The 144179-nt window shown below is 39.9% G+C and overlaps 8 protein-coding genes, 1 long non-coding RNA gene and 1 other non-coding gene across 12 annotated transcripts in view; 5 read left to right on the plus strand and 5 right to left on the minus strand.

Annotated features, from left to right (window-relative positions):
* The first annotated feature begins 23152 nt into the window (after positions 1–23152).
* On the plus strand, positions 23153–27751 carry LOC127366471 (trace amine-associated receptor 9). Its single transcript, XM_051405410.1, has 2 exons — positions 23153–23399; positions 26357–27751. Exon 2 carries the CDS (start codon positions 26392–26394, stop codon positions 27424–27426), a length of 1035 nt encoding a protein of 344 aa, XP_051261370.1. The 5' UTR covers positions 23153–23399; positions 26357–26391; the 3' UTR covers positions 27427–27751.
* A 28302-nt stretch (positions 27752–56053) lies between these two features.
* Positions 56054–58524, plus strand: LOC127366469 (tripartite motif-containing protein 16-like). Its single transcript, XM_051405408.1, has one exon. The coding sequence runs from the start codon at positions 56135–56137 to the stop codon at positions 57800–57802; it is 1668 nt and encodes a 555-aa protein (XP_051261368.1). The 5' UTR covers positions 56054–56134; the 3' UTR covers positions 57803–58524.
* A 7483-nt stretch (positions 58525–66007) lies between these two features.
* On the minus strand, positions 66008–89762 carry ndufaf6 (NADH:ubiquinone oxidoreductase complex assembly factor 6). Of its 3 annotated transcripts, XM_051405413.1 has the most exons (11): positions 89637–89762; positions 89396–89521; positions 85222–85317; positions 84298–84397; positions 83978–84100; positions 83422–83478; positions 82899–83001; positions 82654–82787; positions 76197–76298; positions 72315–72371; positions 66008–68793 (listed from the first exon to the last, which is right to left on the minus strand). In XM_051405413.1, the coding sequence occupies exons 2-11, from the start codon at positions 89449–89451 to the stop codon at positions 68665–68667; spliced, it is 957 nt and encodes a 318-aa protein (XP_051261373.1). In that variant the 5' UTR covers positions 89452–89521; positions 89637–89762; the 3' UTR covers positions 66008–68664. The 3 variants fall into 3 exon arrangements, with proteins under 3 accessions (XP_051261373.1, XP_051261372.1, XP_051261374.1); XM_051405412.1 differs by lacking the exons at positions 89396–89521; positions 89637–89762 and having other exon boundaries at positions 85222–85430; XM_051405414.1 differs by lacking the exons at positions 89396–89521; positions 89637–89762 and having other exon boundaries at positions 84294–84397; positions 85222–85316.
* Positions 89763–89922: 160 nt separating this feature from the next.
* LOC127367299 (uncharacterized) lies at positions 89923–100798 on the plus strand. The gene is made up of 3 exons (XM_051407051.1): positions 89923–91608; positions 97964–98011; positions 98312–100798. The coding sequence occupies exons 1-3, from the start codon at positions 89956–89958 to the stop codon at positions 100082–100084; spliced, it is 3474 nt and encodes a 1157-aa protein (XP_051263011.1). The 5' UTR covers positions 89923–89955; the 3' UTR covers positions 100085–100798.
* Positions 100799–102207: 1409 nt separating this feature from the next.
* Positions 102208–107348, minus strand: cd83 (CD83 molecule). Its single transcript, XM_051405416.1, has 5 exons — positions 107191–107348; positions 106874–107010; positions 105863–106094; positions 104543–104646; positions 102208–104351 (listed from the first exon to the last, which is right to left on the minus strand). The coding sequence occupies exons 1-5, from the start codon at positions 107231–107233 to the stop codon at positions 104199–104201; spliced, it is 669 nt and encodes a 222-aa protein (XP_051261376.1). The 5' UTR covers positions 107234–107348; the 3' UTR covers positions 102208–104198.
* Positions 107349–113488: 6140 nt separating this feature from the next.
* On the minus strand, positions 113489–135981 carry zgc:113232 (uncharacterized protein LOC541546 homolog). Its single transcript, XM_051405399.1, is given in 27 exon segments — positions 113489–114624; positions 115022–115099; positions 115380–115470; positions 116624–116668; positions 116670–116801; positions 117135–117281; positions 117841–117873; positions 117982–118026; positions 118292–118327; positions 119156–119227; positions 121946–121999; positions 122682–122735; positions 122827–122880; positions 125773–125817; positions 126413–126466; positions 126762–126815; positions 127073–127126; positions 128391–128444; positions 128805–128858; positions 128960–129013; positions 129575–129628; positions 129896–129949; positions 130952–131086; positions 132094–132269; positions 132414–132479; positions 133033–133117; positions 135720–135981. Coding segments are annotated over 27 exon segments (2007 nt in total). The 5' UTR covers positions 135741–135981; the 3' UTR covers positions 113489–114418.
* trnap-cgg (transfer RNA proline (anticodon CGG)) lies at positions 132537–132608 on the plus strand. Its single transcript has one exon. It is a non-coding gene; the product is annotated as a tRNA-Pro (tRNA).
* Positions 135982–137593: 1612 nt separating the features above from the next.
* snrnp48 (small nuclear ribonucleoprotein 48 (U11/U12)) lies at positions 137594–143288 on the minus strand. The gene is made up of 9 exons (XM_051405411.1): positions 143050–143288; positions 141154–141267; positions 140883–140943; positions 140227–140307; positions 138938–139120; positions 138486–138607; positions 138259–138362; positions 138049–138165; positions 137594–137836 (listed from the first exon to the last, which is right to left on the minus strand). Exons 1-9 carry the CDS (start codon positions 143194–143196, stop codon positions 137752–137754), a joined length of 1014 nt encoding a protein of 337 aa, XP_051261371.1. The 5' UTR covers positions 143197–143288; the 3' UTR covers positions 137594–137751.
* On the plus strand, positions 137832–140456 carry LOC127366487 (uncharacterized). The gene is made up of 2 exons (XR_007885315.1): positions 137832–137966; positions 138869–140456. It is a non-coding gene; the product is annotated as an uncharacterized LOC127366487 (long non-coding RNA).
* Positions 143289–144026: 738 nt separating the features above from the next.
* The window catches only part of LOC127366480 (uncharacterized), a 2796-nt gene continuing 2643 nt past the window's right edge, over positions 144027–144179 (minus strand). The window contains exon 4 of the mRNA XM_051405423.1: positions 144027–144179. This exon is cut by the window's right edge and continues 138 nt beyond it. The gene's annotated coding sequence lies outside the window, so the exon portion shown is untranslated.

Genomic DNA, 144179 nt, shown 5'->3' on the forward strand with positions numbered 1-144179 from the left:
CAAAAACTCATCTAAAACAGTGTTTCTCATTCCAACATCCCCGGTCATCTCTCTGAGTTCACTGGTGATGTTAAATGAAGTCTCGTTGACGCTGGTCCCTACAGAGACTGAATGACCCGCTCTTAATGTGGTTCATGACATTAAAAGTGGAAACTTTCTGAGTTCATTAGCTGTAAAAGTTCCCAATTTGCCAGAAACTTTAACATTTTACTTCTCGTCTCTCACGCTGAAACGCACAAAAAACACACTCGCCGCTTCCTAGAGTAGATATATCTGTAGATAACGCCAACTCATTTTAATATTTGAAGGTTTCATTTGCAAAAACATAAATCTGTTTTATTTATTTATCATGTTTTTTTTGTTGCGGTTTGCAAACGAACACTTAGATTTTATTTCTAGGCCTTCCCGTCTTCTCCCTGCTCTACTTCTGTCTGACATCAGCTGAGGTTGTCAGGTGGGAGACCGGAGCTGACTCAGGCTCTGCCGACCCATGATGCATCAGTGCAGCTGTCACTTAACCATGTTTGACTGACAAGTGGAAGGCCATGTCTGCTACTGATGGAGGCGTCCATTGTTGTTTATTTCTGTGGTAGCTGACTGATGCAGACTGAGCTTCCTGTGAAACATATCAATATGTTATTATTAGATATTTGAATAGAAGCCATTAGCAGGCAGGGCCAACTCCTATAGCACACCCTATTATATTAAACTAACTGTAGACCCTAATGAAGATACATTAAAGGGAAAGTTAATTTAATTTTCTGAGGCTTACAGGTGTATCATAAGTATTTGACATTGGAATTGGACGAAACAGAGGTGATAAACACTCTTTTTAAGGTGATGTTGCACAATTAAAGTAGGTCAGTATTAACAGTCAGTTAGTCCAGTTAGTCAAAGGAACTGTTGCTGAGTTCTCCTTTACACGAGGTCCTTTCCATAACTTAATGTGCCTATATTAAAAATCAAGAAAAGGAGTTGCTTCTGGAAATGTGACTTGAAATAGTAAAAGTCAATGCGATGGTCAGAGGATAATCACGCCCAATTCAAACCCCCACAGCAGGAACATTTACAAAAACTTAAATGACAATATTTTAGATTTAAACTCATTTCTAATATTTTCAGAGGCTTACTATTTTGTATTTAAGAGCCTGAATTACATAGTTAGAAGGCTTTTGTGGATTTGGATTTGAGTTTAAACTCTTTAGATCCAGCTTCAGACTCCTTCATCTGGCAGGATATCAGAATTTAAAGTAGCATTTGTGCAATTATAGAGTCTATCAGCCTGTCGGTATGTACAGTATGAGCATGTGGGGACCATTTTCTAACATTTTGACTCGTTGAAGATCTAATATTTGTACAGTAATTTGAAGTCAGTGTGCAGGTTTTACTCTTTTCATAATGTGATTTAGGAGGATCTATTAGCAGAAATAGATATTCCTAAGTATATTTTCATTAGTGAATATAAGAATCATTGTGTTTGTGTTACCTTAGAGACGTTTTAATCTACAGAGGGAGCGGGTCCTTTCTTCTACAAAGTCTGCCACGTTGAACCGTCAGAACGGACAAACCAAACATTGACTCTAGCGTTTTTTGACATTATAATTTCTCAGTGTGATGTGAGGGAGTTGCAATCTGCAGCTACGCCACTAGATGCCACTAAATCCCACACACTAGCAGTGTTGGACTTGATACTCAAAAAGATTATTACTCATTACTGTTTTCAAAAGTAATATCATTACCGATTACTCCCTGCGAGTCAAACATTTCATCCACCACATGTTGGCCACAATAATATTACTAGTAATAAGTTACTGCCCAACTACTGCACACTACATTGGACCTTTAAATTATGATACATAAAGAAAGCAAAAGATGTTCCCATTTGAGAAGGTAGAATAATTTTTGATGATCCACATACTTTTGCCATGTTGTGTATTTTCATCTTTGAATTCAGCAAACTATCACCAGCTCCACCCAAATAAAACTTCTACTTTGACATAAAGCACTGCTATATAAATTCAAAGTGCAGTGTGCAGACAGCTGTTGAGATCTTATAGCAGCAGCTAAGGCGACCTCTCCCACGAACCACTCCTCTCCTCCGCCCCCCTGCTTGCTTGAACTCGCAAGTTCAAACAAAGATGACATCACCGCACACTCAAACGTGACTCAGAGCGGTCGGCCGAGCTCTGCACGCAGCCAGCCGAGCCAGCGGACCGTGAAGCTCAGCTGCCTGCAAACTCTCCCATCTGTCGCCTGAAATCCACAGCATCAGCCCCCAGCCGAGCCCCATCAGCCCTCCAGAGATTGCCCCAGCAGGGGTGTGGAGTAAGGGTGAGGTGGGAGGACGTTATGAGGAGGTGGACTCAGGGTATAATGGGGAGGAGGAGGAGGATGAGGAGGAGGAGGAGGAGTGGGCTACAGTGCTTGTCTTTGCGTACAGACAAGGGAGCACATCACGGTCAGAGTGAATTAATCCAACGCTCGGTGGTGGCATGCCGGCTGCCATCTGAAACTGCGGGATTGGGCGTCCTCGCTTGCCTTGCGAGCTGCTGTGTCAATCTCTTCCCCTCCCCCCTCTCCACAGAAATGATCTCCATCTCTCTCTGTAAAATGTATAATTTCCCCTCTGGCCTCTGTTGTTCTGCTGTTCTGAATCTCTGCTTTGTCAGTGCAGTTATTTGAAGGAACAGGACACAGAAAGATGCAGCTCTTGAATCTGCAGACTGATTGGCTTCATGCCTCTTTTGAAATGGACTGGTCTTGGTCTTGGCCTCTTCTGAACATGAATACATTTGGATGTAAAGATGTTCTACGTGGTCCATATAAGTATACATCCATTCAGCACAACAAACAAACATGTAGTATAGTATGTAAAGCTGGATTTACTGTGTGAAGGAGCTCAGCTCTCATCCTACGAATTTGCACCTCACAATTCATGGCTAGTGCCAGTGTTCAATGCCAATGCAGGAAGTAGTGTGACCTTTAAGTAGTGAGGTAGAAAATAAAGGGTGTGTAGGTGGGGGTGGTGGATGGGTGTTTAGCTGTCCAACTTTCACGTAGAAACCAGAGTTTGCCTCCTCTCCCAGACCAACAATTAACATTTGCTTTTTCGTTAACTCTAACTATGATGTTAACTTATATAAGCATTAGTGCCCAGTTTTAGATTAATTCTTGTGAGAACGCCAACTGTTGTTGCATGTTCTTGCATCAGCACAACATGAATGGCAATCAACAGCTTGCACTGTTCATATGCAATGACAGATGAATGGATGTAGAGGTGAGGGTGAAGGTGGAAGACGGATGTCCTCTGTTCTGGGAGGATGTACTGAAGACTTGGCATCTGTGTGGGGCTTCTGTCTCAGGCGTGTTTCCAACCGAGCTGATTACAGGCCCCCAAAAGAATCAGATATAATTGGAGCTAGATTTAGCATTAACTTGACAGTGATCCAAAGATACAGGAGCGATATGCCTCGTTTGCCCCGTTGACCAACGGCAGAGGACCTGCATGGTTTCATCTGAGGTGCCTGGTCTGGCTGCTGTGGATGCTGCGCCAATGTGAAGGGAATGGCTTGAATAGTGTTCAGAAAATATGCCTGAAATGCAAAGGACTTTGTGGAAATGCTGAAGTTGTTACACACCATCGTGCCTCCCTGGTAGAGGACAGACCTCCCCTGTTTTCCAGCTCCCTTCAGCATGCAGACATTAACTGAAGGACGGATGTGGTCTCACTGCTGCGTCAAGGCTGGAGGATAACTGGTTTAAAACTAATCATCATGCAAATTGTTGTCTGAATCAGGCAAGCTGATCTGCGGTGTAGGATCCATGGGGAGTTTGCTCTTCTAAATGTCTGCCTTTGTCCAAGTTTTAGATGATGCAATCATGCATTAAGGTGTGAACCCTGGTCTGTCTGTAGTTGAGAAATCTGAGGCAAACAGGGCACGATCCGGTTGACCAGGCATAAGTATGCTCAAAAAGTGAACCTAAGTAACTAATTAACTTCATAATCTGTGTCCCTACCATTAGGCCTCTCATTTTTACACCTCCATGTTTCTGATGCTGAAAAAGCAAGTTGAAGAAATGCCTGATAATCTCATAAAATGTGATAATGATCTATAAAAGCTACGTTCACAAGTTATCTACCTATTTTTATGCAAAGTTTCTCTTTACACACTAGAAATCCTGAGAACGAACACCAGACATCTTCAGTTCAAACAAACCCTCAGTTGAAGTGGAAAAGTCTGAATATCAAACATGAGAAGATGCAATTGTTACAGCACATACTGGTAAAGCGATTTATTTAATTCCCATCATTCCTAGCTACTAACAGTCCACAACAAGTGAATGTCTTGGTTGCCAGTGCAGAGAAAGGATACAGGCTTTAACTGAAACCATGCAAGCTTTCTGTAGTGTTGCTTCATTCCTGCAGCACTGACTCACTCGACTGGGTGGTAGGAGCTGAACTCGATATTATTTTCAGCTCATTTAGACTAACAAATAGATGGAGACAGAAACTAGACCAAAAATACAGCAGGGATGATGGTTATCATTCACTTTCCTCTCCGTCTGAAGAAAAACAGTCATATCTCCTTTCTCTCTCCTGTGGCGTCCGCCCTCTGACCGGCCTCATATTAGGTAACTTTCCGTCTTCATGTTCGACTGTTACACAATGAAGTGGTGGGGAGCACATACAAATGAACAGCAATTAACTTAAATGGTATGAAAATGCCACGATGAACCGGGCTTACTGATGCTCGACTAATTATGTTGTCTTGTCACGTCTTTTTTAAAATATAAGGTGGTTGATTGAATCACACAGAATCACATTTTATTTTGCTAAACTATTCAGAAAATCAAGGTTGAGACTGACTGACTGTCTTGCCCAATTTCAGAAATGTGCTTAAAACTTGCTTAACATGTTAATGGAAACAGAAATGACAGCAAACCGGCTCTCTGCATTTATCTCTTTCAATCAGAGTGAATGGCAGGACTTTGGGATACATAATGCATAAACTGTATGGTTTGATAATGTATGAAACATCCATCTAGTGTAGCAGAGGTGCTGAAATCCTACTCTGGGCCTATTAATTAATTCGTACACCAGAAGTACTTCTGACAGGACCATCATCACGGCTTAATGGTCCCTTAACTGCACGGCTTAACAGCTCAACACATTACAATTAATTTCAGGATAACATTTGTGCTTTACGTCTCACGGTAGCTCATGGTGTGTTTTGCTATGCGAGGCTCAGTTTGCATAATGCCTTATTTGCATACATGTATAAACAATGCATAACCAGCTCAAAATAAAAGAAGAAAAAAGAAGATGTGTTCTCGTTGGCTCCAGGGAATTACAATTTTACTGTGACTCCTTTTAATAACATTGCAGGGAGAGCAGACACAACTGACCAGTTCCTCAAACCAGAATGGCTATACCACATATATGTAATATGTATAATCGTGCGACAATGTTGCCCGTTGCAGGTGACTGTGTGTGTGTGTGTCAGGTTTCCATATAAATGTTGTACAATTCTTGATCAAATTTCCAGACAATCTCCAAAAGAAAATGTTCTGTGAATATCAGGAGCTGGTTAATGGAGTTGGAGGTTCTGTCTCTGCACTATGGTTATAAATGTCATAGGTTTGCCATGCTTCTTGTTGGAACAAACAAAGTTCAGCTAATTTTTCATATATATCGATACAGACTTTTAACTTTAAAGACTAGACTAATTTAAGCACAAAAACTGCAAGCTACATAATATTCAAAATGCATTCTTGCCATAACCAGGATTTTAGAAACACTGAGATTAAGAATGTAAGTCCACAACATTTCAAATCTGTTTTAATTACATGGATTTTTAAATATTTTATGGATTTAATCAAGTTTTGTTTGTATAATCTATAAAATAACCACCATGTGGACGTTTTTTAAAATAGTATAGCTGAATGTAAACTCCCTGTATGCCGCTAAAACCCCCCAGCAGAACATGCTATAGGGTTATAATGATTGGTTCGCTTTGGTGCAACAAAAGTGAAAGCAGTGTTTGTGATTTAAAATGAGAGTTTGACTTGTGGTTTCAGCTACAAATATCTGTGGGAGGACCTCCTTTATACAACGGTGTCAACAAACTTGATGTTGGTTTAATTTCATCTCTGACTTTAAAGTGATACCTGCAGGTCTGAGAGAGTTTCACATCCCTTTTTGGCCTTGAAATGTGGAGTTGACCGTAGACACACACTGTAAAAAAAAAAAAAACTAGTTGTTTCAACTAACAAAAGTTAGTGTCCGGGCTGCCTTAAAATTTGAAGCCAGCTGAACTTGTGAAGATTAGTTGAGACAATTGTGTAATGAGTCAAAAAAATAAAATAAACTTTTCTAGTCAAATAAAATTAACCTTTAGTTTACATAACTTAATCAAAATTCAGTTCCTATAGAATTCTTAGTTGAGTCAACACAATCTTTATTATTACAATAATTTCTTTCAACTGGAATTCCAAAGCTGAAAATAATTAATCTACAGTTCAGTCTACCTACAACCTATTTTATAATTTATATTACAACTTTCATAATTTATCCTTAAATTAAATTTATACTACATATTTGGTAATTCTTTCAACTTTTTTAGATTATGCTTAAAGATATTATCTCTATAGGTTATTGGTTGTTCCAAAGAAACTAAATCAATTCCAGTTCTTCAAAGCTTTAATAAACCAGATGGGCAAGGTAAACACATCCCATCAAGTACAAAAAGTTTTGTCCCCAAAAACAGCACAAGCTTATGGGTAAAACATCTCTTTAGAATGTGCACAAATGAGTACTCTCTACTCATTACTTCTGTCGCTGTCTTTCATAACATATACAAAATATAAAATAACCTCAAACCCTTGTAGACAAAAAGGTTATGACTAATGTCAACTTAGAAAATCGTGGAAAAGGTCTTAAATTTTTGCAACTGAGAATGTCAGTGACCATTACAACAGTGGAACAGAACTTAAAAGAAAACTCAGTCTCAGTATAGTATCTACACAGTCAATTCCTCAGTCCATGAACCCTTGCAGAGCAGTGCTCACCGCCAATGTTCATGAGAACCTTCTGAATCACTTCGAAGGTATATTGCAGCTCCTTCGGGTAGTCAATGTTCAGTGCATATAGGAGACCCATTAACATAGCTACCGCATGCGAGTAGTCTTTGTTGCCATGCAGAATGATCTGTTCCTCCAGGACCACAGATATGTCAAGAAGATCCTCTCCTTATTTTACTAGGACAATGCCGACATTCATTCCCCTCGTCATGCTGTCCTCCATGTCTGTGGGCTTCACAAAGGAAAAAATATTTTAGTATTGAGTATTTTTTAGCATTCTTTAGTATTTGTCAAACCGTCTATGAGAAACAAGAACATGTTTCGGCATTATGGCATGCCGTTTAGGAAATTAAATCTATATGGAATGAATGTTTGAATATATTGAATGAAACCTGAATATATGGAATGAAAACTGACGTCATGAAGGCACTGGCACCATCTTTCGTATGGGCCTATCAGTTTCTACCTTAAGTGTTATTTCCACCAACATCTCTCCTTCAAGAATGATGCATAATGTTCTTTCAGCAATGTTTTGTTGAACAGGATTACTCATAAGAGGGTGTCCTGGCTGGGGGCTTCGCAGCCTGGTGCAGCGACTGTACTGTCCTCGGGCGTGGAGCTCTGCAGAGAGTGATCGGGTCGGTGCGGCGGGTCGCCGGGACTGGGCTGCCGGCCGTCCGGGACCTGTACAGCCAGCGCTGCGGGGGGAGGGTGCGGCACATCCTCTCTGGCTCCGGCCATCCCAGCCGCAGTCTGTTCACGCTCCTGCCGTCAGGCAGGTGGTTCAGGAGCATCCGAACCAGGACCAGCAGGTTCAGAGACAGCTTCTACCCGCACGCCATCAGACTACTGACCTGCTGAGAGACCCTACTCGCTACTTTAAGACTCTACTGTTTACTTTACATAGAAGTAAAATAACATTACAATTAAGAGAATAGATTACAGTGCAAATGTTAAGAGATAAAAAAACAAAAAACAGAAAGTAAACAGTAGAGTCTTAAACTGGCGAGTGTGTGTGTGTGTGTGTGTCTGCGTAGGGTCTCTTGGAGATGTTGGTGGAAATAACACTTCAGGTAGAAGCTGATAGGCCTAAACTAAAGATGGCGCCAGTGCCTTGATGACGTCAGTTTTCATTCAATATATTCTAAGTTAATTTCCTAAACGGCATGCCATAATATGGTAACCAAAATTGATAGGGTGAATAAAATGGGGACAGTTTTCCACATGCATTGGCATTAAAACATTTACAGCTAGCAACAGAGTTTCATCAGTTCATTCAGTAACAATAACTAAGCTTACCTCTGCAGTCCTGAGGAACTTTGAAGGATCTTCACGGAAGAAAATACGGCAGGCCCCTCAGAATGACAGCCCTTTTTGTTTGGTTGGAATTCTGTTAAAAGACAGAATACACTATTAAAGCCACTCAAGTAGATGTGAGGATACCTCACTTTAATAACAATCTATGGATCAATTAAGTTCATTTCATTTAACAAGCAACAGTTTGTGGTGCTCTGAATGAAAGTATATGAATGAGTGACAGAGTGAGACAATGAGGGAGAGATAAATTGTGCAAGGAACAGTAAGAGTGTGTGAGTTAGTGAGGTTGCTGCTGATAACAGTGCTACTACATGTTCGCATTAGTAGTTGTATAAGTTGAAAATATACAATCACCACTGACTGAATGTTCTTCATACATCCTGAGAAGAAAAACAAATGACATCTTACATGCTGGGATTTCTAGTGTAATGATATCACCTGCAAAAAACAATGCATCCGAGCTGGGCTGAAACTACTTACTGTTACAACATCAATATTACTACAAGCTGCGTTAGCTACTGCTAAGTTAGCAAAAGAAAGACAAGACAAAAGCAATTTAATTAACTCAACCCACCTTGATGACAAACTGTGGAGCAGGCACCAGTTTGTTCCAGTGTCTCCGTCACACTGAGCTCACCTGCCACAGAATCAGCTCGGCCTCGCGCTGCAGACAGGGAGGCGGGGTCACGTGCAAAGTTTAAGGGATATCAGAGATATCAAGAAAAGGCTTTGAAAAATATAGTTTTCTCTCCTCTTTTATTTTCAATTATCTTTTGATATAGGTTTTGCTGAGCTAGAATTTTGTTCAAAACGACATTAATGCCATCTGAACAGAAGCAGGTCCATCTGGTTGCTTCTGGTGATTAATGCAAATAAAAGGCTAAACATTTATTATAATATAAATTATAATTATATAATAATTATGTGCCAGCTTTTAGCTATCACTTAAAGCTAGCTATCTTAGTTACCTCAGATTCCAGCAGGTATTCAATCAATCCCAAACTACCGAACAGATTTGGATGTGGTGAAACAGAGAAAATGGCGGGCAGCAGAAACGATTTTTTTGGAGACGTTGGTTGAACGTGCCTACGTCAGCAAATGACAGAGGCGATTATCCGTACATCCTTTTGACTGACATTCTTAATTTCAATTGAATCATGTTTCTTAGTTCGAAAACTTTTCACTAGTTGAGAAGACATAAACACAAAATTCTGAGTTATCACAACTGTTTCAAGAATTTGTAGTCACACTGACAATGAATTAGAAGTTATCATGACTAATGGGCACAACTCATTTTTACAGTGCACAGACTGAGAGGAGGAGGGTGTTCCTGCCAGGACAAAATGCCAACATGACACATAAAAGAAAAGAAAGATCAAGGTTTTCTATTGATTTCTGTGAGCAAGAGTGGGAGCGCCTCAATTCAGCCTTGTAGACTTCACCCCTGTGAAATAACTGTGATAATCTCTTCTGCTTCTATTTCACTGCCTCACAGTTTGAGCACAAAGAAGCAGAAACCAAGGGAGCTCTCGTTTTAGCATTTTACTACACCTGACTGTGTTTCACAACGGGAACTAAACTACCTGAAAACCAGCTGTGCCTTATGAAAAGTCACAGAATAAGTCCCACATCTTTAAATGCTAATGTACTCTGTTCATAAAAGATAATGTTCTAAACAAAGAAGGCGTAACAAGAGAAGAAACAGGAAGCAGTCTGACCTTAAAATGCAAAACGTAAATTTAGTGCCATTTTCATTTTCAAGCACAATTTGTCTCTCTGTAAGCATCGCTAAACCTTTCAACAAATGTGTTTCAGTTGCCTTACTATGTTAAATTGGTGTATCAGGTTGTATTTGACACCTAATCTTTCCTCGATGTAGGAACGCAACCTTAAAGTAACATTTTGCTGGAAAAAAACAAAGCAAAATAGTAAGTAGAATGAGACTAAACTAAATTGATAGGAAGGACTGTACTACAGGTAGTCTGCATCATGGAGCGTGCTGTGAAATATTTCGGCTCTGTTGACCAAGGTTGTTTCCTGTCACCTTTGTTTGCAGGTAGAACAGCTTTGGTTGTCCATATTTTGGCCTGTGTGACCTCCTCTTTCACATGATCGAGGTTGAATCTGAGCGCGGCTCGCTGAATGCAGCGTAAATTTCACAAAAGCGAGACTTCGTCAGGAACATTTCACAGTCAAACCACAGCTGGGACAACATGGTGATGAAAGGAAATTTCACAGGGAAAAAGTGAACAGCAGGAGAACAGGTACAGATGGGGCTGCACACGGGTGAGATTAGAAAAAATAAACAACTTTAAACAAGTCTGCCAAAGTGGTCCACGGAGTCATTCAGGTAGGCAGGTCTGAAAGATGCAAAAGTTTTCATTTGAAAAGAATCTGCTGAGGTTATTGGACACGTAAGACACAGAGAGTTTAAATACAAAACAGCCAATAAACAGAAAAATGTATGAGCATTAAATCAAAAACAGAGCATGCCAAGTTGCCTGCAAGGGATGCTCATCAACAACAGTTAACATTCACATATAAAACGAGCACAACAGTTTCTCAGTACAATTAAGACAGCAAATACGAGAGTTACATATCAGACTGAAGCTGCCTAACCCTTTGTGGTAAAGTAAGTTTATGAAATTGCACCGCATGCCACACTTGGCAATGGCAAGAACAGCATGCAAGCCGGTATCTTTATTAAAGTGAATTAGTGATCAATGATGACTCACTGGCATGCACGAATCGGACATTAGCCCAGTTTGACAAACAATCCATGATGATTAGGAAACAAAAAGATTGGAATACATTGCATAAATATCATATTGTCAATATTTCCCAAGTCATGTTTTCAGGGGAGCTCATGTCTTATTAGCCAAGCCAAGCTCCCCCCTGGCTCCGCTGTAGCCCGCAACCTGCTACTGATTCTTTACTCAAGTAAAAGGCTCTGAAATGTACTCAGAGTATAAAGTAAAAAGTACTCTCTTGGTTGAAGGACATTTCTATCAGCTGTTTCTGAACTGAATGATGTCATGTAGGGTCAAATGTTTCTCTTGTCTGTGATGTGTTGTTACATCTTTTATGAAGATTTCGCAATGTCACGCAATGTCTGTCATACATGATCTAGCAGGTGTGCAAAAAAATAAAAATCAATAATTCTCCTCCTCTGGTTGTTGGAAATTGTATTTTCAGCTGGACCAAAGCAAGTGGAATAATGGCAAAGCAAGATATGTTTCATGCCCCACTTGGTTTGAACAAAAAAACACTTCAGTAAATCAATAACCAGTCCATACTCGCTAAATAATATGACAGTACGTCATCGTGTGCACAGACTGCACAGAGACGGAACAAAAGCTGAACGAAATGACTGCTGTGAGAAGACGATTGTTACAGTCTAGCAGAGAGCAGAGTACAGGAGACAGAAAACAGCTTTTCACTTTCGAAGGCTACAGCTCACAATCTCTCCCTCATATCAACTCCATACAACCTCTATCACCCTCATGATGCAGACGGCATGGTGGAGTTATTGGCCGCTGAGAGACCTCTTCTAGTTTTGGCCAGCCTGGACGTCTCTTGCTGTGGGCTGTTCAGGTTGCTCTCTTTTATCTGTGGATGGAAAAGTTCGTAGATGGTTCACAGTCCAAAAAGGCAAATCAAATAATTCAGCTCTTGCAGGTTCATGTCAGCACATCACAAGTCTTCACTGTTGCTCTAATCGGTGGCTAATAATGGGTCAGACCTCAGTTCAAATCTTTTCCTATACAAGCCCTAAACTGCCAAACATAAAATACTCATCATGTATTTATGGATATAAATCAAATCTTGTATGAGGCAGTTTCTATGGGGGACAGTCTGCAAGATTTCTGTCCACAATCGGACTTCTGCGATTTCCTCCTGTGGAATTTCACATTAAATAGTTCTTCTCATGGTAATTATTATATTGTCACATGTGGAATTAATTACGGAGCTTGTGATTATGTTTGAGATCTCTTATTGAACGCCACTTATTGACGCTTAAATGCTTTCTTGTACAGGACGTCTGTACACGCTTGAGTTGCATGTTGTTTCCAGAACAACGGACAAACAGACATACCACTATAATATAACAGACAAATTACAGTAGTTACAAGTAAAGCTTTATAATTTCTGTCCACAGGGTATCAATACTTAAGATAGAGATATAATTCACCTTGACAGAGAATACAGAAAGCTCTGTTTGTTTGTAGTAAAGTATTATCTTGTACCACTCTTACAAGTATATCAAATTCTCACAATATATAACAAGAAACATGTTAATTCCACATTACAATGAGCGCCAGTATGTTTAAAGGTAGATGAACCTTGAGTTGGCTCGTCCGACATGGTGCCGTTGATTTAATCTGTGTAATTTGACTTACTCATCCTGTATTTAAAATGAAGGCACAAATAACAAGCACACTTACATATTCACTGGCGCACATAACCTCCTATACAGCCAGCAAGACAACTGTCAAATCCATGAACTCCCTGGAGCGAACTAGCAGAAAATGAAGCAAGCCAATATACCAGTTAATCACGTCCAGTAGCTGATTGGCTGCTGACGTACTCGTATACAAGCTGTCCAATGAAACTGAACTGTGCTTGAACTCCACTTGACCTGCAAGCCTTCTCAACAGAGGTGCATCAGAGAGGAGGAAACACAACCGCTGTCATCAGAATGTTAATAGAAACTGAATTTATTTTTACTTCTCACCACTTAAAGATAGCCGACTCCATGAGTCAGGAACCACGAAGACAACAAGCACAACAAAAGTAATGCCCCAGTCGTGTGCATTACTTTTCAGCATCCCCTGGAAACAGAAGTGTGTCGTTCGCAAATGTTTCTCGCTAAAGAACAAATTATTTGGGTGAGCGAAAAAAAGAACTAAATTACAAAATAAAACAGGAAACAACTGAAGAAAACCCCAAAACAAAGACATATCTGTTCTCAGTGGGTTCAGCTGAGCTCTCAGTCAGCAGTGAGCGAACGTGCACTTACTGAACGTAATACACACAGTGAATGTGCCCTCTCCCTGTCAAATGTTCATTCATTAGAAAAATGTAACTAGGCTCATTGCATGTGAAGCAAACATTTACTTTGATTTCCTGAACAAGAAGAGGAAACCTGCATCTTTCCAGCCATTCCAAAATCCAAATCCTGTCACCACGGCTGAAAGCTCGGCTTGGTTTATATCCCACACAAAAAATTTTTAAACCCAGCATGCATGTATTGAAATCAGCTCCATAAAGAATGTGTTCTTTATGGTCACAGGAAATAAATATATACCCTTGGATTCTGCATCCTTGATTCACAGTTTGAGTTCAGAGTGCAAGTTAATAATGTGACCAGATTGAATTTTTTTTCCTCTTTATTTAGGTGCGATGAGTGCGTGTGGAGTAACTCGGCTCCATTCGGGGTGTTACTGTGAAATAAAGTGTGTGTTCTTAGTCATCCAACCTGGTTAGATAAGGTTTATGTAACACGTCTATCTTGGGTTTCTCTCGGGTTGTTGTCCTTCTGCCCTGCTGTCCTTTAGCGTCATCTGTCCATTGAAAGACGCTTGTGAAAGTAAACAACTAGCAGCCACTTCAGCAGTTAGCCAATCATTACTTTGTGCTTCTTTTCTGCTCACCAATTGTAGCTGGGAGTGAAAATAATGACGGCTGTAATTGTTTGTTTTCTTGTCACAGCAGAGAAGCGTCTTCTTGTCTCCAGCTGATTTAAAATGTCTCTGTGAGACTTCTATCCAAGAAGGAAGTTAGATCATAAGTCTTTTATTTTGGCGATCTTCATCTGTCTCACATTGGATTGTACCATTGATTTTAAGATCATGCTCATCAGTCAGAATGATCTAGCGCCTGTTTAATGCTCTCAGCTTTTCAAGTTTTTCTTACAATCGGCTTACATTGGCCGCTTTATCACCTGCCGCGTTTCATGTGTTACATCATATCTCTTCTCTCTCATTTTGTGTCAGTGTGGAATTTTCTATGCTGTTTTAAAAAGTCAGATATGGACAAAGCTATTGCTGCTACCTATCCAAAAAAGGTTAATATCATTGTTGTCTTTGCTTTCCATAAATAAATGTACAAAAATGAACAGGAATGTGGTGCTGAAATCAGCTTTAACAGGCGAAGACGTCATTTAAAGCACATTGGGGGGTTGTGTCACTGTTTAAATAAGTAATGAGAGACACTTGAAGGTTAGTCATCATCTGCATGTTCCCTGGAGTTTCTGTGGTACATTAAAAAAACATCAGAGCATCCTTTCTGTGCGCGCCTGTAACATGCGAACTGACAAGCGGTTTATTACCCTAAGTGTTGGGTTGATTTCACTGGTCTGTTGGCCTGGGTTTGCTTCAGGAGCCCGTTCCTGTGGAGAGGGGTTGTGAGGGTCCCCTGGTTTGTTTACCCTCAGCAGGTTCCTGCGGCGTGAAGCACCTGGGCCCGCTGTTTTTCCTGCTAAAACAACCCTTCGTCTTTCTGGCCGAGAGTCTTTCTCTCCTTTTTTTTACCTTGTTTTTAAAGCACTTCACAGTCCTGCACAGGTATATATGTCACACTTGCTCACAGTGTGCCCCTCAGGTTGTCTGGCAAAGGCCTGTTAGTAGTGCCAAAGTGCAGGATTAAAACCTTCGGCATGGCAGCCTTTAGCTTTTAGTCGCTGGAACAGTCTGCTGAACTCAATACTGACCTCTTCAGCCTGGTTTTTAACTGAGATCGGTTATTTACCTTATTTTATACAGTTCTCAATGATATGTTCTTTTTCACCCTTCTTATTGATGTTATTTGTTATTTACCTCTTAATCTAATACATTTTTAGTATAGCTTATTGTTATACCTCTACTTTATTTTAGAATTAGAAGATTTTATTGTACCTTTTATCTTTGTATTTTATGTTTAAATCAACTCTATTTAGTTTATTCCATTCGGTGTTATGATCCTTTTTTTCAATCATATTTGAAGCACTTTCAACTGCACAAAACTGTAAACACTGATTAACACACTGCATCATATCCTTGGTTTATTTTGGGCTGCCATTATTCTCTTTGTTAAAATAATTTACTTATTATTTGGCTTCTCTCTCTCTCTCTCTCTCTCTCTCTCTCTCTCTCTCTCTCTCTCTCTCTCTCGCTCTCAGGCCATGACAGCAGCAGAATACCACAAATTCCCAGAATACATTAACTTTGGTAAGGACATGAAGACCAGGGCAATCAATAAAATGCGCAATACACATGTATAATTCATTAATTATTACATACACATAAGGTTTTAATATAACATCATGTAAAATCATGTCATTCTTTGCACACATACTAAACTGTAAAAATCAGATGAGGTACTAAATGAAGAGCTGTTTGTGAGCGTAAAGAGACTATTATTTAGTCCCTCAAATGGCTAAATTATGCGCATGTACATTTACGGTATTTCTACTCTTAAAATTACCATAATTCATTCCCCCAAATTAAAGGGGAACACCACCAGTTTCCCACATAAGTATCTGTTTACTAGGAGTATCACTCATAATGATGTCAACAGAAAGCCTGTGTTACAAACTAGAGTATGACGTTATAAAAACGTGGCTGTTTACCAGACAGAGAGGGTCTAATGATAGGACGCCATTTGGTTGCAACATGGGAAATGTAGGAACCCGTTTTTTCAGAGTTCAACCCATAAGTCAAGAGTTCTTGGCCTCTGCGGCTCCGATTTTGATCGTTCCTCTTTTAATCTATCTCTCGAGAGTCCCTGAACTTTATGAAAGTGCAATATAAAACTGCTGGAGTTCCTCTTTAATACAGTATTTACTTTTCATCATGCTAGCGCGTCTCCTCACTTCCCTCAGGACGTCCCAGGGGCTGCGAGCCGAGCTGCTCCTAACGTTAGCTCAGCTTGTTTCTCTGATAACTAGTGCTGTCAGTTAAACGCGTTATCAACGGCGTTTACGCAAACCCATTTTAACGGCGTAAATGTTTTTATCGCGAGATTAACGTTCTTTTTGGCCTAGAACACTTTGTAGTTTTCTTCACATGCAGTTGCAACAACTAGTAACGTTAGAAAAACTACACCACCCACCGGATCTAGCTAGACCGGAAACAAAACAACAGGCACGCCGCACACACTTGTTTAAGAGTAGTAGACGTTACGCTTTGAGTGGATGGCGAGTGCGAGACGCCGAAATGGATGCCAATAATATTCTGAATGGAAAGTTTACTTTTAAAAAGTTGCCAAATGGTTCCATTGACAAGACCAAAGTGATCTGTGTGTTCTGTGGTTGTGAACTGAGCTATCATCGCAGCACGTCCAGTCTGAAATACCACTTGATGGCCAAACACACAGCTGATGCTAATTCTCCGCCCCCTTATCAAAAAGAAATCAAGGGACATTTAAAATAGATAAAAATGTGCGATTAATTGTGATTAATTGCGAGTTAACTATGACATTAATGCGATTAATCGCGATTAAATATTTGAATCTTTTGAAAGCACTACTGATAACTTAAGATCCAGACTTCTGATGACTAAAATCCTTCATCCGGTTCAAATCTAGAGTTAAAAAGCATCAAGATCTAAACAGTGGATGGTAACAATGTGGCTTCAGACTGGATAAACAGTCAATGTATGACAGCTTCTGGCAGACAACCACAACACTGACGCAGGCACAAAGGGGATATGACGCCATCGACAGGCGAGCGGTGAAACGCGGCGTTACCTGAATAAAATGTCTGAATATTGTTGGAAACATCTGGGATAATGTAAGAACACAACTCAACTACATAGAGAACATAACTCTAGAGTTTATAGACATTGCTGATACCACAACACTGAAGCTCAAAATCTAATAAACTCCTCATTTGGAAGCCGCAGTAATGAAATTCAAACTGACATTTCAGCCCAACACCAGTATGAATAAGGCTGTTGGTATTCCTGTGTGCCTGGTTTAATTTGAAATGAAATGCGTAATAACCTGAAAGAGCAGCGTTTCTCTCTCTGTGAGACAGCGGGGAGGGAAGGCGGGAGGGTAGAAGGGAGATTTTATTTGCACTGAATTCAACAGGAAGCTTTGTAAAGCTTTTTAGCGAGAAAAAAACCTGTCACAGGCTGCATCAGTTTCAATTGTATGCAGCCGAGCAGAAGCAGTGAAAGGAAAACAAACCCAGATACACTTTCTGTTGGTCAAATTGTGTTTTTCTCATCTTTCAAGGGGAATGAAAAGCTGGAAGGTTTCATGTTATTTCTGATCGCTGCAGCTCAGCTTGGTTGGTTGAACTTGTGTTGTTTTTTTATTCCCACTGGGATGTAAAACTGTTCCACAGATAATACATCTGCTGCTGGGAATCCATGAGATCAGATCAAAAGCAACTTTATTGTAGTATTGTGTGGTGGTACTAACATCAATCCAACAGAATTTGATACAGCTGTTTAACTATGCTTTATTCAAACTCACATAAATATCACATGTCTGTTTAAATATTTTACTAAGAAATGTTTCACTTTTATTGTATTTCCATTCTAATCTATAATTTAGATGTATTCTTTCTTATTGATTTATAGCAATAAATTTAAGTTCACAAAGTTGAGTTCACTTTTGCAGAAACAGTCTCACCATAAATACCATTTATTAACTGTTGGAGCTTTTGATCACATCACATGAGCTTCCTCAGCAGATGAAGTTTACCCAGTTTTCATAGATGTTAAAAGATTTCCATTCATTGCTGAGCACTTTGAGGACTTCTCTTCCAAGTTGGCTCATAAATGGAGACTGAAAGTTCATTCCCAACTTTGAAAACAGCAGTTGAGAAAAGAATCACCACAAAAGGTGCATTCAATATCCGTTCTGGAGCTTTCCATCATATAAACGGATCCTGATGGAACCGAGCAAAGGCAGGCAGTGAATCACAGCAGCAGCAGGGGAAGGAGGACAGAGGACCCTTCTAGCTATGTTATTATGTTGCACCTGAGAGACTGGTGAACAAGACTTTCTGTGATACAGGTCTGGTATAATGACATTAAATTGAATTAAATTGAACTAAAGGAGCGGCGAGTTCTTTACCAGGAGCACAATGACATCAAGCAGTGACAGATGCATGGTTGTACAGAAGGCAAATTTCAAATGGATGAACTGTAGCCTGGCCCGATGACAGCCAACATCCATCATATATTTGCTGCAGTCAGACCAAAGGTAGTTCAAATGAGCTCAACTTTCAACATCTACAGCGGTAAAATGCAACATACACATTAATGCAGCATTAATATGATTTCATAAACATCATATATTACAGTAAAACACTGACAGGGACCTGCACAATAACTATTCTATTGAGAAAGGTTTGAATGCAGGACTTTTAAAAAGGATTCCTTCAGCGTCCATGGTTCAGGAGGTTTCTACCGGGAGCGAGCCGAGCTGCTGCTAACGTTAGCTCAGCTTGTTTCTCTGATAACTTAAGATCAGTTAAAAAGCACCAAGATCTAAACAGTGGATGGTAACAATGTGGCTTCAGACTGGATCAACAGTCAATGTATGACAGCTTCTGGCAGACAACCACAACGCTGACGCAGGCACAAAGGGGACACACCGATCAGCCATTACATTACAACATAACAATGTTATGCAGCCCCAGACCAACAGACTGCTCTGCACTGTGTGTTCTGACCCATTTCTATCAGAACCAGCATTAACTGTTTCAGCAGTTTGAGCTACAGTAGCTCGTCTGTTGGATCGGACCACACGGGCCAGCCTTCACTCCCCACGTGCAACAATGAGCCTCGGCCCCCCATGACCCTGTCTCCGGTTGTGTTCCTTCCTTGGACCACTTTTGATAAGTACTGACCTCTGCAGACCGGGACACCCAACAAGAGCTGCAGGTTTGGAGATGTTCTGACCCAGTCGTCCATCACAATGTGGTTCTTGTTAAATGGCTCAAATCCTCATGCTGCCCATTTTTCCTTTCTTCCTTTTCTTGAATTGTTCACTGTCTGCCTGATATATCCCCCCTGCTGACAGGAGCCCTGATAACCATCAGTGTTATTCTCTTCACCTGTCAGTGCTACTGCATGACGCCATTGACAGGCAACTGGTGAAACTGAATAAAATGACTGAAAATGATGATTCTCTGAGTTCGAGCATTAGAACATTACTATATATAGAACATAACTCCAGAGTTTATAGACATTTTAATGTGGAAATGTTGCATGTTATATCTTTAAAGCTACTTATAGGAAGTTGGGGGTGCACTCTGTATGTTTGTGACAACAGTCCACTAGTGGTTTACTTCTCCAGTTTCTCACTTTTTAAAAGGAGGATGGACATTCACAGGCGTTTACTGAAGCGCTCGGTGGAACAGACACAACATGTGAAGTTTTAAAATAGGTTAAGTCATAAGAGGGAATCATGAAAAGAAGCAGCTGACAGGTTTCATGCAGTTACCCGGCTGATGTAAGCTCCAGAAACAAACTCAGAATGCAGTGATCTGAAGCATCGGTCTGGGGCCGCCCGCTGTGACCTCTGGATTAAGGATTACCCACCACACACAGAGAAGCACGGGATTATGCTTTTGTTTTGTTGTGTCCACTGCTGCTAGTGAAGGACTGGAGCCAAACCTGCAGTTAAATGATACTATTACTCTACACAGGCAGTGTGTGCTCCAACTGCGGCAGTCAGAGGGTTTATGAAGCCTCCTGAAAGGCTGCAAATAAAGGGCTGTTGTGAAGTTTGAAGAAGGACAGTGAAAGGAGGAGGAGGAGAGAGGTGGCGTCGGAGCGAACAGGATGGGGCTCTACTGTGCTGTCAGGGTGCTTTTAGAGTCTGAGAGCTCCGGTTCAACAAGAAGAGCAACACTCCCACATTACAGAGTCACCAGAGTTCGGTTGTTTTTCTCCTCGACCTGTTTTATCAATTATCTTTGACATTAAATCTGAGGACAGAGGCTGCAAATGAGCTTCGTCTAAGTACATTATACATTTACACACACTGCAAAAAACAGCCCTTCTAGAAATAACACACTACTTTCATGAGATTCCTCTTTGTATATGTTAACACACAGAGAGAGAGAAAGACACAGCAACAACAATAGCAGTAACAACTCTACTGGCAGAGATAACTAATAATGATAATGGAAATGCCAAATATTCTCCGGTTCCAGCCTCCCAGGTGCTTCAGTCTGCCACTTTTCATATATGATGCTTAGCTGGATCTTTTAACAGCATCTGGAGTAGACAGATGTGGATGTTAAAGCTGTCCATTATTCTGAGCATGTTCAGGACTTCTGTTCTTGATCTTGACAGTTTCAAATTGGAAAGAGCAGCTGACAAAACAATCTCCTTGGTGAAGATGAAGACTTAGCTTAAGCTTGAAAGTCAAGGGCAAACTGTTGAGCTCAGTCTTTCAAAATGGCTCTCAAAAATCATCTTTTACTGAGAGTTGTGGGCTGGTAGGGTCAGTAGAGCGTTTTTTCTTTGCCTCACATAGCTCCAAAATGACAAATATGTTGTTTTTTTTACACTGGGGCCATGTTGTGGAACAGCCTTACGTTGGACACCGAGTCTTAAAACTTGAGAGTGGCTTATAGAAGTTAGGTTAGGATGTTTTTATGAAACAGGGTAACTGATTTATAAATGAAATCTGCAAAGACGTTGTTATTTTAGCGGTTGTTTTCTGATAGCGGGGTTATTGATTATTATTTTATATTATAAATTGTGGATTGTATATTGTGCCCTGTTGGATTTCAGGACTATGTTGTTTAGTTTTTTATGTCTTCTTTGCGTTTTCTTTTGTCTTCTATCTTGGGACCACATTGGATATAAGCGTTTAACATGTTATCCTTCTGACTTTTTGTTCTTGTTTTTGATAAATCAATAAATCAAAACAATCAATCAATCAGTTTAATTCATGTGTGGAAGCGCTCTTTAACCACTTTTGTTAGCAAACCCTAAACACAGATGGGAGTCAGGATGTGTAAAGTCCTGCTCTTAATGGGGAAACTATTTAAAATACTATGAAAACATCATTTCTAGTAGACAGGGTTTCATCATCAGTGTGTGTGTGTGTGTGTGTGTGAATGGGAGGCAAATTGTGAAGCCCTATACAAAAGCGTTTACCATATGGATGAGACTTTGTTTGCAGTAATCCTAAAGAGGGCCGAAAATGATGTCCAGTGGTCTCTCTCTTTCTCTCTCTCTCTCTCTCTCTCTCTCTCTCTCTCTCTCTCTCTCTCTCTCTCTCTCTCTCTCTCTCTCTCTCTCCGTGATTCTTGTTTGTCTCTACTAAAATACGCATGACTGGATCAAATACTCCCTGCAGAGTACCTCGCCCCACATTTGCTGTGATTTAATTAAAACACATTCAATTAGGAATATGCAACATATGAGCTCGATTATGGCGATATCGTACACATGCATGCTTCTCTCTCCACCTTAAAGCCCCCTGTATCACAGTGCGCTGCACTTCATCACAGGTGATACATTTCTCACTCACCACTGCATCTTATAAAATAACGAGATGGTCCTCCTTGAGAAACGGAAGGGAGCAGCACTGTATGTTGTTTATTTATAAAGCTCTACAGCAAAAAACTGCAGTTACCTCAGCTCTCTGGTCACAGATAAACACAGCACGTACAATGTCTTCTACAACCTCTTGGAACTTGGAAAAAAAGGGTTCAAATATTATTCTGCATACAAATAGAATGAGATCCATTATCATTTTTTGTACGCGGGTCTCTTTTGAAAAGACATCCCGAGCTCAGGCTACCTGATAAATTTAAAGGAAATAAATAAGCATGAAATTGTCCCTCAAGATAGGGACTTAAGATCAGATAATACAGCAGGACCACCCTAAGGGGTGGATCTAAAGAGTGGTGTGGGGGGGCAGCAGGTACCCCTGTTTAGTCAATTTTAACACATTAATTTAGATAAATAGCATTTTAGAAAATGGAAATCAACACATATCATTTAATGATCTTATGGCCACATTTGAGATTTGATAGATTTAAAGTTGCAGTATTTATTTGGGAAATAATCAGGTTCCTCTGGCTCGTTCTTGTGCTCCTAATAACATCTACAAGAATCCACCGGGCCTGGACAAAAACAACCAATCAGAGCCGATAGACAGACTTTGGGTTGGAGGCTTGAAGATAATTCTGTTCTACTGTCAGGATACAGTGAAAATGACCCCAGCTTTAAGTTGAAAATGAAAAAAGACGAAGAACACTTGGAAATAAAACAATTTCTTAACTTTAATGCCACCTTTATTCTATTCTACTGATGTGCCACAATGATGTTTTTGAGTTCACGTATCTTCCTTGGGGGAGTTTTCCAAACAAATGTTGATTGTTAGTGATGAAATCAGTAGATATTTCTGCCACCCCTTAAAGTCTCATGCATAAGGCATTGACAAACAGTAAGTCGGGATCTTGGTGATCAGTCTTTGCAAATGTAAACTGCAGAAAAAGGCAAAAATGTCATTAACAATGGTTTAACAGAAAAGGAAATGAGTCTGAACTTCTTATGTCAAACTTTAAACTATGGAAGTGGTCAGCTTCTGACAGCTGTAACAGCGGTGAGGTGGATGGAGTCTGAGAATCAGTAAAAAAGAAAAATGAGGCTTTTAAAAGAGGAGTCCAAGGACCCACGGTCAGATAAATGGAGCACTTGGCTTCATGTTAAAGGCGGGTAGGGGGTGGGGGGGACTCCTCTGTCATCAACATCCTCAGCCAATGGAGGAACCAGCGGAGGAGACACTTTTAACCGTCTCTCCAGAGCGGAGCGGACCATTGCGCAGCGCCCGGTGGCGCGGATCCATCCTCCCGTTCATGCACCAACATCTGGTTTCTGGTTCTGCTCATGGACTCTTTTCCTTCTTTATTTTCGTCCTGAGCTCTGCGGGTTGTTTGGGGAGCAGTGGAAGCCCGCTGTGAGGATATCCAGAAGGGAGATGCAGCTTCACGGACGGCTGGATTCTACGTCTTAAAGGGAATTTAAGGCATTTTAAAAGTGAGTAGAGCTGATTGAAATATCTGATATTGTGTGACCATGAGTATTTGAGTCAGGGGAGGAGTTAACCTCTATTCTATATTGTTATATTATATTGTTATATTCTACAATAATATCGGGAAACTGATTTTAAAGCTCTCCATGGAATATGGAAGTGCGCTTAAACCCAACGGATCTGAGCGCTTTCCTGACCTGATACAGCCCAAATTCCGAGTGCATTCCTTAAAGAAATTGTGAAACAGAGTGACTGTTACAATAACCTCCTGGTTTGTACATTTTTAAAGCGTGTGTCCTGTAAGACGCACAGACTCTTGCTGCGCAGCGTTGATCCGTGCGCGCTGGAAAGTGATGGATTTCTCTTTGCATCCCGAGGATTATTGGCTGGATGTGCGGGAGATTTCTGCATGACTGCGCGCTGCAGATGGATATACAGTGGTGTGTGTGTGTGTGTGGGGGGGGGGTCTGAAACTGAAAAGCAAAATAAGCAATGACAGGAGAGCCTGTAGCTCTTTGTCATTTCTCAACATGGACGTCCAAAAAAAAAAATCTTTTTGTTTTTATTTTGTTTAAGTTTGATGTAGGTTGGAAAGATCTGCAGATTGGAGCTGGACAGTAACAATAAGGAACATTTATAAATCAGATTGAGCCTTCAGGCGACTATGATGACCATATATGGGTTTCAGTGTTGACCGCTTTATGGCTCTGAAAAAAGACTTGAGGGGAAATTAACATTAATATTTTTTTGCCTCAGTATATTAAACCCTTCACAGGCATCCGGACAGTTGAATATGATTAAAGGACAGTGAATTAAAAAAAGGCTGATGTTGAGTTTTGAGTTGAGCTCTCCAGGAACCTGCCTGACTTTGCAGCGCGTGTAGGATTAAAGGGGGCCACGAGCACCAGCTGGGGTTTGTTTACTACTACAGCTGCTGTCCGGCCAGATTATGACGTCACCTCTGCTGGAGTAAGTAGCATGCATCCATAGTGCACGAGGGGCTGTCCAATCTCACTTGTCATGCCTAACCCCTGGCCAACTGGAGGCATCTGCTACCAGCCAATGGGAGGCAGAGGAGGGCGGGGCCATGCCATTTCCATAGTCATTTTTGCAGCAGGCCTCATGTGCCAAGCGGTGTCAAACCAGTTCTGTTGACTCAAGCTTCTGATGTCCTTTCCCATCGTAATGTCCTGGCGTGACGTAGTGAGCAGCGAGGGAACTTGAGGGAGGACAAACTACTTTTGTAACACAAAATGAAAACGTTGATTTTGAATTTCCCGCTTTAAAGACCAGTGTGTAGGATTTAGTGGCATCTAGTGGTTATGTTTCAGATGGCAGCTAACTGAACACTGCTGGCATCTGTATTTGACGACCGGGGACTGAGCGGGCTGTGTGTAGTGAAGAAACTACGGTGGCTGCGAAATGTGCAAAAAAAAAAAAAAACGTGAAATTTAGGGCCAGTGTTAGGTTTGTCTGGGCTACTGTAGAAACATGGCAGTTTAACATGGCCCTACGTGAAAGGCGAGCCATGGTCCGACCCAAACAGCTTATTCTAAGGCAGTAGTTCCCAACCTGTGGGTCAGGACACTGACTAGGGGTCACCCAAGCTTCTCGGGGGGGAAGCAAAGCTTCTTGAATTTAAGGGGTGTAACAAAACCAAATTATTTTATAAAATTTTTTTACAGTTATTATTTAAGCTGTAAACTATGAAGACCTGAACACAAGCCATATTCACAGAGCCTTCACTCTGATAAACAGCCTCATCCTGCATTAGAGAAGTTAAAACAACAAAAGAGCAATGAGAAGAAAACACAGATTTTTTCAAAAAAGAAGCCAAAAATGAGCCAGAACTCATCTCTGATCAGTATTCACAGGAAATAATCTGCTCAAAATTCATCGAAATCAGTCGTTTTACACAAACTTCCTGCAGTTATTGTGTTTATTATTTGGGTTCACTGTACAGTTTATCAGCTGTTCTCTGCTGGTATTGTTATACATTGACTGGTCGATTCTGTAGGATGTCAGTCATTTCCAATGCAAAGGTTGGGCGCTAATGCAGGAAGCGGTGATTGAACTTTAGGCAGAATGTAGTTGCGTTTGTAGCACAAACTGGATACAAAGTGTAGCCCTGAGATTCAACTGGGCACAACTTTATAATGTCACACCTGCATCAATCTAACCTAGATTCTCTTTGCCGTTTCTGTGTCTGACTTCCTGCCAGTGCGATCTGCTCTGTGCTGCTTGGCTTGGGTCGCAGCTTCTGCCAAAAATAAACCAGAAGTATATTCTACGCAGAGCAGGTGGAATTGGTGGGTAAGGCCCATAGCTTGCATGTGTTGATTCAGGGAGCCAATGCGATGAAATTTGCTGCTTTTTTGAAGAGTTTATGAACATTGATACCGGGAAACAAAACAATGGTTTATCCTGATGGGCTGAACAACAGCGTGGGTCAAAAAGCTGTGTTCTCTCACGGGCATGACAAACATCTATTTAGCTTTTGTTTTTCCCAAACTTTAACCATCCCAGAGTGGTCATGTGCAGATATTTTAGAAACAAGAACTGAATAAAAAAGTTGACATTGAACGTAATCCAATCAACATCCTATCTAAAAGTCTAACATTGGGGTTGTCTTGTGTAATCTTTGGCTACAACGACTTCATGCAACTGAAAATAAAGCTCTGTGATTCTTTGATTGAATGTTCTTACTGAAATGCATCTTGGGAGTTGTAGTTGACTCTCCCTTCAGACATTTTAGAACCACAGACTTATATCTTTGACTTTCTATTGAAGAACCACTTATCTTCTATCATTTGTCGATCTTTTGCACTGATGATTCAACCAGAAGAGTCGGTCACCGATCAATGCAAAAAATATACGGATATATATATATCAGATCCATGAACTTCGCTTTTACACATTTTAACGGACCAGAACTTGACGTCTTTCTCTGTTTTCATTTTAGGTCATGAAGTGAATGTTGCAGTGACAGTTTATCCAATGATTGAGGCCAGCACTCCGACCATGTTGGACAGAACTGAACCAGCACACTGCACCGTGTGCTGCTGTACGCTGGCCAACAAAATCCTTATGGTGCTCTTCATGGTGCTGCTCATCTTTGCCATCTTGTTTGGGAACTTGGTGACTCTGGCTGTGATTCTAGGGACTAAACACTTCCACACACCGCAGGGCTACCTGAAAGCATCCCTCGCTGTGGCTGATCTGGCGGTGGGGATATTCGTGGTGCCGCTGTCAGTCTACGCCGAGGTCTATCTCATGGTGACCGACTCGGCACCAGAGTGGACTTCATACAACTCGCAGTTGGTGAGTTTCCACCCGTGCAACATCATCGGCCCCATCTTTGCCGGGTGCACCTTGGTCTCCATCACGACCATTTTTCTGCTGACGATCGAGAGGAGCATCGCTGTGTTGCGGCCATTGCACAAGGACTCTGTGATTACACGTAAAAGGACCACGATCCTCATCGTCCTTTCCTGGGTGGGGAGTTTCTTCTTGGCGGTGTCCCCGATGATTTTCAGCAGTGAGATCGCCCTGGAGTACAACTCCTGCAGTCGGATGTGTAATTATGCTCTGGGGACCATCGGCGAGTTCCCCAGCCAGGCCTGGAACATCCTCCTCCTCTTCCCTGCGTTTGACTTCACCCTCCTGGGTGGAACTGTGGTCATTAACATCATCTCTCTGTCCAGCATCAGGCAACACTCGAAGCGCAGGAAACACCTGGCGGAGAGCGAGTGCCAAAGCACCACCAAACCTACTTTCTCTGACATCAAAGCAGCCAAAACAATAGGGACTCTGACTGTGGCGTTTACAGCATCATTCACCCCTATCGCTGTCTTCGTGGTCGGGAACGTTTTGGGGAACAAATGGTGCAACTTTTCCTTTTTTGCCTTCTGGATTTTGGCCACCAACAGTTGCTGGAATGTCATAATTTACAGTGTGAGGGATCAGAAGTTCAGACTTCGTGCACACAAGCTCCTCATGCCTTTCCAGAGAAAAAACACAACCAAAACCTAAACCATTCAGGGACCAAAGACTACAGTTGAACCTTAGCAGGACTGCATCATTTAGATGTTTGTTTGTCACACAAACTCTTTGTTCAACACATTGTGAGTCTCGTTAAGAGACACGTCTGCATGTTTGGTTGATTGCTGTGGTGAAATGTTGTTTTTTTAATATAAATTACTAAGCATGGAAAGTTTTCAGATGTTGGATATTAAATGTCCCTCTTTGTGGGCATTTGTCTTGTTCTGTCTAACATTGCGATAATAGAAGCCTGTTTCAGTCTGTGGAATGGTTGTTTTACCTGAGTGTAACCAATTAAAACATGATACAAACCAAATATGTTTTCTGATTCCACAGTGTTCACTGATACACTGATACTTGAGCACACTAGACAATATTCTGCACTTATACCATATTAATTATTATAGCATACACCAATATAATAATTCTTCCTTGATCAGCAGGAGGGAAATTATTTAATCATAAAGTCGCATCTAATTAAATTTTCAACAGTATTCCTTCATATTCATCAGATTATGTTGTAAAAACATTCTTCTTTGAAGTGTGTCACAGTGTTAGCCACTCTTTTTATATATACAAATATACACACAATGACAGCTTAAGAGTGACAGGAAAGGGGAGAGAGAAAGGGGGCATGACACGCAGCAAAGGGCCACAGGTCGGAGTGGAACCCACGGCCGCTGCAGAAAGGACTCAGCTTTGGTACCTGAGGTGCCAGCTCCACCAGGTGAGCTATCTAACACCCAAACCATTTTATTTTGAATAATTGTACATTCCACTGTTGCCAGTGGACAAAATGGCCAGTTCAAGTATTTGTTAGAAGTAGTTTTTTTTCTTAAATTGGTGAAAATGATCTGCTGTCTCCAGCACCGAGGGCAGATGGGTAACAAACAGCAGATGCACCACTCCAAGGTGCCATACCAAATGAACCTTACAGAAAGACACCATAAAAAAACATACAAAATTAAACAAACTACTAACTAACTAACTAACTAAAATCTAGGGGAATTGAAATAATGAAAACAGTTAATGCCATGTTCTGGCTTATATTTCTCAATAAATATCAGAGATTTAAGTCCACACAACCCAGTCAGCCATAGGTTTGCATGCCCTCCAGGAACAGTTCAGACCAGAAATACTTTTCCAGCTCCAGGATTCTCAGCTACTCTGTTCAGTTAAAGCAATTTCATGGATCTGTGAAGATCACCTTCTCAGCTTCCCTAAAAATAGCATCAGTCATGGTCAGTATAATGATTTTTTGCAGAATGACATTAAAACTCAAAATGCATCTGTAGTTCTGGATATATACATATTCCACCTCAAACCTTCCTCACACTAATACACCTGTTTCTCCCTCCTCACCTGTCATCTTCTGCTAACCTAGTGCATCTCCTGGATCATAAAGTCCCACATACTACGCTGTGGTTAAATACAGACAAATAAAGACAAAAAAAAAAAAAAAAAAAAACCCAAGTTTACACAGATACATCCACAAACAACAAAACTCCTGGTTTCCTGCAGGTATTATTCCTAAAGAAAATTCCCTGAAAATTGGACAACTGTGTCAATACAGCACGCTAAACACTACAGATAGATGGGCATCAAAGGGAATTTAAAAGATGGTATACCCAATGGCTGAAACTGAAACATAAGTGGGTATACTCTGTATATCTGTGTATACTGTTTACTACACCATTGTTAGGATGATGGATGGCTCAAACACAGGACTTTAATCCAGGAAACTGCTGTCTGTATCTGAAACCAAAAGTGAGCAATTTCTTTGAAGTAAAATACGTAAGTTACATCAGGTATGATACAAAAGTTCTATTTTATTCATATACTTAAGTTATGTCAGATATGTAATGTAACTTACAATATGTTTCGGACTTATATTGTGCAGAGACGGTGTGACATTTTACGCATGAACCACAAAGTCCTTTGTTCGTGTCCCATCACATACGTTTTGCTAATGCGACATACACAATGTAACTTATGTAACCTCAGTGACATAAGCAATGTAATTATTTTGGTCTCATATTTTCCTAAACCTAACCCAACTTGACTAAACGGCGTCATATTTTGAAAGCGCTGAAACTGCGTTCTTCTCAATCCACATAAAGACAAGGGCTGTTAAGTAGGTAAATAATTCATCTAAAAAGGAAACAAAATAAAAAAAAAAAAAAAATTAAAATATTAAAGTAAATAGGCCAGAATGCTAAATGTATTATTTGGGTCAAAAAATAAAAAATGTACCAACAGAATTCGACAGTATATTTCAACCTGTGACGTCTTCAGAGAACCATCAGGAAGCTGTCGTCTCATGAACTCATCAAACAGAAGAAAGAAAACGAGCAATTACTGTGAAATATATCACTTCCTGCCACGTATACATCGACACTGGTGAGTCACAGAGTGGAGGAATGAAAAGGAACAAAGACTGAACCAGTAAGAAGGAAGATAAAAAGAAAAGAGCCGGTGGCGTCACGGTCCTTGACTTTAATATCAGCAAAGCTCATTGACTGAGACCGAACTGATTTCAGAGACAGAAAGAGGAAGAGAGAGCGAGGCAGATGGAGAGAACAGAGTGTCAGTCCAAAACAAAATCACAGTTGGCCTTTTCCCACAGACAGAACAACAGGTTTGTGGCCAAAACCAAACATGACATTTGGCTGGATAGCACAACTGGAAATAGAAATGTTCTGATGGCGAAAACGCAGCATTGCCTGCATTGATGTCCCTGTGGGGTTATAAATATCCAGTGAAAGGTCTCAACTAATACTGGAAGAGTTTCCATTTAGTTTTGTACAGATGAATCCTCTGACTTCAGATTAACATTTCCATTCATGAGAAGACAAAAACTTAAGACTAAATTCCTGTCAGCCTCACCTGCACACTGAGATTATTAGCAATGCCATGTTTCATTCAGGTAACGCTGCGTTTCACCGGTCGCCTGTCGATGGCGTCATCTCCCCTTTGTGCCTGCGTCAGCGTTGTGGTTGTCTGCCAGAAGCTGTCATACATTGACTGTTGATCCAGTCTGAAGCCACATTGTTACCATCCACTGTTTAGATCTTGGTGCTTTTTAACTCTAGATTTGAACCAGATGAAGGATTTTAGTCATCGGACGTCTGGATCTTAAGTTATCAGAGAAACAAGCTGAGCTAACGTTAGCAGCAGCTCGGCTCGCAGCCCCTCCGGGACGTCCTTTGTCTGTCCAACAGCGTGGGAGAAGCAGTGATTGTTAAGGTGGAACTGCTTTATTCAGTGTGTTTAGTGGTTTGAATCAGCGGGTCTGTTTGTGTTGGAGAGGAGGAGACCTCTGTGGATCATTGGGCTCCCGGTAGAAACCTCCTGAACCATGAACACTGAAGGAATCCTAACCGGGAGAAGCTGCAGTGGTGGTGAAGACTCCCATGATCCCACGCTGCTTAACCACCTCATCAATCTTTTGTTATTGTTTTGATGTGAGAGACCCCCTGGCAGCAGAAATTACAGATTGCACATTTAAAGCACAACTGAGCCTAACACAATGTCTACCCAGCACGTTAGCATCCGTCTGTGTCTACCCAGGATGCGTTCAGGAACAGTATTCAGTCTAGCTCACACGAATCCAACACAAAATCTGTTCTCTCAGATGTGTGAGAGACAGAGCTGAAACGCCTCCTGTTTAGAAAGGCTGTGAGCAGAGCTGAGGATGCCAAAGCGGAGGCCTCCATGAGTCAGAAATGTTGAAATTGCTCCAATTTAGAGCCACGGAGAGCCTCTCTGAAACTGCGCACATTCATTTTCCAAAAAAACAGGTCCAATCTATTAGTCACTATGCTTCAGTGACTAAACGAGAGATAACGAGTAATATTTGCATGTCTTACATCAGTGGTTTTCACTGAAGACCGCTGACTATGTGACATAGTTTATAGATATTTCACATTATATTATTATGCAAAACAACAACAGCACAGAACACCTGATAAACTGTACAATAACCCCAAACAGTGAACACAATAACTAAGAGCAGATTATTTCCTGTGAATATTACATTATAGAGATTTTTTAAGCAACTTTTTATACAATTCTCTGTATTATGTTTTTTATTTTTTTATATTTATTTTAAATATTATTTTATAGGTTGGGAACCACTGTCCTACATCGACAAAAATATTCTTAAGCCAACTGCGACGATATTTTCTCCTGAGGAGAAAAGGAGGAGTTTAAGTGAAACTTGTAGTATAAGGAACAACTTTACTGAAACACGTTTCCTTTTTGACGTTCATCAGGGTTATACAGGACTATGACCGTATATGGCTGCATTTATCCAAAGCGCTTTGGATTTTGTTGCTCATTCACACATTCACAGGATGGTGACGCTGGGCTGACCATGAGCAATATAGTGTTCAGCATCTTGCCCAAGGACACTTCGACATGTCAACTGGAGTAAGATGGGATCGAACCACCAACCCTGTGATCAGTGGACGTAAGATTCAATACTGAGTAATGTGATTAGTTATTTTAACTCAAAAGATTTATTGAAATTGATTATTTCGAAAATTGTAAGTCACAAACTCAATTTCTGTGTGAATGTGAGGTCAAAAAGAATCAAGATCAATGAAGCAACTCTTAATAATTATTTTTAGTGACACTAACTTACTTTTGTAAGTTACAGAAACATTCTTAATGTAGTTTGTTTTCACAATACAAATAAAAATCATAAAATGAAGGCAGCGTCACACTAACTGTAAAACCAGATAGCTTAACTCACAATTGTTGGAACTGATTTACATTTTTAATAAAAACATTCTTGATCAAGTAGCTTTAGTGATTTTAAGCACATTACAACACTAATGTGATGCAAAGTTATTAGTAGCCTGTGTGACCCAGTTGGGTTTTGGTTACTAGAAACACAGTTGACCTGTTACAAAGCCCGGGCACAACATGAAAGAAAACAAAACCCACTAACAACAAAGAAATCAGAATTAATTCCATTTTGTTGGAATGAATTCAGTTATTGGGGGCGGATCGAATCAGCTCTGTGCCAAAACATTAACTTTCTGAATATCAACAACTTCCACTGGGACATGCAGGCTCCGATCTGTTAATAGGCAGCATGAAGTGTAAATTATTAATTAAATTATTAATTAAAATCTAAATAAGTTAAAGTTTTTATACTTTTGTCAGTTTCTCCAAAAATGTAGATTTCTACATTTATTATTTTGTTAAAAAGCGGCCCGGTTGCTTGTAAAATCTGTCTACAGGAATACATATAATTTAACAGATTATTGTTCACACACAATTTTCTTGCTCTTTCCTGTTAGCCAGTCATCTGTACCATGTATTCATTACTTTCATTCTGCATTTTGTGGTGCTGGATGTTTTTTTGGTTTTCAGGCCTGATTTGAATATTTCATCTGTTTGAACGTCCAAATGCTGCACATGCCTGCAGCATTTTTCCAAGCAGTGACTATTGACTGTTTTTTGGCCTTGAGCTGACAACGAGCAACCAGTATGAGGTTTAATTCCTTATGTTTATAACAGACCAGTGCGGGGGGGGGTTGTTAAACAGTCTGACAGCAGCAGGAAGGAAGGACCTACGATATCTCTCCTTCACACATTTGGGGTGAAGGAGTCTGTCACTGAAGGAGCTGCTCAGTGTACTGATGGTGTCCTGCATGGGGTCGGAGACATTGTCCATCAGTGATGATAGCTTTGCTATTATCCTCCTCTCTCCCACCACCTGCACTGAGTCGAGGGGACAACCCAGGACAGAGCTGGCCTTCTTAATTAGGGTTAGGGTTAGGGTTAGATACTGCTGTATATGTGATGTATAGCACAAGACATATGTAATGAAAACATTTAAATTTAAATTTGGACCTCATGGGGACTTCAGACATTGTTCATTTGCATATATTAGCCACACTGTAATGATACAAAGACAATCTGCAGTTTCTTCCTCGGTTTTCATCTGGCACTACCCTCAGGACAAGTTTTCATTTTTCATCCACTCAACAATTTTATTTTCTGATGTGTAATGAACGTTAGAGCCTCAAAAGACCACTAGAATAGCTTGTTTTAGAATAAATGTCTTGTCTTGTTTAAGTATAAATGAAGCAAACTCTGTCACCAACTCAGGGCCAATATCTGCAACTGCACTGAATCAAGTGATCCAAGGAAGCTCCTCCTGAGTATTTTGGCTCATATCTCCTCCTGAGCTTACCTCTTTTTGATTCATCTGTCGGCATCATTTATCCATCCACTTCACATCCTCCACCTGCAACCTCAGGTCTTTGAAACCCCCAGGGGGGATGTGTCGCTGCGCTCCTGCTCAGCGTGATTCACAGCAAGAACCTCGACATTAAAAATATAAATGTCACAGCAACAGCTTCCACATGCTCTAATACTGGATGAAGTTTTGGCAGATGTTCACGTTCCTCAGAAAATCCTAATAATCCTGTTTCAGCACCAAATGTGCTGGAATAGATGTTTAAAGCTGCAGTCAGTAACTTTTATTAAATAACTTTTTTTAATACTTGCTTCCACTAAACTTCCACTATATTCTGTTTGGTTTGTCCCTTTTAGGCTACTGTAGAGTCGTTGTCTTTTTTAGGTCCCTATACACTAATGAAAACATACCTATGAATATTATATTCCATTTCTGACAATAGATCCCTCTAAATGTCACACACCTTTAAAGCCACACTTTGTAAGATTTGGTATTTGTTGCGATTTGGCGCCCCAGTTGCCGTACGTTGTAAATGTATGAACAGCTGTAGACATGCATTTGTTGTGATTACATAACTTATGATCTAAACTTTTATAACACAGCCAAACATCGAGCAAGTGCAACAACAGACACAGCAAACCAGCTAATATTACCGACTAGTCCAACACGTAAGAAGGCCAGCTCGCCGCCTGTCTGCAGCCATCGTGAAGCTCTCGCCAACAACTAAGAGTCAGTCCCACATTTATTCTCGTCTCTCTCCTTTTCTCTTCTTAGCTTCCTCTGCCAATGTCTTCCCACACTGCAAAGACAGCCCTTCTAGAAACAAGCCAAATATTCTTAAATATTATATATATTTTTTTGTATTGAGCAAAAAAATCTGCCAGTGGGGTGAGAGGAAATGTAGCCACTGAAAGACTGCAATGGGCCTTAAAACTAGAAAATAATGCCATAAATGTAAGCAAGTCGTGCTTATTACAAGCAATGAAAACTGTTTAACATAGACTTTAAGTATTATGGTCACTTTATTGAGCTGAAGTTAAGAATTTGAACCTTACATTGATCGTTCTCCGTCAGCCCGAAGCGCTCTATGTTGGACATGAAGCTGTGGTGTAAACACGATGATGACTGAAGAGAGGAAAAACGCTGCCCGGCGCCGTGAATCCTGCTCTCTGTTATGATTTGATGATGGCAGGTTAAATGTATAAATCCACAGCTTCATAAACAGACTGCTGCTGATGTCCGTCTGACTCTGACTAAAAGATTATATCAGTGTAATTTCATTGTTTAACTAACTTTTAACTAAAACATTAAAAACATTGTTTTTCTTAAATATTCATTTTTCCATCACAACACTCTGGTGTTCGTCTGGTGGCAGAAACATTTTGAAATGTCAGATATGTCCACTCACTCCTCAGAGAGGTCGTCTCTTCCCTGACTGAAGTTACTTTCAAAAGGTGCACCAGCCCTTGGCTCACTTGTTTAAAGGTTTCTACTCAAGAAATGCTTAGAAACCCGCAGGACTTGATCAAAATCAAGTCTTCTTCTTAAATAGGAGCTGGATTCATGTCACAGGTTTTATCTTCTTGGATTAATAACAAAAAGAACTGTTATCTATTAGTAATCCAACACTGTCATTGTTATTTAAACTGGTAATTAAAATCAGTGATTAATCAGAGTTATCAGCAAGTAACCCGACAGTGCTGTACATCACACCATTCATGATTTAGAAAGAGGATGTTTAAATGATGTGAAGCTGTAGATCATTTATTTTGGGTTCAAACTCTTCATTCTCCAGCTGGAGATTTCCCTTTGGCTCTAGAGCAGAGCTGCATTTGTAGGAGGCTTTCTATCACAATTCACCCTTCATTCGGTGGAGGAACGCGTCATCCACTGCAGCAGTGTGGCTCATTGATGTGTTCTTCGGTGACAGTGAAGCTTTACAGCCCGGAGGCAGAAGAAGACAGTAGCAGGAGGCATATATTATAGGTTTGAGTTACTTTAGGGCAACATTTAGATAGATAAGATGACGTTTACAGTAATCTCAGAGTTGTTGGCCTATTATTTGTGCAGGATCCCCTCTCATTCACTCATACAAAACCATGTTGCGACGTCTGCTTCTGACAAGGAAAGCGTGATTGTCAGTTAGTGTGATCCCTGTGCCTGTCCGTCGCTGCTCAGTCACACTGTGTCGGGTCCTGCTGCACACGTGTCTCTGAATGGTCTGTTAGAGGCTGACTGCGAGACGTGGGATGTCACTGATGCTTTTATCCACAGCCGCACTGAACAAAGGCCTTTAATCCTGGATATGATGGTGTCCTTCAAACCAACGGGCGGCACTGCTGAGGAAAGTCTCCTTTATGTATCCCCCGTCTGTGAGTGGTTCACAGTGCACACAGTGTAGATTGACTCCGGTTTGTCGGACACATCTTTTTGAAGTTTGTCTCATGCTTGCTTTAAAAAGGATCCCTTATGGTTAACATTTGGCACACCACATTTTCACAGCCGCACATACAGCTCCTGTTGAACCCAAACTCCTGTTGTGGTCTCCTCTTTGCCAGATGGTTGTACTGTACGGCAGCTCAAAGACCTCTCAGCATATATGTTACGCTGTTTTGTAAATGCAGATTCAACATGTCATTGTGTAAATATTCATTCATCATGCTGGTTTAATCTGTTTTTATCAGTAACCTAATTTAGCCACTTATGGGACCACACTAATGTAGTATTATATGGCAATATTGTAGTATAGTATTTGTCGTTTGTGGCTACACTAGCAGTCATGTCATAGGCAATGATTATATTTAAAAGAAGTCTCACTCATATGTTTCTGAAGAGCTGTTGTGGAGCTCAGTGTGGCTGCTGTTCTGAATGAAGCCTGGTTGCTGAAACCAGCAGTTCCCGTAATTATGCATCGCTTTAAGCCTTGATATAATTTAAAAGGGTGAGTTCTATAAAAATCCACCCCCTTGTACAGTTGTAATGAACTGGGGAAATTAACTATAGAGACTAAAATGTACCAGACTGTAAACATGTTTATTTCTGCTGTGAAGTTGGGCTGTTTATCACAGGGCCTTATGGGGATTGACTCATTCTTGCAGCCAGGCTCAAGTGGCCATTTGAGGAGCTGCAGTTGTTTTGACACTTGCAGGTTGCTGACAGCTGAGCGGTGTTACATCGAGTCCTGTGCCGGGACTGTTTTCTTAGTTCCTCTCCCACCTGCACCTGCAAACATTCTGTGACTATTCACGCCAGCACAATAGAGATTTTGTGTCTTCTCATCTCTCAGACATTCTTTTACTTTAAATCTCCAGGTGCCAGACTTGCTGCTTTTGTTTTGTAAAAACTTGTTTTAATCTCCTTCTCAACTTCATTTGTTGACTTCATTTCAGTTTATCTTTTGACCACCCAAAACTGCCCCCTCCTGTGAGATCTGCATTGGGTCATGTGGGAGTCCTCTGGTGTTATAAGCATGAATGTTTGATAGGAACTAGGTTTCTCTAGGAACTAGTTTCTCTTTCTGCTCGGCCTGTAGACCTTACACTGGTAAAGGGGTCTCACACATACATTTTTTTCTTGGCTGTGGGAAGTTTTTACAAAAGTAAAACCTCCATGTTTTAAAACGTAATAATACAAAGAGTATTAATGGACCTGTTTGCAGGTCGAGGTGTCCTGTCCACAGTTAGATGTCTTAAGCTCTCATCACCACTACTGCAACTGGCAGCTCCTCCGTTACTGTAATATCCATCAACACACACTAAAAAAATGTCCCCTACTTCTGTCCTCTCACGTGTCAGCAGTGTATTCAGTATGTTGTTCATGGACACTTTCACTGGAGAGTCACAGGACTGAACATGTGCTATTTTTGTGCCCGGCACCTTGCTTTGTCCCCCTGTGTTACATTCTGTATTACTTCATTGAATTCTGTCACTGACTGTTAATTAGTGTGATTGAACTCGCCTCGTTCTCTGTGTGGGCCTCAGAAACAGTCTGTGTGATTCAGTCCTTTATTGACGTTTCAATTACAGGATAGTTACTCTCACACGGACCAACCCACTTTGCTTAAAGTAGTTGTATTAAGATGTTTTTACCAGTATGGATTTGTTTTTCACTCACCACAGAGGAGGAGGAGGAGGAGGATGAGGAGGATGTGGAGGAAGGACAGCGTGACCAGTGTCAATAACGTTTCTGGACGTTTGTATCCTGAGGGAGCACGAGGAGGGAAAGAGCCCAGAAAAACATCACATGTTGTCAGCACCTTAAAGGTCCAGTGTGAAGGATTTAGTGTCATCTGGTGGTGTAATTTCAGATTGCAACTCCCTCACTCACTCGGTCTGTCCGTTCTGGGCTACCATAGAAACATGGCGGTTCAACATGGTGGATGTTGAAGTCAATCCGTAGATTCTGTAGATAAAAACTCATTCTAAAGTAACAAAAACACAATAATTCTTATTTTCAGGTGAAAACATACCTATGAATATTATATTCCTAAATGTTACACACTGGACCTTTAACAGTTTTTTGTTTTGAAATCTGAAAGACATTTTAGGTGTTTTTAAGATAGTAAAAATAGGCTTTAAATATAATATAATAAATATGTTATTTATCTACAGCCTTTAAGTAGATTTTCTGTATAGTCTTTTGAATTGAACGTCCGGAGCTTTGCTTTTATTGAATCTTATTCAAAAGTGCATTTAATTGCATAAATATATTTAAAAATCCCTGCATGCTGTATATATTGTATATAGACATGTATACATGCATATAGTGTACATGACCATTAATTGTGTATTTATTAAAAAACTTAACTAGAAGTCACCCTGGTGGAGTGTTTTAAACCCAGTTTGGCATTATGGTCTTCGCCATGTTGGTTTTTTTGCAGCCAGCGGAGGTCACGTACTGCGAGTTGAGCTGCTCTCATTGGCTGCTCAGTTTCAACTCGTCCATTGCAGGAAACAATGGCAACTCGCCTGGTCGCATAGGATCTGGTATTCCAGTAAAATCAGTTTGTGAACAGATTTGAGGAGAGAAATAGTCAACAACATAATCTGGACCCATATCTGATCAGCACTGCCTAGTTTGACAGTTTGATCTGAGTTTGGTGTGTTGAGCTGGATGGACTCAATGAGAATGAGCTGTCAATCACAAGGTAGGCCCACCCTAAAGCATACCCTGCTTTGTGGTCTGTTTTACTCTAAATGGGACCATCAGTTACTAAATGAACATCTTGCTGTATGGAAGAAGACTGAAACTAGAGACTGAGACCAGAAACTCATCAGGAAACTGTTTACTGAGCTCAGAATTCAAGAGAGAAGTCAGCTCATTTCTCCATAAGACTCAATACTATCAGGCTTCTTTTTTGCAGCCCATAGAGCTGCCCCTGCTGGCCATTAGAAAAAGTGCAGGTTTAAGACACCTTTGCGTTGGCTTCACTCCACAAACCCAGAAGCTCTGTCCACTAATATATTATAAAAGGTAAATATACATTTAATTGATGTTCTTGGTCGTTCTATATCTGTATTTGTTGTCCTCATTAAAAGCTGTTCCTTGTACAGAAATTACGGCAATAAACCTGATTCTGAGTTATCTTTCCGTTTTGAATACCCAAACTACAGGTAAAGTTGTTAGGCAAATCTTGGATAGAGATACAAATTGTGACCTGACGGTGGCTCAACAGGGAAGCTCTGGGTCTCATTAGTTAGGTTTCACAGATGTTATAATGATGTATATTTGTGTGTTAGGACATGGAGAAGTAGATAAAAAGTTAAAAAAGTAGTTTGTGATATTAATGCGAGTTGCCCTCCCACCCCACCCCTTTGCATTATAGATGAAATACAGATTGACTGATGCTGCTGCTGTCTATATTCCCATCTGCTCTCTGCCTTTCTGGAGGGATTTCATCCTCTGGAGGGAGTAACTCTGTGTGTTTAATAATCTAATTAGACAACCAATCAATCTAATCAGTCAGTCAGTCTAATTGAGACGTAAATGCCTCTCAGACCAACAGCAGCTGTGACTTTTTAATCAGGTCAGGTCGATTTTATTTTTAGAGCGGAGAAAACATCTTCTTAAGGTAATGAATCAAAGAAAAAAAAGCACATCAGCCCTGATTTTAGAGAGAGCATCTTTAATCGAGAGAGCAAACATAGTGCGTGTGGGAGTTTATATTAAACTTTATGCATCCAGTTGATGCTTTTATCCAACTCATGTGAACTCAAGTCATAGATAAAAGGTGAGAGTGATAAAAGCACGTGAGCAGGTAGGTGTGTGGTGTCATTTTGACCCGACTCCCACTGGTTGCATCACAGCTCAGACCCGTTGAGTTTTAATGCAGATGCTGGACGGTCGCAGCGGCCGCCTGCTCCACGCTGTGGATTCCTGCTGGATCACTTTGTCACAGCGCATTTCTCCGTGTTTCTTCTTTTACCTCACGATTGTCGTTCTGAAATAAAAAAAATAGTTGCCGCCACGAAACTTAAAGTTTTAGTTGTGTGTTTGTTTCGGCGTCTGATAAACCTTCAATCAAACTCAATTGTTACTTAAAGGAGCAGTCTGTAGGATTTTGTGGCTGTATACTGGATACTGCTTGCCTTCCACGGCTGTCGCAGAGAACACAATAATCCTTATTTTCAGGAGATTATACACTAATGAAAACTTACAATGCTTTTTAACCACGCATATGCATTTCTGAGGATGTACACAACCAACAATTAAATAGTCTGACATTAAGGAATTAAAGTGAACACACATATTAAGACAACAGAGAGACTACAGTTTTTACACACCACACATCACACACATAAAACAACATGTTGCTAGGCAACACAGCGGCGGTTGACATTCTCCTCTGGAGAGAGAGTTACAATTAGTGAGCTTGTTATTGTTCTCACCTGTACGTAATTCTGTGAGTAATGCAACCAGCCCTCTCGGTCCCACTGCGCTCCTCAAACTTTTTAACACTTGATGCTCCCCCCGTGGTCCCCCGTGGTCCATCAGTGCAGAACGGACAAACCAAACACTGCAGCACCTTTTTATCTGCTTTGTTCTGTTTCATTCTCACACAGTACTGCGTACCAGTACAATACTAAGACAATAATAAGGAAATGAATTGGATCAGTTTGTTGGACTTAACCCAAAATTCCACTGGGCACAGCTTTAAAATGTTGTTTCTGCAGCGCGGGTTGGCGCCATCATCGGCAAGTCTTCAGAGAGCGTTGCCTGGAATACGATGTTTACTTGTGTATTAACTGTATCTTTTTAACTCACTTAAATAAGACACAAAACGGTGTGTTTCTAATCTTAAAATCCCCTCTGACTGACTGACTTCCTGTCTGGTGCCACATTGTTGATGTAGTGTGAAATCTACACACAGTATTTTCTTTTGAAAATTGACTGGATTCTCAGTTTCTGTGTCTGATTTCCCGCCAGTGCGATCTGCTCCGTGCTGCGTGATGGGAGTGGGTCACGGCTTCCATCAAAAATAGACCAGCTGCGTATTCTACATGGAGCAGAGTGGAGAGACGCTTCTAAGACGCGCCGTGGGGCTTCTGGTGGAATTTAGAGCATTGCCTAGGACGTCTGCGATCAGCTCTGGCAACCACAGCAGAGCTGGAACGCATTGAGGCTTCGTCCTTTAGCATCTAGTGACCATCCTCTTCCAAGTGCAAAGGAGAAATTACGCTTGCTGTAAAACACGTGGAAAATGTGCCCCATCTACAGCCTGTGTGGTTAGTCTGTTCTGGGCTCATGTGGAGGGGTCAGCCCCATGTTTCCACATTTCTAGGACATTTTCAAAATAAGGTCTTGTGTTCCTACATTGGGTTAGGGGTTAGGGAATAGGTTGGGTGTAATTGGCTAACAAATTGGGAGAAAGGGGGATAAAATCTGATACAAATTTATGAAAAAGGAAATGTGGGAACATAGGGCTGTGGGAACATAGGCACACTCCCCATGTGGAAACGTGGTGGTTCAACATGGCGCCCTCTGTGGCGTCTGTAAGGATCATTCTAAGGTAACGCAAACGCAAATCCATTACTTCCACCCCTGAGACAAGTCAAACTTTCAGACAGTCTCAGCCTGGTGGTCTTGTGTTTAAAGCGCTACCCACTGAACTGCAACGTGCCTGGTTTGCGTCCAACCAGGAACATTTGTTGCATGCTAATTGTCCCAAAACTCATACAGTCACTTATACACAGTTTACTGTGAAATTACTCAGTTTTTGAGTTCCTATCATCATTCGTATTGGTTTTAATGAGATTTTACTCAGGAAGTTGATTGCTGTGCTCAGGAAAGGCTGCAACATTGTTAGAACAGAGTTCAACAGGGCAGGAACAGAAGCAGTCAGACAGGTTGTAAACAAGCCACTAGTGCAGCTTTATTAACTAAACCATTTTATTTGGAGGTAAAATGTTGGTCATTTTCCTTAATTGCAAAGACAAGCTGCATGCACACAACTACAGCAGGTCACAGTTGAAGCAGGAAGTCTGCTGAATATATTGGATGTTTACTGGCGGATCAGGTAATAATGTCCCACTTACCTTCATTTCTCTGCCAGGTAAGTTTGGTAAAAGTTTTGATTTTGGAGGTATTTTAGTTCAGGGTAATTTGGAAGTTTGTGGTTGTATAAAAAGGATTTGACACAAAGTTTTTGGCTTCAACTAACGTAGTAGAACAGTAGTGTGTGTGTGTGTGTGTGTGTGTATGTGTGTGTGTGTGTGTGTGTGTGTGTGTGTGTTTTCCCCATATCCTTGGCAGCAGAATAATCAGTGCAGTAGGGAGCTTTGTTGAGCAGCGTTAGAAGCTCGTGTCAATATGGATTTAGTGTCACAGCGTTGAAGCTGCACAGGCGCCTTTCTGCCTGTTTGCAGCAACAGCCACAACTAGATTTAACTGCTCCACCTCGCCTCTAACACTGCGTTCAACACACACTTTCTGCTCTCAAGCTTCAGCAAACAGCTCTCCCTCTTTGGCTTAAGGACATGCACGCTTTTATTTTGGAAATGTCACAGAAATTTCTTTTTTTTTTTAAGTCAGTCATGTGTTAAATGTAAAGCTGGGTTGCTGGTGGTGAAGGTGTTTGCTTTAAACCTTAAAAAAAGCCTTATTGCCATCAGTCTGACAAACCTGATGTCAAACCATTCAACAAATTATTAAACTTAAGCTTTTGAGCTATAAACTATGACAGTACTGTGTAATGTGTCAATGCTGGAGACATCCTGACTAAATGTAAGAAAATCTGTATTTTGTAGTTTAAAAAACGACTCAACACGCTGTTTTAAATCACCCTGAACCTTGCAAGGCCAATGCTGGCATAGAGTCAGAGACGGTTTGGGACTACTTTATACTGATATAATAGACTGATTTATATAAAAAACACCTAATCAGAGGAGGGTGGCCCACGTCCTCCAGCCTCCACTTGAGTGTAAAACCGCTGCGCCCATTTCCAAATGCTAAATGATCGAGATGCATCATTCACAGGAGTTTATGCTCGTTTTTGCTAACCCTTATACTTACTATTTTTCTATTTTGGTTTGCCTCTTCAGCTGCTAAATGCTCCACCATGTTCAGCAGTAAGTCTCTAACTGTGTCTGTTGTTTTATCTGAAAACAGCTGCCCTCTGCGAGCAGTCAGAGTAAATGGTAAATGCAGTGCACTAGCACTTTTCCAGTCCTCCGATCACTCAGAGGGCTTTACACTACATGTCACATTCACCCATTCACAAACATACATACACTGATGGCAGAGGCTGCCTTACAGTGTGCCAACAGCTCATCACAAACTGACTAATCTTATTCACACACACACACACACAGTGTGTATCACTACGTCCAGATTGTCACGTTGTTTTCACATTATCTTTTCATACACTGGTGTTATAACAATATCGATTATAGCTTCTTTAAGTTAGTGTGTGTAAAAGTGTTTTTACCCTTGAGAAGACTTGAACACGTATGAGAAAATTAGCAATGTTTTTACCCGTATGTGCCCCTTAAAGGACCAGTGTGTAGGATTTAGTGGCATCCAGCGATGTAGTAAGAAGTAGTAATAGAAAAAACTACAGTGGCAACATGCAATCTATCTATCTAGAGCCGGCGGACTTGAAAAAAAAAAGGACCCTCTGTCGATAAAAACAGCTCATTCTAAAGTATGTGATATTTCCTATATTCAGGTGATTATACACTAATGAAAACTATGAATATTAAATTACATTTCTGCCAATAGATCATCCTAAATGTTACACACTGGACCTTTAAAAACAAATCTGTGAGTAACAGTGGTTCTTGCATGAGACCATTTGTGTATAAATCCTTTTTATACCCAAAGTCTTGCACTGTACTTTGGAGTTTTAGCTCTTTAAACATTTCAGAGAGGCTCTGGAGGTGGCAGTAATCTTAATGGCTGACTTACACCTCAGGGGGGAAACTATTATTCTGGCTAAGTAATTTAAACTGAAGCTCAGTGAAAAAGAAAACAGGCAGAGAAAGAGCAGAAGGGAACCAGCTGGGCCTAAACAAGTGACAAAGAGTCTCGCAATCTATACCAGCATGAGTGTAAGAGGTTTGGCATTTTGCTTTACAGGTAGTGGAGATCAATCTGCTCTTTGGGTGCGGCGATAAAATCAGGCTTTATACAGCTCCGACAGATTTTTCATGCTGGATGGCTTCAGGCAGCTCCACCACATACAGACACGTGTTACCTCCGCACTGGGCTGTGCTCAGATCAGTGGCCTGGTGGATTGAGGCTGCGTGGGGGGAACCAGTGACTGATGGTGCATTCAGACTGAATACAAGTGGGATGCAACAGGGTGGGAAAAATCATGAGCCAAGTTGTCATTCTGAATAAGAGATGGAAGGGATTTCTGACAGCTACCGTATAATATCTTCCTCTTGGAGAAAAGAACTACTGAAATATCAACCTACTGGTCTAAAGATGGCTGCAAATGCAATGCAAATAAAATCCATTACAGCAACCTGGGGTCAGGACCCCCACTAGGGGTTGCCTAACCTTCACAAGGGGTCGCATTATTATTAATTGTTTAAAAATGCATGCAAATCACTCCTTTTACACACACTTCTTGCAGTTACTGAGTTCACTGTGTGGGTTCATTGTACAGTTTTTGATATAATTGTGGAATATCTATACGTCACTTAAGCAGGGGTCTTTAGTTTAAAAGGGGTTCCTCAAGGAAAAATGTTGGGAACCACTGCATTAAAGGACTAACTCTCAGCTTCAAGCCCACTCGTTCCTACCGTAGATGTAAATCTTTAAAGACAGCTCAGAAATGTTTCATTTCTTTCAAAAACTCTTAAGGCCAGGACACACCAACCCGACGGCCGACCGTCAGCAGAAAAGCAGTCGGACTGATCAGTCGGCTCCCGTCTCCCTGAGTTGGTCAAAAAAGTGCCTCCGAACACACCAAACCAACGCCGACTGGAGCGTACGTTCTGTGCGTGCGCGAGGCATAATACGTCCCCATAACAGCAGGCGGCGCTAATCTGTGTTGTCGCCCCAAAACAATGAAAACCCGGAAATGACGGATCACTCTAGACCTAGTAAACACAGAGCACGCTGTCGTCAGTCATTGTTTTCATCAGAGAGTGTTGATAGTAGTCAAAGGATCGTTATTGTCATTACTCTCTGAACGGAAAATACGATGGCTAATAATAACAAGATACTGGCGTTGGCGTAGTATGTTTACCATCGTCACTTCCGGTTTTCTTGTGATTCGCTAGTCAAGAGCTAGCACTCCACCAATCAGATTGGTCATTGAGGCCGACGGCCACTGGCCGATTCTACATGTCGAATTGGCCAAAATGAACGCCGACTGATGATGGCACGGGACACACCGAACCGATTCCAGTCACCAACCTCGCCCGACTGTCAGACGACGTCCGACGGCCGATAATTGGGTTGGTGTGTCCGGGCCTTTATTCTGTCCACTTTCCATTATCTGGATAGTTTCATCCAGGACCTTTTCTCTTGTAACACAGGGAGCAACTTCCTGGTGCACTGCTGCATATGCTAACTGTATTAGATGCTATTAGTTAGTAAGCGGTCCCATTAGCTGTCTGTACCCGGACTGGTTGCTGGAAGGACAGAGGGAATTTAGCTGTTAAAGTTAAGCTGATGTCAAACTACAGTTAAAGTACAATTCAATAATGAAGGCTTTTGACTTCAAGCCATCCCGTCCATTTGTAAATTATTGAATTAACAAACTAATTTGTTTAAACAGGATTCAATGTGAGGGTAAAGAACTCTGCTTATTTCTCTCCACAGCTCCCTCCTTCCAGAAATCATTGGAACTTTCTCCCGAAGCCTCGTGCTCGGTATCTGAGAAGCGAGTATTGATTTGGTGAGAGTTGAGTGTATGATGCAGCCGCTGAGAGGGACTCTGTGGGGAACTGCAATCAGCATCAGATAAGAGCCACAGATATCAGGAGAGAGTCTGGTCTCTGAAGCAGAATGAATCCAACTTTTGCTCAATAATGTTCAGCTAACCAGTTTCTTGCTGGTTTGATTCAAGCAGCTCATCTCACTGATGAATCTTTAAACCTGCTTGTGTTTTATATTATAGTTTAATTATTCATCACTGCTTTTCTTTTCGATAAAACGTGAGTGTGAACCAGTCTGGAGAATATGTAAATATGTAAATAGGAGCTCGGTGCCAAAAGGAACAGGTGCACTTTCGAAGTAGGCCACTCTATGAATTTTGCTGTGTCATTATTTGCAGTTTACCATGTTAACAAAACACTGAATTTATTCAGAAATGTTCTGTTCACAGGGGAAGAGCTGGACTGGAGCCATGTTTTCCCTGCAGGTGGTCAGCTCACCGACTCTTAGACTGACATTTTCTACATGGTTTCGTAAACTGTGGAAGTGGGTCAAAACGGGAGAAAAATATGCAGATGTGGTGCTTTAAAAACGGTACAAAATCTAGTTGTACTAATAGTTTTACACCCAGCACAGGACTAGTTTTAAATTCAGAACTAAATATGAATTTAAAACAGGTGTTTGTTTTATTTCATTGTGTCATTCTGCCTCTTTTCTTTTATGCAGGAGAGGTCTGCTGCTCTAAATAGACCAGTGGTTTTTCCTTAAGAGCCACTGTTTTCTATCACTGAGTAAACTGACTAAGTGACTGTTTTATGGAGTCCATATTATATACAATGCATAACAATAACAATACAGGACAACTGATAAAAGAACTGCAGGAAGTTTGTGTAAAAGGAGCAATTTGGATGAATATTCAGCTGATATTTCCTGTGAATATTGCATCAGAGATTAGTTTTCAATGATATTAATCATACATAACAGTGTTGGGTGCAACCAGTGCCTGGAAATAAGAACTGTTATGTTTTCGTTACCACCGTTTTTTTATCGCCATGGGTCCAGCACTTCGAAGGCGAGGGGGAAAACGACAGAGTTACGATCTGCAACTGCACCACTAGATGCCACTAATTCACACACACTGGACCTTTAAGTAAAGTAATACGTTACTTTTTAAAAAGTGTTTTGAGAAACAACTCCAACACTGCTCTTCATGTTCCAGATGCATGCACATCATGTCCATGTTTTGACTTTACCTTTTCATTTTAGCCAGGCCGGTTAATCAGAGACTATTGTAAGTGAAAGTAATCACCTGTAGTCATCAGTCTGTTCTGCTCCTGGAATCAGATAGATAGTTTAAAAAATAAATACATTTTTGCTTGAGTTTGATTGAAACTGTCCTGAAATCAAGGTTAATTCATAAGTAATCATGAGAAGGCAACCATGGTGCTGAGAGAATCCCACTGTTCAGTTAGAAACTGTACACTGTGTTCCTTCAGTTCAGATTATATTCCATTTCTGACAATAGATCCTCTTCAGTTGTTACACACTGGACCTTTAAAGGACAATCAGGCAGAATAAAACAGGAGAAGATTCACTCCAACATAGGAAAAGTTCTCTGATGAAGCAAAGGAACAAAGGACGGTAAAAGTAACGTCAGAAACATTTCATCCTGATCTGAGCTTCCAGATGGATTCCACACCTCTAAATCGTCGCCCACATTTACTATTTTTAAGTCGGTGCTCATTGACGGCTGAAGAACAATTGAGCCACTCGGAGCTGTAGGCGAGATTACGTCATCATCCTGTGAAAGAGACAGAAAAAGGACAAGCATGGATGAAATGGATGCGGCTGTATAGCTCGCTTTTGAAAAAATATTGATATTATACTGCATTGAAATAATTCATATTTGTTGTTGTTTTTACATGATATAATTATTATATATATCTATATTTAGATGTGTGTGTGTATATTTATTACATTACACCACTGCAGCTGTGATGTTGACTTATATCGAGACTCTACACTGTGAAAAAAAAAAGTTTTTAGTAATAATAATTTACTTTCCTTCTTTAGAAAAACTTGAATCTTTTACAAACAAAAAGTCCGTATTTCATAATTTAATATATATATAATATAGATGTTAGTGTGTACATATGCTCACAGTACCCACACCAACCCCTAATAAAATCCAACTGTTGTATGTTTTTGTCTTATTGTATTTATGTCTGTTCACTTTGATGTCACAAAATGTCACCGATGTACCACGTGAACATTGCTCCTAGCAACTGCTGCCAAAACCTGTGTCAACTGAAGATGATGTGGGTGGGGCACATAGGTCAGTCGCCACTGACTGGTTGGGGCAAAACAAAATAAACCTGAAGGAGCACGATCTCAGACTGTCCTTGTCACACGTGTCCCTGGTCATATATGTTTGCTGTGGACGACAGTGGCTCCTATCACTCAGTCGGATTCAGTTACAATGCAAACAAATTGGACACTGGTGCGTTCAGGGAGCGACTGTGAGGTTGAGGCTGATTTGATTTGAATGCTGATGTTCTGTCTCAGGGGCTCTGGCTGCAGGTGTTAGTTTGAGTCCTGATTTATGACCCTCTCAGGAGGTTTTTTTGAATCGCCAGCTAAATAAATTGAGATAAATGAGTCGAGGTCTCCAAATGGCAAGATGAAAGGAGAGGTGGGTCTCCGTGGAAACAGATCAGACCAAATTTATTAGTGAAGTAATCTTTCATCGTCTCGTCAGGTGTAATGTTTCTTGTTTGTGTGTGTATTTCGTCCCCACTAATGTGGGTCCATTACTTTTCCTGCAGTATGTTTCTGAACGTCTTTTTTATTCTGTACTTTCTTATAGATGCTTATAGAGTATTAGGCTTCTCGTCGTCAAGCGAGGATCAAACCAAAACTGGTGCATGACTTCATATTTATTGCTTGGATCAGGATGTTGTTAGTGGGTTTTTTGTCAGTGTGACTTTTTCCTTCTGGAGAATAAAAGCAGCTTCTTCAGAGAGCTATAATTCATCAGGTTACATTAAAAAACCTTTTATATGAGCCATTATTGAGTGTAGAGTGTTTTCACATTAGTGCCGTATCGCCTGATACACCCACAAGAATAATAAATGGAATTCTCATTAAGGAAATAATCCCTTAAAAAAATGTCGCCTCTTTGTTTAGAGTAGGTTTGTTTTGCCACCACAGCCGTCACTCCTCACTCCCACCGCCGTACGGAAGAAAGAAGCATTTCTACAGCCATTGAAAGGTATACTGTAAAAAAAAGTAATAAAAATAATTGAGAAAACTCAGAATTTCAAGGCAGCTGTCTTCACTAAATGTTGTAAGTTTTAAGTCAAACTTTAACTTTTAAGTTGTAAAAAAGGTTTGCTGACCTCTAATCTTTTGTTGAAATAATTAATTTCCCTCTTAAAACTTAAAGGTTTCAGATGATATAATAATTCTGTATTTTACTTTTTGTTTGTAAAACAGAAAGAAAAGTAAATTATTGTTTATTATTTATTATATTATTAGGTTATAGTTTGACTTAAAAATAAAACATTTTGTGAAGACAGTTGCCTTGAAATTGTGAGTTTCATCAACTTATAAATGTATACAGTGTATAAGTCTAGATATAAGTCAGCATCACAGCTGCAGTGGTGGAATGTAATTACAAAGGAAAAGAAATTAGTTTTAAGGTTATAGATGTAACAACATCAGCACGTGGACCCCTGGATGGATCTTAATGTACCAATGTACAAATGTACCCTGGTGGGACGGCACGGTGACACCTGTGGATGCTAACACAGCTAGCACAGGCAAGAACACACAAGATATTAAACACTTTCCAGACACAACTGATCTCCGACTGGACGAGGTCGAAGGTCATCACTGCAGGACTCTTTCTGTCTGAGTCTGCTGGAAAAGCAACAAACAACAAAGACATGTAATTCTGAAAAGAGACATTTGTCTTCAGTTTTTTCCCATAAAGAAATAAATACTAAATACTGGTATTTTATTAAATATACTGTAGTATTTCGAAGGTAAGCAACGTCACTTTTATAGAATTGGCTTATTTTAATTTAGAATGGAAAATAAATGTCTACATTAAACTAATATTAAGAACTTTATCAGATTGCATCCAATCGAATTGTTTCATATTAAAATGCATTGTCTCTGAATCGTATCGTAGCTCATGTAGACGAAACTGTTATTCGACCTTGCACATTATCGTAACATCATAACTTCATTCAAAGTGGACAGAAACCAAATAAAACTCACCAAAACCGCCTTTAATATCATCACTAATTCACCAGTGTAGAAGAGACAAACAGCGGTTTCAGTCTCTCACCTCAGCTGATGAGTCTTTTATTATTTGGATATTTTCTCTAAGTAAAAGAAGTATGAATGTTCAGAGGCACCACTAATGCAACAACCAACAACATCTCACATTTAGAAAGAAAACAGAGAGACTCAAACATACAGTTTGACACATTTCACCTGTCATGAATTGTTTTGTGTTTGTGGAAAAAGCAAAATGTTCAGTTTCACAAATAAAAACAAACATTTCACATGTTTTATTGTTTGTGGTGTTGCTACATCGCGTCATAGTGTTGTTTCTGTTATTGTGTCCAGCCCAGACTGTGAATATCTATAATAACCTGCATTCAGCTTTATATACATACCCATGTTGAAGTGTTTTGAATAAATACAAAGAGTGAAAATAATTGTGAGTGTCAGAGAAAGTGCAGAATCAAAGGAGTCCAGAAAGCAGGACCTTATCTAACCAATTATGTTGACATGTGCGTCAAATAAACCCATGCAATGTGAATGTTTCAGTGGGTCCAATTAAAATCGCTGCCTTCTTAAGCTACTTACGGAGAAATGAAGCTTTTTATTTGTCACAATTATGGATAATATGTTTAAGACAGTCCAGGAAGAAGGGACAGGACGGAAGAGACTAAATGGGCCAAACAAACTTTTCCAGCTCATTCTCTGAATATCCATCCCCGGTGTGCTGTTGTTTCCTCAAACTGTTCTGGGATTGCATTTGTCTTTTTAATATTAAACAAGCTCTAAATAGACTGTGTTGAATAATAGAGGCACCGTAGGACTTTAAAGAAGAGTCGACTGGACGTTTGCCAAACCGGGTCGACTTGGAGCTTAACACTACAAAACCTCATTGTTATATAATGATCTTATTGTGCATAATCAGCGGGAGAGGAAGTGGGGGGGGGACTGCTTTGGGGTTGGTGGGAGAGGTGGCCCTGTCTGGTACCACACCAACAGGTGGGACAAGCATTAAAAGGTCCAGTGTGCAGGATTTAGTGACACCAGTGGTGTTCAACTACCTGAACACCACTCGTGTCTGAGTTTGATGACCTGAGGATGAGGATGGGCAGTGAGGTGTAGGAGGAACTACTCTGGTGGTACTCAGTACCTGTGAGTACCGGCCCATTTCAGGCACTGGGAATCATAATTGACCTTTGTAAGGAACACAGATATTCTAAGAAAAGCCAGCAGCATCTTTTGTTGTCTGAGGAAGACGAGGCTGACAGATCTCTGATGTTTTATAAATCTTTTATTGAGTCACTTTTTACTTTTTCATGTAATTACTGGGATGCAGCTCTCAACCTCAGACAGAAATACTTGTTATCAAGAATAAAGAATAAGAATAAAGTTAGCAGCAAGCTCATCGGGGCTCTGCAGACAGAACTATCTCCCCTGTACAACAAACTGTCCATAAAAAAGTCGGACAGTACGCGGGTCACACTGCCTGCTTCTGTAGCGTGTGTGCGTGGTGGAACGTCTCCATCCATGTTGACAGACTACAGCAGCCACACTGCCCGTGTGAGTCGCAGATTTTTTCTGCGAGCGGTTCCCAGCAAAAAAAGACAGTGAAGTAAAAAAGGAAAGACAGAAAGAAAGAAAGTGAAAAAGGAGTGAAAAGGGTCTGTTTATAGTCATATCGACATTATACCAGCAACATATACACTGTTCCCTACAATTTCTCTGCCTTTCAATGTGTACAACATGTCACAGACAGGAAACATAAATACATGTATTTTGTAAGCTCCTGTGTGCGTTAGAGATTAAAAGATCTCTCGTGTTTCTGTGGACTGAATCCATTCATATGTTAACAAGGCTTTTATTTTACTGTATTTATCAAAGGTAAACTCAGTATAGAAAGGAAGAGGCAGCTGCAGGCAGAAACACTCGCTCTGTGTGGAGCCACAGGCGTACACTCTTCAACCATGCCTGTTTCTCTTTTTTTTATTAATAAAAATGCCCTAAGAAGGCAAACTGGAGGGTCAGGGAGGGTCAGGGAGGGTCTGCGATCACCCCACCTCCAGTTGATGTACTGTAGCAGCCTTGATGGGGAGGTGGTGGAAGACATTATGGGGAGACATAGAGGAAAAATGTCAAATTATTATTATTATAAATCAACTCGACCAGTGAAGATGAAAGAAATACATCTTAAAATTCAGCATTACGACATTATGATTCTGGGCGGACAATAAAACATAACAAGGACTTTTTATTAAAACCTACTTTTAGTTTCAGATGATATATTATATTATATATTATGTTCTTATGGTTGGGATATTATTTCTGCATATAAAGAGGTACAAAGACACATTTACAGCTTAAAGCAAATCATCCAGAGTTACATTTCTTCTGCAGAAGATTTGTGTAGTCTTGTGTAGTAGTCTCTCTGTTGGAATAATAAATCAACAATACTCCCACACAAATAGAGACTGTGCTTGTTGTTAGTAAAGCAAACACTGAGCTGTCTGCAGGAGGAAGTAAAATACTCCATAAAAACTGTAAAAACAATTTACAGGCTATTATATGTTCAGGTTTACGGACACAGAACTCCCCGCAGTCTCTGGTGAATATAAAGGTTTCTGTGGGAATCAGAATGGTAACTGTAAAGAGAATAAAGTACTTGGGTGCTTTTTTTCCATCCTTTCCTTCTTTGTCATTATTGTATTCTGAATATGTTGTTACTCCATACCATGTAATGAAGTCTTGAGTCCATAGAAACTGAATTTGAAAGATAATATGACTTGGATTTAATGTACTCATCATGACTTTAAGGACTTGTAAGATGGCTGCTGATCAACAAATGTGCTTTATTTCTTTTCCTTTACAGAAGGCAGGATTCCTTTTCCAGAGCCCTTGGGCTGTGTCCGGTTCCCGGTGAGATCATGAAGCATATAGAGACACCGTAAATGACATCGAGCTGCTCAGATATTCTATAACAGCAGTTGTACAGCTCACAATATCATGTTAATATTTCTAATATCATACTGCAAAATGCTGCAAGAATTTCTATGCATTTTTATATCATCATTTTAAATCATCGTTGATCTTTTTCATTATTTTGCAAAAACATTTTTTAAAATAGAATTAAGTAAAAACAGATATGAAACAAGAGTGGGACTCATTTTCAGTTGGGGAGTTTCATGCCTGAGACCAGCTCAGTTATCTCACAACATAGAGTTTTACCTCTTCTACACTGCCAGCAGCAAACCTTCTTCTGGCAGCCATACCCTTCAAATCACACCTCAGGCAAATATGGGCATGAGAGAGCGCTGAGGAGGCTCCAGGCTGCATTACAGCTCCGCTCTGCCATATTCATTTAGTCTGCCTCTCTCTCTCTCTCTCTCTCTCTCTCTCTCTCTGTGGATTACAGCCTTTCGAGGCCAAATCTTCTCCATCCTCCCCGTTCCAACTGCAAAACAAAAGGTGAGTGCGATTTGCTGTTTTAGCCCCAACCCTCTGGAATCCTCTCCCCCAGTCGCTCACATTTGCTGAATCTTTGGACTTTTTTTAAGCAGCTCCTTAAAAACCCATCAGCTTGGGGCTCCTATAGCTCACAGAGCTGGTGCCCCATGGACCGGGGCTGAGTCCTTGTTGCTTGTCCTTGTCATCCCCTCTCTCTTCACTGTTTGTTCTGTCTCATGTTGTTGTGTTTTGTTGTGCAATTTATTTTTATTTTTCTTCTGGTTTTACCCATATATAATATATTTTTGTGTGTGAAGCGCTGTGAAACTGTGTGTTTTAAAACGTTTGAGGCCTTGGGAATGAGTCTCAACAATCCACTATCTTGCTCAGCTCTGATTGGTTGTTTTCGTTCAGGCCCTGTGGATTCTTGTGAATGTATCTTCACAACAAATATCTTCACAAAAAATACTTACTACAGCTTTAAAACTTGCAGACACGCTGGACCTTTACATTTTGAGTTATTCTTCAGAATCAGAATCAGAATTATGTTTATTGCCTATAAATAGGTTTTTACACCTACGAGGAATGTGTCCTGGTGCATTTGATGCATAAAATATACAAATCACACAGAAAAATAAAGTACTTTTAAAATATAAATAAAGAAAGAAGACATAAGAAAAGAAAACTGTGCAGAAGACACAAGTGCATTAATGTAATGCATACTGTATATACAGGGTGGGTATAAGAGTCAGTGTCAAAGGGGGTACGGGGCCTTGTTAATGAGGCTTGGTGAAATGTATCACGATAATGTAAAGTATGGATTATGTAGAGTGGCTAAAATGTACAGAGACACTGGTCCAGTGTTAATATACTCTTTAGCTCACTGATGGGAGTCATTCTAAAAGGAAGCCAATGAGCTCATGGAGAAAGAATGATCCTTTACAAACCTGCACAACGCTCAGATTCTTGTCGCTCGTGTTGCTCCCACCGACCACCACCACCACCACCTCCATAAAAGCTTCAGTCATTCTGGCTTCTTTGTGCAGCAGTGTCAGGCATTAGTGACCACTGTGCCTTTAATGTTTACTAATGCATGCCCTCATTGTCGACAACAGCGTGGCTCTGCTGAGACGTAATAAGGGAGGATGAAGGCGGACGGTGACTCATCGGTGTGATGGAGGCAAAAAAAAGCGACCTCATACGTGAGGTGATTACAGTTCAGGGTTGTCGGATATTTGTGTTGCCTGCGTGGACGTTTACTGACCACAGAAATATACAGCGAGCAAAGAACAAATCAGAGCACATGTGATCAGTCTGAGCTGTAGCAGCACGCAGGTACAGAGAGAGAGTTTACATTATGTATTTCTTTGTTTGGTTTTCATCAGGTTTTAACGACGTCTTCATGCTGTTTACAGAAGAAGACAAGTGCCAAATAATTTATAATAAAAACTATTGTATTTCAGCTATTCATGAGCAAATATATAAACTCATGTCCTCGTATATAAAGCATAAAAACAAAATCAGTCTAATAACTGATGGCTGGGATTATTCAGGTGAATATATTTCAACAAATATATTCATAAAAGTTAAAGTTTAAACCCAGTCCTCTTAATCTACTGGTGCAGTTTAACATTACAGTGAATATTAGTTCTTCTACTATTGTTGAAATCGGTGAACAATGTCAGTAAAATACCGCATGATGACAATATCAATCAATCAATCAGACAAAGTGCTTACATTAAAAACACACACACACTCACACACACACACACACACACACACTCACACACAAAGTAATAAATGTCCTTGTAATAAATAAAAACACAAACTGACTGAGTCCTGGACTTTAAACTAATTGGTTTACAAAGACGATGACTAAGATGATAAAATGGCACCATGTGATGCAGCTGTGTTTACAGTCCTCATCTCTGACACCTTTTACAGACAGTCTAGGATTGCATCATTTAAAATAAGGAACACTGACATTATTGTCTTTATTAGTGGTTGTTTGGCTGATGACTCTCACTGACTGGAGATTTTACTTTAGTTCACTCCTTTATTTCAACTTCACATCAGCCATATTTTATAAAAGTTATAAAAGTTATAACTGAGGCTTCATCATAAACGAGGAATCAAAGTTCACACTCACAGCACTGCTCCTCTTCCTGGAATGATTAACAGCTTGATAACCCCTCCCTCTTCCTCCCGCTCTCAAACACAGCAAGCTCCTCTCTGCACACATATTTCCTTGTTCCCTCCCCTTTAGATCTACAGTTTGAAGATGGGTGTAACCAACATGTGGTGACGTGAAAGAGCCGACAGCCCCCATTCGCTGCAGAAACACCTGTTGATTACATCAGAGCTCAAACTAGTTTCAGCTCTGAGGAAGTGAAACTCAGACAGTCGCTGTCACTGAGAGGGGAAATGGCGCAGCAAGGAGTTCAGCTGGACCGAGAAAGATTCTGCTGTCCGATCTGTCTGGATCTACTGAAGGATCCGGTGACTACTCCCTGTGGACACAGCTACTGCATGAACTGTATTAAAAGCTTCTGGGATGGAGAGGATGAGAAGAAAATCTACAGCTGCCCTCAGTGTAGGCAGACCTTCACACTGAGGCCTGTCCTGATGAAAAACACCATGTTAGCAGATTTAGTGGAGGAACTGAGGAAGACTGGACTCCAAGCTGCTCCTGCTGATCTCTGCTATGCTGGACCTGAAGATGTGGCCTGTGATTTCTGCACTGGGAGAAAACTGAAAGCCCTCAAGTCCTGTCTGGTCTGTCTGGTTTCTTACTGTGAGAAACACCTCCAGCCTCATTATGATGTGGCTCCATTAAAGAAACACAAGCTGGTGGACCCCTCCAAGAAGCTCCAGGAGAACATCTGCTCTCATCATGATGAGGTGATGAAGATGTTCTGCCGTACTGATCAGCAGTGTATCTGTTATCTCTGCTCTGTGGATGAACATAAAGGCCACGACACAGTCTCAGCTGCAGCAGAAAGGACTGAGAGGCAGAGAGAGCTCGAGGTGAGTCGACAAAACATCCAGCAGAGAATCCAGGACAGAGAGAAAGATGTGAAGGAGCTTCAACAGCAGGTGGAGGCTATCAATCGATCTGCTGATGAAGCAGTGGAGGACAGTGAGAAGATCTTCACTCAGCTGATCCGTCTCATGGAGAAAAGAAGCTCTGATGTGAAGCAGCAGGTCAGATCCCAGCAGGAAACTGAAGTGAGTCGAGTCAAAGAGCTTCAGGAGAAGCTGGAGCAGGAGATCACTGAGCTGAAGAGGAAAGACGCTGAGATGAAGAAGCTGTCACACATAGAGGACCACAACCAGTTTCTACACAACTACCCCTCACTGTCAGCACTCAGTGAATCTACATCCAGCATCAATATCCGTCCTCTGAGGTACTTTGAGGATGTGACAGCGGCTGTGTCAGAGCTCAGAGATAAACTACAGGACGTTCTGAGGGACAAATGGACAAACGTCTCACTGACAGTGACTGAAGTGGATGTTTTACTGCCACAACCAGAGCCCAAGACCAGAGCTGGATTCTTACAATATTCACGTGAACTCACACTGGATCCAAACACAGCATACACACAGCTGTTATTATCTCAGGGGAACAGAAAAGTAACATTAATGAGTCAACATCAGTCTTATTCTAGGCACCCAGACAGATTCACTTACTGGATTCAAGTTCTGAGTAGAGAGAGTCTGACTGGACGTTGTTACTGGGAGGTGGAGAGGAGAGGGGGAGGAGTTAATGTAGCAGTCTCATACAAGAATATCAGCAGAGCAGGGAGGACAAATGAATGTAGATTTGGATACAATGACAAATCTTGGATGTTACAATGTTTCACAAACGGTTATAACTTTTATTACAACAGAGTCCAAACTCCTGTCTCAGGTCCTCAGTCCTCCAGAGTTGGAGTGTACCTGGATCACAGTGCAGGTATTCTGTCCTTCTACAGCGTCTCTGAAACCATGACTCTCCTCCACAGAGTCCAGACCACATTCACTCAGCCTCTCTATACTGGATTTTGTCCTCTCTTTTATGGATCCACAGCTGAGTTGTGTAAACTGAAGTAGACAGAAGTGATTTCAGGGACAGTGGGTTAAATTCTGTGTTTTATTTCTTCAAATGGTTTTGTTTCCATCGTTGTTGCTGAGAGCTGATTGTTGTGGCATTTCTTCACTGCACAGAGATCACCTGTCAATCAAACATTGTGGGCGGTACTTTGACATCTTCTCATTAGTTGTTCTGTAAATGTTTGAGTGTCTTTAGGTGGAGCTCCTTCCTGTGTCTGTTTAGCCATGGAGGCTATCACTGCTCATGATGACTGTTGTTTACCTGAACTGATATTTCTCTGCATGAAAATGTAAACTTGTGTTTGTTGAATACTTGTAATGATGTATTTGTATGTTGTTGTTTCTCTTCCACTGTATGGGTCTAAGAGAGAAAGCAGCAGACCTTCCTTTATCGGAGATATTCTGTTCTCACCGCTTTGGAAAGAAATCTCTAGTCACATTTATTTGTTTGTTGTTGTTGTTGTTGTTGTTGTCCAAATCCACGTACAAATGAGGAACTATGAGGGATTATAAAAGTGTATTCAGCATGATGATAATCAATAAGCAGATGATTGATTATTTCCTTGTACATAGCTGAGATTCTGCTCCAACAAACTGATTGTGTGGATGAAGTGAATCTGTACATGAACTCATTGAACAAGAGTCATTGAACAGACTTTACTGATGGGATGTGTGAACAAACTGAAGCTTTACATCATGAATAAACAAACATGAACAAAGTATTTTCTTCTTGTCTTCATTCCAGGGTCTCATACAAAGCTGATGGAGAAACTGTGAAACTAATATGAATATATTTTTTTTTTTTTTTAAAAAAAAAAAAAATTTTTTTTTTTTTTTTAAGAGGGGAAATGTTTTTTTTTTTTTTTTTTTCCTTTTTTTTTCCCCCCAAAAAAAGGGTTCGTCACAGAGAAATGAGCAGAGTTTTCTATCACTTGTTGCTTTTTACAACCAACATTTTGTTTGTGTATAAAAAAAAGATTTATTACAAGGCTGAACAAAGGGACAAATAATCAGAATTCATTGGGTCCAGTTTGAGTCCTGACACACATGGGACAACAGATATTGTGTAGTTGTGGTCATTTCATCTATTGTTGTGTTGATGTATTTAATCCAAACTTTTTCTTGAGTCATTTTGTTCAGTGTTGAATCTGTTGTAAAAAAAAAAAAAAAAAAGTAGCTGTACTCGACTGTCTTTGACTGATCTCTGGTCTGTGTGTTAGACCCTAACAATGTGTGGTGGAATTTTTTTTTGGAGGCCAAGGTGCATTCACTGACCTGGTCAGATGAGATGACAGATTAACAGGTGTGTGTGTGTGTGTGTGTGTGTGTGTGTGTGTGTGTGTGTGTGTGTGTGTGTGTGTGTGTGTGTGGCTCCACCTGCTGTTTCCTGTTTTAATTACAGAGGGCAATCACACTACACTTTTTAATGCTGACTCTACCTTCACTCTAATGAGCCTCTTACTACAGAAACAGCCCTTCTAGAAACCAGCCAAATAATCTTAAATATAAATATAATCAATATAATAATCAAAATCTGCCAGTGGGGGTAAGTCAATTTTATTTGGCTAGAATTCAGAAAACTAGCATAAAAACCTAGCCACTGGAATACAATAATGGCCCTTTTAAATCAGTAACTCAGTTATTTAAGATAGACTTTCTCAAAATAAGTATTTGGGTCACTTTATTGAGCTGAATTTAAGAATTTGTACTGTAATCTAAGACCTGTACAAATAGTCTTCTTGGAACAATAATGCACAATAATAATGAACAAAAATTTCCTTACAATAAAATCCTGCAAAAAAAGTATAATTTATACACATCCACCTTAAAATCCTTAAGAAGATATCTACTACTTCTACTTTATTAAAAATTCCTGAATCTATGAATATGCAAATGTTAATCATTTCAAGTTCAGCCCTTGTCAAAGTCGCTCAAATCCTCACGTTGTCCATAATCCCTGATTCTAACACTTCATAATAAGATAATATTCACCTGCTGCCTGATATATCTATATATATTTATATGTATTAATTAGTACTTGATGATAATACTTAGATGTATTAAAATGCACTTATGAGCACTATATAACAATATTTAAACACCGAGCACACGTTTTTACTGCAGAAGTCTTGAATTTCAGTACATTCCTGCAAGCAATGTTCCAGGTTTCCTTTGAATATGTGTGTGATTTTCTCTCTCACAATCGCTGCAGAGTGACGCAACAAAACTAAATGAATGTCTTGTTATTGAGATAACCCAGTGCAATGTGGCTCCTCATCTCTTATTGCTTCACTTGCACTTTACTGGCATCACAGCTACTCTATTCCTCCTATTTCTTCCCATTTACTGCCTCTTACTCTCCCTCCCTCCCTAACATTATCACCTGAAATGTCGGTGACTGAGGCTCTTTCTTTCTGCTCCATCAGCAGAAGTAAAAGCCTCAGCTTAATGTCTGAAATTGTACCCAGAAAACAAAGGTTGCTTTGTTCACATTAACCTGTTTAAAGTGTTCTTTCCCACCTTTCTTGTGTTTGTGCAACATTTCTGTTCTTGCTCTCACGTTCTTTTCTTTTGATGTGACAACTCTTTTAGCTCTTCCTAGCCAGTGTTTAAATTTGTATCTTCTTTTGTTGCATTTCATCATTTTGACATGTCAAGATTGTACAAATTACCTTACTGACTAATCCTGAGTTATTGGTTAATTCCCAGTGTCCAACATCCAATCACAGCTGACAGTCACTGTCATCGTCGTTTGCAGTGTTTTTAGCCTCTGAGGACGCGGCGACTTTAAGATGGATCAAGCTCGACACATCTGTTACAACTGCTGAACGGCTAAATTGTTGTCTTAAGTCTTTTAGATTTGAATCGAGCTCTTTCCTGAAGGGATGTGTCGCCTGTAATACATCAAAGAGCCGTTTCTGTCCCAGAATGCACTGGAAGACAAGAAGAAAAAGGGCTTTCTTGATGCTGCAGCAGCACAGACCACATACTGTATGTTTCCCGTGTCTGCAGATTGGAAAATTAGTTCCACAAACAGGCTTCAAGGCAGAAATAATATCACAGGTTGAGTTAACTTTCAGTTGGCTGCACTGATCCGCTGTGATCCGCAGACTTGGTGTCATCTCATGTGTTAGTGGTTTTTGGGGGATATTTGGTTCTTCCAGTTATTCTTCAAACCAGTCGATAATGTCAGTGAAATGTTATATGATGACGTTATTACATATTTAATTATGATTAAATAGGCATTGATGAAAATATTGTTGTAAATTAAACTATCAGTGTGACTCTCTGTGGAAGCGGATGCACAAATAATGCGCAAGTATTAAATCTGGCTAAAAGCATTTAGACCATCGACATATATGTCAACTCTCCGAAAGTGAAGCCAAAACAGCTCTATCGCCCCCTGGTGGCTGACTGATGTATAGGTCATAAAGCCTGCTGCCTCCATGTTAACAGATGGGACAAACTAAAATGTCAAAATACACAAATACGTTTTCCCAAAGATGAATTCTGGAATTTTAGGTAGTTTTTATCATGCTGTTAATTTTTATTAGTTTATTAGTTATTTGAAGCTACAAAAGGACGTCACCAGTTTAAGATGGCAGCAGCCTTATCAGATATTTTGGCTCTAGTTGTTTTTAAGACATTTTAATGTTTTCTTAAGTACTTTAAGTAAAAGCAGCAAAAAATACTTTGTTACAAGTAAAAGTCCTGAATTAAAACTTTTATTTAAGTAAAAGTATCAACAACAAAAAGTATTTAAAGTATCAAAGGTAAAAGTAATTTTTAGGCAGCATTGTAATGCTACCAAATAATATACTATATTATATGATTATTATTACTATAACGTTACGTAACCCATACTTTATGTACGTTTTTAGTTGGTAGTTTAAGAAGAAAAATCATTTAAGAAATTAACTCAAATATATAAAAATATATCCTTTTAGAAACTCGTTGTAGGTTTACTGAGCACATTTTTAATCTGAACAGTAACTAAAGCTGTCAGATAAGTAGTTTAAAATAGAAATAGTAAATAGTACAAGTAGGTTAAGTACTTGAGTAAATGTACTGTGTGAGGGCTGCGTGTCCTTTGGCCTGTGGTGGACTTCTTCTGCCCCCTAGTGGCAAAAAAACCTGAGCGTTAAAGTTAGAGCAGCTCTTCCAGCGACTGCAGAGGCGTCTCCGACTGTAATTACTCGTGACGGGGCAGATATGGCCTAATTAATGCTTTCTGTTCTCTCCGCAGTGTAAAGCTGGTGTGTCTGCTGGTGTAAACAGCGAGGCTCCCTGGGTCGGAGTTGGTAATTGCAGGTCTTTGTGCTGACAGTGACAGCTTGAGGCAGAGGAGATGAGGCTTAATTAAGGCCTAACGAGGCACCTGTCATGTCCCGGTAAAAGCCGGGTGAATGACCCTGCGCTCACCGCCGGCTGCCTGAAAACTTAAATCTGACACGGGGCCGTTTAGATTTGTAACCCCTGTTGGATTTACCTCTTCTGCACAGCTACCTGTCATGTGTTTGTGCAGTTTATCATCATTATTATTTTGCTTTAGTCTTGTTGAATGAGCAAAAAAATTAATAAATCTGTTCCCATCCTGCCTCTTCCTCCTTCACAGTACTTAATCTGCTCGTCTTCAGGTAGAAAAACACTTCCTTCTCTCGGCTCTTTTTGCTGTTCTCAACAAGGTTATTCCCATGAAGGCACCTTTTTTTTATATATATATATATTAAAAATTGTTTCATGCAATCAGAGGTGGACTCAAAAGGACACCAGTGCACATAAAGTCATGATGCATTTATGAAACCCTGGTTAAAGGCCCACTGACCCTCCACGATTTTTACTTTAATCCATAGAAACCTTGCACACTTTTTGAGTTTGATGAGTAATTCATAATACGACATGGAGCCATCACGTAATTAGGATGATTTTGTTGTCCTTGCACTTGAAAGAAGAAAAGGCTCCAAGGTGTCAAGAACAGGGAGAGTTTCGCCTGCTGATAGAAGAGCTCTGTCTCTCACTCCTTGCTCTCATTTCCTCCCTTGCTTCTCTCCTCCAGAGGCTGTTTCCCACTCTCGGCCCACGTCTTTCATTTGGCAGCGCCGCTACAAGAGGCTGAGCTGTCCTCTCTCTTTGTCTGTGTGCTGTCCTCGTCCGACTGGTGGGAAAAAATGCAGGAAATCGAACCTGTGCCAAAAATATTTATTTTTAAACAGTTTTGGACTGGACAACCTGGAGGCGGTTGCGGGGAGAAGGATCTTGGAGAATCCCTCCCATCCCGTCTATGAGGATCCTCATCCATCAGCCTCCACAACCTAGTACTGACTCCAACATGAGAACTTTAAAGCCCCATCAAGTTACTTTTCTACTTTAAAATAACAGCTTTAAAATCATTTTGATGCTGAGTTGTAATGGAGCCTCGGTCATTCCCAGTCTGCGCCTGTTCTTGCACTATGTAGCTTTTGGCTTCATATGATGTCCTAGATTTTGGTGAAACCGGATCATATTTAATGAAGTGAATGTTTTTCTGCTGCTCGGCCTCAACTGATTTACACAATCTCCTAATGGACAGAAAGCTTTGTTAGCTCCTAAACTAAGTTTCCCACTAAGCCTGGTCAGCGTGGCCCATGCTGGCTGGACTGGGAGCTCAAAGCCCTGGGGGAGCGTTACACTGTGAGCAAAGTGGCGAAGAGATATAGGAGGATGTTGTTGGAGGAAGGAAAAAGAAAAGAGAAAGTCTTGGACTGGCTGTAAGTGGTTGGCGAGAGCTTGGTAAAATAAAAGGCTGCAGACAGACGGCGAGCTGGACCTCCAGCTGTTGGACTCGTCAGTGATATTATCTGACTTACTGTGTCTTGTGTTGTTGCACTTGCTCGATGTTTGGCTGTGTAAGCAAAGTTATCACCTGGGTAGTTTTTGGTCATAAGTAATTTAATTTAAAGCATCTGAACAGCTGTCCATATTGACCACTCTGAAACTGGGGGCACCAAATCACAACAAATACCAAATCTTACATAATGTTCCTCTAAGACCTGCACCGTTAATTAGTTTGGCCCCTCTAACTACGGAATCCTGTATGGACGCACTTATACTTATACAGTATATACATACAGTATATGTACATTTAATTAACTATCTATTTATTGACAGACTGTAGATATGTTCAATTTCTCACTGCCCAGTATTTTGGCTTATCTATCTTTGTCTTTTTAATCTATATTTGTATTCTTATTACCCTGGTCTGGTTCTGTACCTCTTCTGTGTTTCACTCTCCTCTGCTGTTGCTGCTGTGACACCTGAAGTTCTCTCCGAGGATTAATAAAGGTTTATCTTATCTTTAAACAGCCCTCTGTGCACCGAGAGGCACGAGGGAGAGCACTCAGGGAGTCATAGAAAAACGACACATCCAGCAGGCAGAAATGATGGAACGAGCAAAGAGAGTTAAAAGATAATTAAAAAAGTTAAAATTAGAAAAAGTTGTATAAAGTATTGTTCTTGCAACTGCATTTATAGCATTTTATAGCATTTATGCGTCATGTGATCTGAATAAGATGAACATTTAATATGCAGGAATTCACATTATAGACACTAGCACTGATTACACTGTCCAACCAGGTTTCCTCCGACTCTTGTTATTCATCCTGTGGTACTGAAGCGTCGCCCTGCGTGCAGAAGGGCCTTTTTCTGTATTCAACTCATGAAATATGCAGCCAGGGTGCGAACTACAGGGAAGGCGGGGGAGCTTGGCTCCTCTTAATAACACATGAGCTCCCCTGAAAACATGATTCATGAAATGTTTGGAGGTCTCTAAAATATTCACAGTATCAGAATATTAATAATGTCTCTCCAGGATTTTGCTTTTTTTTTTTTTGGAATTGTTGCAGCCTAAAATGGGTCCACAGCAGCCTTTCTAGAAAATTGCGATGCATGTTACGAAATGTGAGAGGAGAAAGTGAAACTACAATTATTGGTTGAAGTTGCAGAACAGCCAGAGATTGGTTGAATTTGCATTAATTGTTGCTCTCACCACTTCCTGGAGGGACTGCAATGTGCTATGTTTCTGCATCTTCATCATCATGGATGAAGCATAAACTCCTCTGAAAGCTGTGGTATAGTTTGCACTCTGTATGCAGCATATGATACACAGGGGCACTTATTCATCCTTTATTTATTCAGGGAATGTTCCTCGAGCATACAAACTCATTATAACAGCAGCCTGCTTCACATTCACACAGCTGAAGACATGTTCAGAGTCGGAGCCCTTTCTGGGGTCAGAGGGGGGCTCAACGGCTCCCCCACATTTGTTAATGGGACGGAAGAAACCAGATTGGTCCAGATGGTCTGGGATGTGGAAACGTCAAGTCAGAAAAACCTGACTTTGTGCCCAAATAGACTAAGAGGGGGGAGAGGGGGGACGACATGCAGCAATGGGCTGTCTTTTCGAGTTCTTTATGATCTGCTCTGGTCTGTTGTCTTCCTCAGCCACCGTAACTCTGTGGGTGTTTCAGAGGAGGTCTGGTTTGTAGTGTCTGCAAAGCCGAAGCCAGCACTGTTTGACAGTTTGATCTGAGTTTGGTGCGTTGAGCCGGACGGACTCACTGAGAATGAGCTGTCAATCACAAGGTAGCCCCGCCCTAAAGCATACCCTGCTTTATGGTCTGTTTTACTCTAAAGGGACCATCAGTTACTAAATGAACATCATGCTGTATGGAAGAAGACTGAAACTAGAGACTGAGACCAGAAACTCATCAGGAAACTGTTTACTGAGCTCATAAATCAACTAAGAAGTCAGATCATTTCTCCATAAGACTGAATGGTATCAGTGTTTTCTTGCAGACAGTGGAGCTGCCCCCTGCTGGTCATTATGTTGAATGCAGATTTCTGTTCACAGACCCAGAAGCTCTGTCCATTATATATACTGTCAGTTTTTGATCAAAAGTAATTTAATCATAACAAATGCATGTGAACAGCTGTCCATATTGACCAGTGGGATTGCACTCTGAAACTGGGGTCACCAAATCACAACAAATACCAAATCATACATAATGTTGCTTTAAGACCTGCACTCTATTAATTACTTTGGAAGAAGCTCTGTCCATTATATACTGTCAGTGAGTGGAGTAGAAGTAGAGACAACAGTAGATTTCCAGCGCTGCTTCTTAAAGTAAATATAGAAGCTGTATCACAGACGAATCAATCAAACAGGAAAAATGTCATCCTCTGCTTTATTTAAAGACCCTGATGTTATTTTATCCTTCAGATGCTAAACATGATGTGTGGGTGTGTTTCACTTCGGGGTAATTCAGTACATAATTTAGCGCCTACAGTCGTTTCTCATCCTCCTGCAGGTTTTTCCGCCCCAGCGTGAAACAAAACTAACATACAGCAGTTATTTCCTTTCCATTATGGGCTCAGTTTGGCTTGATAACAGCTGCAGAAGATAAGATTTATCTCAGGAGAACAGTAACACACACACACACACACAGCAGGGCCAGTGTGAGTACATTGATGTATTTGTGCAGTAGGAAACTTCAAACAGCTCTCCACAGGTGTTCTTTGTATCAAGTCTTTTCAAAGATAAAGTGTTCCTTATTTGATGCAGCCTGAGTGTACATCTTCCTCCTCATTATCTTTTGAGATTCTGTTCTTCCCATTGATTGGTCCCTCCCTCCTCCAGTCACTCTCTGTGCTGAGTGGCTCAAAAAAAAAAAAAAAAAACACTGAATCTCGGACCAAAATGACATCCGAACTCTCTGTGAGATTTTCCTCCGCAGCCACAATTAGACAGACGAGAGAGAAAAGGGAAGATCACAGAATCCTTGCAACAAACAAATAAATAAAAAATGAACTACAAATTACGGTGAAGGTGAAATATGGCGAGTAATTTGCTGTGAAAGTTTTATAATTTATTGAGAGTGAAGAGTCGGATGGGATTAGGGACCAAACTGATGAAAATACTGAAGGGTGTAATGGATAAATAAATGTCTTCCGTTACCATAGCAACCACCACGGCTGGACAGCAGCTTTTTCTACCAGGATCTGCCATGTTGGTGACAGACTGACACTCCTGCTGTCTTCTTCCAGCGCTTCTTTCTCTTCGTCTTCCTCTGAAGGTAGAAGCAATAAAACAATGGAAAGAATAATTGCAGGCGCTACACTGTGGGGGTTATTTTTCTGGTTTTTTTCCCACCAAGAGCAGTCAGGCGAACAGACAAGTTGTGAACAAACCAACAGTTTATCTAAACCACTTTATTTGGAGGTCAAACTGAAAGTGAGAGATGTTGGTAATAGTCCGTCATTGCACAGGGAAACAGTGTGCTCGCTGTGACGAGTTGATTACTACAGAACTCACCTGTGGTCCATTTATCAGTATGGAGCAGCGTATTTACAGTCGGAACCCAGCTGCTTTGTTTCCTGACATTCCTGCAGTTAAAGCTGCAATTTTTATAAAATATTTCACTGAAACTTTCACTATATCCTGACAGTAGAACCGGGCCTCAAATACAGACGCTGTGGGACAATCAGCTATCTTCAAGCCTCCAACCCAAAGCATCTTTCTAGTTTTCTTCCGAGTTTTCTTCTTTTCTTCTCCTCTGATTGGTTGCTATTACGTTATTCAAAATACATGTGTGGTGGAACGTAGCTAAGTACATTTATTCAGACGCACACTTCACTCAAGTAGAAGTACAGATACTTGTGTAAAAGTAGAAGTACTGATTGTTTTCTCAAGTAAAAGTGAAAAAGAACAGGCTCTGAAATGTACCGGCTGTTTCTGTGCAAAGCAAACTGAATCTTTAAAAAGAGTCTCCCTCTCTCGTCTGTGAGGAGTGATACGCTCTGGCCCTGACGTTGGGATGGCGTGCGATGATGCAAAAACTTAATAACAAAGAATGCATTAAAACTAAAAGTACAGAGCCTGTTTTGAAATTGTAAGGAGTAGAAGTACAGATAGTTGAGTGAAGTTAGAAGTACTTGAGGATTTCTGTTTCATGCTGCTTTAAACCTCTGATGTTGTTGCATTGCAGATTCAGTTTATTACAGAATGTACAATTAACTAATACATGATGTATTATTATAGATCAAACTATTCAGCGGTAAACCTTCAGCAGCTGCAACATTAATGAGGTTTACATATTAATCAATAATTACACTCCAATAATATATATTATTCTGAAATAATGAGTACTTTTACTATTTTAACTCTTGTTATTGGGACTTTAACTGAAGTAAAAGCTGTGAATACTTCTTCCACCGCTGCATATATTTTAAACTGTCAGGAAAGGCTGACGATGTTGGCGACACTAGCTAACAAACATCTGACTCAAAGTTCGGACTTTATCGTTCTACATCAACCCTGTGATGTGATGAAGATAGATGGCTCTTCCTCGTGTACTGCGAAGCGGAAACCAACGGACAGTTTGAGGAATCATTTTCCCAAATATGTTGGTTTGTCTGATCGTCTGACTGCTCCCGTTTCTTCTCTTTAGTGTTTCAAGACCTCAGTAATTAACTTGGTAGTTAAAACATTATCATCCTTGGAATCATCCTTTAAGTTTGCATAAAACCATAAAAAATTTCCCTCGTACATTCACAAATAAGATTCTGAAGGACCAAAGCAGGTGTGTGAACCAGATGTTGAGAAACGACAGTCTGTGTGTCCGCTGCTGTTTGTGGTTGTTGGTTTATTATTTAGGAGGCAGATTTCAGTTGCAGCACTGTGGTTCAGAACAAGTCTGGGTTTCTTTATAGACGTGCTACAGCGTGTTCCTTCAGGCAGAATCCCCCCAGAGAGGCGAAGACTCTGGGCTTCAGTTCTGCAGCCTTCAGAGACAGCAGGAGGAAGAGGAGGAGGTGGTGAAGGACAGTCAGTAGGTCTTCTTCCAGGAGCGGAGGTACAGCTGGAAGGGGAGGAGGGGGTTTTTGTTCTGCAGACTGGGGCTGAAAACATCGAAATCTGCCCTCCTCACTCTCTGTAGGTAGTCCTCCACCACCACCTGCAGCACACGACACCACAGAACAAGAGTTTGGTTTAGTTTGCATCCGGTGTGACTGAAAGAGCTCCGAGAGTCCCAGAGGATTCAGAATAACCAGGATGTTCTTCCTAGTCAGATAATTAATCTTTTCAGCCTGTTCATTTTGTACTACTACAACTACAGCTGGGCGACAAATCAGTGAAATGGAGTTTTAATCAATATTAAAACTAGTGCTGTCAGTTAAACGCGTTATTAACGGCGTTAACGCAAACCCATTTTAACGGCGTCAATTTTTTTATGCGAGATTAACGTTTGTTTAACTTTGTAGTTTTTTTCACATGCTGTTGCAACAACGTTAGAAAAACTACAACACCACATCGGATCTAACTAGACCGGAAACAGAACAACAGGCACGCCGCACACACTTGTTTAAGAGTAGTAGACGTTACGTTTTGAGTGGATGGCGAGCGCGAGACGCCGAAATGGATGCCAATAATATTCTGAATGGAAAGTTTACTTTTAAAAAGTTGCCAAATGGTTCCATTGACAAGACCAAAGTGATCTGTGTGTTCTGTCGTTGTGAACTGAGCTATGATCGCAGCACGTCCAGTCTGAAATACCACTTGATGGCCAAACACACAGCTGATGCGAATTCTCCGCCCCCTCGTCAAAGCCAGGCGACAATGGATGATTTTTCAATAAAAACAACATTTGCACAAAGCAAGCCGATCCACTTTTCCATGTTGATAAGAGTATTAAAATGAGAAAACATAATAGGACAAAAAGAAATCAAGGGACATTTAGAATAGATAAAAATGTGCGATTAATTGCGAGTTAACTATGACATTAATGCGATTAAATATTTGAATCGTTTGACAGCACTACTGATAACTATGAATATTATAATGCGGGGATATACAGCTGCTAAGGACTCTGTAAAGCCGGCCCAGATGTGGTGAGGTGTCACATCGTGAAAGACACGTTGTCTGTTGCAGTTTTTAAGAAACAAAAAACAAGTTTATAAATTGGTTTTGGTTTGAAAAAGAGATTTTATTTTGAAGCTACATGCCCCAGGCCGAGCCCTAACCGATCAGTAGCTAGTGAGGCATCTGTCATTTTCAGTTGACAACCCTGATGATGAAGCAAATGAAGAAATGATTATAGATTAATATGTCTGTAAGTTATGTGTGCACGGATGCACTGAAGGGATAGTTGGCTATTTTTATTTTGTATTTTGGAAGTGGGGTAGCTATGAAGCTATGAATGATGGAGGCAGCAGAGAAATATTTTAGCCACATAAAAAAATATCTATAATCAGTTTATTATCAGTGCATCATATTAGGAACACTTTCACTGCTTTCCCTCGCCATCAGACCGACCTTTCTTTGGCCCAACTGCGCCGCGCTCTGAGTTAGAGTGCAGAAAGATACAAGCATGCATCATCTTTAGAAATCTTTAAAAATGTGAAGTTTGAGTTCAGTCTGGTTCAGGCTTTTCTTTTTTTTTTTTTTTTAAGAGAATTAAATGTATTTTGCAAACAAAAGAAACTAAAGTCATCTGCCTGACTACAGTGATTTTAGTATTTTCTAAAGAAATCTGTTATCTATGATATGATGAATTTCACATACAAGACTGTATATTGTTTTCCCAAAAAGCTTTGATATTTGTCCCTGACTCTAATGGCACCACCAGGCTCAGCTCAGCGAGGTTTAAATAAAGGTTCCTGTGTTAAAGTGAAAGAGCTACAGAAGCCAGGCGGTGTGTCTCAGCTCTCTCAGGCTTCATTACGAGCGGTTGCGTGCGAACAAGTGTGCACAGAAATAAGCTGCGCCGCACCACCAGGTCCACTGCAGCATGACAGTCTGAATTCTACACTGAGGAGGTCGGAGAGGTTTTTACTGTGTGCAGGAGAACTACAGTGTTTCTCAGCTCTGTGGTGTATTTGTGGCAACAGCAGGTAGAACACAAAGGAAACTCATTTACTGTAAACTGCTCTCAGTAATCAGTGTTTCAGGGTTTTCTTGCACCCAAAAAGAAATTCTGAATTTGTGCAGGCTCCAGTTAAAACAGCATATAAAAACAGTAAAAACCAAAAACTGCAACCATATATATAGTTAAATATATACAGCATATTGTATATGCAAGTATAAATGTGTTAATAATAATATTGTTTACTGTTTGCAGTTTCTGTTTTCTTTGTGCTTCTTACCATGTAAAGTGCCTTTGAGTAGGAGAAACTACACCCAGTGCCTGGCGACAGGTGATTCCTATATTCAGGTAATTATACACTAATAAAAACATACCTACACATATTATATTCCATTACTGCCAATATCTCCTCCTAAATATTACATATTGGGACTTTATTCAGCTGAAAGTTGCCAGTTAACAGGGTTACAGGAGGAGGGAGAATGCAGGCAGGTACTGAGATGAAGCATCATCCCGCTGTTCCCCTTTACAAAGTAATTTGCACCAAAAACGAAAACATGAGAAATGCTGTGCTGTTGAGCCACCCTAAATCCCCACAGGGGAAATTCCACCACTGCCACAGCCCGACAAGCCCGTTCCCCCGCGGAGCGTCTTATCTAAAAATCCCAGAACAGAGAAAAGATCCTTCCCTGATCTTTTTTTTTTGGGCCAAATGAGAAATGTTTTCGGAGAAATTTCATGCAACAGATGGATGAACTGGTCCTGGGGGAAAACTAGAGACAAACGTGCTCTAATTCTAAACACTTTCTCCTTTAAACAGAATGCCATCACTGTTTTTAATGATTGCCTTCACAAAATAACCACATCAGTGTTTCTCTCTGTGTATTTTCACTGTCAGCAGCACTCACCTCCTGCTGCTCTAAAACAAGCCTGACGTGCATTCATTGCTAGTTAATATGCAAGCCTGCAAACCCTGGTACATGACCTTACCCAAAATCTGGCATCCAAACAGAGAAAAGCAATGAGTCATCCACACCAAGGGCATTATGTTTGAGTGTGGGTTCATCTGAATATCAGCTTGGAAATATAAAATATAGAAATATAGAAAAACGTGCAGGTCTCAGTGGTCGGCCTCAGGCTGAGGAGCGTCTCATTAAAGTTTGGTGATGTTGATCTGATTGATTTCCTTTTTCAGCCGCAACTTTAAATCTAACAGAGACAGAGCCTTGGTCTTCCAGAGAGAGATGTTTGAGAAAGTCTATCTAACTCGTGATAAAGATGTGTTTGGGTGCAACAGAAAACTTGAAAGCTTTTGAAATGCCTTGGTGGAAGTTTGTCCCTTCTCTGTGTCCTATTTAATTTATTTGAATAAATGTATTTCAAAGTTGCTACATAAAGCTTTTCATAAAGGCTTAATTAAAGATCCGAGTCATCATAGGACATGTTTTTAAATGATCTACTAGCGACTTTCAGATTATTATTTAGATATCAGTGGTTTTATATCACACACACACACACACACACACACACACACACACAAACACACAAACACACCACCCTCAGTTTGTCCCACAGCCTGCTACAATCATCCTATTAGATGTTTTCAGACTTACGGTCTGGAGGAAGGCTGGAGTGGCAGTTGCTGGGACGTTGCTGCTAAATGATCGCGCCTGAAAGAGAGAGCACAACAAACAAAAGTCAAACAAACAGGAAAACAAGTCGGTCGATGTCCAATCCTCCGAATGCATCCACACCGAGAGAGCCACGCTTCAAAAACAAGAGTTATGTGTGAAAGAGCATCTTCAGGTTGGTTTTCTAGAGTTGTCGACTGTTGATCACAACCATTATCTGTGGAGAAGTGGGTCAGACAGTGTGGTTACTCCTCCGTTAAACCTTCGTATTGACCTGCTTTAGCCCGCCTGCCTTTGCTGCTTCCTCTGCAACCTGCTTTACAACCCCTGATTTAATCAGTGTCGTCTCTGTTGCCACCGACTGCTCTGTTCTTTACCCTCTGGGTCGTCCTACGTTCCAAAGGTGGTCCTGACTGAACTGTGGTTAATGATCAGTTATATATTAGATTTAAAATCTTCCGTCACAGATAAAGTTAGGAGACAGAAACCGCTCTCCATAACTGCCCCACGGTTCCCGACAGCGTCTGAGCAGCACTCGTTCCTCAGTCAACAGACAAAAAGGGCCTTCATGTACCATTGCAGTTATTGGTGGTACTTATTAACTACATTACGAGCACTAGCGAACACACTAGCTCAACAACTAAAAACTACTTTAAACAACTAGTTGCACCATGTGTTTGACTTGCAGTCAATCAATGTATCACACTCGGCTCCATTTCATTTCTCACATTCTGACACGACACACACCCTACAGACACACACTTCTCCCCAAAAGTCATTTCATTCATCTATGTATAGATATGTATACGTAAATGAGTTTTTGGAGGCGTATTTTAACGTTTAGCGTCCTAATTGGCCTCTGGAACCCTATTTAATTTCCCAGTTGTGTATGTGCGTACTGTATGAATTATAATCAGAATGAATTAAACACTGGAGCCAGCAGATGTTTAATTACTCACATAACTTCTGTATAAAACTCCTCTCTTGTTCTTATTAAGTTAATTAGCATAGCACTTTTCTAATTGACACAGACAGTAGAAGACAACATAAAGGACAGTAAACAGTGAACACACACGCAGAGGGGAAGCCAATCCTCATTTATATCCTTATTGATTACCCTCAGTATAATCACAAGTGCTTTAACAATTAGGAACAGTCCTAACTGGTATAAACAAGGTTCAAATAAAGCAGAAAAGCTGATGAATGTTTGGGCAGCAGCTTAATGAAGAAAGCCTCCAAAAGTACAAAACTCAATAAGGCCTATAAGTGGCGGCTAATAAATCTCTAAACCAATTAGTCCCAACTCACCGGAGCTGCATTACTAAGTTAGCACTAAAACTAAAGACTACGGACATTTTAAATTAGCCACCACACTGTGGGTGCAGATATTTGCAAGCTGAAGAACACTGCATGCCAAAGCATCAAACGGATGTTCATTTGAATTTTAAAAATGGCACGCCATTTTGTTCCCGCTGTTCGAGCTCTCGCTAAGTGGCTTAAGAGGTGTTCAAGTGCGTTACAAAACACAACTACTGCTGACGTGGATTTCACTTTACCTCGTCTCTGAAGTGAGCTTTAATTTCAGTCAACAGCTGCTGCCGAGGCATCAGCCGGAAACACACGTATGCTGTAAGCTTGTGCAACTTAACTGTAATTAGGGTTGCACAATTAATTGAAATATTGTTGAAAGCACTATGGCCAAGTTTAATATGCAAATCGCAGAAGTTGCAGGTTTTTGATGAAGGTAAAATGTGACAAAACAGCAAAATAATGAAGCGATGTAGCTCTGAAAAGATGTCCTGGTCTACAAACCTTGTTCTCCAGATTTAAGAAAACATGTATGTGTATGTACAGAAATTTCACCCCTTTAAATTCCTTTTCTGCAGCCATTTCAAAACAAAATATTTATTTCATTATGTCCAGCACCCCATCGAGAAATGTGAATTTTGTAAATTTATTAAAAAAAAACGAAATATCACATGGTCATAAGTATTCAGACCCCGTGACACTATTTTTTTTTTTTTTTTTTTTTTTTTTTTTCCCCTTTTATTTTTTTTTTCTTTTTTTTTTTTTTTTTTTTTTTTTATTAAAATAATTTGGGGGTGTGAAGGAAAGGGACACACCCCTTTTTATAAAACCTTACAGCTCACAGTGCATGTCAGAGAGTGAGGTGGGCCCAGGCTAGCTAGGCACTGGCAAGGTTAAAATTGCCCTTTCAAGGTGGCTAATATGGAAGTTGGGCAGCGCAAGCCACTGGAGAGCGGGGTAAACCAAAGATCCTAGCTGGGAGTACGTTTCGCAGCGCAGTGGGCTGGTAGGGAGCAAATACCAATCCAAAACAAGGACACTTTGTCTAACTCTAATTAGCGGTGTAACCAGGCCCTATACCAATATCCAACAGACTGGTGCACTAGGCATGGGTGTTTTAGCCGGGCAGGCGCGTTCATGAGGAAATTCCCGAGAATATGCCAAGTGCCGACCGAAGGTTATTAACAAAAACCAACACACACTAAAATAACAATCACACGACCTGCCGACACCTAATGGCATGTATGGCTGTTACCATCAACCGACAGACTAAGGATGAAGGACGGCAAGGATAATAGGTGACTTGTTGCATATAAGAGTGGCGTGTAGCTAAGGTCTTCACTAATACACGGGGAATACTATCCAGTATATTAGTTTCTTAATAATTTAATTACATTTCTGTTTTGTCAAGATGGGGTGCGAGTGTACATTGAAAATAAATAACTTTTATTTACTCGCATGACAAAAGTGAATTGGGGTCACCCTTGTCTTGTATGCTACTGGATGCTTGAATTTATAATAAAGTATCTATCTATTTATCTATGTTTCTTTGGTACAGACCCCAAAAAATCATCATGATTTTTATCGTTTTTCAGTGAAAATTAAACTTGCGATATACAAACACAATATCTGCCAAAATAACTTTTTTTTACTGTGTCACTGAAATAGTTTCGGCCACTAAAACGGTTTCCAGGATAACTTTTTGTTTTCATATTTTGGCAGAATATGCATCAAAGAATTTAGAAATCCTGAGAGATTAAGGAGGACTCAACAGTGAATGTATCTAAAACACTGTGTGTGTATCAAAGCCTCATACATCTTCCTCTGTGCCATAAATTGTTGTCCTACAATTTATCAAAATCTCTACATTTGTAGTGCTGTTTGTATACTACTACAATTTCAAAAGTTACCTCAGTAATTCAAATAGAGCAGGTCTAGATCGTACTCCTTATAAAATCATTTACAGACAAAGACAAACTTCCTTTTAAGAGGCAGAAAGCTCTAACCAGGTACTCATTATGCAGTCTGTCTGCTGCTCTTTGCCTTATGTTTATTGTTTTAAGTCATTTATGCCATTTGTTTGTAGATTGAGATATCCTCTGTTGTTTCTTTGTGTTTTTTAGAACCTATTTGTAGGATTTTGTGCCCTGTGTATTCATTAGTGAACATTTATAAAGGAAATCAATGACTCAGGTCTTCTGGTAAATGCCTCCAATGAATACTGCAGCAACACGCCAGACGAGCCCTGATTGCCTCTTTACTTCTGAAGAGTGAGCTTCCAACTTTGTGTCAACAGTTTGTATTTGTCTCTCTCCTGTTTCGATGTGACAAAGCCTTCAAACACAAAGCCAGCTCCATAAAGAAGCCGTTTACCCGGTTTGTTGTGGAAGAACACGACTGGTCTGACAGACCTCATCACCCAGCATCAGTGTTGGACCTCAGCAAATGTCAGCAAATCCCTGCAGCCGGTTTCAACATCTGGTGGAAATCACTCACAGGCCGCTAAGTTCAGGTGTCCACATACTCTCAGTCGTGTCACCTATGTGTGGTACGTACGTGTTGTAGATGTACGTGAGCCTGACTGGCGATGTCGTACACGACATCCCGGACGTTCTGCTCCCGGCTGCCGCGGATGAAGTCCTCTTGGGAAGCTCCGTGCTGCAGAAACACAGAAACCATACAATACTTGTGTGTTAGTTGGTAAGTCCTTTTAACAACAAAGCCTATCTCTCCAGTCCAGCTGTATCCACTTTAGCTCTACTTCACATTAGAGCTAAAGCTTCTCTTTAATCTGCTGAAAGAAGAAAATTAAACTGCTCCGGGCCTCCTTCTGGTAAACCAGCGAAGGAGTGTGACATCATGTTGCGGGGTCCACCACCCCTGCACTGACGTACGACCAACCCACACTGCAGCAGACTCACTGCAGGGGTAAACGTTCAACTCTGGACTCAAATCCAATGACACTGGAAATGGAAAATATAATAATAATAATAATAATAATAATAATAATAATAATAATAATAAAGAAAGTGCAATAGTGTGTAGAAAGATTTGTTTGCTGCTGGCTTACTAGTATGCTTGATCCGCAGTGACAAAAGCAGCATTATAAGGCTAAAATATTGTTTCTTGGCTCCAAACAGACTCTTTTCTTTGGGTTGCTGACTCCTGGTTTACAGCATTTCCAAAATAGACTTGACGGGAAAAGTTTGCTTCCCGTTGTGTGAACAACTCTTAACTGACAAGGGAACAGAAATTTAAAAAAGTAGCATTCAACAGTTGAGTTTCAAACCCAATAAACACCCAGGTTTACGTAATCTGAGTGAGGGGCTAAAACTTAAATATAATTTTCCAGGACAAAATTTATTATTTACAGGATATTTGGTCATTTTGATTTTCCAGGATGCGTTTGAACTGTGTAACTACTGTCAGTTTTTATCACATCGGACACTAAACTGTAACATTTGTGTCACAGTAACACTGATGAAATGTTTTTGTACACTAACCAGTAGTCTTCACCTTCATTCATGAGTTTCACCTTAAAAGAACTGTCACAAGGATTTTCAATTATTAAAAAAATGTCCTCAGTATGTGAAGCTTTAAAAAATGTTTTCAGGAATGTTTTCATTGTATGTATCACTCAACCGACACAGGAGGACTTTTTCATGCTTGGTATTTAAATAAAATATTCCACGTACGTAATAATACAATTTGTGAAATTGTGAAAATGTGAGCCTTAATTAAACATTATTATTCATGTGCAGGTTGGTCACTTGAAACTAAATGTTTCCGAGATCATCTCAAGAATGACGAGCAGAAAGAGGAAGAATCAATTCAGTGCAAGTGTAAAACCTTGCAACACATGGAATTACATTTCTTCACTCGTATATTATTTTCTCAACACCTCAGACCTGCAGGAAGTGATGACTAAAACAAGGCTCTCGGGCGAAGTGATCTGACCTCATCTTTTTCTCTCATATGGGAACTAACAACAGGCCAATTCCTGCTCCGAGAACAGAATGGGAGAAACTGCCTGAGGGTTGAGGAAGTCTTCGGCTGGGAAGTGATGGATGATGGTTATACTGGAATATATTTTAGGAGAGGCGAAGAGAGGTGAGTGAGCGCTGCCACATCGGAAACATGTACTGTTGCCCTGGCAATCACGACTCAATGGACGAAACAATAAAACCATTAATGTACCTGCTGCATTCAATCACATTTGAAATCATTATGCATTTGTTCTCTGCATAAATCTCCTTCTTTTCAAATCATTTTAGTCCTACCCTCTTATTTTCTTAAAACATGTGAAAGTATTCATCAGAGCAGGGACAATATTCCACCCTGTTTTCAATGCAAATCCATTTGCTTCAGGTAATTTCTGAAATCAAATGTCATTTGTCTTCTAGTGCGGTGACACGCCTTAATATTTCAAGACACAGTCAGTTTTTACAGGTTCATTTGAATTAAAAACCAGTTGAAAGACTCTCAGTGTTTAACATCGGGGCTTCAGCACAGTTAGAGACTGAACTGTAGGTTAAATTAGCTGCACCTTAACAACAGTGTAATGCTAAGTACACATAAACGCGTCATTAATAATAGCATAATTAAAGGCTTTGATGGTTTTGTGATGATGTGTGAGAGGCAGCAGACACTCTCTGCACTTTGTTTTTTGTACGGACTAAACAAGCAAGATATAAGGTGTTAATTAATGAGTGTACTTTTATTGAATGAGGTCCGATTGGATTTGATTTTAAAGGGCTAAGCCAAAATTAGCCCAGCACAGCCGCAACATTTTTGTTTTCATCTGTTTTTTTCCGGCTTTAAACAAGTTTCAGCTATGACAGATAGCCTACAGTCATTGGAAAAGGAAGAGTGGGGTTTGGATTACAGAGCAGTGGACTTTGAGACGATCCAGCCAGCCGGATCAACAGGACCAGCCCACCAGAGAAGGGTGCTGTTGTCCCAAGAGGAGAGTAAGAGATCCGGGATAGGAGCCATTCCTGGCCCAGATTGGCTTGTCTGCTCCTGGCTAATGTCCGGTTTGGACGAAACGGGATTTAGGCTGGCCAAACAACAGGAAATCAGAGACTGTTGTGCCCACATCTTTACAGAGACCTGCTCCATCAACATCCTGGATCAAGCACTCGACGGGTGGACTGTGTTCAGAGCCGACAGAGCGCAGAGAGACGAGAGTTTACAACAATGATGCTTAAACACAGTCAAAGTGGATGGACACTCTTTTTATGTGAATATGAAGCCATATTATCATCATCCTATCTTGTTGCTGCTGTTTACATTCAACCAGACGCACAGCCATAAAATACACTGCAGAATGATTTCCTGAGTGTATATGTATATAAATAAGTGTATATATTTTTTATATTGTTTTATTTATTTTACTCTATTCTGAAATATATTTAAACATCTGTTGTGTTCTATGTGTGTAGCATGAAGGGACCACAATCTCTGATCTAATTATACAGTCTTGTTGTATAATGATAAACACATTACCTTGTTTTATAATGATAAATAAATTACCTTGATCCTTGATCAGTACTCCAGGTGTACGTCTAGTGTGTACTAAAGGGGGTGTGAAGAGGGCAGTGGTTTCAGATGAATTGATTCAGCCTACTTCAATGTGTCGGCTGATTAACAGCTCAAACAGCAGCCTTATATATAATTCACATTAACCAGCTCACCTGCCCACCCACATACACACACACCACCATCCATGTATCCATCCACCCCCTCTCAACCTGTCAACTGTCTCACTGAGGACAAAACACTAAGATGATTTGACAGCTACTCTTTTTTTTTTCTCTTCCCCAAACAGGAAATGTGAGTTATACATCCAAAAATAAGAAATAGGACGACACTTTCAGCTGCAAGACAAAGTGTTTACTTTGTCATTATGGACTACCATTATGATGGCTAATGCAGTAATGAAAAGAAAATTGGTAATTCTGTATGAATAAATTCAAGGATGTGATTTTGGATGCACCGCGACCATCGTCTGTTTAAATCAGCCGTTCTGAACGCCCCCCCCAAAGTCTGGTCTGTTCAGGGATTACTGTAACGCATGAAAGCTACCACCATTGCTTCGCCCACAGACAGAACAAAAACTAATTTGGTTTTGGCTATAATCACTGTCAGCAGTCACAATGTCTTCTTTAAGCCTTAAGGAACGATGATACAAAAATATTCATATGTAACTGAGGGAACTGGGTTTGTTAACGTATAACAGGTTGGAGCCTGTAGTATATAACAACACTGAGAGCTGCTCTTCTCTCTCATTCCGCACTGTTTTTATTTTCCCCGCAACCATTTGAAGACCCACGGATATTCTCTCTCGTGGGTGCCGACCCTCAGGTTGAGAACCCTCGTTTAAATGAGAGTGAGGAAATCTGTTTTTTCTCTTCCCTCCTCAGCTCATGTGTCTCCTCTGTGATTCTCCATCATTCACAATCAGTCGAGTATCACAGGAAAATTGATTCCATCTGTTGTTTGCCTGCTGAGTTCTGCATAGTTGACTCCTGCTTGTTAATTAATGACTTTTTCAGTGATGTGTTAGTCACACTGGATTTGAGAACATGAGCTTACTGGTCCGTGTGTGTGTGTGCAGGGTAATTCAGTATGTCAACAGCGCCCTCTTCAGGCAGAAGAGTGGAGGTGATGTGAGGTGAGCAAGCTCAGGAAGGCCTCGGGTCAAAAGTGCCATCCTCCGGCTGAAGATTTTAAGGGCGGAGCCTGCGTGCTTCATGCCCAAAAACATCTGCACTGCATATACACCCGCCTCCACCCACCAGATCCTCCAGCAGCAGCAGCATGTTGTTCTCCATGTGGGGCAGGTGACTCAGATAAAAGGTTGCAAATTGTTTGCGGCATCATTTGTTTATCTGCAGCGTGTATGCATCTCAGGCAGGAAGGGTTTAACTCCGAGGCTCTCCGCTTTTTGCCATATGGATGTTGTGTAACGCTCCCTGGGACGGTTTCATTACCGCTTCTACAAGAATATCCTCCGACATGTCCAAAGCCAAGCTATGAGTCAGTCAATTGTGTGAATGCATGTGTGGGACTTCCTTATGTCATCTTTGGGAACAAAATTTGGGCTTTAAACCAGCTGAGTGAGCGAGAGCTTCACGGCTGTTCGGTTACAGTACAGCAGGACTCTCCAGACTCGAACATCCACGTTAAATTAATGCTTTCAATAGAATAACATAGTGCTGTGTATTTTCTCATACACAGGGTTGAGCTCATTTGATTTGCTGGTGTGGAAGTTATTAACACTGAAGAATCTAATGATCACTCTACTGAGTTAATTTACTCAGTGTGCCTAATCAAGGTCAGAGTTTCCACTTCAGAAATCCTTTCCCAGGTCCATTCTAGGACATTTTCCAGGTGTTTCTATTGGGAATACAGGAGAGCACTTGCTCCCAAACGGTCATATCTTTGACCAGCAGGCCTAGCATTGACTAGGGTTGGGCCATTGGATCGGCGAGTCCATCACCACTTGTTTTTTTGTCTTTTGGGGCTTTTTTGTCATTTTATTTTGCTGATTTAATGTTCTGCCTCTGAAGAATGAGAGCTGCTCAGGGACAAACGTTCAGCGGTGCACTACACCCACTGAGCCAAAGAACGAGTGAGAGCAAAAACAGCTGTAGAGCCAGTGTCTTTTCACATCTAACTGCAGTGAATTAAGGGTTTAGACGATAACTACAGTAACAAGGTGAGTTGGAGAGGCTCCTAACAAGACTCTAGGGAAGATGAGGACACTGCAGGGGCAGACCAGGTGAGGAGAAGCATGAAGTGGTAGAGGAGCGAGGGAGGTCGGGGGCATCAGAGAGGCTGCAACAGCGCGTAGAGCCAGAATATTTTGTCGCTGCAGCACTTACGCATGTGCAATTATCATCGGCAATCAGCGATTATTGGACTGACGGTGGCCAGTATTCTATTATATATATATATATATTGTATATATATATATAAAATCATATGTATTATTATATTAACATATCGCCCAACCCTAGTATTTACTTTTTTCATGATTCAGGGTTCATGATGACGTGTCTCAGGTCCATTACAGGCAGGTGGTCAGCGTTTATTGGAAACATACCACCAACACTGCTGTGCATGGACAACAAATATGATCATTAAAAGCCTATATGTATATATATACACAGTGTTTGTCCATTAAGCATCTGGTAAACCAGGTTTGAACTTTATCCCACCAAAGGCTGAGTTTCAAACAAAATAGACACAGAGGTTTACTTAGGCGATCTAGGCAAAGTGATAAAATACTATTCAAATTTTCCAGGACAACATCAATTATTTCCAGGATTTTTGGTCATTTTCATAAAATTTCAGGTCTTTCCATGACTGGAAAACTATTCTCTAAATTTCCAGGTTTTCCAGGACACATGGGAACCCTGAGGGTAAACAAATTAACTGATAGATCATTAAAATCTAAAATATACATATACATTCTCTACAGATGGAACAGTTTTAGAGGATTTTCACTCAGAATATATCTTTAACTTTAACTTAAAAAAATCCTTATCTTTCCTTCTGTGAGAAGATTACAGCTGGATATCGATCCTCAATACTATCCGAGCATTCACCGGAATGAGTCTGTAGACGTCAAATACTGAAAGCCGGCACTGGATGTCTGGCGTGTTTACTCGGGTTTCGGTTCTTTCTACATCAGGAAACTTTCCTAACTTCCGAGTAAATTTTATCTAGCCATAGTTCTGTGTTTATCCCTGATGCAGCAGTCTGGCTTATTTTCTTGAATGATAATACGGGTTTAAAACATATTTCTGTTTGAGTACTGGTACCAAGGCTCAAATGATATCCAGTACACAGTATACGCTCAGTTTATAGTAAACAAACATCTCTACACCTTTGAAGGGATTTTTTGTGCACGACAGGTCAATACATAAAACATGAACACACAAATTAATGGGAACTGTTTGGTAAAATGCTACTTCAGGGCTAAACAACAACCGATATCACTCACCAGCATGCAGATGTCCATGGGCAGGTAGACTTTCCGTCGGCTGCTGTGATAAGGAGTCGCTCTCAGACACGTCACGATTCCCTGAGCTTTACCGATGTGACTCGCTGCGTGGTCAGCGTGGACATTTTTCAACCCTGCAAAAACAACATTAATACAGATGGTTTGGGATTTGTTTTATTTATCTGAATTCTCCTGTTGGAAATAACAAACTAAACACGTTCTCAACAAGTCTCACCTGCCCTTACCTAAACTCTCCAGCAGCAGGTACAACAAGGAGGACTGCGTGTTCTCTGAATACGCCTCCAGCTCCTGGAGGTTTCTGTAGGCTCGGTCATCCAGATCCTTCTCCTGGTGAGACAGTTTTCATGACGTAAAATACTCAAAGTAAGATATTTCTCAAATGTTCTATTGGACAAGACACAAATGAGAAAATGCTAGCTGGTGGAGGGCTTTCTATACTGGAACTGAAACTCTCTCTCCTCGGTTTGTCTTGTCCCCCCCCCCCCACCGCCTGAGAAAGGAAAGGACGAGTGGACAGACGAGATCATGAGGTGCAGCGAGGCAGCCTCCACTGTGTGCCTGTCTGTCTGTCTGTCTGTCTGTGTGAGGAGAATGTGTGTATGGTTGCATGAGTCATTTCAGCATTCTTAGACATATTTGGACTTTGCACACAGACATTCACATTCTCAGACACAGCACACACACACACACACACACACACACACACACACACACACACACACACACACACACACACACACGTCTTACTCTCTCTGTTATGATCCTCAGTAGCCATCTCTTTGTCAGGTAATGTTGCCTCACCGCCTGAAAGACATCATCCACACTGTGAATCAGCTGAGGTGCAGAAAAAGACTGTATGGCACATTTTAAATAAGGATATATATAAATGTATATTATTATGTATTATTCCTATAATTAATTTATAGCCGATATATAAGAAGAAAATATGTATTTTGAATTACTATCCAATCATTTGATAGGTTTTATGTTCTATGGAAGTATGTTTGTTGTGTTGATAACTAGAAGAAGTAAACTATACATTTACATTTGAATAGTTTGTTAACAACAGTGACAGTCACTATATATCAACCTTTCTTACCATCAAGTGTGCAGAAACTAAATCTAAAATGATCAGTTATCTTATCGACATTGACTACGAGAAGCAGGTAATTATGGGTTATCAGGTTTAAACTCAAACTCAATACATTCAGAAGAACTGATGTTGATGTTAAACACATTTAAAGTAATGACACATCCTAACAACTTTTTCTTGTGTTAGTAAGTTTCCGTCTGTGATATTTACCCTCCACAGCTCGGCAGTGACGGGCTGGTTCGGAGGATCGTCTCTGTAGATGTCTTCAATGGCCGTCTTCCAGAACTGCATTCGCATCAAACCAATGGTCTTCTGGGAAACGGAGTCCTTCACCTGGTGGAGAAACAAACATTAGACGGACATCTGTTTGACAAGATAGTTTAAAAAGGACTTACATCATAAATTAAACACTGTATACTTTTAAATCCACAGCTTTTTTATTATTATTATTATTATTATTATAGCAACGAGAGCATCAGTAGTAGTATCAGTAATCATTTCCCATCCAGCCTGACTGTAGGAATACCTGCCTGAGCCAGCTCCACATTAAAGGCTCTCAGAGCCAAAGAGGAGCGCCGCGCCTCCTCTGGGAGGAGGAGGGAGGACACAAAGCCGTCATAGTCTCTGGACCTGAGGAGGAGGAGGAGGAGGAGGAGGAGAGGCAGGGGGAGAGAGAGAGAGAGGCAGGGGGAGGACAGGTAGGAGGCAGATGCAGTTGGTGTCATTCTTCCAAAGTTATATATTTCCATTTTATTCTTTATTTTGAGGATAATTTTTTCCATAATCATAATGTCTTCACTACATTGCTGCTTCTGTACAATGTCTCTGACGTCATTTTTCATATTAATTTAAACGTTTTAAGAACTAAAGTACACACTACAAACACGCCTCCATCCACCATCCACCACCCAGACTGCCTCTAACTAAAGCTCTTTAAATAAAATAGTGATTTTGTTCAGTTTTTAAATATATATCACATTTCTCAGGTAGATCTGATTTAGAGATGTTAATAAAAAAACTGATTTCAGGAGCTGGAACAGAGTTTTCATCAGGATGAGTCGATATATGAATGTTTGTGTCAGTACTGAATGGTGGAAGATTCATTTTAAAAAGCTGAAACTATATTTAAATGCATGCTTCTCGGTCAACCTGAATATGCCGAACTAAACATTGCACAATACATATTCACACAGCAAATTAAACTTTACAAAACACATTTTAAAGTTTTATAAATCATAGCATTGTTTATATTTACACCAGATATTTGAATGGAGTCTGGCGCGGAAGGTGTCTCACAACAGAACTTTATACTTTATACTTACTTTTATATGATAAATCTTTTATTAGGGATATGTGGGAGTATCCTAACGTACATTAAGCAGTTATATTTGTTAAATTAAGAGTAGACTATCTTCGGATTAGCTTTACTTTAGCCTGTGTACAGTCAGACCCACCTGACCAGCTCCAGACAGTATTTCTCGGTGAGTTGTGAGTCTGCTGTCGCGCTGCTCGCCGCTCTCACACTCTGGATCCTGTTGGGTGATATCTGTCTGTGAAGAGCGCGATACAACGAGGTTTTACTGCTTAATAATCCATGTTTAGCACTGATGCTAAATGCCATGTTCCCCTTCAACTTTCACCCTGCACCTTGTGTCACTTTAAAAACATTCCCCCCCTTCGCCCTGGCTGCCGGTGGTGTCTTTACATTCCGCTTCATTTGCTGCTAAAAACGATGAGTTTTAAATCACCGCTTGACATAAACGTGCCTGAAAAATATAATATAAAGTAGTAAAAGCGGTAATTGTTTTAAATAACAAGTAAAAATCACAAAAAAAAAATTGCAGCGCGTTGGCTACCGGAAATTGGATGTTACTGCCACCAAAATAAGAGTAGAAAAATAATTTACTGGCATCCTGGCAACTCACACGGACCATATTTTTTTCTTATCTTCTTTCTTTCGGGTGTCGTCTAATACAGAAAAATCTCAAACACAAGATAGACTAATTTCACTGTCTACGGTAGCTTAATATCTAACTTCTGTCTTTTTATTTTGAAGAACCACCGGAAACAGCTACAGTGGTGTTCTGTTGTTGTGTTACAGTGTTACTGAACTTTATTTCTCTCATATGTGTTATTTGAGATTGTATTATTTATTATTAGGGACCTAACTTCTGCATAACTTCTGCATAGTTTGTCGCACATTCATAAATCTTGTATCCACGCGTTCGGTGAATGGAGCTGAATCTTCCTATATAGGCCCCGCCCACTTCCGACTATAATTTTTTTTCGTTAGAGCGCGAAATGTCCTTAAACTACTTTTTCGTGTTCCTCCTACACGCTTTGTCCGATTCACACGAAATTTTTGGCTGGCAAAAAGAGTAATTTGAACATTTTTGAAATTTCAAAAAATAAGAACGCTTTAAAATTCCAACTTCCTGTAGATTTTTTGTCAAAAAAGGAAGTGGACCATTTCTCCACATTGGTATTCCGATTGACACCAAACTTGGGTCCATAGTTCCACATGTCTTCCTTAACCCTCGTATTGTCTTCCCGTTTACTATGCACCTTTTGTCCTCCCGGGTCAAACTGACCCGGTCTGTTTTGACTGCTTATAAAGCATGAGGTATAAAATGATCACCAATTTTTTAGTTTGACCTTTTTAGTGAACTTGTTTCCAACACTTTAACATATATTTTACACTTATTTTTGTAATTTATGGTATGATAGACCTAATTTACATAAAATTACAAATCATTTTTGAGTAAAAAAAGCACAAATTGTGAATTATTTTGACGATGGTTATGATCAGAGGCACATATGTTGATGCATTATCACAGACTGGTATATGTCAAAGTTAGTCAGGATATGGTTTAAACCATTTCAATTTTTAATGGCAGCAAATAGTATAACACCTGTGTCCTCCGGGCAAATTGACCCATCTAGTTGACTGTTTATAAAGTTAAAATGATCACACCATTCTGTGTTCCATATTTTTAGCCAAGTTCTTTCCAACTCATTACCAAACCAAAGTTATTTAAACTTCTTTTACACCTTTATTGTTATTGTCCATAAATAGGACAATAAACCTAATTTACATGAAATTATACCATGTTTTTGAACAAAATAAGCAGAAATGTTTAGTTATTTTGGATAATCACTGACAGGTATGTGTCAAATATTAGCCAAGATATCCCCAGGTCAAAATTGACTGATGCAATTATATTTATAAATCAGTAAGTTCAGTAAACATATATATTTGCAAAGCAAGGTCCTCTTCATTGTCTGTCTCAGAGCGAAATGTGAAATGCTCGAGGATGCTGTACTATCAGCTCAGTTTTTGTTTATTTTATCTCGTCCCCAGTTGGAGAAAGGCATATCAAGGATGTCAGAGTCAGTTGAGTCTAAGGTGGTGTAGTTCCTTGAAGATGTACCACATAAAAGGTGTCAAATGAACGTGTTTACAAATGTGTAGTTTCGTAATCGTGTGTTGTCTGGAGGCCGAATGCACATCATAGGTTGTATTTACAAATTTACAAATTCTGTTAACCAAAGTAATTTACATCTGAGAGTTGGATGTTGTTTTGAAGTGTGTGTGTGTGTATGTTGTGTGTGTGTGTGTGTGTGTGTGTGTGTCTCTGTGTGCGTCTGTGTGTGTGTGTTGTGCTGGAAGCGTAATAGTGTGACCCAGTGCACCACTAAATGTGGCCCGTTCTAATTGACCGGGAAGACCACAGGTGCTATAAATTTTACTAAAACACACATAATTCAACAAATATAGTATATATATGTATATAAATATATATATATATATAGTTCTATATAAAGGTGTCAAATGAACGTGTTTACAAATGTGTAGCTTGAAAATGTGTGTTGTCTGGAGGCAATGCACATCACAGTTTGTATATTTTACAAAGCAGGTAAAAAATATCCAAAGTGATGCAAATCTGAGAGTTGGAAGTTGCTGAATTGTGTGTGTGTGTGTGTGTGTGTGTGTGTGTGTGTGTGTGTGTGTGTGTGCTGAAAGCGTAATAGTGTGACCCATTGCACTACTAAATGTGGCCAGGTCCAATTGGCTTCCCCATGGCTCCCTGAGACTCGCTAAAAAATGTGTCAACAATCCGCCACTAGGTGGCGCTCAGGTGGCAGGGTAAATCACTGTGCGGAGACCGTAATAGTTATGAGTATGAAATTCACAGGGCACGTGTAGAGTAGTGCCTGTAGCTCACGTACCAAAAATCGTATTTGTCGTGTGTGTAGTGCCCCCTACAGGATAAAAAAAACAGCAGCCACGGCGCCACGTTTCACCGATATGTACGAAACTCGGTAGGCACGTGTAACATGCTGGGACGTACAAAAAAGCCTCTTGGACCCATACCCGAAACCCCACAGGAAGTCGGCCATTTTGATTTTGATTTTCACTTTCGGCGAACTTTTCCCGTTGTATTTGAACAAACTCCTCCTAGGGAATTCGTCGGTTCTGCTTCAAAATTTGTGAGTACAGTCAAAAAATGGTGCTGATTAAAAGTTGTGCTATTTGTGACTGTACGTTAAAGGGCGTGTCTGTGGCTTTCCCTCAAAGTTGGCCAGGTTGAATCGAATGTCAAACTGTGATGCTATTTCCGGCATTTAAGGGCTTCTGTTTTAACTAACTCCTCCTACAGATTTTATCAGATTGACTTCAAATTCGATCACTGCAATCTACACACATTGGTTATCAAAAGTTGTGCTATTTGTGACTGTACGTTTAACTGTGGGCCCCTGACGACGCGTCAAATTCCACTGATTGGCCATCAACAGATAGTACTCATATCTTCAGTGTACAGTCCCACCCTGAACACGTCCTCATAACTTCAGCATACATGATCCAATCTCAATGAAACTTCACGTGTCCCACCCTGAACACGTCTACATAACAATATTCAGACATAGTGGGAGCGCCACATACTGGTAACAGGAAGTATCACAATTTATACTTTCATGTTCTACTCCTCACAGGATGATCAGATCCAGCTGAAATTTACTTATAAAATGCAAAACACATTGTTAATGATATGTGTTGACTGTGGTGAAGGGGCGTGTCTGTGGGGTGGCGGGAAATTTTGATGGACCGCCACAAAACACGAATTCGCTATAACTTGAGTGTACATTGTCCAATCGGCTCCACACTTCAAATGCTTGATAACAGTCCCCCCCTGAACACGTGTACATGACAATATTCAGACATAGTGATAGCGCCACCTACTGGCAACAGGAAGTAAGCGCTGCGTGGCGATTTTGAGCTGATTAACGGCAGATTTTCATGTTGTAGTCTGCATGTGTTACGACGGCACACGGCGCGGCCGCAGCACGCCCCGAGTTGCGTGGAGTGCGAGGTCCCACCCAACGCTGCTTGCAGCTTTAATTAATTTATTGTGTTTTATTTGGACAATACACATTTTTATATAGTGTATTTTTTTATATACACACATATTTGTTCCATGTGCTCACGTGGAGGGGGCAAGACCTGATTGAACATTGAGAACTTATGTACTTATGCATTAGATGACATACTGAGGAACGGAGTGACTGGAAAAGCTTGGAAGAATGTTAAAGAAGATAAAAGGATGCAGAGATGTGGAGTGGACTCACACGACTTGGACTTTAGAGCATAAACAGATGGAGAGCTGCTGCTGAACACACTCCATATATACACTCCTGTTTCTGTACGCTGTCTTGGTGTGTCCTCTCCTGTCTCTGCAGAGCTACCTGGACAAACTGCAGGAGGACATCAATAAGACTCTTGAGAAGGTGAACAGCAGAGAGAATCTCTTTCACATGTGGTGAAACGAAAGTTTGGAAATGTAAATCTGTAAAAAACAGGAAAAAAAACCTGTGTTCTCCACCAGGCAGAGGTCAGTGAAGAACAAAGTCCACAGCGCTGGTCCTCTTCCTGAAATGATTAACAGCTTGATAACCGCTCCCTCTTCCTCCTGCTCTCAAACACAGCGAGCACCTCTCTGCACACATATGTCGTTGTTCCCTCCCCTTTAGATCTACAGTTTGAAGATGGGTGTAACAAACATGTGGTCACGTGAAAGAGCCGACAGCCCCCATTCGCTGCAGAAACACCTGTTGATTAGATAAGAGCTCAAACTAGTTTCATCTCTGAGTAAATGAAACTCAGACAGTCGCTGGCACTGAGAGGGGAAATGGCGGAGCAAGGAGATCAGCTGGACCGAGAAAGATTCTGCTGTCCGATCTGTCTGGATCTACTGAAGGATCCGGTGACTACTTCCTGTGGGCACAGCTACTGCATGAACTGTATTAAAAGCCACTGGGATGGAGAGGATGAGAAGAAAATCCACAGCTGCCCTCAGTGTAGGCAGACCTTCATACCGAGGCCTGTCCTGAGGAAAAACACCATGTTAGCAGATTTAGTGGAGGAACTGAAGAAGACTGGACTCCAAGCTGCTCCTGCTGATCTCTGCTATGCTGGACCTGAAGATGTGGCCTGTGATTTCTGCACTGGGAGAAAACGGAAATCCCTCAAGTCCTGTCTGGTCTGTCTGGTTTCTTACTGTGAGAAACACCTCCAGCCTCATTATGATGTGGCTCCATTAAAGAAACACAAGCTGGTGGACCCCTCCAAGAAGCTCCAGGAGAACATCTGCTCTCGTCATGATGAGGTGATGAAGATGTTCTGTCGTACTGATCAGCAGTGTATCTGTTATCTCTGCTCTGTGGATGAACATAAAGGCCACGACACAGTCTCAGCTGCAGCAGAAAGGACTGAGAGGCAGAGAGAGCTCGAGGTGAGTCGACAAAACATCCAGCAGAGAATCCAGGACAGAGAGAAAGATGTGAAGGAGCTTCAACGGGAGGTGGAGGCTATCAATCGCTCTGCTGATAAAGCAGTGGAGGACAGTGAGAAGATCTTCACTCAGCTGATCCGTCTCATGGAGAAAAGAAGCTCTGATGTGAAGCAGCAGGTCAGATCCCAGCAGGAAACTGAAGTGAGTCGAGTCAAAGAGCTTCAGGAGAAGCTGGAGCAGGAGATCACTGAGCTGAAGAGGAAAGACGCTGAGATGAAGAATCTGTCACACACAGAGGACCACACCCAGTTTCTACACAACTACCCCTCACTGTCAGCACTCAGTGAATCTACATCCAGCATCAATATCCGTCCTCTGAGGTACTTTGAGGATGTGACAGCGGCTGTGTCAGAGCTCAGAGATAAACTACAGGACGTTCTGAGGGACAAATGGACAAACGTCTCACTGACAGTGACTGAAGTGGATGTTTTACTGCCTCAACCAGAGCCCAAGACCAGAGCTGGATTCTTACAATATTCACGTGAACTCACACTGGATCCAAACACAGCACACACACTGCTGTTATTATCTGAGGGGAACAGAAAAGTAACATTAATGAGTCAACAACAGTCTTATTCTAGTCACCCAGACAGATTCACTGTATATAGGCAGGTCCTGAGTAGAGAGAGTCTGACTGGACGTTGTTACTGGGAGGTGGAGTGGGGAGGGAGAGGAGTTTATGTAGCAGTCGCATACAAGAATATCAGCAGAGCAGGGAGGACAGATGAATGTATATTTGGATTCAATGACAAATCTTGGATGTTACAATGTTTGACAAACAGTTATAACTTTTATTACAACAGAGTCCAAACTCCTGTCTCAGGTCCTCAGTCCTCCAGAGTTGGAGTGTATCTGGATCACAGTGCAGGTATTCTGTCCTTCTACAGCGTCTCTGAAACCATGACTCTCCTCCACAGAGTCCAGACCACATTCACTCAGCCTCTCTATGTTGGACTTTCTGTTTATTCTGGATCCACAGCTGAGTTGTGTAAACTGAAATAGACAGAAGTGATTTCAGGGACAGTGGGTTAAATTCTGTGTCTCATTTCTTCAAATGGTTTTGTTTCCATCGTTGTTGCTGAGAGCTGATTGTTGTGGCATTTCTTCACTGCACAGAGATCACCTGTCAATCAAACATTGTGGGCGGTACTTTGACATCTTCTCATTAGTTGTTCTGTAAATGTTTGAGTGTCTTTAGGTGGCGCTCCTTCCTGTGTCTGTTTAGCCATGGAGGCTATCACTGCTCATGATGACTGTTGTTTACCTGAACTGATATTTCTCTGCATGAAAATGTGAACTTGTGTTTGTTGAATATTTGTAATGATGTATTTGTATGTTGTTTCTCTTCCACTGTATGGGTCTAAGAGAGAAAGCAGCAGACCTTCCTTTATCGGAGATATTCTGTTCTCACCGCTTTGGAAAGAAATCTTTAATCACATTTATTTGTGGTCAGTGAGTATTTTGGGACTGAGCCACTTTAAAGGGCAAGTCAAAGCCTGATGTCAAGTATATTAATTAAAACTAAAAAGACAGGATCCTACTGCTGACCGCTGTATTGCTAATTTTTTTCCTGTTTTCTATTTTTCTTTCTTTTGATGACTGTTATCTGTGTCACTGCCGAACAACCACAACATGACAGTCAACGCATGAATCGAAACCTGCCCAAGGTTTGGAAATGTTTGTTATTAAGGGCAAAAACATTCAAATTAGTGCACTATTGTAATAATATATAATTTCTGTAATTAAAGCATAGCCATTAAAGTTAAATTGTGTTTTTGAAAGAAACAAAGAAAGTCTTTGCAGTAAACAAACAAACACTGAAAGTGAAAGAGTGGGTAGAGGCAGTTCCATTGCAGTATATGGAGGGCCCTTCTTTGATAGGTAGATATCGCTAATGGAAAAAAGTCCCCTCTTGGCAATTTCTATTAAAAAAAAAATACATTTGAAGTATCATTCTGGTAAAAGACCTTAAAAGAAAAATGTCTATGCTATTTTGTTTTTTTTAAATAACCATAAATATCAGTCCCCCGTTGGATAGGGTGGTCCGACAGTCCCCTGTTAGCAGTGTAGGAATGTATACGTGTGTGTGTGTATGTGTGGCTCCACCTGCTGTTTCCTGTTTTAATTACAGAGGACAATCACAATACACTTCTTAATACTGACTCTACCTTCACTCTAATCAGCCTCTTACTACAAAAACAGCTCTTCTAGAAACCTGCCAAATAATCTTAAATATATAATCAATATAATAATCAAAATCTGCCAGTGGGGTAAGAATTCAGAAAACTAGCATAAAAACCTAGCCACTGAAATACAATAATGGCCCTTTCACTAACAATGACCACACCATCGAATGTATGAAATAAGAAAAGTTTATTGCACATAATGAACAAATGTGAACCAATGTGGTATACTGAGGGATGAGGGATGAAGGTAGGTTCGAGGGATTAAGGTAGGTTTGAGGGATGGAGGTAGGTTCGAGGGATGAGGGATGGATGAGGTCGGAGGAATGAAGGTCGGAGGAATGAAGGTCAGTTGGCGGATCGATGAATGGATGGAGGGGTTCGGCGCGATGTATGAGGGAACTGAGTGGGTTGCGAGACACTGAGTGGGGGAACTGTCTCTTCGTATCTCTTGTAGAGAGCCCCAGTGGTTCCTGTATTTGGATAAGAGAGGGTTTGGGTGGGAGGGATGTGGGAAATGAGTCAAGGAGGGAGTCAATGGATAAGGTGTGCTGGAAGTAAGTTTTGAGTGGAAATGAAATGATTGCAGGGCGTGGTCTTTGTTCCCGAACCTAGTTATAAAACATCATTTCACTAACAACGACCACGCCATCAAATGTATGAAATAAGAAAATGGCGAAAAAAGCAGGGCTACGTTGGTTTTGATGTAAGGTTCGGGTCAAAGAAGCTGTGAGGGTGTGTGTTGTGGTTGGATGGGACGGGGCACCACTCCTCGTTGGTTCTGATTCAGGGAAGAGCGAGCTGCGAGAACGTGGCAGTAGAGTTCTGGATATGGTGAGCACCCGTACGTTCCCTGATTGAATTGTTGCAGGCAACCAGCGCCTTGGGATGTGAACGGAATATGGTATGTGTAGATTCCCTTGCTGCTGAGCCCAGGGGCTGGGTCGAGTATCAGAGGCGTGTAACCGTCCGGCTCTGATCTGCGATCGGGCAACGATGAACGAATAATGTCACGGAAAGAGGGTAACAGGAAGATGAATTGTACAGCAATGCGTTGTTTAGAGTGGGTAGATAGTGGCTGTTTGCATTCAATTGGACTGAATGCAGTTTAACGGTTCTCTGTGGATATGAGGGTTGGTTGTGGACGGATGTTTTGAATGGCGAGGTCAACGCGTTTATGTCTGTAAACTACTGTTACAATGATGCTTCTGAAATAAAAATGTTTAACTTTTGCGAGGCTTCTTTGCTTGTCTGGACTAAGAGGCGAACCGGTATTTTAAATTAACCTAGAAAGATATTGCATACATGTTTTAAGAATTTGGCATGAAAGATTATTTATCGTTAAATAAGTATCAGCAGGGAAGAAGAGGAGACCCTGGAACTAAGGGATGACCAGGTCCGGATGGGCCAAAACGAAAGATGGTAAGTTTCAGACGGATGTATTGAATGACGAGGTCGATGCTTATGAGTCTGGAAACTATTGTTATGATGATGACTGAAATATAACTATTAGCCGTTGCAAGGCTTCCTGCTTGCCTGGACGAAGAAGTGAATCGTTTTTTTGAACGGACGTAAAAAGAAATATTTTGCGTATACTATTTTAAGAATTTGCCATGAAAGATTATTTATCATTAAATATTAACGGGGAAGGCGAGGAGACCCTGGAACGAAGGGACGACCAGGTCCCGATGGGCCGAAACGAGAGATGGTAAGTTCGGACGGATGTATTGAATGGCGATGTCAATGCGTACGAGTCTAAACTAATGTCACGCTGATGACTCTGAAATAAAACTACTAACTGTTGCAGCAACAAGAGGCGAACCAGTATTTGAACGAACATAAGAAGATATATTACGTATAGGTTTTAAGAGTTAGTCATGAAAGATTCATTTATAGGTAAAAAGTTCAGCGTGCGGAATTAAATTGCGATGTCCACGTAATGAGAGACGGAAATCTGTCGTCTGAGAGTGGTGACACAGGGATGATAGGAATGGGATGGGTGGGAAAGCCCACGATTGAGCTACCTGTGGGGAAAAAGGAGGTGTGTTAAGGAAGAGAAACACGGTATGAAGAAACAGGAGTAGAATAAGGGTTTTGTGGCTGGGAGCGTTCCCAGAAATACATGGATTGTATTTGTGGGCACGCTCTGTGTGCCTGAGAAGGTTGGTATTGGAATGGGAGGAGCAAAGGCAGCCGAAGAAGACGGAACAGGGAAGTTAGAAATGAGAGAAGGGATAATATTCTGGGATGTAGGGATGCCTGTGCTCAGGTTGTTTGTGAAGGCAAATGGCAGGTACTGGGTTTGATACTACCTGGCCGTCTGAGAGGGCTGATGAGGAAGGCTGGGCCGTGGGATGCGCCATGGCGTCATCGACGTTGCCAAGGACGCGACGCCATGAACCCGGAAGCGGCAGTGAAGCTTGGAGAGGAAGTGTGGTGTTTTCATGGAAGTGCGTGGAAAGTTTCGTTTTGTTATCGATGCGTTGGAAGGGTGTGTTTTTTAAAGAAACTTTAGACAGACAAACAAAACACATTAAAAGTTTAGAAGGTGTGTCATGTTTTATTAGGCTTCTTTTCTACATTTTAAATTTGTTATTGTTATTGTTATTTATTATAATTTGTGATAAATTACACAATCTTCACAAACTGTATTTGACCCATGTTTGGTAAAAATGGACAATAAAGGCGTATTTGGGTACAATATTTTGGAACTTATTTTAGTTTTGCATTAAAGTATATGCCCTGTTTGGAATTCATTATTAATTATTTTTAACTTACAAGAAATAATTAAAGCTGCATCCACCACATGTACTTAATATTTCACACTGGATTAATACTTATACCTTAAATGAATTATTATGGAGTTTGCAGTTGCCAAAATTCATGGTGCCAACTGTAAAACCAGCTCCTTCTGGGTAGAGAAATTAATTCATGTTGAATTATTACAAATGAACTGTAAATAAAGATATATATATAACTTACACTGACAAACAGTTACACTGTCATCTGTCCATGTGTTTTGGTTGCTTTATATGAATTAATTCAGCCTCATCTGGTCTCACACAGAATCTGTGACTGTGTGTGTTACTTGTGTTTTCACCTGCTAGACGTAGGATTTGACGGTAGACGCTTTGAGTGTGTGAGACAGCTGTATAAGTATTTCTCACAGGTCAGAGTTACATATTTTAAACATTTTTCTAGGGTCTAATGTAATAACACTTAATGTGTATTTCCCTTGATCATATCTGCAACTCTTTCATACACTTAAGCTGTTTAATCTTTTATTTTGAAGCACATGCTCCCCCCATAAATGTTAGTCTTAAATAAAATATTTATTGAATTATCTTTAATCAGTATTACAATTACCATTTAGAAAATGTAATTTCTTAACTTTTAACCACCTCTGTAATGATTTATCTGATTAAATAATTAAATTGATTAAAAATCACCACAACTTAAAGGTCCAGTGTGAAACATTTAGGAGGATCTACTGTCAGAAATGGAATATAATAATTATAGCTATGTTTTAATTAGTGTTTAATCACCTGAAAATAAGAATTGTTGTGATTTTGTTACCTTAGAATGAGCTGTTTTTATCTACAGACACTGGGGGTCGCCTTCCGTGGAGGCTGCAATGTTGGACCGCCATGTTTCTACAGTAGCGGCAGTAGTGGTTCTAGATGGTGGCGTTACCGTTGTTCAAGTGTTTCACAACCACCATAGTTTCTTCTTTATGTTGGAGTGGGAGGGTGAGGTGAGGGAGCTTCAATCTGTGACTACACAGCTAGATGCCACTAAATGCTACACACTGGACCTTTAATACCTCATATTAACTGCAAAGACGAGAACAGACTTCCACCAAAATGACATCTAATTATGTCTGATGATGAATTCTATCAAAGGCTGTTCAGTCATTGTTGTTCAGGAGGTGCACACCTCCAAAATGGTTTCTAGACTCTGTATCATTTCTCTTCTTTCTCCTTGGTAAAGAGTTTACTGACGCTTTCTGTAACCACATCGACGGACGCTGTATGTGTCCCCCTGGTTTCCATGGTAACATAGCGACACCTGTTAGAAATATTTATTCATTTCATTTAATTTCATCATCAGGACTTTTAATTTGAAAGGATTGTGCTTTAAAGAGATCTTTCTCCGTCAGTGTGTCCTCAGGTCTGTATGGTCTGTCCTGTGCTGAGAGGTGTCAGTGTGGCGACCAGTGTCCATGTGACCCGCTGACAGGAAGCTGTGCCTCTAACAGTGACGGCAGAATAAACAGAGGTAACGCACAAAAGCTCCTGACCTCTTTTACTACACCTCCACCTGATGGATGGACTTCCTGCTACGTTTTCAGAGGGTTTTATTTAGAGTGCTGTTCTTCTTTTCTCCACAGCAGGTCAGTGTTTGACTGCATTACGGAGACAACAGGAGGAGGCGTACAGAGACCAACCTTATCTAACTGAGTAAGTGTCAATGGTCACATCGAGTTAAACCTCTATTAGTGACCTGTAGAATCTGCAATCCATCCATCAATCAATAAATCCTTGCAAATATATCATGGGGAAAGTGTCTTATTGACCGCCTCTCCAGAGACACTGTGGGGACAGTTTTTCTGTGATTATAACATCTTTTACATTCTGGCAACATATAAAGATGGACAATGCTTCTCCACCTCCGGCCTCTCTATGAAAATGAATTCAAAGTATCCAGCTGCTGCACCGTGGTATCGGGGTCCCGCATGACTAAATTGAGGGCTCGGTTGTCAATCATGATGTGAAAGCCCCCTTTTTAAAGCTGGATAATTAAAACCAAACTTATCAGAAAACACCTGAACATACATCTGCTTAAATTATCACACAAGGGCCTCAAACCCTTCCTACGTAGGAACAAGACAACCAGACTGTAAGAGACACAGCAGCCAACAGCAACTTTGTTCACATGGGATATAAAGAGCGGCCGTGTAACTCTCAAAGCCTCCTGAAGCAGCAGATCCACACTGACACTGCTCTGCACAGATATTATACTAAATACTACATCAGTGCTATTCACAGTATTATAGAAAACCACCAAGAACGCCTGAGATGGAGAGCTGCTGCTGAACACACGTAGAATATCCAGTTCTGTTTCTGTACGCTGTCTTTGTGTGTCCTCTCCTGTCTTTGCAGAGCTACCTGGACAAACTGCAGGAGGACATCAATAAGACTCTTGAGAAGGTGAACAGCAGAGAGAATCTATTTCGCATGTGGTGAAACGAAAGTTTGGAAATGTAAATCTGTAAAAGACAGGGAAAAAAACCTGTGTTTTCCACCAGGCAGAGGTCAGTGAACACAATGAAGAACCAAGTTCACAGCGCTGGTCCTCTTCCTGGAAATGATTAACAGCTTGATAACCCCTCCCTCTACCTCCTGCTCTCAAACACAGCGAGCTCCTCTCTGCACACATATTTCCTTGTTCCCTCCCCTTTAGATCTACAGTTTGAAGATGGGTGTAACCAACATGTGGTGACGTGAAAGAGCCGACAGCCCCCATTCGCTGCAGAAACACCTGTTGATTACATCAGAGCTCAAACTAGTTTCAGCTCTGAGGAAGTGAAACTCAGACAGTCGCTGTCACTGAGAGGGGAAATGGCGCAGCAAGGAGTTCAGCTGGACCGAGAAAGATTCTGCTGTCCGATCTGTCTGGATCTACTGAAGGATCCGGTGGCTACTCCCTGTGGACACAGCTACTGCATGAACTGTATTAAAAGCTTCTGGGATGATGAGGATGAGAAGAAAATTCACAGCTGCCCTCAGTGTAGGCAGACCTTCATACCGAGGCCTGTCCTGATGAAAAACACCATGTTAGCAGATTTAGTGGAGGAACTGAAGAAGACTGGACTCCAAGCTGCTCCTGCTGATCACTGCTATGCTGGACCTGAAGATGTGGCCTGTGATTTCTGCACTGGGAGAAAACTGAAAGCCCTCAAGTCCTGTCTGTTCTGTCTGGTTTCTTACTGTGAGAAACACCTCCAGCCTCATTATGATGTGGTTCCATTAAAGAAACACAAGCTGGTGGACCCCTCCAAGAAGCTCCAGGAGAACATCTGCTCTCGTCATGATGAGGTGATGAAGATGTTCTGTCGTACTGATCAGCAGTGTATCTGTTATCTCTGCTCTGTGGATGAACATAAAGGCCACGACACAGTCTCAGCTGCAGCAGAAAGGACTGAGAGGCAGAGAGAGCTCGAGGTGAGTCGACAAAACATCCAGCAGAGAATCCAGGACAGAGAGAAAGATGTGAAGGAGCTTCAACAGCAGGTGGAGGCTATCAATAGCTCTGCTGATAAAGCAGTGGAGGACAGTGAGAAGATCTTCACTCAGCTGATCCGTCTCATGAAGAAAAGAAGCTCTGCTGTGAAGCAGCAGGTCAGATCCCAGCAGGAAACTGAAGTGAGTCGAGTCAAAGAGCTTCAGGAGAAGCTGGAGCAGGAGATCACTGAGCTGAAGAGGAAAGACGCTGAGATGAAGAAGCTGTCACACACAGAGGACCACACCCAGTTTCTACACAACTACCCCTCACTGTCAGCACTCAGTGAATCTACATCCAGCATCAATATCCGTCCTCTGAGGTACTTTGAGGATGTGACAGCGGCTGTGTCAGAGCTCAGAGATAAACTACAGGACGTTCTGAGGGACAAATGGACAAACGTCTCACTGACAGTGACTGAAGTGGATGTTTTACTGCCACAACCAGAGCCCAAGACCAGAGCTGGATTCTTACAATATTCACGTGAACTCACACTGGATCCAAACACAGCAAACACATATCTGTTGTTATCTGAGGGGAACAGAAAAGCAACAGCAACAAGTCAACATCAGTCTTATTCTACTCACACAGACAGATTCACTGGGTGGTATCAGGTCCTGAGTAGAGAGAGTCTGACTGGACGTTGTTACTGGGAGGTGGAGTGGAGAGGGAGAGGAGTTGGTGTAGCAGTCGCATACAAGAATATCAGCAAAGGGTCAGATGAAGGTAGATTTGGATTCAATGACAAATCTTGGATGTTATATTGTTACACAAACAGTTATGAGTATTATTACAACAGAGTCCTCACTCCTGTCTCAGGTCCTCGGTCCTCCAGAGTTGGAGTGTACCTGGATCACAGTGCAGGTATTCTGTCCTTCTACAGCGTCTCTGAAACCATGACTCTCCTCCACAGAGTCCAGACCACTTTCACTCAGCCTCTCTATGCTGGATTTTGGCCTTTCTATTATGGATCCACAGCTGAGTTGTGTAAACTGAAATAGACAGAAGTGATTTCAGGGGCAGTGGGTTAAATTCTGTGTTTTATTTCTTCAAATGGTTTTGTTTCCATCGTTGTTGCTGAGAGCTGATTGTTGTGGCATTTCTTCACTGCACAGAGATCACCTGTCAATCAAACATTGTGGGCGGTACTTTGACATCTTCTCATTAGTTGTTCTGTAAATGTTTGAGTGTCTTTAGGTGGCGCTCCTTCCTGTGTCTGTTTAGCCATGGAGGCTATCACTGCTCATGATGACTGTTGTTTACCTGAACTGATATTTCTCTGCATGAAAATGTAAACTTGTGTTTGTTGAATATTTGTAATGATGTATTTGTATGTTGTTGTTTCTCTTCCACTGTATGGGTCTAAGAGAGAAAGCAGCAGACCTTCCTTTATCGGAGATATTCTGTTGTCACCGCTTTGGAAAGAAATCTTTAATCACATTTATTTGTTTGTTGTTGTTTTTGCTGTCCAAATCCACGTACAAATGAGGAACTATGAGGGATTATAAAAGTGTATTCAGCATGATGATAATCAATAAGCAGATGATTGATTATTTCCTTGTACATAGCTGAGATTCTGCTCCAACAAACTGATTGTGTGGATGAAGTGAATCTGTACATGAACTCATTGAACAAGAGTCATTGAACAGACTTTACTGATAGGATGTGTGAACAAACTGAAGCTTTACATCATGAATAAACAAACATGAACAAAGTATTTTCTTCTTGTCTTCATTCCAGGGTCTCATACAAAGCTGATGGAGAAACTGTGAAACTAATATGAGAGTATAACTGAGGCAGTTTTCCTCCTGAAACACCACAAAGTTCAGAGTTCATGTTCAGAGCAGAAGAGAAACTCCCTGCAGTAAACCTTTTTTATTTTACTGAGCTATATTCTTTTGCCTAAAATGATCTAAAGTTGAGCTTGAATGAAAGGAAACTGACAGTGAAGAAGAAAAACAAAGCTGTTTCTTCTAATCTTTCTCGTGAGAAGTGGTTCTCAAATGTATTCGTCAATAATAATAGGGGAACCAGAACCAATAAAAAAGTTTAATCCAAGTTGAATTTGCTGTGAAATATAGGTCAGCAAACAAATTATTTTTTATTTTCCCAACAGAAATCCTATTTATTACGCTTTGTTCCACTCTGTAGTTTTTCCCCTGGTCATCTACGCCCCACCTGCAGTGGGTCTATGGGCCCGACCCTAAGTTTGAGAACCACTCGTCTCATGAAAGTTTAAACTATGAGAGCTTACAAATGTTTAATTGTGTTCCAGCTGGTAATGATGCAGCTCAGCTGACTTACAAACAACATAGAGACAAGATGGAAAGAGGGACAAATCCATACAGATTGAACATGTTTTATGAAATAGGAATATTATATATATTATAGTGTACCATTAGTGCAGCAACAGCAGAGCTGTTAAAGTACAATGACATGTTAAAAACACAGCGTCACACAAACACCAGCTTAAAACACTTTAAGTTATAATCCTTAAAACTGAAACCCCATTTTCACAAACTTTAATTCTTACTGGAAACATAAAATGGACAAAACAGACAATTAAATAAAACGAATTGAGGAACTCCTTTTCTCATTATTACTGCGCTATGTACAGATCATTGCTCCTTTTTTAAAGAAACTTCCTTCCACTTTCCTTATTGATGAATTGCTTTTTAAAGTTCTGTTACGTTTTCAGTTTTCAGAAAGGAACTCAGCAATATATAGACGGAGTTTCCCTGCAACACGAATACTGCCTGCATGGCTTCCTATCATAACAACCACAAACACACATAACACAGAGTAGATACAATAATGACTTTAACTCGTTATAATTTAACCAGAAACTTCATCACAAGCAATTGTGAGTCACATAACCCTGAATGCTATAGGGAAAACTTTTCTGCCCCTCAAAAAGAAAAGTTCTTAAATGTTAAACTCTAATTTGAACCTCTGCAGCAGAGTTTGCAGTGTAAATTAAAGTCTGTATTTCATAAATCCAAATCCAAACTATTAATGCACCTGACCACTGACATGTGATAATATCATAAGTCTAGTATCCAGTACTTTCTCTTCAACTTACTCCTCTCAATTCAAAACTAGTCACTATGTCAGAGTAACAAGATCCATTTATCTTCTTTTATTGCCTCATAGATGACAAAAACACCTCAAACAACATTATGTCCCATTGTCAATCAATTTCATCACAATTCAACCTTTATTTAACCAGAAACAAAGGCTTCAGTCATTGTTTTCTGTCCTGAATTTGCTCAGCCTCCTCCTCCATCCATTCTTTAGTTCACAGTATATTTTCATCGCTACAAACGTCTTAGAAAACAAAACTCTACATATAAACTGAACCAAACATTGAAAGACCAGCATACGGCAGCCATTAATATAACATAATTAACAATAATGCTTATATCCAACTGACTGAATTAGCACAGATATCCTGTAGGTCATATACACTGTACTGTACACCATTAAATCTAAACATACCATCCCATATTGTTTGCATCATGTCATTTTGTCTATTTATTTGATGACAACATAAATGCGGACATAAAACATCTGTTATTTTTAACTTTGTTTTACCACAAGGGGGGGGAGAAAAAAAACATGTCACATGTATCTAGTGGGGCGCCTTTTAAAAGAGAAGTGCTACATTATTTAAAAAAAGCCCAGACAGATCTGAAGGGATTTCCCATGATTAAAAAAAAGGTCAGACGAAGCGAGATATCGCCGCACAGAGGCGTAATGTTTTTAACTTCTTGTTTTTAAAAAAGGTCACTCAGCCTCGGTTCTCACAGCAGCTAAAAGTGTCCCAGCGTGGGATTTATCCCCACCCACACGTAATGAAAAACAACTGATCACTTATTTTAACTCAAAAACATTTCATCGAAATTCTTGTAAATTTTGTAAGGTAAAAAAACCCATTGTTGATCAAGTAGTTTTAGAAATTATAAGTGAGACTGACTTAATTTTGTAATTTTTATTTGTGCTGTGAAAACAAAATACCTCGTAAAAAAGTGCTTTCTGTACCTTACAAAACTAAGTTAGTGTCACTTAAAATTATTAGTTAAATTGAGTTACTGATACTTAAAATGTCATCAGAAAAATATACTAATAACAAAAATTACGTTCAAATTACAGACACATCCCAATTAAGTGAATTTGGAATTTGTATACAAATGCGTCTTAAATCAGATTTTCAGATGTCAGGTACCACGTGGTTATCTGAGGAAAATCTAACACGAGCTGAACAGTTGCTCAAGCAGATCATTGAGAACTTTAGAAAATAAAACCACATAATGAAATCTTCAAACTGAATTCTTGGCTTTGGAAACAGTCATTCAACCACATCACCTTAACTCCTTTTTACCCTTTCACCCGCATCTCATGGTCTTCAGGATTTAAAGTTAAAGTTCCCCTCCAGTCAAATATTACGACATATATAACTAATCTGCTTAGAACAATAATGTGCGTCTCTCTGGATAAAAGCAGAATATCCAATATAAAAAAGGCATCTACTCCTACCTCGTTAAAAATTCAAGAATCTATTAAAAGTGAATCTTATAATTTCTGACTGGAGGGGGACTTTAAACATACAGTGCTTGCTACTTGTGGTCACAGAGGGGGCAGTTACAACAACTCTATAAAAAGAGAAACTGTATGCATTGCACAAAGAAGGGAAAGAATAGGTTGACCTAGCAGTTCACTTTACACAGACTTCCACATGTAGACAGGAGGACCCCGGGAATGATCACCTGTCCTGTTGCACCCGGGATACCTCCGGCCACAGACTTTCCTGAACAGGAGTTGGTGTCCGGCTCCACGTCTCAGCTGTGCCTGACTGTCCGGGGAGAGGAAGACCCGCTTTTATTTTAGCTTCTGAAGAGAATTTCCTAGCACTTGCTCCTCATCCTCAGCTGGAGTTTTAAGTCGGGGAATCATTAGATTTTCATATCCTCCTCTTTCATACATTGGATTACAAAAGGGAGTCACCTGAGGATGAGTCTCTCTATCAAAGAAGCTTTTTTGGTGGATTTAGATTTCTCTTCCCAGTCGTCAGGTAGCCAGTCTTCTTCCAGCATTTCTGCAGCACAATCTTCGTCTTTAAACACAGATGTGCTTCATTTTGCCTGAGTTCGGACCCAATGTGTATATCAACATTAAGTCCTTCTTTTCAAGTGGCTTGAGCGGTGCATCCAATAAAGTTTCTTTTACTGTGGTCTTGTTTTTACCTTTGATGGTGTTCCTCAAACAAACCTATGACAGAGAAACAGGAAAAATACATTTAGATAAGGAGTGAAGAAGACTAGTGAGACATAAAAATATAAACATGTGAGTGCAGTCTGCTGTAGCTTTATGTTTAGTACAAGTAAACTGGGTTGTTGGAGAAACTTTCCCAAAGCATTACTGTGTGTGTAAGCATATTCCATTACTTACAAAGTACTTACATAGCTTATTATGAATACCACGAGTGCAAACATCAGCACTGCTGTGGCGACGATAACCATGTAAGTGTCTGTCATCACAATTTCCCTGCAAATTTCTGGACAATCTGAAAAAAGGAAAGCAGAAATTAATGTTACTCAAGTGGTGAACCTGCATGAATTACATCACATCACACCTGATCATCATCATCCTCTTCATCACCACGAAGTCAGTGGTCACAACTTATTTAGGTCATTCAGTTTTGAAAGGGTTTGTGTTGTTCTTGTGCAGGATAAAGCAGCGGTTTCCAACCTTTTTCCTTTAAGGTACCCCTTTTCTATCATTAAGTAAACTGACGACCCCCCCGATGAAGTGACATATTTTATGGATATTTCATATGATATTCAATGATTTACAGACCAGCTGTGCAATGAACCTCAGTTTGCGTAAATGGAGCAATTTTGAATTTTGAGCAGATTATTTCCTGTGATTATTGATCACAAATGAGTTTTCCTGACATTTTTAGGGAGCTTTTTATACAATTGATCTATCTGTGCTATCTATTTTTTATTAAAAAAAGAGTCACTTTGGAGTTTTCTAAGGCAGGACGAGGCGTTTACCTGGAAGGGGTTGTAAAAAAAAATTGTTTTTTGTTCTTTACAGTTTAGATCATAAATAATAATTTATTTTAATTATAAAATGCTGAAACGTAATAGGCCTACTGTGTATATTTTAGTTTCCATACACCCTTAAAATAAAGAAGGCCTTGCCATTCCAACTTGCGACCCCAGTGGACCACTGTCTTAAAGGACCAGTTAGGATTCAGTGGCTCTATTGTTCTATTGCAGCTTGCAACCATTTGGATACAACTCAGCCCCCAAATTTAGATAAAAACTCATTCTCAGGCAACAAAACCTGGTTCTTATTTTCAGGTGATTATACACTAATGATATATTATATTCCATTTATGCTATTGAACACCTGAAATAAAACTAAACATAGCACAACCAAATGTGCCAAAGTACAGCCTCCCAGTGCTGCAGACTCTTATTCTGCTACCAGAGATTGAATTCTCCCTCTTCTGAAGTGGTTTTTGGTGTGAATGTTTAAAAAGCTGTGTTGTTTGACGGATGATTCACCCTCTCGAACCCACGCTTTTCCCCTGGAGCCAAAGATCCAGGTGTGTTTACAGAGGATGCTCACAACACCAGAGTCGACTGAGTCTGGAAGTCCCCCGGTTCAAATTTAAAGTCTATGATGTGTTAGGTGGTCTTTCATCTCCTTCAGAGAACTGGGAAAGTTTGGAGAACTTGAGACAAAACCTGCTGAGCTCTGACTTTTACCTGTCAGGGTGAGTCGGACCCGGCCCTCGCGGTTCTGTTGTCCCACAGGCGCCGCCAGGTGACACTCGTACACGCCGCTCTCCCCGCACGTCACGTTGGGCAGGAAGATGGTGCTGGAATTGTTCACCAGCTGCACCGCTTGGTCCACGCTGGTGTACCATCGTGTCGGGCCGTTGGGGAGGTCTTTGGTCAAAAGGCCGCTGAGGCGAGATGGAGAAGGCGGGTCCCTGACCTGTGACATCATCAGTACGGCGTGAGATTGATCAGAAACACAAATCAACAACTACAACAAGTACCAAAACTACTCTGTACAAATACTCCATTACAAGAGTCAGACATAGAAAATGTTGCTTCTTATTTAGTTGGTTTACATTGGATTACTTTTAACTCTAAGTAAAGTTACTACTCAAGTATTTTAGGGAGCTTTTTATACAGTTTACCTGTCTGTGCTATCTCTACTTTATACTTCTACTGAAGTACATTTATTTGACACTTATAGTTACTTTTTACATGAAACAAAATACATAATATGCTTAATGACTCAATGAAATACTACTACCAGAAGTATTCATACAAAAATACAACATTAAAATCCTATTACATGTATTTATTAGTGATCAAGGCAGAATAATATAATATTCTATAAGAATATGACACATTCTGCATACTGAGTACTTTTACTTACTTACATACTTTAAGTACATTTTGCTGATAAAACTTTTGGACTTTTACTTGTAATGATATATTTTTAGACCATACTTCTACTTTTACTTATAATGCTACTCTAACTAACTACTAACTAACTTCCAGTACTAAAGTCTTTTATTATTCTTATTATATTCATACATTTGATAACATATGCTGTACTTTTTGAGAGAAACGAAAGTAAAAGCATGGATTTTAAACCAGCCAATGAGAACTGGACATGTAGCCCTTCAAGAAGAAGCATTAACAGAGGTCATAGCAGAATCATAACCTTCATAAAAACCTCATGTAATGAAAAGTGTTTACCTTGTACCACCTCACTGCCCTGTACTGGACCCCGGGCTGGGATACAGCCGTGCACTGCAGCCGACAGTCCGCTCCAGAGACGGACTTTATCTGCAGTAACTCCTCTGAGACAGCCATGCCCACTGCCAGACACACAACTGAGACCAGAATACATACAATTAGCTTTAATGTGTGACTCTGTAAAACCTTTAATACAAGAACTCTGCAGTGTGACAGTAAGAGAAAGCCCACAGACAGCAAACAACAACAACAACAACAACCACAACACACAGCAGCAGAAAAGTGCATCTGACGTTGAATAGGTTTAAAGTACTTACATAAAGACAAGAGTACAACAAGGTTCAGTAGACCTGCACACATGATTATGATGATTATGGTGTTCAGCTGCAGAGGGAGGATGGGAAACGAGTCCGGAGAGCAGGTATGTGAGTTGGTGACTCTGTTCCTTCTGTGCACTTATCTAGTGTCTACTAGACACACCTCTAGCCAATCAGAGTAGACGAAACTTCCCCTTTAATATCGTTCAATAATAAACGTGCATGTATTACACCAGATTGGAAATACGTTTCCTCTACGCAGACCATAAAGTTTCCCCGTACTGACACACACACACACACACACCGTAGTACTGGGGACGTTTGATGAGAAGAAAAGTTAGAAGAGAGAGAAAGAGAAAGAGAGACCCACAGTAAAGGACAAAGCACAGCCACAACGATGGTTCGCACCGCGCACTGTGTTAAAGCGCTTCTACTCTCTCTTCTCTTGTCGGGTGAGTAAGCCAAACTGCATTTAAAAAAGGGTCAATTTAATTCCCCCCTGCTTATAACTACATACCCATAATGCAAAGAGCGTATGTTAAGGTATTTTTTGAACAGTTGATGTGTGAGGGTAAAATCGGAAACAACTGCAGGTGAAAACGTTTTACCTGCTAAAGCCCCGGGCTGAAATGGCTTTATGAAATGGACCGATTATTGAGTGAAGTTCGGCAGTTGTTTGCAGGAGAGATTAGACTGATGTGTGAAAGAGAGAATAAACAATAGAGAGTCTGTCTAGAAAGACTGTTCGTGTTTTATTTACCATGTGCGTGTTTATTTTTGTTTGTATGTTTAGCTGTTTACCTTCCTGCAACAATATATGGCCATTTATTTAATAGGATACTACTACAGTCGCATTGTTTGTACTCCGGATGACTACTGTTAACAATGTAAACATGTCAGCATATACTATTATGTGTGATGGGCTGTTAATCTTGCATGATGCATGATAAGCACACAGAAAGTGAAAGCAGCCGGTGGGATTCCCCGTGCTTTCATCCATGCTGTGAGGTAGTTTCCACAGCAAAAGAGGAACAGATACGTTTACATGAAATCAGGTGGGGAAAGTCCCACTATGACTTTCATGGGAAGTTCTGCTTTCATTTACTAAATGGAGACTTTCATGACCTCAGGATAAAAATAAAGCCAGCAAGAATAACACGTTTATTCCTCTTTTACGTGCTCTAGATTCTAACTACAGATATGAGCTTTTTTCATTCATGCCAGGCTTTAAAGTTTTGTCTTCCTCCACTATTGTCCACATGTTAGAATAATAAACAGACCGAAAGGATAAAAGCACATTTCAGGATTTAAATCTGATGTTTTGACCATAGGGAGGGATAAAATGATGATGCCCGGTGTATTTATATCATGTTCTTTGTCTTCATTAGCAGCTGTGGGGTTTGTGAGTTGCAACCCAGATGTGAAGGAGAGCACCTCGCAGTATTCCTGCTGCAAACCTGAACTGAAGTACGAGCCGAGCTGTGAGAACTCCTGGGATATCAACACGAAGGTAAATATAGATAAAGCCTGCGTGCACAGTTACAGAGTTTATGGTCCAGATGTGATGTTTCTGTGCTTTCAATGATCGTTCAACCAGACACAAACAGACCCAAAGAACACACGAACCTACCACCAGACAACTGTCAATAATCATTTCATATGAGCTGGGTTAGAAAGCAGACTGTCCGCCCACAATGAAGTGTCATTATGAGTATAAGTTGGTTGTATTTGAGGGGCCTGCCAGCGGTGGCCTCTTTGGCCCGTGCTGAATAATCTCAACCACTGTTGGTTGGATTGGGATTAAACTGGGCTCAGACATTCATGTTCCCCTCAGGATGAATTGTAGACATTCCCATCAGCCTCAGCTGTACTGTGTCCTCATTGCCCTGATGAGTCAAAGGCGTAGGCGCTACTAGAGATCGAAACGCGTCACTTCTTAATTTAGGATAAATAACCAACTTTTTCCTGTTCATAAACTTAATTCTTTCTTTCTTTCTTTCTTTCTTTCTTGCAGCACATCGCTTACTCCAAGGACACACAGTGCATACCTCCATGCAAGAGGATTGGAGGTGGAGTGATGACGCTGGATGAATGCGTGGACGTGAACGCTACCGTCGTCTGCCACAGCGTAGGTCTTCCCGCTTCTTCTTGACATTCCCGAGCAGCGATATTGCGGAGGTCAAGATCCACTAGTTAACAATACTGAGAGATGCAGACTTTACTATAAAACTCGATTCATTGTGAACTGATATTCATGAAATTGAGTTTGTTATAAACAATGAAAGCTGGGAGGAAGTTGATTCAGAGACCGGTTGAGCTTTCAGAAACAACACTATGTATATAAACTTCACTTCCAGGCACGTTTATTATCATTGGCTCAGTGTGTGGTATCCTTCTTTACAGGACGGGAATATGGTTGTGGAGGAGCAGGTCCACTACTACAGCCTGCCGTGCTCTGCTTCTCCTCTGGCTCCGGGACCTCAGGGTGGGTCTCCATTTATAGACCATCAGGCTCTTTGCTGACGATGCATTTAAATTCTTAAATTCTTTCCTTGTTCTTAGATATGTGCTAGTCTAAGCTGTGTTGAAAAGACAACCACATTTTGAAGACGGTTAAAAGATAAGCGCGACAGACAGTATATGTAGTCACCTCTCAATATAGCTAATACAATCTCCCAATGAGGTAAGACTAATATAAAAATGTAGCCATTGAAAGACTGTGATGGGCCTTTAAAGTAGAAAAAATGCCCCAAATATAATCAAGTTGTGCTATAAGCACTGAACACTTTTATGTCGGTCACGTTATTGAGCTGAATTTAAGAATTTGTACCTTAATCTAAAATGAATCAGGCACCTGTAGAATTCGAATTTTTAGCATTTTTTTATTAAAACAATGACAAAAGTAAGGCTTTAAGACAAAGTTAGATGGACTTTCTTGACACCAGGTTATTTTTTAAATGCAAAACATGCTTGACAAGATTATTTTTCTTTTTTAGATAAAAAATTTCCCAGAAACAAGGTTTTTTTTTACTTGACGATTCCTTTTTTGCAGCGTAACATAATTACAGATTACTGCTGTGTTGGAATCAGTTTGGTCTGAAATGAGTATGTTTTATGGGTAATGTGTGTGAGGTAACTTCCATATTGTTCTTGTCGCTGCAGGGTCCGTTTTACTGCTGCTGCTGTCTTTGGTCGTCGCTGGATTGATGAGCTGCTAAGACTTCGACCTCTGGCACCAGCAAGTGTATGCTGCTATACGTGGTACCTCAGGACATTTCTGTAACTTTGCTTGCCGTCCTCAGCACTTTATTCAGCTATTTTATATTCTATTGTACATAATCTCCATTTTAGTAGTAGTGGTAGTAGCAATATATATAAATATATATATATATATATTCATGAGGTTTTTCTTACATCAAAGCTTTGCCATGCACTGCCAAGGAATGTATATAATCCTTTATTTATTCATCGCTTACAGCACTTTTTTAAAAATTGCAATAGCTGAAATCCTGCACTTTAGTTTTTATCTTTTACTGTTAATCCTTTGAACGCGACAGGAATGACTGTATTATCTCCATAGGATGGTGTTTAGAGCCATATAGTATTCAAATAGTTTCCCCTCCATTAAATTAATTTAATATCATTTCACATACTTCTCTAAGGCTGTAAGAAACAGAGCAGTGATTTCCACTTTAGACAACATATTTATTAAGTATTATTAACTGGTCCCGTTCACCTACTGCCCTGTTTCTATGGGATATTCCAGTTTACAGTTACAAATAGGATTTTTAACCTTCAATATTTAATTCTACAGTTTATTTCAGTTATTTGACACTAATGAGAATATAGCACAAAAAGGAACACTTGAAACGAAACACTTAAAATACAGCAGTTTATTAACCTCAGATCCATTAAACTTAACCTTTACAGCCGAACAGACAACATTTTAAGAGTTTATTACAGATTTTTTAGTTTTTTTTAGTGAAACCACTTGAGAGTTGCAAATTGGCTCTCGACAGTGAACATAAAACTGTACATTTCTCAAATATTTTATTGATTTTTATACTTTAAATAGGCATTTCAAACTTTTAACTGGATTTTTTTCATTAAATTGTAGTGTAATCGTTTTTTTATTTTTATTTAAGGGATTTTTCGTGTCAAAGAACAGAAGGTAGCAATAAAGAAAAGGGATTTTTAAAAGGACCAGAAGGCATTAAGTGTTTACGTGCAGCTAATAGACAAATTTATACTAAATGCCTTCGATAATTTGACACAGACGTTAGGAGTCCAGGTGTTTGCCAGCAAACTAACTGAATGTAGAGCCAAAATGAATAAGCTGATTGATTCCAGTCAGTAAAAGCTGCAAAATGTCCGCACACGTTCAGCTCTGTTGAGACAGACGACAGTTACACAGCTTTCAGGTTCCGTTTCTCAGATTCAGCCTCATCTCTTCATAATGAGGCAAGCCAAATGAAAAGCACTGACAACTTCATGTTCGCACTGTGAATTCTTCCGCTCGCAAAATATCACGGTCACAGTAATTCAGTCTGGAGTGAACTAATTTAAGGCGCTTTAAAAAAAAAATCCACACCCAGACTCGGTCCAGATGAAGTCTAAATGTACATGAAGGAAGGTGAAAGAGGGTCGGAGCAGGAGAGAGCATCTGATTGGTGGGGAGGGGACCAAATGGATTTCTCAGATGGAGACCAAGTATTAGATTAAATGAAACTAAACCAGGATTTTCCTGAGCTGCTATGGAAAGTTTCACGATCGATAATCGAAAACATTAACGACATATAAGCTATTTTCCTCCTGACACACACTTTAACACTATGTTTTCTACTATTTCTTACATATATCTCTGGCTATGACATAAAAATAGTTTGGTACGTGGAGAGAAACACATCGGTACAATCCTTTTATTTAAATGGTTCAATTCGATGAGCGATGTCAATCAAACTACCTGCGACTTCCTAAGTTCTCTTCTGTGACTTAACAGTCCCAGTCCTTAACTTATCTTATTTCTATACTTACCTAAAGTTACTCATGTCACACTAATCAAGGATATAACATCTCTAAATCCCCTGAAATTGAGAAAATGAATGACATCTAAAGTAATAAGTGAGAAAAGAACTAAACTAAAATGCACTGAAGTATTAACAAGACTTTGTTATAGTATTGAGCCCTAATGTACAAATGAAGGAAAGCTGTGCATTTTGGGTTTCTCACTAATTCAAATCATTTTAAACGTATAAAGTTTAATTTAACTTTTAGTTCATCTGTATGAAATCACTCATTTTGGGTCAGGGATAGGGTTATAAATTTAAGAATTGAAGCTCTAATGATGCTCTTTCCTGCTTCGCGACTGTGTCAGACCTTTTTAAAACGGATCAAATCACTAAAAACCAGGCGTTAAGCGTTTTACTGACAGGTACTCTGCTGCTGTTTAGGCATTAGAGACGTTTGTGTCCTACAGTGGCATTAATAATAATAATAATAATAATACTACAATAAAAATCACTTCCTCCAAAAAGAACCAATGACACATATGAGACAGTGTTACTATGCAAGCTGTGTAACAATAATGGTGCTTTGGATTTTAGAATTGATGTTTGTTTTTATTACTTGAATTAGTTTTTTTTAACTCAAAAATAGATTTATTTTTTATTTTTTGCCTGTATCCAGTTTTAGCCATTCCATAAAAGTGAGTTCTCAAAGTCCAAAATCTTTTGCTGGAAGAATTTTGAAGCCATATAAATATATATTTTTCATTTGTGGCTGAAAAATGTGAAACGAGCACTGTACCATATCACTGTACTGTAAACCATGTGCTGCCTTACAAATCAATATTAACATCATTGTACTGTGTGTTCATAATGCAGATATAATTATTACATGCTGTGAGGTGTCATCTTTTATAGCAAGGACCAAAACCTATGTGCACTTCTTCCTGTCTTCCTGTTTCTGCTTTCATGTATTGTGTTGTGAGAAAAAAAAAAACAATAAAACATGTATTAAACTGTGAGATTCTGATATGTGGTTTGGTGATGAATCAACAGTAAAAACTTGCATGTGAGCTAAAGGATAAAGTAGCAGCAGTAGTATTTTATTTCTGTTATTTTGAGTTTGATTGCGTCAGTGAGAAATGTTTGGTCGACATTTTTCTCTCAGCTCAGATCTCATAGCTGCATGTTTTAAACATTTATTACAAGCCATCAGTAGCTGACGGGAGATTGGGAGAGTGGGGTGTGCAGGATAATTCAGATTAATAACGTGGAACGTGGGGTTCAATTATAGATTCAACTTTGAAAGAAACTTTATTGAAGAGGGTACTTTGAATGGATTTTTCCCAGAAATCCAAATTATTTTCAATAGTTTACAGTTCTATTAAATCTGGAGGATAAAGTCATCCTGTCAAACACATTGCCACTTGATACACATACAAACAATCAGATAACTGCTATACTGTGATGATAATGCCTGATAATTACAGTGAGTTTAGTGTTTTATTCCTATTTGAATTCCCAAAAAACTCTGGATCCAGGTTATTACTCTGTGACTGATCATCTCTGGAATATAATTTCTCAGAATTAAAAGCACAACCTCTTAACACTAAAACGTGACGACCGACAAACTGAAGACTCAGATTAAAAAACATCAGTTTATCTGAAACATATTTCAGAGCACAGTACATGTATTTGAGATACTTTACAAAATATTTACATAGCATTTTTTATTTTTTATTTAACCAGAGAAAACAAGAACTAAACTGAAGGAACAATTCGGTGGGGAATTATTTAGTGTTCTTATCAAATTACAGTACACCAGAGGCAATTATTCCAGATCAAAACAAACAGTGTTTGGATCATTATGAATTATAAAACCTTGAAAATAATAAAAGTTCACTTGCAGCCTTCTCCAGCTCAAATCGTAAAGTCTTTTCTGGTTTCTTTCCTGCAGTTTCCCATTTGTTACCAAACCTGCCCACCAGCGGCGCGCCCCACGGTACTATACTTGGTCCACTGACATATTCAACAACAGTCAATGAAGGATACAATGATTCGCAGCTTTTAAACAAATTATTGTCGTAAATCTAACACATTTTTTGTCCCATTTAAACCCAGTCCTGCTGTCAGCTGGAATTCAATGAGATGAACCTTTTGGTTGCCACCAGGGTGAATCTCAGACCCTTTAATCTCGCAGCGGTCGTTGTCGCTCGTGTTCAGGTTTAGATTTTTGAACTGACGGGTCCTTTCACCAGACCCTGCTCTTTGCGCATCACCGGCGCATGAATGCTGCAGTCCCGCGCCTCACAAAATCCCGGCACGCCTGCGACCCCGAGCATGCCGGACTGACCGACTGCACCGGGGAAACCACGGGGACCTCGGGGACCCTCCATGCCATTTTTGGGTTCTGCTGGGTTACCAGTCAAACCTGCAGAGAGGAAATTACAAATTGTAAAGTTAAACATTTGACTATGAGTAATAAAAACAGCCAAATTAAATTCAGGTTTTAGGAGAGGAAACTGATAACTGATAAAAATGTGATTTCAACCTACCAGCTAGTTACTGTAAAGCACTGAGACTGGAGGAGGATTGAGTTTTACAGACTTTGCTTATTTTGCTTTTGTTTACATAGAACCTCTAGGTCCTGTTCCCAGTCCAGAAAAAAACCCACAAAGCATACATAAAATGGGTTTAAATACAAGGAAATAAACAAGTTTAGAGTTTAGCAGCTCTAAACCGTGATCAATCTTGAAGCAGATCTCGAGCAGCTTCTGCAACCTGATGTGAAGATAAGAATGATTGTGTGGAGATGAACGGTGTCACACCTCTGGGGCCTTGTGGTCCGTCAGGTCCCGGCAGGCCTTTACCTGGATCACCTGTGAGGCCTTTAGCTCCCTTTTGACCTGTTGAGAGAAACATAAACAGCTTCTGGGAAAAACTACAAAACTCCAACAATATCATATGCACAATGGTGTTTACTTTAGCTTGTAGTAAACTAGTTAATGAATTGTTTTATTTATTTTAAGTGGAACTTCGGGTTTGGGTCGGGCATACACAGATTTTTTTCTGCTCTAGCTTTAATAATATTGTGCCCAGAAATAAGTAAATCACTCGTCTTTGGTCTGTCGTTGAGGTCATAACACTTTTATTTTTCTTTTTTTTATGTTTGTGGGGAAATCTTACCTCTTTTACCCTCCGCTCCTTTCTGTCCCTCCAGTCCTCTGTCACCTTGAACACCTCTGGCTCCTTTGGCTCCGGCTTTTCCTGCTTTACCCTGATAGGTGGAAGCGGAGACGGTGTGGAATCAGAGCAGGAATCACACAGTGACCTTGTGATGTGATTGTATCAGGATAACAATAATATCTCACGATTCTTCTTTGTGTTGTACTGCGACATGATCGTCTACAACTTGACCAGATCTGTGCGTGTAAGAGGAATCCAGCACATTCATAATGGGCCTCATGCAGGAATGTTGTCTTATTTTTCTCTTGTATTTGTTCTTGCACAAAGCAATACAGGATTCATGAAATGTGCACTGACAGCCAAGTCTGTTCTTACCCACCTGAGTATGTTGAACTGCTTTCGACCTTAAATTGGATGCATGTGGAATTACCCCAATAAATCCATATAAAGGCACTTAACTGCCATGTACAAACCACAAACCACTGACATTTGACAGTTCACATTAAACTCAGACAAAAGAAAGGGCAAGGAAACACCACCTAAGGGCCACAGACAGGAAATCTACTTTATGATTTAGTGCTGCTGGTGATTTAATCAGAAACCAGACGCGGCTGCTATTACAACCATGTAAAACTGCCATAACAACAGACACGGATGAGAGTACTGGCCATCATTGGAGAGGTTTCTCTGTTGGGGGTGCCATTATAATATAACTTTCCCATTACACTGATATTGCACATATTATAAACATTTTTGCTTGTATATACGTAATTGTATATGTTTAACTTCAGTTTCCTCCTCTATTTCTTCCTTTAGTGCTTTGTTTTATTCTATTCTAACTTATAAGGTTCATACATGTTCTGTGTGTGTAGCATGGAGGAAGCTATAACTGTGCAGTCCTGTATCGTATAATGACGGGAAAGCTGAGCCTTGAACCTACATGTGAAACAGCTGTGTAAATGGACATTTTCCTCTACAGCGCCTAAAACGTTGCTGAGCTTTCTTTCCTCAGCGGACGACCTTGTTTACTGCGAACTGTGCAGGTTTACTGGATATTGTGGTGACCAGAATCTTCTTGCAGCAGTAAACAGATACATTTTGGATGTGTGGGGACATAAAATCCTTGATCAGTGTAAATGAATCAAATCTGAGCAAAAACTAAAATTATATGATCCTTGAAGTCTGGAGAATTGGACTAAAAACCATCTCCACCATCGTAGCTGTGAGGTAGGAGTGGGACTTACAGTTTTCCCCGGGGATCCTAACGGCCCTTGGGCACCAGGGGGGCCCGATGAGTGTCCGGTTGTTGATGGGGCAGCCCTGGGAGCACTTGGCCCGGATGGAGGAGGCGTACTGGGAGATCTGGGCTGTGACCACACCTCTGCAGAGCTGCAGGACCTGCTCATCAGTCAGACCAGGACCCTGCAGGACCGAAACCCACTCAGGTTATCCTCAGCTCCAAAACAACAACTTTAACAAGTCAGTTAATATATATATATATATGTATGTAATATATATAATATGACAGATACTTGACAAGAGATGGTTAAAAAACGTTGTAAACTTTAACATAAGTCTATTGAACAAGGCCCTTCAGATTACGTAGGACATCACATTTAAAGATGTGTCTAATTTTATTGATGTGATCTTGTCAAAAATAATCCTTTGAGTCAATTTAAAAACTGTGATTTTGAAGAAAGTTTTCACAATTAAAACGACACTGAATTGAGTGGGGGTTTTGGGAGTGTCTCTCACAGTGGGACCTGGGGCTCCTTTGGCTCCAGCTTTGCCTTTAACGCCCAGGTCGCCGATCTGGCCGCGCTCTCCTCTGGTACCAGGGATGCCGGGTGGTCCCACAGGGCCGGGGACGCCGTTACGACCGACTGCACCTTTTGGTCCACGCTGTAATGTGACAAACAACGCACGTTTAAATGTATGAGTATTAGTTCCGAGGGCAGAATTTCGTTCTTTTGCGATATTATAGATTATTGAAACTTTGTTGTAGTTTCTGGTTGTTGCAATCTACTTCAAGACCCACATTAGGCTGTTAGTTATTTATATTAACCCCTAAAGTTAGTTATTTTAGAGACACAGATTATGTCTCAAACCCTGATTCCTTTGTTAAAAATCAGTTTTCCCATAAATAAACCTTAAAATATCACTTTAAATGAATTATTTTAAAGGGCCAAAACTTTGTTTTACAACTTTACAAAAGCTATTTCTAACTGTAGACTTGAATCTGAAGTTTATCCTTTAATATCTCTAAACTACAATGCAGTCTGTAACAAAGCGTCATAAACACTTTTGTTTCAAGCATTTGTTTTGTACTCTGTGTTATAGATTGATCAGATCTGCATTAAATGTGTGTGTGTGTGTGTGTGTGTGTGTGTGTGTGTGTGTGTGTGTGTGTGTGTGTGTGTGTTTCTATGACGTCAGGGTAAAAGATAAACAAAGTGATCACCTGTCCTTTGTCTCCACCGTCACCGCGGCTTCCCTGAATGGGAAAGGGAAGAAAGAACAATTTAGTTTGTAAATCCCAGCCGTTGTGGAAAGAGGAAGTAAAATGCAGTTTCATCATCAGACGGTAAACAGGTAGAATTACCTTTAGTCCCTTTACGCCTTTAATGCCCTTCTTCCCTGCTGCACCCTGCCAGGAAAAAACCCACAACACATGATACACAAGCTACAAAACCACAAACCACAATATCAACAACTCATCCGAGCGGAAGAAAAGGTCGTTGTCTTATAGTAAACACAGTAAAACAGGAAAGACGACAAATAAAGTGGACAGATGAAGGGAAACTCCCGTCTGTTGTTTATTTGGGTTTGATATTTGAATGCACTGTGTTCTAAAGATGGATGTTGTGGATTGTTTTAAAAGGTATTCTCTCGGAGAGAATATGAACACTCACCTTCTCACCATCAGGTCCCGTCTCACCTTTGGCCCCCTGGAAGAAAAACAATTGATTTTAAACTTGAGGGTTTATGAGAAGCTTATTACTGCACAGTGTTTGCACTCTAACAATAATATGAATATGTTCCTAATACACAATACGGGCACAATCTCTTATAAAAAAGTGAGGACTGCAAACAACCCGCTGGTTTTTAAAAGGTTTATTTTGTGATAAATCATATTTTTGCCTTAAGAAATGATTTTGATGACTACATTTGTTGAATATAGGACAGCACTAGCAGACAAATAGTCATTTAAGTCGCTGGTAGGCCTAGTATTGACACATTTAACCCCAGTTTTATTCCTCCCTTTTCACTGAAGAAGTGTCTCAGCTCCATTCACTCTGCATCCATTTTTCCGATGTTGACTCTCTAGTGAATTGATTACATTTGACTGTAACAGTTCAAATTAAGAAGAATTTATTTTATTTCCCATAAAATTAATCTTCTCACCTTCAAGACGATGAAAAAAAAAAAAGAAGTAGAGAGTGTTTGTTGCATGTACAGTTAACATAGATGTGCGTGTATCTATTAATCACAAAAAGAAGAAATCTTTTCACTCCCAATCTTTTCTGCTCGCTCCAAAATAAATAGACTCGATGGTGAAAAGATCGCTGCAAGTTCCTTCCAGGTCTGGTAAACCCGCTTTGAACTGTCATACTGCGCAGGTAATCGATAACTTCCAGGATATTTATCTATTTTATTCAAATTCCAGGTGTTTCCATGACTGGATACCTAGTCTCTAAGTTTCCAGGTTTTCCAGTTTTTTTTTTTTTTTTTTTGTGTGTGTGTGTGTGTGTGTGTGTGTGTGTGTGTGCACCCACAGTCTGGCCAGACAGGCCCTTTGGTCCTAGTTTTCCTGGCACTCCGGCATCTCCTTGCTCTCCTTGAGCTCCCTGTTGGACAAACAGACAGAAAAATACTCTCTTTCTCTGCAGCAATGTAAACATAAACAAGACAACAGTGAAAATGCAATGAAATATTATTTAAAAAAAGGAAATTAAGACAGGAAAACAGAGAGCATGTTGACAAAGATACAACTTGGTGATAACAGATACAAAGTTAATAAGAAATAAAATGACCTTTAGTGTTTAAAGTCCCTTCACTGGGTACTTCACCCTCATGTCTCTAAATGTCAAAGTGTGACATTTAGAGCTTTGTTTTTAGCTTCATGGTCCAACAGTCTGGAGTTTTTAGTTTGCATCTGTCAGAACTAAAGAGTTTTGACTTGATAGTAATGAGATACTGAAATTTTGATGATGATGATGATGATGATGATGATGAGAAACAGCAAATCTCAGTCATATCTGAACGGTATGAATTTTTCACACTTGCTTTCTTTATGTGGTTAAACTTGTTTGACTATTTTAAATAACTGAGAAATCATCTAAAAATCTTCTGCTCCTGTCTCTTCAGAGGAGTTTATCCTTAAAAGTGTGTAATAGTTCGACCCTCGCTATAACATCTTCCTACTTCACTGACAGCTTTAAAATCCGCCTGGAACCCCGCTTCCTATCCAATTCACACTGGTTGCCTGTTAAACTTCGTGTTGGTTGTAAAACGAACTTTTTTTAAAAGGACTAAATGGCCTTGCTCCAAATGATATAATGGATTTATTGACCCTTTATGTGCCTCTGCGTCCAGTGGGAATACTCTACCCACGTAGATTAGACAGACACTCTCTGCATACTTACTGTTTCTTGTGTTTTTACCTTTCCATAGTTGCAATTCTATATTCATATATATATATATATATAACTTTTTGTGTGTGTGTGTTTGATGAACTAATTGTTTTAATTGGCATTTGTCTTTATTAATGCCTTTTCTCCTCTCTGTAAAGCACAGTGTAACTTTGTTAACAAAAGTAAGAATGAACACATTATAATAATAATTATTATACTATTGTGTTTTTATAATTTTATCCATTCTCATAATTTTATTTATTGATAGACAACATTTGTACTTTTTAAATGTTCTCTATGATGAAATGGACACGGACTTCACTTATAACAAAATGTTTGGATTTCAGTGCAAGTCAAGACCGTACTCCTAATAAATAACTCACCATGAACATAAGCCGGCACTCGGCGACCTTTCAGCGTCACACAGTCAAATCCTGAATAAAAATACTTCTCTGTTTTGTGTTCTTTGTGATTGTTTGTCTTTTAGGGATGTGTCCCTGTTTCCTTCCTTATATCAATGTCACTGTGGCTCATCTGACCACATTAATGTCAAAACAACAAACTAAACCTTTGAGAAAAGGGAAATTTCCTCAGATATTTCATGGAACTGGTTTGAATTACCAGATGTAACACTCAACAATTACTTTCAATTCTCAATTCACAACCACAATTAATTCTTCAGAAATATATCTGTGAACAAATTCAATTACATAAATTAAATTATATTTTACTACTGGATGCATTTCCAGCAGGATTTTCCTTATCGATGTGTGACTGAGAGGTTTGACTGCGCGCGTCTGAGGCGCACTGCTGCCAGATTGGACGGGTTTCTGCCTGATTGGGCTTCTGATTGTGGACAGGATTAAACATCTTTATGCAGGTTTCCTGTGCTGAGAGTTTAAGAGTCATAGCTTTCATTTATTTGCATATTGGGAATGAAATGAATCCTAAACTGACGTGAAATGACTAACTTTCACTTTTCACTTTCACCCTCATGTCATCAGACACTTTTTCTGAAAATACATTATCCCATTTCTTTCAACAAACTGCTTTAACATTCGGTGACGTTATTGATTTTTGAAGTCCGTTAGACTGCAGGCAAGTGTAATTTTGGCAACTATTTGGATGATTGATTAATTGTTTTAAGTCACTTTTCAAGAAAAAATCATTGTAGTGCTGCACACAAAGTACTGTCAACACCAATCACAGAGAACAAATAAAAAACCATTGCATTTAACCAGGAGAGCCCAAATAGAAGAAATGCATCATTTTAGTTTGAATAGATCTTTCTTTTACTTCCCTTTTCTGGTTAGTAGGAAGGATACAGACAACATACACAAGTTAAATCCCTGTTTCAGGGACTTCCCTGAACTGAAGCAGCAGAGGTCGAGTTATCCCAACTTTTAGTCTCTAGCGTGGGTCTAACTCCAAAAAATGTTTGGTCTGTGTAAAGTCTCCCTATTTCAAGTTGCATGTGTATATCATTTGATTGATAGATCAAGACAAAAGACTGACAGTATTTCACTGTAAAAAGGATAATGAGAAGTCTACAAAAAACAAGAATTGTTTAGTTTTTCTTAATCACCTTTTCCTATAACATTACAGCCTCAGTTTGAAGGTTTTAATCTTTGTTTTTTTATTTGTCTGCCCGGTGTTTCACCGGAAGATAGCTGTGAATTCATAGCAATATGGGTAAAATGTGTAAAATGAAGAGATAATAATGATAATGATGAAGTATGTGAATACTTACGTTATTACGTAATACGTTTATCCAGAATAACTTACAGGAGGAATTTGCTGTTCGGGGCACTATGACAGGATGTTGCGGGGATCAAACCTGTTAAATTCTCCTTACAGGACAGTTTCATTCTCACTCGGTTTCTCCCACATTGACTCAGCAGCTGGAGTCAGATTTATCTGCTGCTCACTCACCACAGCGCCCACTCTGCCTCGAGGTCCTCTCGCACCACCATCGCCCTTACTGCCCTGCACGAGTGCGACAGATGTTAGGACACTGAGCAGAAGTTCAGCAGTTTGTTTTATCCAACAGGTTTATTAAAAAACGTACAATGTGTGTGTTGGCCTACAGACAGAACTATCCCATGACAGAATCATTTGCCGTGTCATGATTCATTTTGGAAGAATGTATTTATGTACCAAGAAGAATGAAACATTCTAATGGTGAATTGGGTGAGGCCTTATCAGTTCCTGCAGTTGTGTTCATTTCTCTTCAATACAGTCATCAGTGCAAACAATACAACTATGAGCTGGAAAAAATCCAATAAAACAATAAATTTCCCAATAAGGGACATCCAATCAGAGAGCTTCAACGAGGAGAAGCTCAAACATGATTCACATTGCAGAAAAAAAACTGAATTTCCAGGATAAAGAAACTAAAATATTTCGAGCTGTAACTGTATGGCACTGAGGTTTGTACAAAACAAAATGTACTTAAATATGCAAATTAACAGTCTGCAGTCACGTAAATTAACTAAACTACTGAATAAAATCTGAAGTAAAAACAAGATTAAACAAACACTACCCTGGCTGCCAAACTAAAATAATGAGCAAATCAAACATTAATGCAGGTTCTGCACTAGTACTCCATCTATATATCAATTCATGCTTTGTTGAAGCCCTTGAAGGCAGGAGCCATTGTGTCCGTTACCTTGACACCAAACAGTCCAGGCTCTCCCATCACACCCGGGACTCCAATCGGACCCTGAGGACACACACAGCAACAGGGGAGTGAGATAAAGACGACGGGCAGTTTGTAATTTGAGATTTGTGACTTTAAATCCAAACCAACTCACATCTTCTCCAGGGTCGCCGTCACTGCCTGGCAGGCCGCCTTGACCTTGAGTGCCCTGAGAGACAACAGAAAGAGAAAGGGAAAAAAGGAGTTGAGCACAGAGAAAACAATGTTGTGTAACAATGAAACAGGTTTGGCTTTCTGTAATAATTCCTGTTATTCATTCTGCCCATTAAAAGCTGGTAGAGGCTATTAGCACCCATGTGTCAGTAGCCAACAATGCTATCTGCTGCCAGGGTGGAAGAGACAAACCATCATCTTTTCCTCAACCACACCAAACTGCGACTGAAATCAGAATATATATAAATATATTTCAAACTGAAAATAATAAGTCAACGCTGACTCAAAGTCCTGTGTTTGACCCATCCACTACGACCACCAACCCTTCGTGCCGCTCTATGTAGCTAAACTAGAGGGCCGAGTGTAAACAGCTGCTGTCTGACTCTTCTCACACGCGTGCAAAGAGACACTGCGCTAAAGGATTCCTTCCAAATGCACTGCCAGTGTGAGAGAGAGCATCAAGCTTTAAATGTACAGCTGTACCAGTTTACTGGGTGTGGAGCAGTTCAACAGGAGACAACAGTGCAACTTAATGAAGGTTTGTATTCTGCTTTTACTTTTACTTATGTTGGCATTTTGTTTTGTTTACTTACTTGAATACTTTTGGGGAATTTTAGAAATCAAACCTCATGCCAACATAATCATCCAGTGTCACTGGTGCTGTCCAATCAGCCGCTCTCATCATTAAATAAACAGTTTTACTTCCAGTTTCTATTATACTCTCTTACTATTTTTGTGGTTTAAACAAGGCGCCGTCTGAGTAAAATAAAAGTGAAATTATAAAAAGCAATTGAGGTATTTTTTGTCAAAGAAATTAAAGTTTCATGGGCAGTTTCAAAACAGTTTTCAAAACATGAGAAGAAACTAAAAAAATGCATGAGGTGAAGAAATGAGAGAGAGAAACTTTCCATTGTTCCACCTGGGAACAGAACTCACTGTCAGAGAGATACTACACTTATATAGATATTTACCCATGAATCAGAGAAAACTGAGTCTTATCTGTCCCACTTAGAGTCAGATGATGACTCCTCTGTATGTCCTTGTAATTAGGAGAGTCACTATCACTATTTCAATACTTTTGATATAACGTGTTTAAAACAATACAGTGCTATCATTCAATAATAAAAATAATGTAATAAAATGTTCAATATAAAAATCAACTGGTCCTCATTATGTCTTTTTCTGTACACTGTATGCAGATTATTTTCTGTGCCTAGGACGTTTGAGTATGAATACAGTTTTTTTTTATACTAATACTGTATCAAAGTTTAAAATTATGATATCGTGACAATCTCATTTTGGAATATTTTCTTTCAGTTTCTTTCAGATAGTGAGATCAAACAAATTGTCTGTTTTATGTCTCTTCATGTACGGATTAAACATTCAACATTTTTAAAGCTGCGGTAGGAAACTTTTATAAGGATAATCTGTGAAAAAAGTGTGAAAGTTTAAGCAAATATGACAGAAAGCTATTTATTTATTTTTTTAATTTTCTTTTTACAAACGTTACCTTCTGTTGCTTTAATACTTTTGGATAAAGCCAGGCTAGTTGTTTCCCATTGCTAACTAAGTCCTGACTCCAGCTCCTTACTTATCACACAGACATGAGATTAATATCAATAAAACTAAATATGCATATTTTAAAAAATGCTGAATTATTCCTTCTCATGATGTAAAAAAATCAGTTTGTTAATGTTAATCCGCGTCTGGTCTTGGTCATGACACAAGTATCAACATAAGATAAGTTGAAATGAAGTTTAGCACATGAGCCTGTTGAGCAGCAGAATCCCTATTTGCTCATCATTAATCTTACGAGCACAATAAATGCACTGATTAAAATACAGATGTTCGATTTTCCCAGCAGCACATGAACACACACTTCATGAGTTATTTCAAAAACCCACATCTGAATTGTTTAAAGTCCCTCTGTGACTGAAGTTCGACAGATGAGCTCAATCCACAGTGTGTTTCGCTCAAAAGCACGAGTAGGTAGCATGAGGTCAAACCTGTGACTGGTGACTGTATCATGCTCATCACTTGTTCTTCATGTGTTTATCAACCATGACTCATAACCTTATGTATTTACAAATGCAGTCACGTGATTTCTCTGACATTACACAACACTGCCTGAAGTCTGAAGTCCTACCAGCGCCACCTGGAGGCTGCAGCGCTCATTAGTCAGAGGTTCCACATCTATTGGACTGTTTACTTGCGACCAATATTGGTAACTAAGTACATCTACTCAACTCCTGTACTTAGACACACTACATTGAGTTATATACGAGTCTAACTGGTTATGAAACAGTCTCAGTTTAATACTGATGGCTCTGTATGACATAAACAAATCCCCATCATAGACAAGATTGGCTAATTCCACCTTGTCAGATTCCCCTTGAAATCAATGAAATGTTTTTGTCCACAGGAGCTGCCAAAATCAACACAGAATGAAAGTTCCTTGTAGGCGATTTCAGTAAAGGATTGTATCTATTGTGTGGATTGTGTTGATAGTGAGTTTCATGAACAGGAGCGTTGGCATGTATGTACAGAATAAATGTGGCGTATGAATGCGCTCAGTAGATGTTTGAGATTTAGCCAGTAGTGTTACGTCAGACTGAGTTATTTGGATTGGAGACATTCAATGAGGTTTCAGTATTTCCTATGTGGAATTACCTGTTACAGAGCAAAAGCCACTGGGAAACTAAAACTACTGAAACTGAGACTGACGAGATCTTTACCACGCACCCACACACCCACACACATACATACACCCACACACATACATACATACATACACCCACACAGTGAGGTATTCAAATAGAGAACAAACACCCGACCAGTGATATTTAATCATAAACTATCGTAATAAAATGAAAATGTGTGTTTGTACCTTTGGCCCACTGGGTCCGATGGATCCCGGCTGTCCAGGATAACCCTGAGGAACACAGACAGGAACGATTATCACAAATGAACCTGTGCACAATGAGGATGGAAAAATGACTGAAACAGCTAATTCAGGAGAACTGATGGAGTCACTTAAATCTCGAGTAAAAGGAGTTATTAAAGTCACACTGGCTGAATCTTAGTTCCACATATGTTAGTTCCCTCTGAGAGTGACGCAATCTGTTTCTACGTAGACAGAACGAAACTCAATAAAGGAAACAGCAAAGACCTGTCACATGCATACTTCATTTCAAATGCTGTCATAAGATTGGAAACACAAAAAAGGAGAACTCAATGAAAACTTTACTCTAACTTAACCTCAGTATAAAGCCTTTGTTCTTAGTAAAAAAAAGTATCGTCCACATTAATAAATAGGCGTCTGATGGGACATTTTGAACGTGAAGTAAAAGAATCACCTTTAAAAAAAAAAAAAAGTCCTTTAGAGTTTTGCCATTGCCAGCCGTTTTAATTATCCACGTTTTAGATTTTAAATAAAGAAGTCTTATGGGTTCTGATCCTGAGCAGAAATCCAAAACAGCTCAGAGTAAATAGTCAGATTATGTCACTGACTGAGGATCATTTCTTACAGTGTATCCTCTGTCGCCGACGTCACCTGGAAACCCGGGAGCTCCGGTTTGACCCTGCGGGAGGAAGCGGGATGGTTAGAGAGACATCACGTTAGCTATGACCTCTATCAACCTCTACAGGTGAGCAGAAGGAACTGCAACACGACTGTAATATCACCTGAAACATCACATTTTCCCCCCAAATATAGAAGAATACAGTAACTGATTAGAGTAGATATGACCCAGTGAAGAGGTGGATTAAATACAGTAGTTTAGCATTTGTGGCCACGAACTTTCTGCACATATATTGTTAATAGTTTGTACTTCACATGTACATCAGGTACACATTTATCCTGTTTTATTTCCATACCTTCAGTCCTTCTCGTCCCTGAGAACCCTCTTTGCCCTCGCTACCACGAGACCCCTGAGCAGAACACAAGAGTCAGAACGGAGGGAAAGATTCATTTTATTTTTCATTTTCAGAATTTTCACCATTAGACAAAACAGACATTCAAATGTGTGTTATTCGACATAATGTTGAGATTGAAACAAAAGGACAAAATATAGTTCACATTTGCATTTAATTACTTTGTACAAGTAGTCTGAATATTTCAGATTAATATCAAGTGTAAATGTGTGTGTGTGTGTGTGTGTGTGTGTGTGTTTAACACTTTTCTTTACCTTAATACCTGGACCTCCCTTTGGTCCTACAGGTCCAGCGTCACCACTGGGGCCCTGAAATAAAACAAATAATGATGAAAATCATAAAACGTGTCTGTCTGTCTGTGTAATGCTGACTAACTGAATAGGAACAATAATGAATATGCTGTGATATCAAAGCCGGCTGACATGAAATAAAAAGGATATTGAAGCATAAACATATTCGATAGATGGGGGCGGGAAAGGAGGAGCTGAGGAAATGTTTATTCTGCTGCCTATTTAAATTTCATACATTCAGTTTTGAAATACAGGACGCAAACACTGACAAACTGAGCTACAGAAAGAACGGGTTTTGACGGTGGTTGATGGTTAAGTGATCAATAAATTCACATAATTTAGTGCAGTTGGTGTGAAGAGTTTGGCAAATACTGGACTAGAATTGGAAATTTCAATTAATTTCACGTGTGGTTTAAGAGTGTCAGCAGCAGCTGTTGGCTGGTAAACCCCCAAATTCACCAGCAGTCTCTTTTCCTGTGTCACTGCGGCACCTGATTGTGGACGAGGTAATGGAGTGTGGTGACGGCTGGTTAACGACAGCTGGAGAAACCAAAAGCCTGGGTGATTTCCAACCGAGTAAAGCACCAAATCCTGGATCAACAGATGAAGATCACCTGGATCAGCAGGTGGTTTCCCTCCTGCCTCTTCATCGGCCTCTGTATGTTTACTAGACGAGAGGTTTCTTATAAGAAATAAAAAAATCTTTATTTTTTCATTATCAGTGCCTCCGTACTGCAGAACCCCAGTGTGCAAGGATTTTATTGTATCATTATATAATTTTCTCAAGATAATTTTGTTTTTTCAAGATAATTGTTTTAGTATCAAATAAAATGTTATAACTGAGCCCCAGTTTAGTTTAGGGCTGTTTCCAGGATTCATGTTGTGTAGCAAATTGACAATTAAACACTGTTTAATGTAAAATATCAGCGAGTTTCAGAAAAATATTGAGTTCCTCAATTTATATTTATTTAAATATAAACATTTAAAACTCTTTCTCTGTATTTTCATTTCTAAATCACAACTATTTTAACTGATACAATGAAAAATAAACTGGTAGTGATTCATTTAGCATGATTCTACTTTAAAACTTTGAATAAAATTTATTTAATACAGTTTCCATTTTGTCTGTAATTTAATGTCTCTCAGTTTGAATGTAATTAATCTTACTTTAATGTAATATAAAGAGGTCAAACACACAGAGCAGAGGAAGAAATGGTAAGGAATGACAGTTATATGTCGTTTACAACAAAGTTCAGTTCAGAGGTTGAGGTTGTTTCCTTACAGTCTCACCGGGACCTCCGACTCCTCCGCGCGGTCCCTCCATACCGACGTCGCCCTGTGGACAGGAAGGGATGTCAGATATGAATAAAACACATCTGCTGCAGCTGTTCATGGACGCACAACAACAAAGATTTATTTCACAACCTGTCAACAAACATTTTCACTGCTCATTATTTCTAAAATATTCATTAACAGAATATTTAAAAACTACAATTTTATCAAGTTATCAACTATAATTTTGCAAATATTTCACTAAAAGAACCAATTTAATGTATTAAAATGTATAAATATGTGATCCAATATGAAGAAAGTGGAAAGACTGAATAACTGTAGCTGATATCTACTCTGTGCTTATAATAATAATCCTACAACACCTGTGTTCGTATAAAGGTGTGTGTAGTCTGTGTGTGTTTACCTTCAGGCCCAGCTCTCCCTGCACTCCTGGGTCTCCTGGAAGTCCAGGTTCTCCCTGTTGTCAACATAAGTTACATTTATTAGTTAGTTATACGTTACAGTGTTGTGTTCTTGAATCCAAAACAACCAGGACTGTGGGACGGTCAGTGAACTCACCATGGCTCCAGAGAAACCAGAACCTCCGTCATCTCCTTCAGGTCCAGCGTCGCCCTGCAAGACGAGAGGTCAAAGGTCACAAATAAACAAACATTAGAAAATATGAATTGCTTTTAGTTTTGAGGACTGAGACAGTGAGTGACGCACACAGGTACAAATCAAATAGCTTTGAATTCTATTTTTAATTTTGTTATAAAGTTTGTTTAGTTCAGTTTAGTTTGAATAACTTTATTATTGTTATTATTATTATTATTATTATTATTTATTTATTTATTTTTCAATACATCCTAAACTCTTTTAAAGCTGGGTGCTTCCGATTATTCCAAATATTCATCAAAAATCTGTATAAAAAATACAAAATTCAACTATAAACGTTCCACATGTATTCTAATGTCACACGTGGACACTATTGTTTTACTGTACTCTGCCGTCTATAAAAGGTATTGTGTATTTTACAGTTTAGTTTGTAGAATATGTTTTTAAATTTGTATTTTATTGTCCTAACTTGAGGTTTGGAATTTAAAAATGTTAAGTTTTACTTTAGTTTCCTTATTGGCTTTAGTTTTATTTTCCTTTTCTTCAGTTTGCTCCTCATCCAGTTGATGATTCACTCACCACCAGCCCGGTGTCTCCTCCTCTTCCTCGAACCCCTTTGGTTCCTTTATAACCCTAAAAAACAAAACACAAATAAAACCATAAATAAGTCTCCCAGTGAGCTCTGCAGCAGCAAAACCACTTCAACTCAGCCGTAACTGGATTCCTCTGTTCAGGGTTTCTCATCATTAATCAGGTTTTTATGGGTTATATAATGAAATCCAGGTTGTAGTTTCCTTCATGCTACTTATTTATTTACAGAAATGATACACAGTAAATGTGATTAATAATAATAATAAGTCACAAATATAAATGTGCTGTAATAATGTTTTAGACTCTCACCTCTCTGCCTTGAATTCCAGGCCTACCAGTTTTACCCTGCAGACCTCTGGATCCCTGACAGGAAAAAGAAAAATAAATCAATAACAGATCAGGAAAAAGATAACAGACGTATGCATTTATTATACAAAGATTCCAGATAGAAATATTAATAGAATTACAAAAAAATCCTGTGTAATTTATGTCTAATGGAAAATAACATGGAAAATCTGTAACTGTAAATAATCGTAAAAATACATCTTATTTAAAGAAATTCAAATGTTTTCATTTACATTTGCAAATCTATAATTGTTTTGCAGATATTTTCCATTTATTTAAAAGATTAAACTGTTAAATTCAAGTTTAATACATTTCTAAGATTATATAGAATTAGTTAACTGTAAAACAAAGTATTTGTTCTGTTATTTTATATGGATTTGTTTGTTAATTGACAGATATCTCTTATAAGTATGGAAGTTTTGTTTTTTATCAGTGTATAAGAATTGGTAAACTGTCAAAATACAGTTTTTATCAATGAAGCAATAATTACTGTAATTTCACAGATGGTAACTTATCACAGTTCTATAACTTAAAATGAAAAGAAAGAAAAATCAATAATACTAAATAATAACAACACTCTTCTGTAAATTTAGGCCTAATTATTTGTATTATAGCAGTGTTCGTCTGAATTTGTAAGGTAATTTAATTTTATAATTGTTTTTACATGTGCAAATATCTTTAATTAAACATTAAAAAGCCAAAAATTAGACAAGATTTTGTACAAAATTTAAGTCTTTCTCTGTTTATTTCCAGAAATTCAGTCAGTATGTACGAAGACTAGTTCTGATGGTCATTTGTGATATTTTAACATGAAAGCTTCCATTAGACTGCTTTAAATAAAAACGAAATAACATACAGGAAAAGGATTTGATGCAGGAGATGAGAAAGTTTGAATTCTGATGGAGAATAACAGCGCCTCCATCAGGCCTGTCAGTGTAAGGTTTTCAGAAGCCAGAGGAGATTCTTCAGCACTGACAGCAGGAAGGACAATAAAGTAATGCTGATATGATGAGTCGGTACCTTTGGTCCTGCGAAGCCAGCGAACCCAGGCTCTCCGGGTTCACAGTCGCACTCTGTCGGCCCTTCCTCCACGAGTCCTGCGTCAAGCCCAGACTCCTCCGAGGAGTCAGTGTCTGGTCCTGCTGGATACGGGACCTGAAACATTACACCACAGGGAGCGTGAGAATACATGCTGGGGACTGTCTGCGGAGAAATGCATCTTTACTCGCATAAAAACAATAAGAATTGTCTTGATCTTGTGATTTTGTTACTTTTATTTTGAAACTTTTCTTGAAATGTGATTAAAAAATAAATAAAGTTGGACTCACTTTTGCAATAATTTTATATTGAAATTAAGGTGAAAAGTATTTGAAACATTAAAGAAAAAAATAAAAATCTGACTCTGAATGTTGATTCTTAAGGGAAAAGTTATATCTTAAATTTAGAAATATAAGGGAGCCTGTGGTTACATACATGAAGAGGTGATGAACACATTATGAGATTATTATACAGTCATAGTGGAGAAATGACAGGAAAGGAGGGAGAGGCAACAAAAGTCCACAGGCAGATTTAAACCACGAATGGTGCAGTTCAAAGTTGGCATTGTAACTCCTAACCACACAGACAACCAGGGGGGAAATACATTTGAAGCTTTTTAAGGTGTGTTTATTTGCTAGTGATTAACAGTAACAGTTCTTTTCTGCCTAACTATAATATATTTAAATTAAAAATTAAAATAAGAATCATGTTTTTACTACCTTAGAATAAGGCGTTGTATATACAGAGGGAGCAGGTCCTCTGTGTTTCTACAGTAGCCCACAACCACTGGTTTCTCCTGTACAGCCTGAGCTGTATTCAAATGGTCGCAATCTGCAACTTCACCACTAGATGCCACTAAATGCAACCCAGCGGTCCTTTAAGGGATAACAGCTATGTGTCTTCTTTGTGTAAGACTTCAGTAAACTTCAAAAAGTCAAATTAAAATGAGGCTCAAAGTTAATTCTTGATCGTGGAAAAAGGAGTCGCTCAGAATAAATAATCCCTGACAACTAGACTCCCACTGAGGGTCCTGAGGTATGACTGAAAGCCCCAGAGCGGCTGCTAAAGGGACCTGATGGTGAGAGGAGCCACGCTGACCCCAGTCAAGACCTAAGTGGCCGTACCTGCATGGTCTCTGTGTCCTCCTTGGCGTAGTGGGACTCCGTGGTGGTGGCGTAGGGGAAGGAGTCCTCGGTGATCATGGTGACCCGGGTGGGGGCGGGGCCGTAGGGGTCGTAGTCCTCCTCCTCCTCGGGCCTCTGGTCCTCATCGTAGCTGTGAGTCGGCTCAGGAGGATACTCTGATGGCACAGAGGACACAATTGGGACAACATTTAGACAGATAGATTGTCCTCGGTGTCTCCACAGTCTGTACATAGCCTCACGTACATACAGTTAGAACACATATAAAGAGAATAAACGGGGGGGGGGGTCACTGTACTCACCCGGTTGAGGAGCAGCTAAGTTGTCGTAGTGGTCGACCAAAGAGCCTTCATAGGTGTGTTCCTCACCTGGAAGTCAAAGACATCACGTCAGACATGATTCTACGGGATATCTACCATGTGAGTGGCTCGTTGGTCTAGGGGTATGATTCTCGCTTCGGGTGCGAGAGGTCCCGGGTTCAAATCCCGGACGAGCCCCTACTTTAAGACATGACATCTCACTGATAAAAAACTACAATACAATAGAAGATCTCTGTGAGAAGAAGAGCACAATGTACCAACAAACAAGCAGGTTTTGATACTTTTTAAATTACGTTCATGTTATTTTTCCAGATTAGTTTTTATTTACTTTTATTTTGGCTGCCAAGATAAATCTGCAAGATTCGATACATTGTGAGAGACATATGTCACTATTTTTTACATTTTTATTCAGCTCTCTCTTTAATATTTTATACAACCGTTTGGCACAAATGGAACATTTCTCAAAATAAAACCAACATAGGTTTGTTTGTTTCTACTGTGTCTCCTTTTGTTGTATAAGCTGTTAATGATAAATAGTAAAGTGTGTTCAGTAGGTGTTAGTTAAGAACAATCCATCACAGCAGCATGTGGCAGCTCTGACCTGAGTGGTATCCAGAATATTCCTCCTGGCAGAAAGAAAAGACGACACACAGCGTGAACACGAGCAGCCCGGAGAGGAGAGACGCCTGCAGGGGGATGAAAACACACAGCAGCTTCACTTTATACCCTCTACCAGTTAATACAGTCTGTGTGAAGACCAGAACACACCATGAATATAGTCAGTCCAACTCTAGCAGACCTGAACTGATACAATTTAAAATGATGACATTTAGATGTATTCTTTATACTTCATCAAGTGAAATGACTTCCCTTGAATGAATGAAGTTTCTGTTGAGGCTCTGATGTGTGGTAACTAAAGGAGTGCTGAACAGTGTGTGAGCTCCTGGAGATGGTGTTATGGTGTGATTCTGTTGGGCTTTTATGTCCCTTTTTCCCCCCAAAGTGAAAACAAATACCTGTTTTACATCAGTAACCAGCTTTTAAACTTATTGTTGGGTTGTTTACAGACATTTTGTCAAATTCATTTCTCAAAATCACATGTAAAATTCTACATATTGAATTTTAGACGTTTTAAGTTTGCCCCTCCGGGTCAAAAGTAATTGTAAGTGTAAGTAAGTGTCGAGTGCATGAAGTTTTAAGAATAGAACATAATACCTGATATGGCAGTACAGTACATGTGCACTTCACAAAAGATATAAAAATGGAAATTAAATTAAATGTCAGTGATATAATACACATTAAAGGTAGCTTGAACTGATAGTATAAATAATGAACATATACACAGTTAATCCTGTGGTTATACAGTGCTGTAGTACATGTTGTTGTGTTCTGTAGTTTATATTTAGATGTTTAAACCTGCTGTACATAAAACTCTAACTCTAAACCATGATTAATGAGAGGTAATTCCAGATTTAGGCGCAGCCATGATGAATCAGGCAAAAACATACAGTCATCTTCCACTTTAATGATCTTATGCATCATAACAGCCTGACCTCAGATCTGCTGTGGCAGGGAGGATCAGAAAGGTATCTTTTAAACTCTGCAGGCCGCCCTGCAGCTGCGGAGGCTTTGAGGGACTGTGCTGCTGTTTGAGTGAGAATGAAACAGACTGAGAGGTTTCTTTGTCAGTATGAAAACAGCTGACTTCTTCTCAGACTCATCCAACATTCCTCAAGGTTCACTGTGAGCCATCGACCGAGGAAAAACCCAAATATTTAACCGCACCAGAGAAGCTGCACTGTGGACTCCAAAGTGACCAAAACCACAACATCCTTGTGTGATTCAAAGTCTTGAGAGAAACTGGGTTTTTTTAAGCTATTTCAAAACCAACTGTTCTGGACAAATCTCTCAACCTTTATCTTGAATTATCTTTTAAAGATCCCCTCCAGACATAGATTAAGACATATACATATTGTCAACAAATACCATGAAAAGAGCAAAAGTGCAGCAAACAGCAGAGGGACAGTACGTTTTTGTTACCCTACACTATAAACAAAAGGGTGGAAAGAATACAATGAACAGAGTTTCATTTGTTCAGCAGTTCTCACTATCCTGCTCAACATCAACATTTTAGCCACATTTCTATGTAAGATAAGAAGTTTTATCCTCAGAAATGATCATTTATCTCCGAGTTTGAATGAATATTTCCTCTGCCAGCAGTGTGTCTGGGCTCTGTTGGATGTACAGTATGATGGACTGTAATTGGTTTTTTTTTATATATATATATACCCAAACTAGTTTAAGTTAAAACCCACTACAAGTCAGTTTAGCAATAACAGGCAGAACATGTTGCAGAGAGAAGGAACCAATAATCCTGACCTGCAGGACCTCTGGGGCAGTGAGGTGAGACGCTCCCTGTTGTTTCATATTTACATGTTTTCATGGATATTTTGGGTTTTTTTATACAACAACAATCTTGTATAATGACAATACCACTTCTTAACAGGACTATTCTTTAGGTAAAAAGTTCACATGGTCTCACCTTAGCCTGAACATTTAAGGGAAAATTAATTATTTTTTCATTAATAATCAACACAAATGTCTCGCAAGATCAGCTTTTGTTATGAGACGAAATAAAATCTGTGTTTTGTGCCCTGAGAGAGAAACTGAATAAGTGCTAATTTACTGCCGAATGAAGCGGAGTAAACTATACTTCTATCTAATACTTTGTAGGACCAAATATAAAGACATTAAAGAAGGTTTTTGGGTCAACAGACATTGTGGGTTTCAGCTAGATTCTCTCTGCAGGTCATTATGAAAGTTCAGTATGAATAAGTTTGGTTGATTTAAAACAGGGCTTTCCCTAGAGTTCCAGGGAAGTGTTAACAGTTTAATAATAAGAAGTAGAGTTCCCCAAGTTACAAAAGCAGCATTTTACTGTGGAAATGAAGACATCCTGTATTCAAATGTTAGGGAATTTTAATTTTTAAGGACCTAGATATTTGTAAGGGCCTGCGGTGGTTAAAGAATGACCAATTCAGGCTAAAACCAAAACCGTCCTAGGTCACTTTCCCCCTCAGTACCTGCCAAATGCCAAAAACAAATGTTCTGTGAGTAACTGTAACCAACCCATGCTGCAACGGCTCGCTCCAAGTTTCCAACATTTTAAGACAATCTCCTCCAGTTGATCCAAATCAACTCAAGTTCCATCCCTGGACCCATCAGGGGGCTCGAACGTACACCAAACCTGCAGGGCCCCCCGCCAAATCCAGACCATCACCCTCTTACCTTGTCTTTGGAGGCTCCCATGGTGCTGCAGTCTCCTCAGACCAGAGCAGATCCTTCACAGGAAGCTTTCAGGATACAGATGAGGACAAAAACAACCTGATTTAGCTTTCCCTGAGCACTTCTCACAGCATTATCCCCCCGATGGTTCCCCCTGTCCTCTCTCTGTCCTCTCTCTGTCTCCTCTCTGTCTCTCCAGGATCCCTCAGGTTCCCAGGCACTGACGGATTCTCTTCTCGTCCCTCTTTTTTCTTTTTTTTTGGTTTTCCTCGTCCTCTATCTCTGCGTCTCAACAGGGTGAGAAATACCTGAACCGGGACCAACAGCAGAGAAACAGCAGGACAGAGAGAAAGAGAGATGGGTGGATGTCACGCCAGCAAACTCTTCACTTTAAGCCAAAAGGATAATTTTCACATTAGTTTACAGATTAAGTATTATATATATTTATTATATATATTATATCAGTTTAATATCTGAAATGTTTGAAATGAAATCATCTGCATCCAAATGAAACGTCATGGATGTGTCAGATTGTTTTCCTTTGAAGAAAAGCAGCAGTTCATTATAAAAAATGCTTCATCTCAATGCTTTAATAAATCAATTTAAAAAGAAATCCTTCCTTCATTCACATACTTGTGTTCGATGACAAACCCTAACCCATTCTATCCATACCAACCAGCTACACTGCAATGTGACAGTACTTTGTACTTTGCAAGAGGCTGCAAACACTTTGTTTCTCTGCAGCTCAATATGGATCCTACAGATTAGCAATTTCTACGCTGAACAATACATTTAATCAGGTCAAAATAATCTCCATTATATCACAAATCTATGGCAAGATCCTGTTACAGAAAGGTTGTTTTATGAAAGACATTTTGAACGCCGCACATACTGTACACTGATCTGAACTAGAGCTGCAACAATCTGTTGTACTTTTGTCTTAACCAGGGCTGCACAAAGTGGGGCCCGTGGGCCAGAGTTGGTCCCCCATAAGGTCTGAGTTGGTCCACCATAAGGTCTGAGTTGGTCCACCATAAGGTCTGAGTTGGTCCGCTAGATGCTTCTTGCAAAACAAATTTAAAGTGAATTTAAAAAAATATATCAAATAAATCACCGAGCATGGCGTGGAGTGATACACAGGAAGTCAGTCGCAGGAACTTGGTATTATAGTACCATTTTGCATCATAACAATGTTTTAGTTTCCTTTTTGTCACATTTTGTGTCATTGTTCTAAGAAATCTCAAGACTGACTGCAGAAACCTTGTGTAAACACACAACAGAATGAAGCCTGAAACAAGAGTGACCTTTGACCCCCGTCATAAAAGAGTGCCAGCTATGACACTCCTGTCCAACATTCCTATAGTCTGTGGTTGAAAACCAGTCCCAGCCAATCCGGCAGAGGCGGGTGGAGCCTGTTCAAGACTGGCACACGTAATTACAGTGTAAAACACAGAGTCATTAACACTAGGACTGCAGCTGATGTAAATTTACCCTGGGAGAACTTTCTGTATGTACTTATTTTCATTATGGACTCATTTGTCGAACATCGATTAACTGATAAGTCGTTTGGTTTCATAAAATGTCAGAAAATGTTGATCAACGCCGACGGTGACGTCCTCAAATGTCTTGTCCACAGCACAAATCATATTCAGTTTGCTGTCACAGAAGACTAAAGAAAACAGAATTCACATGTGTGAGGCTGAAATCAGAGAATTTGGACATTCGATTAAAAACAATGATCAAAATAATTGTTGATTATTTTAATAGTTGACAATTAAATTGCTTAATGGACTAATTGTTGTGGCTCTAATTAAAAGATGATGGAAATTGTTTCATATCTTAAAGTTGTGTTTGTGAAGCACAAAAAGCTCAAAATGTTGCTGGTTTCCAAAACTTTATTCCCCAAAATTTGTCTCCAAAATCCCCACGTTTCAATTTTAAAATGTTATGACACCGGAAACATTTTGACCTGTAAAGGCCACAGTGACCTTTGACCTCAGCTGATCTGACTTCTGTTGTTGTTGATTCAGCGCTATCACTTCTCCTTCTCCCTCTCGTCTTTCTTCTTCTTTTTCTTCTTCTTTCGGTCGTGGTGGTGGTCATCGGGGGAGCGGGAATCCCTGCGAACATCCATAAAGGAAACAGTGAGAGCACAGAAACAAGAGCCTGTTTTATCGATCCGCGTGTGACCGACGACCGTTTCCATCGGATTCTTTAAGAAGACAAACATCAGCTGGGAAACATTTTTGTGTATGTATCGCCGACGTCAAACGTTGAGTAATGAAGCAAAAAGAACCTCGGCGCAAAATGAGTTGTATTTGTTCTTTCTCACCTCTCCTTCTTCTTCCTCTTCTTCTTGCTCTCTCTGTCTTGACTCCGTTCCCGGCTGCGATGGCGTCGGCTGTGTCGAGACTCTGACGACGCCGACCGCCTTTCATCCGGCCGACGCCTGACACACAAACAGAATCAGTCGTCAACACAGAGCTCTTACAGACTTTCTTCACTTCAAAATGTATTTAATTTTTCACGGTGTTTGTTGTACCTGTGGGAGGAGAGTTCAGCTCTCGTCGACTCCTCCTCGTCCTCTTCCTCTCTCCACTGTCTGCTGAGCTCCTGTGAGTGGACGTTGATCACCTCTCTGATCACCTGCAGGGACCCAAACGCCAGAGTTTCAGTTTTATAGCTGTAATCATTTGGTTTGGTTATACCAGTTAATAAACGTTCAAACAGTAACAATAAGGGGATTATGGGTAAAGGTTGTTCTCGTACCTCGGTGTAGGACTTCTTGGTGATGTGAACGTTCTTGGCTCGATAGGACTGACGCCGCCTCTTGTAGTCCCTCATCTCTGCCATCAGCTCCAGATGAGTCTTTGGTTCATTCTGTCTGTCGTCTACACACACACACACACACAGACACACACACACACACACACACACACACACACTTTACCAAAGGACCACTCTGAAGGAGAAACTCATTTTCCTTTATTCACCAAAATAAGAGCAAAATGGATTTCTTTCTTTCTTTCTTTCTTTCTATCTTTCAAAAAGCCAAACAGAAACTATTTGACATTATTATTAGTGAGTGAAACAGCTACTATGGAAGATAGAAGATCGAGCTACAACCCAAATATCCTGTTTTTAATGTACAGGTGACCGCCAGTATTTTCTCGTGATGACGTTCGGGAGGCTCTGAGAGGTTTTTCACCACGATGTCTTACCCTTCTGGAGTTTGGACACCAAATCTACGTAAAGGTCATCGTTGCTGGAGGACGCGGCCTCGCTCTGCTGGCCGAGGACACGGATCACGTGATCGTACAGAGCCAATCGGTCGGCCACGGTAAGGTCACACAAGGCACGCTTGTGGGTCTGAGGGACGTCGACAGGCTGGCCCGAGTACTGACCTGACGGGGGACCAGAGAGGCTTTACACACAAATCCACCAGACACAATGGTTACACGTCACAACATGTGGACAGTGCAGCTGTTATTGAAACCAAGTATATAGTGTATTTTTACTCCTTACACAGCACAAAACATCTCTCAAAATTCACACAAAATTGGATTCTGAGATTATATTTTGGGTGAAAATGGCTCCAATTGGATTATATTACCATTTAAACAAACAAAAAGAGAAAAAGAAACAGTACAGTTATCGTTAAACAGGCAAACAGTTCAGTGTACCCTTGATAGTTTCATTTAGATTTAGTTTCTAAGCTCCTTTTTTAACTCAGCTGTGCCTTTTATCTGTTCTGTATCTCCTCCTAAACTTTAACTGGAATTATTCAGAGGACTTCACAGAAGAGGACGTGACATTCATATCTTCTACACTCAGTATCTCTGAAACTATTTTAAAAAGTACCACATAAACAAAGTTTACTTTTAAACACACCAGTGTTAACTGACAAATGTATGAAGACTTTCCCCAACACGTAAAGGGAAAAAAGTGTGTGTGTAAGTTAGGGCTGCCCCCGAGTCATCAGTCGAGAAGACCCTGAGCATGTGGTCTGTCGAATCAGATTTACTGACAGCACTCTGAGTCGAGTTCAGCCCCAGTGTAAGTACTGTGTGTGTGTGTGTGTGTGTGTCCCAGCCCAGCCCTGTGGTTTGAAAGGATATGATGTTAAAGGATACTGCAACGTAATCAGGCAAGCCTGAACCAGAGCAGCAGAACTTTCTAGAGCCCAGCTCCTAATACTCACCCCTGTCGCTGCAAACAGAACACACAACACAGCGATTACACACGTCAGCAGGAAAACCAGCAGGAAGATGACTAATATAAAGATAACTGAATAAATGGGACTGGTATTTACTGGGTGATTGTTAGTGGGGTTAGCACAAGATAATCCTCTAGTGACTTCTAGTGGTTTGTCATTGCATCTGGAGGGTGAAATCTCACTGTGTGCCTCTGTTTCTAATGAAAAGCGGTCCTGTCTCTGGTCAGGGAGGTACATGTCTAACACAGCAGAGGAAACAGTTTCGGTGTGGACTGCTCCAAATTAAGCTCACACCTTGCCAGAAGACTCCCTCCATCCTCATCAGCGGTGCAGCAGATCTGGCCTGCAGGATCACCTGGTGCTGGGTGGGTTTGTCTGCGTGGAGGAGAGGAGAGGACGACAACTGAACACCGGGACAGAAATGTACGAAGTGTGTTTTCAAGTCATGGTTGGTCCACACGATTTCACCTCCGTTTCCTCTCAGGTGGTGTTTCATCCCGTAATAAAGACTGAGCAGAACTCTCCAGGTATGACTTCATCCCCCTTATTGATCACACTAACGCTCGTCAAGAGTGTTTTAAACAAGTCATAGATCTTATAGAAATCAAAGACAGGAACATGTGAGACACCCCGACACACAACTTTTCTTTTTACGAGAATATTTACATTATTTTCTTAAAAATAAAGACAACATAAAACTTTTGTTTTTAAGGTTTACTTATCTTCCACTTTAAAAAAACTCATCAAATGTAATTACCAAAAAAAAAAATGAATCAAAGATTTCTATTTTCCAGAATATCTTGAGCGTTGAGCTAATATCTAATGACAGTGGTTGTATTTCTTACGTTGTTTTTATAGAGAAAAACATGAATTACCTCTAATCAAAGGTAAAAAAGGGACATTTAATGAGCCGTTTAGTGGCTGAACTGCGTTACGAATAAAGGACTCACCCATCGTAAAGCTTCTGACGCTGCTGTTCTCGTAACACACCGAAGGATCGAACATCTCCGCCTGCAAAAGAGTGACTCAACTGTCTCTTCCCGCTGGTGTCACAGGCACAGAGGTTGGAAAACATCTGACATTTCTTACAGTGGGACATAAACACTGCTCCATCAGTGTCCATTAGACCCTGTGTGTGTGTGTGTGTGTGTGTGTGTGTGTGTGTGTGTGTGTGTGTGTGTGTGTGTGTGTGTGTGTGTGTGTGTGTGTGTGTGCGGTTACCTGCTCCTCAGCCGGGTAGCCCATCTGTCGGAGGGCGCAGGAGGTTTTATGTTTCTCCATGCTCCTGACCGGGACCGTGTGGTCGGGGTCGTAGGGACACTGCTCCATCGGCTCCTGAGGAAACACCACAAACATCAGAGAAACATTACACACACACACACACACACACACACACACTAATGTGCGGGCGTATTAACACACGTTTAAATCTATTTGTACGTAACATGTTTAATTATGGATTTGAGCATTTGGAAGGAGCACAGCTATAAACACATAAATATTATAAATATAAATAACACTAACGTTATATTGTGTATTGATTAAATAACATTATATTGTGTATTGATTAAATAACGTTATATTGTGTATTGATTAAATAACATTATATTGTGTATTGATTAAATATCATTATATTGTGTATTGATTAAATAACATTATATTGTGTATTGATTAAATATCATTATATTGTGTATTGATTAAATATCGTTATATTGTGTATTGATTAAATATCGTTATATTGTGTATTGATTAAATAACATTATATTGTGTATTGATTAAATAACACTAACGTTATATTGTGATTGATTAAATAACACTAACATTATATTGTGTATTGATTAAATATCATTATATTGTGTATTGATTAAATATCATTATATTGTGTATTGATTAAATATCATTATATTGTGTATTCATTAAATATCATTATATTGTGTATTCATTAAATATCATTATATTGTGTATTCATTAAATATCATTATATTGTGTATTGATTAAATATCATTATATTGTGTATTCATTAAATATCGTTATATTGTGTATTCATTAAATATCATTATATTGTGTATCATAAATATCATTATATGTGTATTCATTAAATAACATTATATTGTGTATTGATTAAATATCATTATATTGTGTATTGATTAAATAACATTATATTGTGTATTGATTAAATATCATTATATTGTGTATTGATTAAATATCGTTATATTGTGTATTGATTAAATAACATTATATTGTGTATTGATTAAATATCATTATATTGTGTATTGATTAAATATCATTATATTGTGTATTGATTAAATAACATTATATGTGTATGATTAAATAACATTATATGTGTATTGATTAAATAACATTATATTGGTATTCATTAAATATCATTATATTGTGTATTGATTAAATATCATTATATGTGTATTCATTAAATACATTATATTGTGTATTGATTAAATATCATTATATTGTGTATTGATTAAATATCGTTAATGGTGAAAGTTAAATAAAAATATTTTAAAATTTCATTTTTCTAGAAAAAACTAACGTTAGTTAAGCTTAGCATACCGGTTACCAGTCACTGGTCAACGGTTACCGGTTAGTGTTTAACGGTCAATGGTTAATGGTTACCGGTTAGTGTTTAACGGTCAACGGTTACCGGTTAGTGTTTAACGGTCAACGGTCACCAGTCAACGGTTAACGGTTACCGGTTAGTGGTTAATGGTTACCGGTCAACGGTCAATTAGTGGTTCATGGTCAACGGTTAACGGTTACCGGTTAGTGGTTAACGGTTACACGGTCAATGGTCAACGATTAGTGGTTCATGGTCAACGGTTAACGGTTACCGGTTAGCGGTTAATGGTCACTGGTCAACGGTTAACGGTTACCGGTCAATGGTCAACGGTTAACGGTTACCGGTTAACGGTTAACGGTTACCGGTCAACGGTTACCGGTTAACGGTTAATGGTCAACGGTTACCGGTCAATGGTTACCGGTTACCGGTTAACGGTTAACGGTCAACGGTTACCGGTTAACGGTTAACGGTTAACGGTCAACGGTCAACGGTCAACGGTTAACGGTTAACGGTTAACGGTCAACGGTCAACGGTTAACTTACGTGGTCGGAGCCGTTGTAGTCGCGCGACCACCCCAGCGTTGTGAATATCTCGTCGAGCTGTTTCCGGCAGCTGTCGGTGAACTCGGTGAGCTCCTTCAGCCGCTCCAGTCGATCCTCAACAGTTTGAGTTCCCAACGCTTCCGACATTTTACCAGCTTCTATCCGAACAGCACTGACATCAGCAGGTTTCACTCTCAATGTGCGGCCGCCATCTTTGGTGCGACGTTAAGACGTAATTCTTCTTCGTCTTCTTCTTTGTATTTATTGTTGGATTGCAGTCTCAATTTACAGCTGTATACCGCCACCCAGCGTACCGGAGTGTGTATGTAGGTAGATCGATAGATAGATAGATAGATAGATAGGTAGATCAATAGATAGAAGGATAGATAGATAGATAGATAGATAGATAGATAGATAGATAGATAGATAGATAGATAGATAGATAGATAACGTTAGATAGATAGATAGATAGATAGATAGATAGATAGATAGATAGATAGATAGATAGATAGATAGATAGATAGATAGATAGATAGATAGATAGAGAGATAGATAGATACTTTATTTATCCCGAGGGAAATTCAAGTATGTAGAACCGGATCTAGTTAAGAATACATTAGTCTACAAAATAAATAAATAAATAAATAAATAAATAAATAAATAAATAAGTAGACAGAAACTAAAAACAAAACAAAAACAAATCTAGTATTTAAACAATCTGTGAATTAAATTAATGAATTAAATTCAGTTCCAATATCCATAAATCCAAACCAGTTGATGGATGTTGTCAAGTCTACTACACCTGTCAGCACTATATGTTATTATATTATATTATATTATATATTATTATAGTATATAATATTATATATTATTATATTATATTATATTCTGTATTATTATATTATTATATTATATTATATTATTATATTACATTATATTATTTTTTTTAAAAGGACAATGAGTCACAATGAGTCATAACAAGTCATAATTGTTTTATTTTATTTGTTTGATTATGTAAAGCTTATTAATCAAAGTTGACAGTGGTGTTAATTTATAAATAAAAGAGACAAACAGCATGTCAAAAACACACCCACACAACAATAGTAGGCAAAAATATACAAAATACAACA

Source organism: Dicentrarchus labrax, unplaced genomic scaffold, assembly GCF_905237075.1.
Source record: "Dicentrarchus labrax unplaced genomic scaffold, dlabrax2021, whole genome shotgun sequence".
In the NCBI taxonomy this organism is placed as follows: domain Eukaryota; kingdom Metazoa; phylum Chordata; class Actinopteri; family Moronidae; genus Dicentrarchus; species Dicentrarchus labrax.

Excerpts from the sequence above, each read along its gene's own strand:
- cd83 (XM_051405416.1), bottom strand. The coding sequence starts at position 107,233 with ATGTGTGCAGGTCTACTGAACCTTGTTGTACTCTTGTCTTTAT. Across the intron at positions 104,647-105,862 it reads GGTCCGACTCACCCTGACAG|ATTGTCCAGAAATTTGCAGG; the intron begins GTAAAAGTCAGA and ends TCCTTTTTTCAG. Across the intron at positions 104,352-104,542 it reads TGGTATTCATAATAAGCTAT|GTTTGTTTGAGGAACACCAT; the intron begins GTAAGTACTTTG and ends TCTCTGTCATAG.
- LOC127366471 (XM_051405410.1), top strand. The coding sequence starts at position 26,392 with ATGATTGAGGCCAGCACTCCGACCATGTTGGACAGAACTGAACCAGCA.
- LOC127367299 (XM_051407051.1), top strand. The coding sequence starts at position 89,956 with ATGGCGGAGCAAGGAGATCAGCTGGACCGAGAAAGATTCTGCTGTCCG. Across the intron at positions 91,609-97,963 it reads GATCCACAGCTGAGTTGTGT|AGCTACCTGGACAAACTGCA; the intron begins AAACTGAAATAG and ends CTGTCTTTGCAG. Across the intron at positions 98,012-98,311 it reads TCAATAAGACTCTTGAGAAG|AGCCGACAGCCCCCATTCGC; the intron begins GTGAACAGCAGA and ends GTGACGTGAAAG.
- LOC127366469 (XM_051405408.1), top strand. The coding sequence starts at position 56,135 with ATGGCGCAGCAAGGAGTTCAGCTGGACCGAGAAAGATTCTGCTGTCCG.
- ndufaf6 (XM_051405412.1), bottom strand. The coding sequence starts at position 85,388 with ATGGCATTTAGCATCAGTGCTAAACATGGATTATTAAGCAGTAAAACC. Across the intron at positions 84,398-85,221 it reads TACTGTCTGGAGCTGGTCAG|GTCCAGAGACTATGACGGCT; the intron begins GTGGGTCTGACT and ends CCTCCTCCTCAG. Across the intron at positions 68,794-72,314 it reads CTCCAGCCTTCCTCCAGACC|GTGGTGGTGGAGGACTACCT; the intron begins GTAAGTCTGAAA and ends CGTGTGCTGCAG.
- snrnp48 (XM_051405411.1), bottom strand. The coding sequence starts at position 143,196 with ATGTCGGAAGCGTTGGGAACTCAAACTGTTGAGGATCGACTGGAGCGG. Across the intron at positions 140,944-141,153 it reads GCTACCCGGCTGAGGAGCAG|GCGGAGATGTTCGATCCTTC; the intron begins GTAACCGCACAC and ends ACTCTTTTGCAG. Across the intron at positions 140,308-140,882 it reads CGTCAGAAGCTTTACGATGG|ACAAACCCACCCAGCACCAG; the intron begins GTGAGTCCTTTA and ends TCCTCCACGCAG.